Source organism: Loxodonta africana, chromosome 4 (genome assembly GCF_030014295.1).
Source record: "Loxodonta africana isolate mLoxAfr1 chromosome 4, mLoxAfr1.hap2, whole genome shotgun sequence".
Lineage (NCBI taxonomy): Eukaryota > Metazoa > Chordata > Mammalia > Proboscidea > Elephantidae > Loxodonta > Loxodonta africana.
Genome location: NC_087345.1, coordinates 8231279 through 8364672, shown reverse-complemented (window position 1 = coordinate 8364672; position 133394 = coordinate 8231279). Strand labels below are relative to the sequence as shown.

Below are 133394 nucleotides of genomic sequence, written 5' to 3'. Positions count from 1 at the left end.
GTCGCTATGACTCAGAATCAACTTGACAGCAACAGGTTTAATGGGTGCCTTCTCTAACGTCACCTCCTCCCTTCTTCTCTTCACTCGCTCTGCTACAGTCCTGCCGCTCTCCTTGCTGTTCCTTCAACTTGCCAGGCACACTTCTGCCCCAGGGCCTTTGCACTTGCTCTTTCCTCTGCTTAGATGCTCTTCTCCCAGATATCCATTGGGCTCACCCCTTGCCTCCTTTAAGTCTTTACTTTTTCAATGAGACTTATCTTGACCACCTTCTTTAGTGCTGCAAACTCCTCACCCTCCCCCTGTTCCACTTTTTCTTTTTTTCATAGTGCTCACTGTCTTCCAACATACTGTTATTTTTACTTACATGTCGTGGTTATTATTGTCTGTCTCCTCCTATTAAAATGGACGCCCCTTCAAGGGCATATATGAGGTGCTTAATAAAGATTTGCTGAATGTTGAATGAATGAACGGGTGCATGCAAAGGGCTCTATATACAACGCTTGTATGCAGTAGGTAGGTGTTCAACAATTCTAGTTGTCACAAACATGGGAACCATAGAGATGTAATATCTTTGTGTCTTTTGCAAACTTGCTAACATTTCTGGGCCTCAGCATCGTCATCTATAAAGGATGCTAATAGTAGTAACTGCCCCTTAATTTGGGGATTAAATGAGGTAATGTAGTGCCTAGCACAGTGCTTGGAACATAGAAAGTACACAAATGGTAGCTATTATTATTATTATTACTACTATTATTGTCGGTGGCACTGTAACTTTAGAAAAATCTAAAAATAAGGTTGTTAACTCAGATTGAGAGGAAAGCTTGCTTGGTGATTTGTGGGTACCTTTCTGTGCTGAGGCAGATCTTTCCTGTTCCTGTCTGCCAAGTACGGCATGTTCCACAGCAAAGAGTGAGAAAAACCATCCCCTTTTCTATATCAAAAGGTACAACATGATATTACCCAGACAGCTTAGCCTGGGGGGAAAGTTGATTTGGCTGTCCTGGGGGATTACCACTAAGGATTTGGTTGGCTCCTCACCCCTGGGGTGTGAGGGCTGAGGGGAAGAGGCCGGTGTGAATCATACAGTGATCATATGGGTGATGAACTTCCAGTGTTCCGTTACCTTTTGGTGTTCAGCACAGAGCTTGAATGTAGGTGGGTGGTTGGATGGATGGATGGATGGATGGATGGATGGATGGATGGATGGATGGATGGATGGATGGATGGATGGATGGATGGATGGATGGATGGATGGATGGATGGATGGTTGGGTGGATGGGCTGATGGATGGATGGATAATGGATAGATGGATGGATAGATGGATGAATGACAGATGGATAGATGAATGACAGAGGGATGGATAGATAGATGATGGGTGCAAGAATGGATGTAAGTAGAGTTTAGGCAAGGACAGGCAAGCTGGTAAGGCCAAACAACCAGGAGTTACTACAGAAATGTGGATGACAAAGCTGACGTTTTGTCTGAAAACCCTGAAGACCAGTAGTTGAGCGTTTGCACTCTGCTGCTGACCAGCTGTATGCTGTCTACCTTTCCCTCTGGGCTTCAACTTTCCTGTTGCTAAAATTAGATGTTTGGACTAGATGCTCCTTAATGTCCCTTCCACCTCTGACTGTCAACGAACCTGTGATTTCACATGTGTTGAGGCCAGATGAACAAGGGCCTTGACTGTTGGGGTCCATTGTGTTTCCAAAGATGGCCACAACAGTATTTCCTATCCCACACACTCTGTTGCAATGTGGCTTTGCCACTTCCCTATCAAAAGGTGCATTCTATTTCCCCTTCCCTTGATTTTGGGCTGGCTCCACATTTCTATGACTGGTTTTAACCAACAGAATGTGGCAGAAATGATGCAGTTCCAACCTTCGCCTCTTGGAATGTTCCCTCCAGACACCGTTCTGTGAGGAAGCCCAAGCAGCCATGTGGAGAGGCCCAGATGAAGGAGAGCTGAGGTCCCTGCCTGATAGTCTCAGCTGAGTTTCTGGCTTGTAGCCGATATCCCCTGCCAGCCATGTGAGGGAGATCATGCTAAACCTTCTAGCCACTTCAGTGTTCCAGCCAATACCCTGAGAAGCAGAAGAACCACACGCTAAAGCCACAAAATTGTCATAGTAAATGGTTGTTATTTTAAGTTACTAAGTTTGGGTGGGTTGTTTTATGGCAATTGATAACTTGGCTTAAAAATGTATTTTAATGATATGTACATACACATACATATATACATTATACATAAATGCCAAAATATGATAATAAATTCACAGTTTATTTTATTGGCAATGTTTTTTTGTTATTTTCCTATTCAGTTTGGCTATGTTCTCTACTTCCTACCCGTCACATTCCATCTCCCCAACTCATGTTGACTTATTCCAAATACTCACGCAATCATTTATTAACATATACAGACACATATATAGAGTTAGGTTTTTTTTGGGGGGGAGGGGTCTTTGTGTTACAAAAATGTAATCAATACTATATTCTCTTGTCTATATGTCGATTTTCTTATTCAACAATTCTTTGTGAAAGTTCCTCCAAATCGCCTTGTAGGTTCCAATCCGTTCTTTTAAATAGCTGCAGAATATTCCGTAGTGTGCCCATTCCATGTTAGTCAACCCTTCCAAGAGGCGTGCTGGAGCCTGTCCATACTGTCTTATGAGAGGCTATTGTGAATTCTTCAGGAATTTTGTAAGCCGGTTGTTAAACATAGCCACTGAGATAATTAAATTATATAAACTTACAATTAAATACCTTATAATAAAAACAAAGGTCATAAATACTCATTGCTTCCTCATTATTTTGCCTCATTTTACTATTACTATTATCTACACTTTATTGTAAAATAATACATGCGTGTTTCTGCGTGCCTCTTCTTAACTCTGTGTTCAGGGATTTTATGTTGGTAGTTTGAAGTTAACTTTGCTGGAGGTATTTACGCCATGGGAATTGGCAAGCGCTACAAAATCAGGACTTGATTTTTTGTGTTGTCGATTGTCTAGACTTAAGAAAGTAATGGAGAAAATATTAATAACGTAAATTCAACTTAAAACTCTGTTACGTCTATAGCTATTGCATTGCAAAGAGCCCCCGAAAATCGAGGAAATAGTCTTCGGGTGTTTGAAAACTATTATCCAGTTCAGAAAAGTCAGTCATGCCACCGATAAACACGTGAAGTTCCAACATGTCTTTGTTGTTGCACTTTCATCTTACTCTTTAACAAAAATGAAAATAGTAATGAGCATTCAAGTTGCAACTGCTTCTGTTCACTGATTGCAACTGTGGGTTGTCTATAGACAGAAGAGTTTGGCAAAAATCAACCGAAGCGTTCTGCAACAGTCAGTAGACCACATAGAAGCTATAATAATAAAAAAAAAGCTATAATACAGAATATTATATATTTTATTAATATTTGTAAACTTCTTGCTATAAAAAATATATATATATACATCCTCTATATTCATGCTTTATAATCAATGTGAAAACAAACAAACAAAAACACACAGTTGCCATTGAGCCGACTCCAAGTCGTGGGGACCTCAGGGTTTCAGAGTCGAACTGTGCTCCACAGAGTTCTCAATGGCTGCGATTTTTTGGAAGTAGATCGTCAAGGCTTTCTTTTAAGGCACTCCTGGGTGGATTTGAACTGACAACCTTTTGGTTAGTAGCCAAACACTTAACTGTTTGTACCACCCAGGAATTCTATAACCAAAACCAAACCAAACCCATTGCTGTGGAGTCAATTCCAACTCATAGGGACCCTATAGGACAGAGTAGAACTGCCCCGTACAGTTTCCAAAGAGCGGTTGGTGGATTCGAACTGCTGGACTTTTGGTTAGCAGCTGTAGCTCTTAACCACTATGCCACCAGGGTCTCCATGTGCATATATATATATACATATAAATCTTTTTTTGTTTTTCCAGAGACCTGGTTGCTTATCATATACCAGCACACCCCTGAGTCTATCCCCTGTCAATCAGCGTCACTTTGTCTCCATTCTGACATCCTTGTACACCTATCATTACACATTGTCATTTTGAGTTTTCTGCAACAGATTTCCAGGAGTAGGTTGCTTGGTCAAAGAGTATATGTATTTTTAATTTTAATAGATATCTTCATATTGTTTTCAATAAATAATTATTCCATTTCTAGCAGTAATGCATAAGAGTACCCTTTCTCACAATAGATTTGTAGATGTAATGTTTGCCTGTCTGGTAGGTATAATGTGGTATCTCGTTATTTTAATTTTTTTTTCCACAAACCAGTGAGTTTGAAGGTCCTTTCACATGTATTAGCTAGTTGGATTAGTTTTGTGAAACTGCTTCTTGGTGTCCTTTTTTTCTTTTCCTATTTTATGGGGTTGTTTATTCCCTTCTTGTCAATTTGTACGTGTTGTCTATATATTGGGGTCCCTGGGCGTGCCAACGGTTAAGCACTCAGCTACTAACTGAAAGGTTGGCGGTATGAACTCACCCACAGGCAATTCGGAAGATAGGCCTGGTGACCTGCTTCCAAAAGGTCTTTGAGAGTCAGAATTGACTTGATGGCAGCAAATGACAAGGCTGTATATTAAATCCCAGCCTTCTGTGTGTCCTCTGTGTTCCGAATCTCTTGTTTACATATTGTTGTATTATCTTCTGTCATGCCAAAGTTAATTTTTGTATCATGAAATGTCTACTATTTCCTCTATGGCTTCCAGATGTCTAGACTTGGTTAAAGGAGCCCTGGTGGTGCGGTGGTTAAGCGCTTGGCTGCTAACCAAAAGGTCGGCAGTTTGAACCCACCAGCTGCTCCGCAGGAGAAAGATGTGGCTGTCTGCTTCCATAAAGATTACAGCAAACCCTATGGGCAGTTCTACTCTGTCTTACAGGTTGCTATGAGTTGGAACCAACTCGATGTCTTGGCTAGGAAATATCTTGGCTACCTTCTCTACTTCCCACACACCACACCCTATCTCCCTATCTCCTCTGAATATTCAAGCAGTCACTTATTAAAGAATACAGACACGTCCCTACAGCTGGTTTTCTGGGGGAGGGCATCAGTGTATTGTAAAATGTAATCAATATTATACTTTCTTGTCTACATTTTTATTTTCTTATTCAATAATTCCTTGTGGGGATCCCTCCCAATCACCCCTTCCTACATTGAGGGTGTTTATATAACCCTTAGAATTTCTTGCTGAACTTTTATCGTTTTATTTAAATCTTTAATGTGAAGTTTATTTTTACTTACGTGCAAAATAGGAGTCCAATTTTATTTTCTTCTGGATGGGTAGCCAGTTATGCCAGTATAATTTGTTAAATAATTGTGGTTATTTCTATAACTAGGAAATAATCATAAAAATTATGTTGTTATTAGGCACCATCGAGTTGATTCCAACTCATAGTGACCCTATGTACAACAGAAAGAAACACTGCCCTGTCCTGTGCCGTCTACACAATCGTTGTTATACTTGAGCTCATTGTTGCAGCCACTGTGTCAGTCCATCTCATTGAGGGTCTTCCTCTTTTTCACTGACCCTCTACTTTACCAAGCACCGTGGACTAGTCCCTCCTGACAACATGTCCAAAGTATGTGAGACATAGTCTTGCCATCCTGGCTTCTAAGAAGCATTCTGGTTGTACTTCTTCCAGGACAGATTTGTTTGTTCTTTCAGCAGTCCATGGTATATTCAATATTCTTCGCCAACACCATAATTCAAAGGCACCAATTCTTTTTTGGTCTTCCATATTCATTGCCCAGCTTTCACATGCATATGAGGCGACTGAAAACACCACAGCCTGGGTCAGGCGCACCCTGGTCCGCCAGGTGATGTCTTTGCTCTTCAGCACTTCAAAGAGGTCCTTTGCAGCAGATTTGCCCAATGCAATGCTTCCTTTGATTTCTTGACTGCTGCTTCCATGGCTGTTGATTGTGGATCCAAGTAAAACGATCCACTAAAATGTACTAATTAGTAATTCCCCACTGTATTGAAATACTACATTTTTATATGAAATCATCATGTATGTTCCTGTATTCTAACCTGCCAATAGCATCCTGATTTGACCAGAGTGTCTCTGTGGTGTATCTTTATTGTTCTCAGCTGCCGTTGAGTCAGCTCTGACTCAGGGTGACCTTACACCTAACAGAGCAAAAGTTGGCTCAGTTCTGCTCCATCCTCTGGACCACTGGTGTGTTTGAGTACACCGTCGTGGCCATTGTGTCCAGCCAACTCATTGAGGGCTTCCCTCATTTTCCCTGACCCCTCTACTCTACCAAACGTGATGTCCGTTTCTAGTAATTGACCTTTCCTAATGGTGTGTCCAAAGTAACTGAGCCAAAGTCTCACCATCCTCTCTTCTAAGGAACGTTCCGGTTGTATTTCTTCTAAGACAGATTTGTTCATTCTTTTGACAGTCCATGGTATATTCAATAATAGCACCATTTGAAGACATCAATTCTTGATGCGTTCAAGTATGTTTTAGGGAGGCCGTATGTAACAGTATTTCCAGTGTGAGATGATTAAGGGTATCTCCTTATTTCTGTTTCCCTTTCAGTAGCATTTACCACAGGGGAGGCTCCAAGTTGTATTTGTGGTGGCACAAGATGAAAGCAGCTGGACCCCTGAGTCACTTTGTGGAGGAGAGCGTCCCTGGAGCCTTGCCTGATCTCATCACCTTGCACGAGCAGTAAGGAACCCCTTTTGTTACCTCAGATAGCCTATCCTATCCCGACTAATAACTGGTGCTGCTTCGTGGAAGAGCTAAGATATATGGCATTAGCTAAGTGACAGATGGTGAGGATTGAGGAAAATGATACTGAAAGCTGGAGAACGGCCGTCCTTGTTAGGAAATGGTAACACATTTAGTTAAATGGGTACCTGCGTTAACTTATAGCCTGTTGAACTTGCAGCACTAAAACAAGAGGGCAGAAAGCAGAATATGATAAATGTGTTTTGGCTCTTGTTGACCACATTCAGTAAGGCACTGGAAGAAAGACACGGACTCAGGAACGAAGTGGTTAGTTTGCAAGCAGAAATAAAGGCGATGGAGCAAGTACAGAAATTTGGGGCTTAGCAGTGTTAGAAAAGCCATTTGCTTCTAGATGCCAGAAAACTTGATGGAGACGGAGAAAGCCACTGAACAACAAAGGCCTAAACCACCTCAGGGCAAAAAACAGATTAAAAAGATCCAGACAGACTCAAATAGCTGCCATTGTGCTGTGAGTGAGCCGTGTGAGTAAGACTTGGGGAGCAAGAAGTCAAATAAATAAAGTTGAGATCTGCATCTCAGAAAGAACTTTTGGGTGGAGTTATGGCACATGGAACTGACTGGAAACAAATAAATCAGCTTATTGAGCTTATTGAGTATTTAAGGAAGTTGTGCTGCCAAGGAAAGCCGCATCTTGGACTGAAAAACGGTTTTGACTGTTCATGACTTAAAAGAATCCTTGGGTCCTCGGTTTTGCGTGGGCTGGCAGCAGCCGAGAGTTTCACAGCCCCCAAGGAGGACATATTCTCCCATGTACATTTCAGTTGTCACCAAAGAGTATGATGGAATGATGTAGTCAGGGGCCAGGGAGAATAGGGTAGGGGGCTTTCACAGTGTCTGCCCAGCAGGATTTCAGAATTACTACAGGCACGTTAACAACTGTCTTCATTTTTCCCGTTTCCAAACGGAAGTATTTATTGCAGTTATGTTGACCCAACTCCATCATTGACGAGTCGCTGTAGAGTCGATTCTGACTCATGGCAACCCCATGTGTATCAGAGTAGAACTGTGCTCTGTGGGGTTTTCATGGATGTAATCTTTTGGAAGCAGTTCATCGGGCCCTTCTTCTGAGAGGCCTCTGGTTGGGTTTGAATTGCCGATATTTTGGTTAGTGCCTGCACACTTAACTATTTGCTTAACTGTCTACGCCACCCAGGGTCTATATGTTGTTGTTGTTAGGTGCCATTAAGTCGGTTCCAACTCATAGCAACCCTATTGTACAACAGAACAAAATACTGCCCAGTGCTGTGCCATCCTCACAGTTGCTGCCAAGTTTGAGCCCATTGTTACTGTCACTGTGTCAATCCATCTCCTTGAGAGTCTTTCTCTTTTTCACTGACCCTCTGCTTTATGAAGCATGATGTCCTGCTCTCGGAACTGGTCTCTCCTGATAACATGTCCAAAATATGTAAAGTCTCACCATCCTCACTTCCAAGGAGCACTCTGGCTGTACTTCTTCCAAGGCAGACTTGTTCATTCTTCTGGCAGACCATGGTATGCATGGTATTCTTCCCCAGATAATGTGCTTCATTTAGTCAATAGGTCTCCAGACCAAGAGGAAGCATGTATAGTTCCTTTGCCTTCCCACAGAAATTTTACAATAATGTTATCTATGTATACAGAAAAATCTTCCCGGGATTTTGCTAGGGATTAATGTTAAATTTGTATATCAATTTGGGGAGAATTGACATTTTATTGTGTTGAGCCTTCCACTCCATGAACATGGTATGTCTCTTCATTTATGAGACTTCTGATTTCTTTCATCAGCATTTTGTACTTTGCAGCACTCAAGTCCTTTGCATGTTTTGTTAGATTTTCATCTAAGTACCCCATTTGTTTGAGCAATTATAAATGGTACTGCACTTTTTATTTCCGTGTCCACATGTTCATTGCTAGTGTATAGAAATACAATCAATTTTTGTGTGCTTGTCTCATATCCTGAGACTTTGCTGAACTCACTTATTAGTTCTAGGACTCTTTTCTGTAGATTCCTTGGGATTTTCTATGGAGATGATCATGTCATTCGGAAATAGGGCAGTTTTATTTCTTCCTTTCTAATCTGGATGCCTTTCATTTCCTCTTCTTGTCTTGTTTATACTAGCTATAACATTAAGCACTGTCTTGACTAAGAGCGGTGACAGCAGGCATCCTTGCCTTGTTCCTGATCTAATCTGCTTTTAAACCGATTTAATGAGATCTTAACTTTGGTTATTACATATACTTTTTATTTCTACAGCATCTACGTGGTTCTTTTTAAAAATTTCCTATATTTTTTCAATAAATAATATTTAGTTTTAAGACATAATTTTATATATTTTGAGCATACTAAGTACTAAACCAAAGAAACCAAACCCACTGCTGTCAGGTCAATTCCAACTCATAGCAACCCCATGCAGTTCCCAAGACAGTAAATCTCTGCAGAAGCACACTGCCACATCTTTCTCCCATGGAGCTGCTGGTGGTTTCAAACCACTGACCTTTTGGTTAGCAGCCATGTGCTTTAACCACTGCACCACCAGGGCTCCTTGTATTAAGTACAGTTGTTTTTAAAATAAGTGTCTGATTGTTCCTATACTTGGAGTCTCTGTAGGTCTTTCTAATCACCTGTGTTTCTGCTGTTACGCACATTGCTGCCTCACGTATCTGGTTATCTCTGATTGTGTGCCAGACAGAACTTACCTGATAAATTGTAAAAATATTTTGAAGCCTGGTAAAGTAGATGGTCAGTGAAAAAGAGGAAGACTGTCAATGAGATGGATTGACACAGTGGCTGGAACAATGGGCTCCAGCATAACAACGACCATGAGAATGGTGTAGGACTGGGCAATGTTTCATTCTGTTGTTTGTGGGGTCGCTATGAATCAGAACCAACTCGACTGCACCTAACAACGACAACAACACAGATGATGAAACATCCCTGGAGAGAAAGCCTGTGCTGCCGCCAGTTGCCTGGGTGTGCTAGCAATCGTTGTGGTTGTCAGCTGCCACGAGTTAGCCCCCAATTCATGGCAACCTCATGCACAACGGTACAAAACGCTGCCCAGCCCTGAGCCATCCCGGTAATTGTGGCTGATCAGACCATTGTGATTCACTGGGCTGTCACTGGCTGATTTTTGGAAGTAAATCACCAGGCCTTTCTTCCTAGTCTTAGTCTGGAAGCTCCACTGAAACCTGTTCAGCATCATAGCGACATGCAGACCTCCACTGACAGATGAGTGGTGGTTGTGCAAGAGGCGCATTGGCTGGGAATCAAACCCACAACCCCTGCGTGAAGATGAGAATTCTACCACTGAACCTCCACTGTCCCATGTTAGCAATCTGGGGTTCCCTTAATCCAATTCCATGAATTGGGAATCACTGGACACCCAATGGAGCCCTGGTGGTGCAGTGGTTAAGAGCTCAGCTGTTACCCAAAGGGACAGCAGTTCGAATCCACCAGGCGCTCCTTGAAAACCCTATGGGGCAGGTCTACTGTGTCCTGTAGGGTCACTGTGAGTCAGAATCAATTCAACGGTAACGAGTTTGGTTTGGTGTGGGCACCCAGATGATGTGGGGCTGGGCTATGAGGCTAGCACACACTTACCCCTATGGTGCAGTCCTTTGGGGTCCCAAATCAAAGTGCGTGTGGGATTACAAGCCCCTCCTGCCACTCACCCAGCAGCCCTGGACTCCACCAGGGCGTTCCAAATTTCCCCTCGTCCACCAGCCCTGCTAAGCTGGAGAACCACTGCTCATCATCCCAGCTTCCTCTTCCAGAACCAACAGACCCCCAGGGAGAAGCAGCCCCGGGTGCCAGCTCATCATTCCGAGTCCTGTCTCCTCTGAAACCTTGGGCCCACACGCTTCTCTACCTTGTTAGCTCCCGAATGTCTTCGAGTAGATTTTTTCTTTTTTTTTAAAGATTATTCCCAGGTTTTACAGCTGTACTCACAAAGGAGCCAGTCTGAATTTCCTGGTCCACCATTGCCGGAAGTGAATACTGGAGCGTCCATTTCAGGTGGGTGATATCAAGGTACATCTGAATGCTGGCAGAGGTGACCCAGCAGAGAGAAAATAGAGGATGCTGGAGAGGGCTGAGTCCTGGGTGCTGGGCTGGCCTCGAACAGGAGCCTTGGTGCTCCCTTTGTGGGCCGCTTGGCTCCTATTTGGACTGAGGGCAGTAATCCAAATGCAATCCGTTATTCTGGTCACTCCGCGGTGGCCAGGTGGTCTCTGCTTCCTGCAGAAAGAAAACGTGAGCATTTCTTTTTTAGGGGAAATAGTGTTAGTGTCATATAGGTTATGGGGCTGTGCTTCCTCATCAGGGAAGCTCCCATTAAGTCTCTGCAATGACTGAGAAGTTAGAGCAGGAAAGCAAGGTGTATCAGTTTCATAGGGCTGCTGTAACAGAGTATCACACAGTGGGCGGTGTATAACAACAGGCAGCTTTGGAGGCTGGGAGTCCAAACCAGGGTATCAGCCCTGTTGATTCCTTCTGAGGGAGAATCTGTTCCAGGCCTCTCCCAGCTTCTGGTAGCTCCAGGCGTTCCTTGACTTGCAGCTGCGACATCACATGGTTGTCTTCCCTCTGTGTCTCTCTGTATCTCTTCTCTTTTATAGGACACCAGTCATATAGGGTTAGGACCCACCCTACTCCAGTACCACCTCATTTAACCTGATAGCATCTTCAAAGACCCTGTCTCTAAACAGGATCGTGTTCACAGGTACAAGGGTTAGGACTTCAACAGATCATTTTAGGGGACACCGCTCAATCCATGACACAAGGATACAGTGAGAAGTAGTGTATACTCTGAACATCCAGGGTAGACACCAGCACGTATCAGTTCATCTCCCACTGCTGCATGGTCACCAAGTGACTAGGTCCTGCCTCCCTAATCCATCCTTTCCACAGCTAAGCCCTTCTTTTCTATATGGCAGAGCCGATGACGTCCCTCCCTTAATCCAGACCTGTGCATGGCTCCCCACTGTCCATACAGTCAAGCCCATGCCACTCAGCCAGCCAACCATGGCCTTGCAGGGTCTGGAGCCAGCCCACAGCTCCTTCTCACCTGCCATTACGCTCCTGCAACAGGTGGGGCCAAAATGGACCCTTCTTCCATGTCAGTGTAAGGGGACAGCTGGGAGAGAGAAGGTGGCCTTTTGGGGAGCCCAGTGTTCATTAAGGGAGGCAATTCTCTCTCCTCGTCCTGCAACAGAAGTGCTTCCACTCCCCAGAGAGGTTGTGTGTGTGTGTGAGCGTGTGTGTGTGTGAGCGTGTGTGTGTGTGTATTGTTAGTTGCCCCTTAGTCAGTGCTGACTCACGGTGACCTCATGGACAACAGAGTGAAACGCTGCCTGGTCCCGCAACATCCTCACAGTCGTTGCCATGTTTGAGCCCATTGTTGCAGCCGTTGTGTCAATCCATCTCAGTGGAGGTCTCCTCCTTTTCACTGACCCTCTACTTTACCAAACATGCTGCTATGTACGTGGGGGTGGGGGGGGGGTGGATTTCAAGATGACCACTCACAGTGGCTTGAAGGGCCTGCCAGAGGAGAAACTGGGCTTTCCTGCCTGGGTTGGGTGGTCTGCTCGGCTGGCCGACTGGCAGGCCTGCCCCCTAAGCTGAGGACAAGAGGTCAGCAGAATGGGAATGGGCGCTGAGGCGGGGGAATAGGAAACAGCCGTGCCCTCCCACCTCCGGGTCTGAAGAGAGCAGGCAAGCTTCCCGTGGGACAAGGAGGAACGTCTCACTGCTGAAGATGGCCAGGCATCAGGAGGGACGCCTGGGAGTGAGAGGCCTCAGAAGTAAGAGGCTATGGGGTTGACTGCTGTTGGCAAGTCCACCCCTGACCGACCAGGACTGTGTCCTGTCCTGCTCTTTCATGCCTGGGAATTGGGGCATGAGAAGACCCCCACAGGGCTCTCCAAAGAAGCCAGAAGCCTCCCAGGCGCCCCAAAAGAGCGCTGGCAGAGGGAACAGTGACATCCAGTCCTGCCCCCTTACCCATTTTCTGGTTCATTCTGCCCTAGCCCAGAAGCTGGTTGGGTAGTGGAGGAGGCGGGGTGCTGGAAAGTCAGACCACAGCCCCTTCCACTAGGCCAGGGAGCCAGCACTCAACTCTTGGGGCAGGAGAAAAAGCCTTGAACTGAATTTGAGATAGGAACTTTGAAAAGAACTGGGCTGGCCCTGAGCTTTGGAGTGACGATGCTGCTCTGGCCAAAGTGTGTCATGGGGTTGCTTCCTGGATGCAAAGTGGGTTCACCACCAGACAGCAGATACTGGAGGAATGAACCCCGTTCTGTGCACACACCCATGAGTCGAGGTGGCTCAACGAGCGCCTGCTGCTCCCTGAGCCCAGAGCATCGGTTCTCCGCACTCCCCCAGGCTAGAGCGGGTGCTCAGCCACTTCCTGCTGTTTTTCTGAGATCCTCATCCAGGAAGGGCTACTCTCCTGCTGCACCTCCTGAAGCCAGGAGGCAGAATGAGCAGCATACGAGAGGTGCCTGGCCTGGGGCGGTGGCCACTGATGGGGTGACCGTGCCTGCAGTGAGTGTCCTTGATGCCACTTGAGCACTCCATCTCTCCTTCCAGCCTCGCTCTTTCCCCTTTAAAGTTGGTGTCCACCTGGCCTCTCACTCTGCCCTCGGCCTTCTCTTCCCTGCCTTGGTCTTTGGACTTGTGTGACCAGCCCTCTCCACCCAGTTCCCTCTAAGAAGGTCCTGATCTGAAATCCCAGACCCTGGTCTGCCCTTCTTCCCAACAGGAAAAAAAAAAAAAGCAAACCAGTTGCCACGGAGTCAGCTCCCAACTCATGGCGACCCCCTGTGTGTCAGGGTAGAACTGTGCTCCACAGGGTTTTCAATGGCTGATTTTTCAGACATAAATTGCCAGGCCTTTCTTCCGAGGCACCTCTGGGTGGGCTCGAACCTCCAACCTTTCAGCAAGTAGTCACACACAAACTGTTTGCACCACCCAGGGACCTAAGAGCGACAAGTTACACATGTGCAGGTTCCCGCAAGTGCATTTTAAAACAGGAAAGCAAAATTTAACAGAGGGAACAGTTGACAGGACACTCCTTTATTAAAACCTAAGGACATCGTTATAAAAACTACTGTATAGAAAGACAAAAGCAGTGCGACAGCGGTCAGTGTAAAACACGTTCTTAGGATTATTGTTACATAATATCATTATTCTTATTAGGAATATTATTGGTTTTTGGTTTTCCCGGTCGTCAGCTCTCAGCGAGATCCCGTGCCCGACCCCTTGAAGTCAGGTTACAGCAGAGGGGACGGTTTCTGCTTCCTCCCCTGAAGCTGGCACACCCTCGTTGGCTGGCCCCACCAGGACACAGCCACTTTGGGGGGGTCCTGCCTTGTTAAGGCGATGGAGCCTCTCACCCTTGGAGTCCCCCTAAGTTATTGCACACCTCCAGACTCTGATTGATAGGTTATTTGACCGTGACAGGCCTCACCAGCTCTGTACACAGGAGGAGGGCTCAGGAGGAAACTGCTGTGCGAAAGACGGAGGTGATGTTCTACAGGAGGCTCTCTGGCCACTGGCTGGGGCCCCCGTTTGACGGCAGGTGGCTGCGTCATCTGCACCTGTCACTAGCGTGCACGGGGAAGCCACCCGAGTGTGTGCTGACTGCAGTCGGTCCTGCACATGTTAGAGGGTGGCTCAGGACAGCTCACGAGGGCACCACGTTGCACAGCTCAGGGGCACTGCTCACAGCGCAGTCTGGAGACGACATCCCTGGAGCCTGTGACCATCAGTATGACAGCATTGTGAACAGAGCCCCCGGAGCTGGGCACTGAGGCTGCCTCGAATTTTAGTCTGGTAAGGGCGATTGGGCCAGGGCTTTGACGTGTACATGGGAGTTTAAGGTACAGAGTGACTAATGGTCAAAGTGACATATTCACCAAGCATCTATCTAGCACCGACTGTGTGCCAGGGTCTTGACTAGAAACCAGGGGCTCCAATGCCAGCTCCAAGGTCACTTTCATGGACAGAGTAGTTAAGTATTCCTTATTCCATTTGTGGGTCTGATCCTTACTGTGAGGTACAGCTGAGTCACAAGCGACCCTCCACCTACATGAACCCATCACATTTCCTTACATCTCTGTCCGTAGCTCAGAAGCAGTCATCCCACACGCAGCCAGGGGCACCAGTCAGGTGCTCAGTCATATTTGTTGAGCAGATGAATGAATGAGTGAGTGAATGGATGAATGAATGGAAGCATGAATCTTTCAGGATTGACCTCTTCTATCTCCCCTGCCCACCCTCTTTCAACATTTGAATTCTTCAGGCCAAGATTGTAAGCGTTCACTTAACTACCATCACGTGACGTGTCTGCTCAGAGGGTCCGGGGTCCGGCTGTGGCATCACAGGTATGCCACGTTTGTTTTCCGGAAGGGCAGAGTGCATGACCCCAGTCCAGTGGCGTGTACCTGGTCTGCGGAAGTAGGGGCAAGGCCGCCGCCCACTCACAGGGGTGTGTGGCTGCCCCTTGGACCAGGTGGACACTGCCAGTTGCTTGTCAGGTGAGCAGTCCGATCAAGGCCCCCAAGCCTGTCTCTACTCTTTGAACCCCAGATTCTACAGCCACCATAAGGGGGGCCCACAGATACCTCCAGTGATGGTGTGATGGTCCCATTAGGGGGCCCCACGGACACCGCCCTGCGATGGCCTGATGGCCCCTCGACATCTACTTAGAAGTGCCCAAGCCGCCCACCCTGGTCCTCCATGTCACCCTGTATCATTGGGCCCAAGCCGCCCACCCTGGTCCTCCATGTCACCCTGTATCATTGGGTGCTCCGCACTTTCACCGGTGAAGGCCGCCTGGGTCCTGGCCCTTCCTGTCAGCAGAGACCGGTTGGCCGTGGTGGGTAATTCAAATAAACACATTTTTTAAAAAAGGGTCTGTGGCTCTGGGAAACTTGTCTTCTTTTATGTCACAACCTCCAGTAGAAGTGTGAACGGGGGAGGGAAGCGAGCCGGGGGAATGGGTCAGGGAGAGGGGGCTGGGGGCCAGGCCGCAGACCCAGCCCTGAGGGAACAGGGGGCCCGGGGGTGTGTACGGGGAGCCAGGAGGCAGCCATACCCACAGCTCCTTCTGTTTGAAATGACCTGAAGACATTTTCTTGCTTTGGAGGGGAGCTGGGCTACTTTGAGCCCCACGTTTCCCCCACACGCCCCAAGCCCTCCCTCCCAGCCCCGGAACTGAGTTTGCCTGAAGGGTTTCTCTGGTGCCGAGGGGAAATGCTACCCACGCCAGCAGTGCCAGCTGTCTACTGCTGTCGTTCTGAAGCATCAGACAGCCAGAGGGACCAGGGCTACCCGCGGGGCTCACGTGTGTGTGCATGTACGGACGCGTGTGTGTGCATGTGTGCGAGTTTTCAGTTAAGGCCTGTTTGAAGTTGGTAATGGTCGGCGTCACATGTTAGCCTGGCAGTCAGAAGCTTCCGGCGTGTCAGAAGGAGGCAGTTGTGCCTGTGGGTGGGTGACTGCAGAGGTCAGCTGGGGGGACCAGCGCAACCAGTGGAACTGCCAGGTACTGGTTCTGAACAGAGACTCAGACACACCCAACGGCGAGCTTGTACACAGACAGGAAGGAAAGCACAAAACTGCTCATGGGTAGCAGTTCCCCGCAGGGAAAACGTCCGTAAAATACAGGGAGTCAGCTACACAGACCGGCACCGGGCACAAGTATCTCAGTGGACAACCTGTCCCCATCCTCTCTCTCTTCCCCACTTTTTTTTTTTTTTTTACAAATTACAAGTCGCTAGCCAAAAGCTCACAGTAAAAAGTAAAAGTAGGCAGCTTGAAAAATTAGGTTTGGGAGTCACTAAGAAAGTCTCTGCTTGAATGTGTCACTACCTCGCGTCTAATCGGCAGGGACACTTCACTTATTGGCCACAAGAGGATGGGGAAGGGTTTTTGTCTAGGGCCTGAAGGACTTTGAGGAGCCCCTCCACCAAGTGGACTTCCTCATGCACATGCCGTCTACACAGGGCACGCCACCCAGGTGCACACCGTTCTTACCCTCTGGCAACTCTGTAAGATAGCCAGTGTTGTACCCTCTGCCCAGGTGAGAGAGCTAGACTCAGAGTGGGCAAACGATCAGCCCGAGGTCACCCAGCTGGGAGCGGCAGTACTGCAGACCCATGCTTGGGCCTCCGGACTCTGAGTCTGTCTGCTCCCCAGGCTGCTGCTAGGGCTGGGTCAGTCTGTGATCTTCCCCTGTCTGGCTGCCCAAGAGCCACCCTGCCCAGCCCTGGGGGCCATTGAGGAGAGAGGCTCCAAAACTCAAAACCAAACCTGTTGCTGTCAAGTCGATTCCAACTCATAGTGACCCTGCAGGACAGAGCAGAACTGCCCCACAGAGTTTCCAAGGACCAGTTGGTGGATTCAAACTGCTGACCTTTTGGAGAATAACCGTAGCTCTCAACCACTGTGCCACCAGGGATCCAGAGAGGCTCCAGGCAGCAGTTATTCCTGAAAAGACCTTTGGTGGAGCCAGGAGGAGCTCCTGCCAGGGTGCAAATCTCAAGAATGCAAGTCTGGAGAGTCCTGCCCTGCTGGGCTCTGTGGCAGTGCCACTGACTTGGCACTCAGGGGAAGGAGGCAAGACCACCAGCCTTCTCGGCAGAGGAAGTGTCTTAGTGTGAGCAGCTACGGAGGTATCCCAGGACCACAGGACAGCACAGATGGGAGGTTTTTAAGGGTGAGCCGGCCTGACTCCTTCCCCTTACAGACGGGGAAAATGAGGGCAGAGAGGACACAGGACTCATCTAAGTCACACTGCTCTTAGCAGCAGAAATGATGCTGGAATTTGAGTCTTGTGAGCTCCTTGGCCCAGGATTAGGTGCTTTCTGACTCCTGAGGCTCTGCAGATGGGATGCAGGTGTGGGCTGATCCAGCTGCATACCTTCACGGCAACTGCTGCTCTGCAAGGACAAGGCCCAGGGGCACGTCCTGGGTGACTCAGAATCAGGGAAAAAGAAACCATATCTGCTTTTAATCAAGAACCTTAGCGACGGTTCTCCCACTTTGCCTCTGCCAAGCTGTACCCCTGGGGATTGGCAGCACTAGATGGAGGAGATGGGTCTGGGCCTTCCACAGCCTGCCCGTGTGATCTTGTGCAAGCCATGTGACCCACCCGAGTCTCAGTTTCCTAGTCCATGAAATGGGAAAAGTCCCTTCTTTAACGGCTATTGTGAGAATGAAGAGTCAGGGTGTGTGGAAAATGCTTCATGCCCTGGAAAGTTCTTTCCGTTTTATCAAAGGGCATAAAGTTTGATGCTATGTGTCTCACAGTGAACCCCAGAACCTGGGCTCTCTATCCTCACCTCTTTCCACACTTGCTCTGAGTCCCAGCCACCCTGGCTTTCTTTGGGTTCCTTGAAACCACCAAGCCTGTTGCTGCCTCAGGGCCTTTGCACTGGCTGCCCCCTCTGCCTGGAATACTCTTCCTTCTGTATTTAAAGCTCACGGTTAGCTCTTTCTTATCATTCAGACTGGGCATAAGTATTACCTCTTCAGAAAGGCCTTCTCAGACCACCCAAGCTTCCCAAAGCCCCCACTAATACCTCACTTTGGCTGAATTCTTGTGGCGCACTCCCCACTGTGGACATCTTCCTCGTTCACTGTTTATTTCCTCACTGTCCTCTTCCCCAGCTAGCAGGCCAGCACCACATGCACGGACCTCGCTCACGCTCCTGTCCCGTGAACAGATGGTGTGTGTGCGAGAATGCTGGCTCTGGTTAAATGACAATACAGGGTCAGGAGGCGACACGTTTATTGAACAGGGCCAGTGAGCTAACAGCTGGGGAGGCTCGGGGGTCACGTGACACTGGTAGGATGAATATGTCTACACCAGCAGCATGGCCTCTGGGGATTTGTGTGGTGGGTTCCCGGGTGAGGCCCTTCCCTGTGTGGGCCGGGGCGGGCCGGCGGATGGATGGACGGGCCGTGGCCGAGCTGAGCTCTGTGGACAGAGGTTCCGGGCATCCAAGTGTGCTTGGGAGTCCCACCTGAAGTGGGAGGATTGCTTCCTGCCCCCAGGGATTTCCATCATTCTCATCACTCTGTCCGGCCGTGCTCTATGTGTCTGTCCCTCCCATTAGATGGGAGGCTCCCAGGGATAGGGGTCAGGCCTGGCACACAGTAGGAGTTTAACCAGAGTGTGTTGAGTGAATGAGGGTCCCAGGTAGTTGATGATGGATAATGCCAGGTGGCATCCTGCCCACTGAAAAGTCATCGGGGAGATACTGAAGGGAATTGTGCTGGGAGATCCTGGATTTTTTTTATGTACCTGCAGTCTCCCCATCTAGTGGCCCTGGGCACCCTTTCCCTGCTCTGAGCTGTTTCTGCAAGGGTCATCCATACCCACCCCACAAGGTGTCATGCGGTGAGAGTGAACGCGGGTGCACATGAAGATGCCTAACCTGGTGCCTGCCCCACGGTCGTGCCCAAGCTGCAACCCCTGTTATTACTATTGTTACGGGAAGGAATCTGTAAGAATGAGCCCTGACTGGCATTTTCAAATCCCTAGTGGCCTCTGAGACACAGTGAAGACAAACCATCTTCCCTGGCCCAGGAGGTCACTGAAGCTTGTGCACAGTGGGACCGTGCCCTGTGCATGCAGCCCCCGGGAGCTGGGAAGAATTCTCAGCCACAGGGTGACCCGCACCCCTCAGAGAACTTTGGAGGGAGAACCCCAATAAAAACCACCCAAGCAACCCAACAACAAGGACACCCCAAATCACACACACATACACACACACACGCACGCCCACACTCACAGTCAATATTCTGATGTGGATAGGCCCCAGGGGCCACTGCTGGAGGGAAAGGAGGCGAGGGGAGTGTCGTATTTGAGCCACAGGTATGACTTACAGGTCTCATCCTGCTGGCTTTAATCGGCCAGAGCAGCTTTGTGTTGGTCAGCCTGAGTCCACCACAGCATCACCTCTCAGCAGCCACCAGCCCAAAATGGGACTATTGCTTGCGGACGGGTGGCCCAGAGCCCCTTCCCCTGCACCCCCGGCCCCGCCCCTGAGTGTGCTCCTAATCTTAGAAGTCTGTGGAAGGGGGTTTGGGGCACCGGCAGCATTTCCTCCTCTGCCACCACCACCGCCGTCTTGGCTCGCTCTGCGTCTCGGTTAGGAGTCGTTCTTGGAAGCTGAGCCGGGCGCTCTGGATCTCACCTCCTCCATCCTGAGGCACGGCAAAAAGGTTTTCTGGAAGAAGCAGAAGGAAATGAAATATCACATGGTGTCTCCTCTACAGGGACTCACTGGGGACGTTGTTCTCAGGCCTCAGTAATAGGAGGAGATGGGTTTTCTCTGAGCAAGTGGCTCGTCTTTGCCCCCAGACATTGTGAAACTTGTAACTCTAAGGCTGGAATCAAGGCAGGAAAGCCTGTTCTCACTATGGTTCACTATAGTCCTAGTGTACCTGACATATGCAATAAGACAAGAAAAAATGCATCAAGTGTCAGGATTAGAACGGAAGAGCCAAAATGATAATTATTTGCAGATATTTTACAGAGAAAATCCAACAGAATCAGCAGGCTAATTATTAGAATGAATAAGAGAGTTCAGATACAAAGATACAAAATTTTCAATCTGTAAGCTATTTGATCATCTTGCAAAAATTGCCATTGTTCATCTGCACTGCTGATCATCTTGGTGATTATACGTCTTGGTTTGGGAGAGTCTCAGTTAACACCTGTTCTGGCATATTTCTTAACACACCTGTTCTGGCATATTTCTTAACAGTGTCCCCTGCCCCATCAAAGCGTCTTGATTTGGATAATAAATTAAACTCTATAACAAAGTGGAAGCCATTATAAACAGATACAGATATCTACGAATCATAATAGTAATAAAGACTATTATGCATCTTTGTGACGGTTAAGATTGCGTGTCCACTTGGCTGGGCCGTGATTCTCAGTGTTTATATGTGATCACTCCCATGACTGACTCTGCTCTGAGTAGCCAATCAGTTGAAGGGGAGTTTCCTTGGGGTGTGGCCTGCATCTGAATATAAGCGGACGTTCTGGCTTTTTTGCTCTCTCTGGATCCTGCGGCTGCCTCCTGTTCATCTGACCTACAGTTCCTGGGACTTGAGCTATCAGCTTACCTGATAGCTTGACAGCCCCTGCAGCTCCTTGAATCAGGAGAAGCCTTGTGGTCTTGCCTGCCAATCTTGGGATTTGTTGATATTCATAGCCTGTGAGCAAAAGCTCTGCTTTCTGACCTGCTGATCTTGGGTTCACCAGCTCCTGCAGCTACCTGAATCAGGAGAAGCCTCTGTCCTAATCCATGGACTTGGGACATTCCAGCCTCTACAATTGTGTGAGCTGTTTCTTTGATATAAATTTGTCTTCACATGTATTTATACACTTTACTGGTTTTGCTTCTCTAGAGAACCCAGCCTAAGACAATCTTGAAATGACACCCCTGGTTAGGACAATATCACACAAGCCGTGGAAATGAAATCAGGGGATCCTCGTACAAGGTCAGGCTAAGAGACCAACAGAGGAGAGCCCAGGGTGTAAAACAGACCCATGGAGCACGTGCAGCTATGACTGGCAGAGCTGAGTTGCCTTTGCCCTTACTCTTCTTAAAATTGCCTCCAAAGAATGAGGGCAATGAGGGACAGAAGTTTACCAATTCCATCTGTGGCAGGCACTGTGAATCCCTCTCCTACATTCGTTTACAGTGATAATGTGCTCAGTCACAAACACTCACCTTCCCAGGCTCCCTTGCAGGCAGGGGAGGCCATGTGACCCAGTCTGGCCAATGCCAGTCCACGGAAGCAGAAATCTATTAGAAAGAGGACATGAAGTCCAGAGGAGAATCAGCCATTTTCCAACCATGAAAATGAAGGACTCTCACTAACACAGGTGGAGTGGAAAGCACGGAGAAACCTGGGTTCTGGTGGCAGAACTTTTTATCGGCAAGAAAAATAGACCCCATTTGGTTACGCCACTGTGGCTGCATTTCTGCTACTTACATCTGATTACAGCTCTTCACGGATAAACCATCTTTAACCAAGCTAGGAAGCTACTGAAGCCCCATACCCAAAAAGAAGAAAAGGCTTCCCAAGGCTGTGCATGTTAGCCAGGGTATGGGAAGAAGTTGATGGAGGGTCTCCAATACAACCCCAAAGCCTGCTTCTCCCAAATGAGTGGTACCCCAAGGGGGGAGGCAGCCCTCTCCTACTTGCACCAGTTGGGGTGTGTGGGAGAGTCCATGAACGGCCTCCTCAGCCTCTCAGAGCAAAGTCAGATCCAGGTAACCTCCCGCCACCTGCTTTATTTTTCTGCAGAGCATGGAACTCGATCTAGCATACCACATATTTTGCTTATTTATCTGGTTTATGTTTGTCTCCCCCCAACTAGAAAAGGCCAAGGAGTTTGTGCACCTTGTTCATTGCTGCATCCCCAGAGCCTAGGACATTACCTGGCACGCAGTAAGTGCTTCATCAATATTTGTTGGATGAATTTAAAACCAAAATGAACCATCTTTCAAGTATAAAGTCAATAGAAAAGCTCTTTGAACATATTCTTTGAATTATAGTTGCCATGATCCCTTTTAAAATGAATTACTAGAGGACACACTCAGGCTAACCAGAAGATAAGTGGAATAATGCTGGCAAGAGCACTGGAAATGAACACAGAATCTATTTCACTACAGGACTAAGTCTAAAACAAATCTAAGGATTGTGACTATTACAGAAAAGAATGAAACAGAAAACACAGGACCCATGTAAGTGATAATCGGCAGGAAGGAAAGAGGTGAGAAGCGGGAAGTAATGTAAGGAAACTGACATCTTAGTCATTTATACCTGGGTCTAAAGAATCATTTGGAGGTTGAAGTGAAATTGGAGGTACGAAGGTAAATAGGAAAAAAAAAAAAAAGGAATATAATCAACCAAAACTTTGGTGGAAGGGACAGATGGAAAGGGAACATAGAAATATCCTAATTTGGACATTCGTAGTAGGGAGAAAATAAACACTGCCTAAAGAAATGGAAGATTAAGAGTGCTCTATCATATTATGGATATGAAGATGACTACTGGATCAAAATTACAAGTTTTCCAAATTATCAAAAGATGTATAAACAAAATATAAAACAAAGACAACCCAGAGCCTATGGCGAGAGTTGACAACCTCCACAAAAGCTATAAAAGCAGAAAGTGTATCATAAGCTACGATGACAGAACTAAGTCCGAGTGGATCCACCGTGTCAGGCAACATAAATGAGCCATAAGCACTTGCTGGAAGAAAAGAAAAAAAGACTCTCAGACTGGTTTAATACAAAGGGATTGGCAGAAATAAAATAAACAAGCACAAACCAAAAGAAACCAGGGATCTTGAACTGAGTATCAGACAAAGCTAAAGTCAGGGCACAAGAAATATTAAATGAGAAAAAGAAGAGCACTGTGGAAGCAACAAAAAAGAGAGGAAACTTGAAGACCTAAAAGTAATGAATGCTTAAAAAAAAACTTTTTTACACACCATATAACATAGCATTGACATTTATAGAGCAAGAACTGGAGAAAATTTGGGAAGAAAAAGACAGGGTATGCTAGTGTTAAAACCCGTTGCTGTCGGGTCAATTCCAACTCATAGTGACCCTATAGGACAGAGTAGAGCTGCCCCAGAGGGTTTCCAAGGAGTGAATGGTGAATTTGAACTGTTGACCTCTTGGTTAGCAGCCGAGCTTTTAACCACTAAGCCACCAGGGGTCCATGCTAATATTACCCAGAAAAAATATTAGTATACTTTAATTCACCTCTCCAGCCGTTACGGATGAAGTAAACAAAAGTATAAGGAAGGCTATAAGGAGAGCCAAATAATCTAATTAATAGAATAGGGGTGTGTGTGTGTCTGTGTAAAACAGAACGTACCTTCTGTTCAAGTGTTCTTTAAAATGCATAAAGACTATTAAGCCACAAAGAAAATAAATTCCAAAAAGTAGAAATAGAACAGATGACATTCTCTGATCACAATATTAAATTTAACGAACGTTGAATTAAATTAAAAAAAATATTAACAGTTAAAAGAAAAAACAAAGCAAACTGCCACCAGGAATTAAAAAACAAAAAACTCTTTAAAATAACTCTAGAATCAAAGAAGGAGTCAAAAAACAAAATTGCAGAAGATCTAGATAATAGTGAAAATAAAAACGTTACATGGTAGAACCTGTGGGATATAGCCAAGACAATGCTCCGAAGAAAATCCATAACCTTAAATACCGATCTTAATAAACAAGAAAACACAAATTAACCATCCAATTAAGAAAAGTTAGGAAAGAAAGACAATAAACTTCAAGAAAGCAATTGACAAATTAAATGGAGTTTAAAACAGCAAAATAAAAGAACTAATAAATAAATTCACTTTCTGGTTCTTTGGGGAAAAAAATAAATGTTAACTATTGGCAAATCTAATAAACAAAAGGGAGGAAAGTATAAATGTACACGTAAGAAATATAAAGGTGAAGTGACTGCTTGGAAAAATCACCAGTACTTTTGCTCTTTAATTCCACTGCTCCCACCAGCCTTTAACCCCTTCAAACAGGCTTTTGCTCCAACCACTCCACAGAATTTCCCCTTGTCAAGGTCACCAGAGACCTCCATGTTGCCAAGTCCAATGGCCAATACTCGGTCCTCCTTTGTCTTGTCTTCTCAGCAGCATGGGCACAGGTGATCATTCCTCCTGCTCTTGCTTCCTGGATACCCCAGCCTCTTCTCCTGGCTCCCCTCCTACTTTTCTGGCTGCACGTGCTCAGGGTCCTCTGCTAGGCTCTCCCCGTTTCCTGACTCCTCTCAATCTCTTCTCACTCCTGAGGCTATCATCTCGTCCCAAGGATTTGAACACAATCTCTATGTTGATGGCTCTCCAGCCTCAAACTCGCACCTGAACTCTAAGCTCATATATCCAAATTGTCTACCTGACATCAAAACATGTAGTGGACACCTCAAATTTAATATGCCCCAGGTTAAAATCCCAGTCTTCCTCTCCAAACCATCTTTTCCCACTATTTTTCCGATGTCTCCAGCTGCAACTCCATCCTTCTGGTTGCTCATATCTGAATCCCAGAGTCATCTTTGGCCTCTCTCTTTGTCTCATACCCCACACCCAATCCATTAGCAAATCCCATGGGCTCTTCCTTCAGAATTGGCCATAAACCTTGCAATTCCTATCATGGTCCAAGCCAGAAGGATTCTTGCAGTGGCCTCCTCACCGCTCAAATCCTTTGTCTACGCTCAACACAGCAGCCAGAGGGAGCCGGTGAAAATCCAAGTCAGGTTATGTCTGTCCTCTTCTAAAAAGCCTCAGTGGCCCCCAGCTCACTCAGAGTAGAAGCCAAAGTACCCCCCATTGCCCCACTACCTCTCTGATCTTATCTTTTATTCTCCCTTTTGCTTACTCCTCTCCAGTCTCCCTGGGCACAATCCTACCGCAGGACTTTTGCACTTCCTCCCTCTGCCTCAAGCTTCTTCTCCTGGATAAAAGCAGGGCTTATCCCCTCATCTCCTTTAAAGCACCTTTTTAGTGAGACCCTCCCTGACCACTCTATTAAAATCACACTCCATCTCAGACTTTCTCCCCACTTTCACGTTATTTTTTTCCATTTATCAGTGAGGATGGCAAGACTTCGTGCTGGAACCTTGATGGCACAGTGGTTAAGAGACGTTCCTTGGAAATTCTATGGGGGCAGTTCTACTCTGCCCTATAGGGTTGCTATGAGTCGCAATAGACTCCACAGCTATGGGTTTTATAACTGTGGTTATAATCCCATTAAGGAATGGGGTTTTCTTTGTTATGTTAATGAGGCAAGATTAGAATAGATATCTTAAATCAATCTTTTTTGAGAAAGAAAAAGAGCAAATTAAGCAAAAAAGCATAGACTGGGGAAGAGAGATGCCAGGCTACATGAAAATTGCTGAGGGACAGAAGCTGAAAAGAGACAAGGACCTTCCCCCAGAGCCGACAGAGAAAGAAAGCCTTCCCCTACAGGTGGCACCCTAAATTCAGACTTCAAGCCTCCTAACTGTGAGAAAATAAATTTGTTTGTTAAAGCCACTCATTTGTGGTTTTTCTGTTATAGCAGTGCTAGATAACAAAGACACTGTCCAAGAACAAATCTAAAATGAGAGAAATGCAAATTAAAGCTGCAAGGACAAAGGATTCCAGAGCATAGACAAAGGAAAGCTTTGGCACTCTTTCACACCTTACATTCACAAGGATCAAAAAGCTTGACAGCACAATGTGTTTGCTGGTTGGTGGGGGAAAGCCCTCTCCTTTACTGCTGGTGGGAGAGACATGGGTGTAACTTTTATGGAAGGTAATTTGACATTATCCCATGTTACGGATTAAATTGTGTCCCCCCAAAATATGTGTTGTAAATTCTAACCACTATGCCTGTGGTTATAATTCCATTTGGGAATGAGTTGTCTTTGTTATGCTAATGAGAGAGGATTCATGTAGGGTGTGTCTTGAGTCAATCTCTTGAGATATAAAAGAGATTAAAACAAGCAAGTGAGGAAGCAGGGACGGGGGCAGAGAAATGCCAAGTCACATGATGATCACCCAGGAGCAGAAGCTCAAAGAGACAAGGACCTTCCTCCAGAGCTGATGGAGAGAGAAAGGCTTCCCTGAGAGCTGGCACCTTGAGTCCAGACTTCCGCGTCCTAAACTGTGAGAAGATAAACTTCTGTATGTGAAAGCCACCCACTTGTGGTATTTCTGTTATAGCAGCACTAAATGACTGAGACAGAATTCGGTAGTGAGAGTGGCGTGCTGCTCTAACAGTCGCCCACGATGTGGAAGCGGCTCTGGAATTGGATAATGAGTGGAGGCTGGAAGAGTTTTGAGGTGTCTAATAGCAAAAGCCTAGATTGCACTGAAGAGACTGCTGGTAGAATTATGGACATCAAAGGCAATGCTATTGAGGGCTTGGAAGGGAGTGAGGAGAGCCATAGAGAAAGTCTCTATTGTTGCTAGAATGTTGTTGGAAATGTGGGCATTAAATGTGTTTCTGGTGAGACTTTAAAAGAAAATGACAAACATGCGATTGGACAACAGAGGAAGGGTGATGCTTTTTATGTAATGGCAAAGAACTTGTCTGAATTATGTTCAAATGTTTGGTGGAAGGTAGAACTTGTAAGTGATAAACTTGGATATTTGGCTGAGGAGGTTTCTAAGCAAGATCTTAAAGGGGCCACATGGCTTCTCCTTGCCACTCACAGTAAAATGCAAGAAGAAAGAGGTGGACTTAAAAATGAACTGTGCAAACTAAGGACACATGTCCTAGAATGTTCACCAAAGACATGGCTACACAGTCTTTTGTTACAGAGATTAAGCCTAAGACTGATGGACCTAAACAACTACCACAGAAGAAAATCCACCAGCTTAGACAGATAAAGAACGAAAGCCAAGCTGTCTGCCTCTTGGAATTCTACAGGCAGGAAACAGGCCAAAGAAGCTACATCTGTTGCCCTCCAAAAAACAAAAGGACCATCCCTGGAGAGATCCAGAGATTAGCAAAACTGTTGGAAGGAGCACAGGAAGCAGGACAGTCTTGGTTTCAAAGGGTGGGGCCACAGTTTCCTGAACCTCAAAGGGTGGGGCCACAGTTTCCTGAATCTCAAAGGGTGAGGCTACAGCCTCCTGAGTTTCAGAGTTGAATTTTGCTAACTCTGTTCTGGTGTGTGGGGTTCCTGTTACAATGTGCCAGGGGGATGGGGTTGCTGCCCAAAGCTGAGGCGGTAGAGTTGCCATGCCCAAAAGGCAGAAGAACAGAGCCTGCCAGGGCCAAGGGGTGGGGTCGCCGCTCAGATGGACTAGAATAAAGGTGCTGCCTAAAGCCGAGGGAGCAGGGTTGCTATCCCAGAGGGCCTGGAAGGTGCTGCTGAAGCCCAGGGCTAATGGACCTACACCCAGCAAGCCCCTTAGCAACTGTCCTACAGCTCTACTCACAAGGGTATGATATATGCACATGGTCATTCATTGCAGCAATGTGGGTAATGGAAGGTTAGAACCAATGAAATGTCCATCGGGAGAGCACTGTTTAAAAACAATGGCTCAGAGTGACATCTGTGAAAATGGCAGAGTAAGCAGCTCCAAGGGCCCATCCCTCCACAGAAGCAAAAATGGTCAGAATCAATTTTGTCAGAACCCTAGAAAAGAGTCCAAGGTTTACAGCAACCAAGCAAATGAAGAATTGAGAAAAAGGCAACTTAAAAATGGTAGGAAAGCTTTGTGGCATTTTTATTTGTCCTTACCACACCCCCCTTATTGGTTCAATGGTGGTCTTGAAAAGGGCATCCCTGGTTTCAGAGGGAGCAGAGCAGACCTTAATCACAAAGAATTGCACTTGTCTGTTCTAAGCCGTTTGGTGGCTGCCTGCAGGACTGACACAGGGTGCTTGTCTCTATTTCATCTATCTCAGGGCTCACTCTAGGTGGGAAAATGGTGGGCACTCCTCCATAATATTGTGAGGCAAACGAACAACCCACAGTCACGTCGGGCAAAATTATGGCTGAGGCATAGAATAGAATGCCGAAAGCCTGGGAGCAAAGACTGGGGGAATAGTTTCTTTGGGATTAGAGGTTTCAAAAGTGCCTATGTACACTGAAGAATTTGGAAAGCCACATGCATGCACAGGGCACGAAGTATGCTCAGGAAAGTTCTGAGAAGACCCTAAGCTTGCACCTTAAGCTGATCTCTAGGCTCAGTGCAAGCAGGAAGTGAGGGCTAAGGCAGAGTAATAAACAGCCTGGCTAAATGTTGAAGCAGTGCCAACACAGAGCTAATCCACAAAGACTGAAAAAGGTTTTCCTCTCCTCTCCTCATCTCTCCCCTCCCTTTTCTTCTCCTTCCTCCCCCTCTTTCCTTCCCCTCCCCTCCCCCCTCTCCTTTCATCTCCTCTTCTTCCTTCCCTTCCTCTTGTCTCCTTCTCTTTTATTTTTGCTCCTGGTGTTCAAGGAAATCTCTGGAAAACACTAGCTGAACACAAGCTAAAGAACATAGATTTCAGAGACCATACACGACAAAGAACACAGACTTACAAAACTCGTTAAAAAAAGTCACTAAACAAACAAGCAGCTACATCTTAGAGGAAGCAACAAAAAATAAACCCTGAGGTAGAGGAAGAGTCTGATTTCCAGAGTTACCACATTATAAAAATAATACTCACGATATTCAGTTTTCAAAGGAAATTCAAAGAAACAAGCAAGTATGACCCATTCACAGAAGAAATTAACAGAAACTGTCCCTGAGGAAGGACAGGGGAGGTGACTTAAGGTTCTGCCTAAGGTGACTTAAGGTGGCTGGGCCACAGTGTCAGAAGTTCAGCTTAGGTGGTGGAGAACCTGTCTCCAATCACTGTGCTATACAGTCACGTTAGTGGGGAAAGAGAAAGGGAAAAACGAACATGGATTAATTCTTTGTCTAGGGTTGGGTGATGATCAGAACCTGGCCTTGGAGACCCCCCAGTTTGGAGGGCAGACAGTGGCATCAGGTGGGTAAGTATCAGGACAGGGGGAGCCCAGGGGCTGAGGGAAGAGGGACAGAAAGTCAGAGGAAGCTTCTGGAAAAAGTCCAAGCAGTTGTCCAGCCTTTGCTTGGCCTCCCCTCAATAAGAGAGCTCACTAACTCACGGCTCATTCCTCTTCAAGCAGTTCAGTTAGGTGGAAAGCTGGTATAATGACGGGCTAAATCAGTCCCACCCCCTGTAGTTCACAGCCTGTCCTCCTGACCCTGGTGGCCCTTCTGGCATGTGGCAGCAGCAACCTGTGTCTCATTCATCTTTGCTCTTCTAGACTGAAGTGGAAAACATGTTCCTCACTCTCAGGGTTGAGGCAGTATCTCCTCAGCCAAGGACTCTATGTGGCTGTCCCTGATTCAGGACCCCCATTCAGGCCAGCCCCCACCTCTCCCCAGAGTGACTTCTCTGGAGGGCAAAGACTGCTTGAGTCACCCTGATGGAGGAAGCTCTGTTTGGGGATGATAAACACAGAATTCAGGTTGGTGGCCCCCTTCCAAGGAACGGGTATGCCAAGGGCCTCTATGGTATTGATATCACTCTATTTCTTACGCTGACCACTGGAGACATAGGAGTTTGTGCCATTATTTTTTAATACCTTACATATACATGTCATGTATATTCTTTTGTGCATATGAAATGTTTCCCTGGGGTATGGTCTGTACCACCTTTTATCCCTCAAGAGATAAAAGGAAAGGGAAGCAAGCAGAGAATGGGGACCTCATACTGATACCAATTGCCAATCTGACACAAAGGGTCCTCGTCTTTTCCCGAGTAAGAATACACGCGAAAGGTAAACTTTACCTTCAGTAAGCTTTATTTTGCTTGAGTCAAGCAAACGGAGTGAGTGGAAGATTAAGCCTCTCCAAAAGACTGACTTGAAAAGGAAAGCAAGGCTAGGGCTTCTATGGGTTCGGTGGAGACAACAGAGTATTATAGTGGGCTTCTTTCAAGGGGCGGGTACTTCTCAGAATGGCAGTGCATGTTAATTAGTTGCCCTCGCATCTAGGATCCAAGATGGAACCCACTGATACTCAAGATGGAGTCTTCTCGGCAGCCCTTGGCATCGCTTATTATGGGATATAGCGCAAGCGCACTGATTTTTGGCACTACATCACCATCTTCGGAGGGCTACGGAAGGTTAAACAGCAGTCACATTTTGTTCTTCTGCGCAAGCAGGAGCCTATAAGGGGGAAAGAACTAGAAAAACACTAGAAGCAGATAGAAATTCACGGGTTGTTACAACCTAATCTCGTGTTAACAGGGTGTGGTTCCTGTTTACCCACCTTCTAGATGGTAATCTTTTAACAGCTCTTTTGTTCCGCCAGCACAGTTAACCCTATCTATCTCAATACCACCAAGAAAGCAGCACCAGGAGCGCAGCGTGTCCTTTGGACCTGGGGTCCCTGCACCTGAGAAGCTCCTCAACCATGGCAACATTGAGGACAAGGACCTTCCTCCAGAGCCGACAGAGAGAAAGCCTTCCCCTGGAGCTGATGCCCTGAATTTGGACTTTTAGCCTACTTTACTGTGAGAAAATAAACTTGTGGTACTTCTGTTATAGCAGCACTAGATGACTAAGACCCTGGGCATCCCTTCTGTCAGCCGTCTGGCTTCCACAGGCCTGTGTAACAGCAGTCAGTATCATGCGGTGTTGTAGACCAGCTGTTAGCAGTAAAACCGTCATAGGCCTTGGAGTCAGACAGGCCTGGGTTCAGATCCCAGCTGTGCCCTTCACAAGCTGTGGGACCTTGGGCAAGTCACTTAACCTCTCTGGGCCTCAGGCACCCACCTGACACCACCTCGGGTATGTAGGACTATCCTCACTGCTGGCCAGTGGGGACTCTCACTGCTATGGACACCCTCCGGCTGGGTGACAGCTGTGGCCTGGCTCATCTGGACACAGCCCAGCCCATCAGCCTCATGGTGGCCTATGAGCCTCAGGGACACTTTGCCTCAGCACAGCCTCTGGGACTCGGCCAGGCCTTTTGTGGGGAGAGCACTTTCCAGGGACCCAGGAAGAAGAAAGCTGCCAGATCTCCGTTGGCACTGACCACTCTGGAGGGCAAGGCTCAACGACGTTGCTTCACATCTTCTTGGCCAGAACAAAGCTTGGAAAAAGCATGTTCACGTCGGCTGTGTTTCTGTGGAGGAGCCCGAGTAATGCAATGGTTAAGCGCTCAGCTGCTAACTGAAAGGTCAGCAGTTCTAACCCACCAGCCGCTCCAAGGGAGAAAGATATGGCAGTCAGCTTCCGCACAGATTACAGCCTTGGAAACCATATGGGGCCATCCTACTCTGTCCCACAGGGTCGCTATGAGTTGGAATCAACTTGACGGCAGTGGGTTTGGGTTTTGCTTGGTGTTCTGCAGAGCCTCTGTGCAGAGCTGGGGGGGTGAGTGGTTTAAGATTTCCCATTTAGCAGATGAGGAAACTGAGGCCAGAGAGGCGAGATGACTAGCCTGGGCAGGTGGGGGACCAGCACCTCTCCGGCAGGCCCTCATCAGGAAAGAACTCAGCTGGGGCCTCTCGCCATTGTTTGGGGATAAGGCAGACTGTTTGTTTGGTGGCCTGTCTCCCCAAGGCTCTCCTGGCCACACGGCTCTCTCCCATGACAAGCATTTCACCCCACCTTTGTCTCCTGCCTCTGACCCTTTAGCAAATGTCACCTTCTGTGCTGTGCTCACAGTGGCTATGCCTCAGCCCCTCGGGGAGCCACTGCCCCCATGACTGCAGGAAGCTGCCCCTGTCACCAAGAGCCGCCTGCACCAGTCCCAGGCCCATCGTCCTAGCAGGCACTGCCAGCCAGCCCGTGGGAACCCAGGCCCAGGGCCTCCACGCTCCCTACCCTCAATAATAATGCTGATGCCTCCCACTAGCCTTCTGGAAGCCTCTTCTCTTGCCAGGCCCTGGGCTGGGCGACGGGGGCACAGAACTGAGTCAGGAATGGGTCTTGCCCTCAAGGGCTCCTAGCTGGTGGGGGAGCCACACGGAGACCCCAAGACAAGACCGGCAGATCTGTGCTGTGTCAGTGGTGAGCCCCAAGGTCTGGGGGCCCAGGGTGGGGGCAATTTGGGAGGGGGTAGGGAAAAAATCTAGGCACTGATGTGGAGCTCAGCCCTAGTGGACTCAGTCAGTGAATGGGGAAGGCGCTCTTGGAGGAGCACAAAGCATAAATGCCCTGGCCATTCCCAGGCTCACAACAGCTCCTCTGGCGGGGACACAGGATGCTGGGGGCTGGGGTAAGACTAGAGAGAGGCAGACACCGAGGGATTCGAGAGCCAGTGACGGCATTTGGCCACGGTCCTGGGGCTCTGATAGGGCACAAATGAGACTGTCCACGATTCCAGCCAAGGCAGGGATGAGGGCTGGTGCGAATGGGGTCTCTGCTCTGGCCACTATTACGAGCACTTTCTGGGTGTGGTCGCACCTTGTCCTCTCTACAGCCCTTGAGGTCCCTGAGCGGTGGAAGCTGTTTGCAGTTGGTGGCTAACCTAAACGTTGGTAGTTCAAACCTACCCAGTGGGCTATAGAAGAAAAGGCCTGGCAATCTGCTTCTGTAAAGACTGTAGCCAAGAAAACCCTGTAGAACAGTTCTGACTTGGCAATGGGTGTGGTTTTAGTTTATAGTCCTATGAGGTGGGGGCCACTGTTTTTGTTGTTTTGTACTGTTGAGTCGATTCTGACTCATGGTGACCCTCTAGGACAGAGTAGAACTGCCCCATAGGATCTTCTAGGCTGTAATCTTTATGGGAGCAGATAGCCTAGTCCTTTCTCCCATGGAGCCACTGGGTGGGTTCCAACCACCAAAATCTTGGTTAGGAGCCACTAGGGCTCCTTGGGGGCCATTATTACCCCAATTTACTGACGGGGAAACTGAGGCCAGGATCACATATCTAGTTAGTGGTGGAGCCAGGATCCCGGCCTGTGTTGCTAACCACGGGGCACACAGCCATCCCTCCCAGGGGTCAGGGATCCAGGAGGCCATGAGGGTGCTGAACCTGGAGCCAGAGCTGTGGGGCCGCTGGGAAGGAAAGTGTTTGCAGCTGGCAAGTCTGATGGGCTGGGGTCTGCAGCCTCATTGTGAAGATAAGACAGAGCACCTGGCAATTTGAATAACAAAGAAAGCTTCCAGAATCTCAAGACAGTTGGTAACAGTAACCCTTGCAGATGACAAAAGTGGAGTCATGAGGCCCAACATGACTAGTTGCCAGGTGAACGGCAGACAATGAGGGCTTGGAGATGAGAATAGCTCACACGCCGTCAGCGCTGACGCTGACGGTGTGCCAGCCGCTGGGCTTAGGCCCTTCAGCACGTGGGCTGTTGTTATATTCTTGCAGCAGCCCCGAGAGGTGAAGTCGCTCCTAACCACATTTTACAAAGGAGCAAAGGGAAGCGGGGCCCCTTGGCAAACTGCTAGGAGCAAGAGGCAATTACTCAGCTGAGGCGAGGCCCGAGTCCTCCTGTGCTGAGCTCTTAGCCGCTGCCTGTGGGAGGTGATCATGGGAGGCTGCATGGAGGAGACGTCGCAGTATAATATGAACACAGTGGAGATGTAAGCTTGGGGAAAACACAAATTTAAACTACAACGAACAAGGCAAAACCCTAAAACCAGTTGCCGTGGAGTTGACTCTGACTCGTGGCGGCCCCGTGTATGTCAGCGCATCACCGTGCCACCTAGAGTTTTCAGTGGCTGATTGGCTTTCTTCCAAGGCACCTCTGAGTGGACTTGAAGTTCCAGCTTTTCGATTAGCAGCCAAGCGTGTTCACCATTTGCACCACCCAGGGACTCCACCAAAACTACAGAGATGGTGAAAACAGCAGACGTTTCTTGGGCAGTGAAACTGTTCTGGGTGATACTGCAGTGTGGACCCACGAAGCTGTTCATCTGTCAAAACCCACAGGGCTGTGCCATACACACCAAGAGTGAACCCTCACGCCAAGTCTGGACTTTAGTTATAACAATATATCAGTACTGGCTTGTCAGCTGTAATAACAGACTGCAGGAATGCAAGATGTCAATAACAGGGGAAGCCATGTCCAGTGGGGAGACATACATGGGAACTCTGTACTTGCCCGGCAATTTTTCTGTAAGCCTCAAACTGCTCTAAAAAATAAAGTCCATTAATTAAAAAAATAAACTACAATGAGTTGCCCCTGTTGTGGTTGTATGCCACTGAGTCAATTCTGACTCACAGCGACCCCGAAGGACAGAGCAGAACTGCTCCATAGGGTTTGTAGGCTGCAATCTTTGCAGGAGCAGATCGCCAGGTTTTTTTCTCTTACAGAGCAGCTGGTGGGTTTGAACTGCCGACTTTTCGGTTAGCAGCTGAGCACTTAACCACTGCACCACTGTAACTAAAATGGTTACAGTGAAAAAGACTGACGACATCAAGTGCTGACGAGGATGTGGAGCAACAGGAATGCTCATACATTACCGGTGGGAGTGCAGAATGGTTCAACCACCTCGGAAAACTGGTTGGCAGTATCTCCCAAAGCGGAACATAAGCCTACCCTCTGCCTGTATGTATATATCTATGGCTGGCATCCTAATGTCCGCAAATGTTCGCATCCTAATGCCCAGAATCTTTGGATGTTACCTTACATGGCAAAAAGGACTTTGCTGATGTGATTAAATAAAGATCTTGAGATGGGAGGATGATTCTGGATTGTCCGGGTGGGCCCTAAATGGAATCACAAGTGTCCTTTATAAGGGGAAAGGAGGGAGTCAGGAGGGTCAGAGTCAGAGCAGGAGAGGTGCCAACAAATGCAGAGCTTGGAGTGATGCCACTGCTGAGGGGGGGCCAAGAGCCAAAGAATGCGGGCGGCCTCTAGGAGCTGGAGAAGGCAAGAAGTGGATTCTCCTATACAGCCTCCAGAGAGGACAGTCTGCCAACACCCTGATTTTAGGGGTCCCTAAGACTCATTTCCGGAGCCCTGGTGGCACAGTGGTTGAGAGCTCAGCTGCTAACCAACAGGTCAGCAGTTCGAATCCGCCAGCCACTCCTTGGAAGCCCTATGGGGCAGTTCTACTTTGTCCTATAGGGTCGCTATTGAGAGCAATGGGTTTTATTTACGATTCATTTCAGACTTCTGATCTGGGACTGTAAGAGAATAAACCTGTGTTGGTTTAAGCCGCTGATTTGGGGCGACTGGTTACAGGAGTAACAGGAAGCTAACACAATACCCACGAGAAATGTGTCCGTAAGTTTACCAGAAGGTTGTACGCAAATGTTCCGAGCAGCTCTATATGTGACAGCCAAAAGGTAGAGACAACCCACATGTTCTCAACAGGTACATGGATGCCCAAGCGGTGGCACCTTCATGCAACGGACTACTTAAAACCCATTGCCGTCGAGTCGATTCCGACTCATAGTGACCCTATAGGACAGAGTAGAACTGCCCCATAGAGTTTCCAAGGTGGATTCGAACTGCCCACCTTTTGGTTAGCAGCCATAGCACTTAACCACTCCACCACCAGGGTTTCCATGGACTACCTACCACACGGCAGTAGGAAAGAATGCACTACCCACTCGTGAGACATGGATGAATCTTAGCAGTCAAACGCTGAGTGACAGAAGCAAACCTAAGAAGCACCACCATACAATTTCCTTTCTAGAAGAGCAAGGGCTGGCCAAAGTAATGCAGGGGCCAGAGGTCAGAAGAGTGGTGTTGAGGAGCGCAAGGAAGCTGTTAGGGTTGAATTGCGTCCCCTCAAAACGTGTGTCAACTAGGCCATGGTACCCAGTATCATGTGATTGTCCACCACTTTGTGATCTGATGTGATTTTCCTTTGTGTTGTAAATCCCACTCTACGATGTTAATGAGGCAGGATCAGGGGCAGTTATGTTACTGAGGTAGGACTCAATCTACAAGATTAGGTGGTGTTTTGAGTCAATCTCTTTTGAGGTGTAAAAGAGAGAAGCAAGCAAGAGGAGAGGGACCTCATGCCACCAAGAAAGATGCTCCAGGAGCAGAGCACGTCCTTTGGACCCGGGTCCCCGCACTGAGAAGCTCCCAGTCCAGGGGAAGATAGATGGCAAGGACCTTCCTCCAGAGCCGACAGAGCAAGCCTTCCCCTGGAGCTGGCGCCCTGAATTCAGACTTCTAGCCTCCTGGACTGTGAAAGAATAAACTTCTGTTTGATAAAGCCGTCCACTTGTGGTATGTCTGTTATAGCAGCACTAGACGACTAAGATAAAATTCTTCTGGGGTGCCGGGGAAGCTCACTGTCCTGATCTGAAATTCAGCAGTTGAGAAGGATGTGCTTTGGGTACCTTCTCGTAACACCGAAAGCTTAGCGCTCTGCCAGGTGCCTTTCCCTCTGACCTGCCTCACATAGGGTCTGGCACGTGGCGGCTGCTCCATAAATACTTCCTGAAGGAGCCAGTGGCAGCATCTCATGCAGAGTACATGGCATCACTGGTGTGCCCCCCACTCTGCTTTGTTTGTGTGTCCTTGGAGGGTACAAACGGTCAACGTGACAGGCTGCTAACGAAAAGGTGGGAGGTCTGCGTCTACCCAGAGGTGCCTCGGAAGAAAGGCCTGGCAATCTACTTCCCAAAACTCAGCCATTGAAATCCCTGTGAAGCCCAGTTCTACTCTGACACACTTGGGGTTGCCAGGAGTTGACACTGACAGTACTGTGTTTGAGTTTTTGGTTGTATCCCAGGTGGCCTACTTTCCCAAACTCAGCCATTAGAAACCCTGTAGAGTGCAGTTCTACTCTGACACGCATGTGGTCCCCAGGAGTCCGAGCTGACTCGACGACACCTGCGTCTGGTTTTGTTTGTGCAGCCTCACTTTCGCCACCTCGTTGGAGTACCACCCCAAAGACTGAGGGCAAGTATGTCAACCCCATTTCACAGATAAGGAACCTGAGGCTTGGTGGGTGGGAGGAGATGGATGCTGGTTGACAGACACCCCACATCCAGTTCCCTCTGTCCTTCCTAACTTGTCTCTAAATCCCTCAGGCCTAACTCCAAACTCAGCTTCAGGGCTTGGCCATGATGGAATTATCTACTACTGTTTCCCACCCTTCCGGTACAGTGACTCAGGGACCCACATCAGGCCATGCAGGAACAGCAAGACTTGATTTTGGGACCTGTGTCTGAGTGAAGCTGGTGGCAACCCAGTGAACGAAAGGCTGATGTTGTCTTTGCTGTTGGATTTAGACTTGAAGCCTCTTTCTCTGGGACTGGCGACTGATAACTTGTGACCCAGAGCGGAGAGTTGGGCCCCATCCACAGGAAAGTAGAGGTGAGAAATGCAAGACAAGGTCATGTTTGGATGGTTGGGGCAGCTGGATCAAGCCTCTCCTGAAGCCCATCTTTCCTCTAGATTGTTCAGTTACACAAGTCAACCATTCCCTTTAGTGTCCTCGTGAGGGCTAGGATGTGAACCCACATCTCCTGCTACCAGGCCAGGGTACTCTGTTTCAATGCCTGCCTCGTCAAAGCCCAGGCAGACCCATGGGATCCTCTGATTCCTACAACTTTGCTGGGAGGAAAGCAGAGATGATGACTCCATTTCACAGTTGGGTAAAGTGAGGTTCAAGGTCATAGAGCCCAAGAAGGAGCTAGAGACAGACCCGAGGGCTGGGAAGAAACGATCTTCTAGATGGCGGCAGAGGAAGAGCTGAGAAAGGAAGGCAGTTTGTGTGAGTATTTGGGGGAAGGAATAACCTCTGGGTTACCTGGGTCTCTCTTGAGACCTGGCATAATGTGTGTGCCCCTAGAGAAGGGGTTAAGGAGCTGAGCCGTGGATTCAGAGCACCCCTTACTGGCTGTTTGACTCTGGACTTGTCACTTGAGTCCTCAGAACCTTAGTTTCCACATCCATAAAATAGCCAGAAAAACACGTGCCTGGAGAGGTCCCGGTGCAGGTGGGATGGAGGAGCTCTGCCAGTGCCCCTCACCCTCCACTGATCACTCAGTTGGTCTCCAGGGAAACCTGGAGGCCTTTAGAAACAAAGACTCTGTTTGCAGACAAATTAGAATTATTCTGTGTATTACAGGGCACCACGTCATTTTAAAAAAATTAATGAGGTTCTTTAAACCAAACAATAGTTTAGCTAGTATAGAATGTCCGCCTTGAGCATTGTGCTCTTTGAAGAACTAAGAACTACCTATATGGGATCCAACTGACAACAGTAACTAGACAGATTAGATGGGAAACACAGAGGGCAGTGAGTTTATGCTAATGGGGAAGGAACAACTCAGAAAAGGAAGCTGAGAATGGTTGCACAACTTGAAGACTGTAATCACTGTCATTGTTTCTACATGTAGAAACGGTTGAATTGGTGTATGTTTTGCTATGTGTATTTTCAACAATATAAATTTTATGAAAAACCTCACTTTTTTCCCTAAGAGAGAGGCAGGAGCGTCCCAGTGAATGGAAAAGGCCCTACAGAGGAAGGAGGCTTGGATGATGCCTTTGGGTGCCAGGCTTGCTCAGCAGCTTCCGACAGACATGGCGTCCGCGTCTTCCGGAAGCCCCTGGTTGGCTCCTGGGGCACCAGGCAGAGGGCAGGGTATGCATCCGAGGGCCCTTCACCGTAGACTCAAAGGCTGTGCCCCAGCATCCATTCGGCTGGCCTGAGCCTCCTGCCAAAGCTCGCCTCTTGGGGCTGGCTTCCGGACTTGGTTCCCCTCCTGCCTTCACCGTGGCTCCTCCTCGTGTCACTTTGCTGGTCTTCTCTGCGCCAGCTCTCTCTTTCTCTCTCTCTCTCAATCTATCTTCCTCCTCCAGATTCCAGATACAAGCTGTACCCAGCCCAGGCCTTCCTGGGAGCTCCTGGCAGACCTGTCTTTCCTTGGACATTGCCCACATGGACACCTCCTGGGCACCTCGAACTCAAGATGCCCCACACTGCCTCTCCCCAAAGCCACTCTGGCCCCTGGGTCCCCCATCTTGGAAAATCACACCAGTGTCTTCAGTCCAGGTACCTGGGCATCCTCCATGGTTCCTCCTACTTCTTTACCAACCCCCACCCAATCCACCAGCCAGTCTGTGGGCCCCACCACCACCACCACCCTCGTCCAAGTTGTCAACAGCTCCTCTTGTAAACAGTGACTACTTCTTCAGTGGACACAGAACTCCCTTCCCCACTCACTGGACTATGCAAATTGCGTTCTGTGCCTCTCCTTAGGGGTTCCCCTCCAGCCCTGGAATGTAAGCCCACTTCTCAACAGGGCACTGCACAATCTGCCTCCCCTACCCCCTGGGTCTCCCACCCCTCCCCATCTGCATGCCCCTTTTGTCCCCAGAGTTTCCTTTTGATGCACGAATGCACCAGATCTCACTGCCACAGGGTCTTTGCACAAGCTGCTTCCGGCGCTCCCCCCTCGTCTCCTCCTCTCCATCCTGCAGCTCTCAGCCACCCAGAGCAGCAGGGGACAGGTCACGGAGTACACGAATGCCCAGACAAGGGCCTGTCCCTATACTGCAGGCTGCAGGGAGACTGGCCAGGAGCCTCTGCAGATATGGAGCCCAGGGGCCGCTCTGTTTCTGGAGCCGAGTCTGCGGGGCACAGTGCCTGGGTCTGGGGTCTTCCATTATTCACGACCTGCATGCAGCCTTCCTTCCGACATGTCCCCTCTGACCCTCTGACTGCCAGAAGTTTCTTGGGGAGCTCGGGGCCTTTACACAACTGCATGCTAAAGGTGAATTTTTAATACCCTCTGGTAAATATTTGATGCGGTGCTTTACAGGGAGAACGGCGCTCTGCACCAAATGCCACAAAGTGCTCTGAGGCACTGCCCTCTCCCTCAGCAGCCTCTGTTCATAACCCCCACCCCCCGCCGCTCTGCAGAAGTGGATGTGCCCCCCTTGGCTTCCTGCTATGAATTTTTCAAAAAGCTTCTGTTCCCGACCTGATCCGGCGTCTCCATTAGCCGAAGAGAAAGTCAGCAAGGCTGTAAGACACTCTACACTCAGCCCTTACCTTGTCTTACAGGAGGGGAAACTGAGGCCCAGGAAGGGACAGGCCCACCCAAGGCGCCCTCACTCAGCCCCCACACAGTGGCCCATGGCCTTTCACCAGAACCCCCATCCAACCAAGTCACCTCCTGCCGGAAGCTTTCCACGGCTGCACGCTTTCCTTAGACCAGTGGCCATGCTCTCGCCCCATCCTGACCCACTGTTAACTGCGTCCTGTCCTGCCCTCCACAGAGGCTGTCAGCTCTCAGATGTGCCGTGGATTTAATAATGGCTTTTCAGGAAGGAAAAGCAGGGCTCCATTCAGTGTCCACATCGACCTGGAGGCACGTCTGGGTTTCAGAGACTTGCCGAGGGAACCAGGTTACACCCCTTAGACTCATGTACCTAGCAGGGTCAGCTGTTAGGACGCAGGGCCATGCAGGGGTCATGGAAGAGGACATTCATTATAGGAATTCCTGTATCCACGGCTGTGGGCAGAGCTGGGGCAGAGGAAGGTCTGGGAAGGGGCGCTGAGTTTCCGAGAAAGGTCACTGAGCAGCCTGGGTCTGGAAAAGGAGCCCAGTTCCCAGAGGAGGCTGAAGCCAGCGCAGGGTTAAGAGGCAGGCTATCCCGGTGGCTGCCCGAGGCACCAGACTTAATGGGGTGCCAGGCTTAATGAGCCATCAGGTTTGCTATGTATCAAAAAATTCATGTGACTAAATTCAACTCAAACTTAATTTAACTAATATATCAAAACAAACTAAATATCAAGTAGTTAACCTAAGTTCGTATAGATGTTCCTGACCTCTGCACCACGGTGCATAGTTGTGTTGTTGCTGTGTGCCTTCGAGTCGATTCCCACTCAGAGTGGCCCCATGTGACAGAGTAGAAATGCCCCATAAGGTTTCCTAGGCTGAAATCTTGACGGGAGTAGGTTTGAACCACCGAACTTTTGGTTAGTAGCCTAGCACTTAACCATTGCGTGAAATCCTGCTGTAGAAAGTACTCTTGTATTTAAGAAATACAAGATTTTTTAACCTCACGGGAAAAGTTCACCAAGATGTGAGGACTTACGAGGCTGTATCCCAAGTGGGAGCCTGGGAGGGGCCGTGAAAGCAACGTGGAAGGACGTGGGTTCAGCCCTGCACTGCGGTGCTCGCGAGGGTCGGCGGGAAGCCATCAGAAAGTGATCACTGACAGAAGCCCTTGAGCTCTGAGGTTCCTCATTAGTCGTCACCACTGAAGACAGCGATGGCTTGCTGTTGGCGTCTCTGCTGACTCCTGCCGTGGGACACCTCGGGAAGTGAGCTCGACCAAGGATGCCGCTGGAGCCAGGTGCCTCTCCTGCTCAGCAGCTCCACCGGGAACTTTGCTTGCAAAGTAAACGAATATGTAGAGTTCTTTTCTGGTGCTACAGCACAAACGTTTGTGTGCTTGCCTGCTAACTGAAAGGTCGGCAGTTTGAACCCACCCAGAGGTGCTGTGGGAGAAAGACCTGGCAATCTGCTCCTATAAAGATTGTCATTAGTTGTTAGGTGCCGTCCAATTGGTTCTGACTCGACAGAGCAGAACTGCCTCATAGGGTTTCCAAGGAGCAGCTGGTGGATTTGAACTGCTGACCTGTCGGTTAGCAGCTGAGCTCTTAACCACTGCACCAACAGGGCTCCCCTAAAGATTACAGCCTAGAATACCTTATGGAGCCATTCTACTCTGTCATATGGGGTCACCATGAGTCAACATTGACTCGGTGGCACACAACAATAACAGCTAATGTAAAGGTTGGTGGTTTGAACCTACCCAGCGGTGCTGAGGAAGAAATGCCTGAGGGCCAGCTGCCTAAAAGGTTACCGCCATGAAAACTGTATGGAGTTCTACTTTGTCACATGGAGTTGCCATGAGTCAGAGCTGACTCAACAGAAGTGGGTTTAAAAATTCTTATTCTTGTAAAAGGGTCAGACTTAACCGTCTTGAATGAGACTAGAGGGACCTTGGAGGTCATGGTCCCCAGACCCTCTGTTAGCCCAAGACTGGAACCATTCCCAAAGCCAACGCTTCAGACAGGGATTGGACTGGACTATAAGATAGAAAATGATACTGGTGAGGACTGAGCTTCTTGGCTCAAGTAGACATGAGACTATGTGGGCATCTCCTGTCTGGAGGGGAGATGAGAGGGCAGAGGGGGCCAGAAGCTGGCTGAAAGGACATGGAAATACAGGGTGGAGAGGAGGAGTGTGCTGTCTCATTAGGGGGAGAGCAGCTAGGAGTACATAGCAAGGTGTGTATAAGTTTTTGTATGAGAGACTGACTTGATCTGTAAACTTTCACTTAAAGCACAATAAAAAAAAAATAGTCTTGTTTTTACATTAAAGGGTGCCAGCGATGCCCTCTGCTAGGGTCTTGAAAGTATTTTGGTCCAGCCGTGCTGGACACCAGGCCTTGTTGGCTGCTGGGTGGGAGCCGAGGGGTCTAGAGTCTGAGGCAGGCCACTGTCCCTGTGAGATCGCGGGGAAGTGTCTGGTGGGGTTGATGGTCGGGAAGGAGAGCTGGATGCAGAGCAGAAGAAGGAGGAAAGCTAGAGCCCACGGGCACTCTGAAGCTGTCCCTCTTGGCTCCACTCAGTGGCCCCGCCAGCGCCCAGCGACCACCGCATGCCCTCAGCACCCCCAGTTTTGAACGAAGAGGACTCTGGGATATGGAGGTCCCAGCATAACCCAGCTGATGGCAGAATAATCTAGCTTATTCTCCTCCTTCTGTCTGGCTGGATGAGCTATGATGTAACCCTCAGCAACCTCACATGTGGGAAGGGGCTTGGCAGGGACCCCTTCCCACTCATGGCTGGTGGACAGGAACAGGAAAAGAGGAGAGACTTTGGGGGTTCTTCCTAAGCATGGGGTGCTGGGCGAGGTCCTCCACACACTCTGTCTGTGTTCACCCCCACCATGCCCCTGCCAGGAGGGGATCACATTCCCGCCTCGCACTGATGTCCAAACAGTGGGTCAGAGAGGCAAACAACTGGCCCAAGGTCACACAGCTGGGGAGCAGCAGAGCCTGTTCGAGCTTGGCCGGGAGGACACAAAGTCCCGTTTTTCCTGTCCCTGGCTGTAGTGCCCAGCAATTCCCAAAGCCACAGCCCAGTGCACTCAGGACAAACGAACCATTCCCAGTGTTCAGGGCCAGAGCCGTCTGCCCGCTGGCTCCCCACAAGCATGCCCGGGGTCCCCTAGAAACTACAGGAAGACCCTCCTGGAAGGGCCTAGAAGGTGTGTTTGAGGCGGGCACCCTCCCGGCCCCAAGGCAAGTGCTGGCTTCCATCATCCTGATGGAGCCGGAATGCCCAAGCTGGGAGACATTTGCTGCGTCAACAAGCATCTATTCTCGGAAGCAAATATTTTAGCAGCTAAGGCCAGCGTTTGCATGGCAGGCGAGGGGAGGGCAGGAATAAAAAAGCAAAGATTCCATGTCCTCCTGAGCCCCGCTGGTGAAGACCAATTCCTGTTCCCCTTGCTCCACCATGTTGGAGCTGGGAGCTGGGCCCATTAATGACCCTGAACTAAACGGTCTTTTTTGGAACATAACTGCCCTCGGCTGCCCATGCTCTCTCTTTATGGTTATCTGGCTTCTCCACATCACCCCACTGCAGCCCAGAGGGCGGTGATACGGGGCTCCTGTCAGATCCACAGAGAGCAATCTCCTCCTTCTGTCAGGGCTAATAATCCCAGCCTCCCGGTGCCGCCCGCTAACTGCTCACGCGAGCTGGCATCGCTGTTTACACAGCAGTGGCCGCAGTTTATTGGGTGAGGGGATTTTAATTAAGATTGCAGAGGACAGTCCTGGTGGGCAGTGTGGGCCACCCACTGGGGCTGGATATGAGGCAGGGTTTCCAGAGCCACCTCTGAGGACGGGACTGGGTGATGCTGGCCTCTGGGCAGTGGGTCTCCCAGGAGGAGGGCACCAGGGTTGGTGTCAGGCTCTTAGCAGGCATGGTATCCACGGAGGGACTGGTGGCCTATTTTCACAGACTGGCAAAAGGGGCCTTTGGGAGAGCATGAGACTCCGCCAGGGCCCCAGGGCTGCAGGACCCAGAGCCCCCACCTGCATCCTGGCCCCGAAGACGATGGAACCCAGATCTGAAGCTTGGGCTGGGTCTCAAACACATGCTCAGTCTAGCTCATCCTCCATGGGTGTTTTCCAAATATTTCCACGACCTTCTCTAAGGTATATCTGCCTTTTGTCTGAATACATTGATTTTCCAAGCATAGTAAGTGGAGGGTCGGGATTGATTTTCTTTACCTCAGTGGACAGAGTTTTTCAGGGCAGGGGCAGTTCCCCCAGAGTGTGGCCTGTTGTGACTACAGGGTGTGCTTGTTGAATAAATGAGTGAATGAATGATGTCTGAGTGGCACCCACACAACAGCTGGAGACTGTTTCGGAGACAGAAACCCAGGATGGAGCAGGTTAGCGAAGGAGATGCCTAAAACATTTCCTCCGGGTACTAAAGACCCAGGGATATGACAGGAAGGTTTGGCCAGCCTCTGTTTCCTGGTCGCCTCTGCTTTCTTTACTCCAGGGAGGACCAGGAGCTGGAGAGGGCCCAGGAATCTCCTTCCCAGAGCCACCTAGCTCCTAGTTCCAGCACCCATGGCCTGAGCCCTGTCTCTGCATGTCCCCTGGACACATCGCGTCCTGCTTTCATGGCCATGTAAGAAGCACGTTTGCTTCTCACAGGTCAGACCACTGCAAGGGTGAGACCATCTGAGGTGGTAAATTTGCCAGCATTTGAACTGGTAGGTACAGTAATATGGGGCCCTCGTGGCACAGTGGTTAAGTGTTTGGCTGCTAACTAAAAGGTCAGCAGTTTGAATCCATCAGCTGCTCCTTGGAAACCCTATGGGGCAGCTCTACTCTGTCCTACAGGGTTGCTGTGAGTCCGAATTGACTCAGACGGCAACAGGCACAGTGGTGTGCTGGGAGACTTTAATAACCGGCTCTCTGCTGGGGCTGGAGGTGAAGCCGTGACCTGTAGCGTTTGCTGCCCATGTCCACGGTGTGAATACTTCCAGTGCGATGTAACTGAAGGCAGAGCTGGGAAGTGATGCACAGTTGTCGTCGTTAGCGGCTAGGGGGTCACCTCTGGCTCGCGGCAACCTCACGTATAACAGAATGAATCCTTGCTTGGTCCTGTGCCATCTTTACGATTGTTGGTCTGTTAGAGTCCGTCGTTGTGGCCATTGTGTTGGTCCATCTCACTGAGGGCTTACCTTGTGGTCACTGACTCTCTACGTTACCAAATATGACTTCCTTTAGTGACTGGTCTTTCCTGACAACATGTCCAAAGTAATCTCATTGAAGTCTTGCCATCCTTGCTTCTAAGGAGCATTCTGGTTGTATTTCTTCTAAGACTTATTTGTTCCTTCTTCTGGCGGTCCACAGTAGATTCAACATTCGTCACCAACAGCGCAACTCGAATGCAGTAGCCAACGTTACATAGATTTACACGATCGGTGTAAATAATCTCAAGCGTACAGATGATAATAAATGTAGTAAAATAATTAGTAAATGGTGAGTTTTGAGTATTTATTACCTTTGCGTGTAATATGCTAGAAGCCCTGATGGCGCAGTGGCTAAAGAGCTTGGCTGCTAACCGCAAGGACGGCAGTTCGAACCTACCAGGCCCTACATAGAAGAAAGATGTGACAGTCTGCTTCTGTAAAGATTACATACAGCCTTGGAAACCCTATGGGAGTGCTCTACTCTGTCCTGTAGGGTTGCTATGAGTCAGAATCGACTCAATAGCAGTGTTTTTTTTTTTTTTTTTGGTGTGCAATATAACTTATTTAATTGTAAGTTTATTTAACACTTAATAATGGCTGTGTTTAACAACTGGCTTCCAAAATTCCCCAAAACAAGACTATCGGCTTTTGTGGGCCAGTGGGAGTCGGCTCCAGTATGTCTTGGCTTTGTTTATGGACTCGTTTTAATGTGTACTAGGGAAAATATAACTCTTAAATCAAGGATCTTACTGCTTAGAGCCAAGTCTGAGCTGTTTTTAAAAGAGTGACTTGATTTAAAGTCAATTAAAAATGTATGAAGTAAATAGTCCGAGGGAGGTATGCTGACAGGGAGAACGCCAAGGAACTCAAGTTTGGGAAACAAAAGTCACTTTGTGGAAATGGCTTCAATTACCATCTGTCTCGGGGGCACAGTAAACAGGCAACTCACAGGAGAGGAAATATGATTAATTAACACATGTAAGAAAAGGTGTTTAGCCTCCATGTCAGTCAAAGAAATGCCAAATGTATATAACGGGGTGCCCCTCAGCTGGAGGGATGCTAAGAAGCCAGGGCTCCCAAAGGCTGTTGTTGACAGGGCTGCTCCTGGGTTCAGCCCTTTGAGGAAAGAGGCTGCCATTGGTGTAAAGAGCCATAAAAGTATCACTCCCCATATTTAGTAATTTTCCTGCCTGGAATCTCTCCAGAGGAAATAACTCAAAAAAGAGACAAGACGCAAATGCACTCAGGTGTTTGTGGCAGTCTCCTACTTTCTGGACCATGTTATCCCCCCTATAATGTCATTGCAAAACAAACAAGGCTTTCTAAAGTCCTCACCGTAGGGGAATAGTTAAATTACTGCTGTACGTAGGATTTGAACTAGTGGGTAGGTGTTAAAGTATTTAGAAATATTTCTAAAATATTTAGAAATATTTAGAAAGTTGAAATATTTAGAAAGTAAAGCCACAGGATAATAGCTAATTTAATGCTAAGGGAATAAAATTAGGATGCAAAATTACATGCTTGTTGTTATTAGGAAAAGTGAAAGCAAAGGCAAGAGAAAGCAGAAAAACGGGATTTTGTGGGGCCTGCCTTTTCCTCTCTAGGTTTTAATCTTGAAAGGGTAATAAGAATAAAAAATAAATAAATAAATAATAACCACAACAATAACAATGAGCACTTACTGAAGTACCTTCTAATCCATTCAATAACTCTGAGAGGTAAGTGTACTTGAAGCCGTTTTGATGGTGGGGAAACTGAGGCTCAGAGAAGTTACATAGTTTGCCCAGGGTTCCAGCCTGTCTTGGTTGCCAGGGGCTGCTGCCGAGTGCCCACATGCTGCAGGGGAGGCTGCACTGGGCTGGGCACCAGGGGGTTGGCAGGGGCAGGGGGAGAACATACCCACGGCCTTCCTGAGTAACTGCGCCAGGCCCTCTCGTGTGACCATGTACCTCTCACCACCAGACTCTCTCATGTGACCATGTACCTCTCACCACCACCAGGCCCTCTCGTGTGCTATGTACCTCTCACCACCATCAGGTCCTCTCGTGCGACCATGTACCTCATCACCAACCATGTACCTCTCACCACCAGGCCCTCTCGTGTGCTATGTACCTCTCACCACCAGGCCCTCTCGTGTGACCATGTACCTCTCACCACCAGGCTCTCTCATGTGACCATGTACCTCTCACCACCACCAGGCCCTCTCGTGTGACCATGTACCTCTCACCACCACCAGGCCCTCTTGTGTGACCATGTACCTCACCACCACCAGGCCCTCTCATGTAACCATGTACCTCTCACCACCAGGCCCTCTCGTGTGCTATGTACCTCTCACCACCACCAAGCTCTCTCATGTGACCATGTACCACCACCAGGCCCTCTCGTGTGACCATGTACCTCTCACCACCACCAGGCCCTCTCGTGTGCTATGTACCTCTCACCACCACCAGGCCCTCTCATGTGACCATGTACCTCTCACCACCACCAGGCCCTCTCATGTGACCATGTACCTCTCACCACCACCAGGCCTTCTCGTGTGCTATGTACCTCTCACCACCACCAGGCCCTCTTTCGTGACCATGTACCTCACCACCACCAGGCCCTCTCGTGTGACCATGTACCTCACCACCACCGGGCCCTCTCGTGTGACCTTATACCTCTCACTACCACCATTTTTGAGGAGTGCTGGTGGCACAATGGCTAAGCATTTGGCTGCTAACCTAAAGGTCAAGGTTCAAACCCAGTCAGAAGTGCCTCGGGCAAAAGAACTGGTGATCTCCTTCCGTAAAGATCACAGCCTAGAGAACCCGATGGGGCCGTTCTGCTCTGTTATATGGGGTTGCTATGAGTCAGAATCGACTTGATGGCACCTAACAACAACATCACCATTGTCAGGTGAGGCACCAAGATCAGACAGGTCTAGCAACTCCTAGGAGAACATACAGAAGGTGAGGCTTCTGCTCCTGGACCTTTTTTTCACCTTGGCCTCCCCTCACCCCCATGGCAGGCCCTGGTTGAGGAGAGGTGGTAATGAACTCCTGGGTTTTCACCAACACTGTGTGAAGGATGAACACAAGAACTGGTGAAGAAGGGGGTCTGAGCAAAGACCGGCTGGGGCAGGAGGACACCAGCTGGGAAGGACAGGCCCCGAGTTTCCTGATGCAGCGGATCCCCGACGATTTGCAGCCCCAGTCCCCTCAGGACGTAAGCCGTCTTCTGAATCCCAGTCACGGAAGCCTCCTTGGTGCTTGGGCTTATGCCAAGGAAGAAGATATTTGGTCTTCCCTCTTTTTGGTCTCCTAATTTTCTGGAATTTCTCGCCCTTGGCTGGCGTCCTCCCTGCAGAAACCACACACCGAGGACTCTGGCTGCAGAGCCGGGAAGAAAGCGATGCCTGAGCTTGACTGGAGGAAGGTTCTGGGTCTGAGGGAGGCTCCAGGGTCGGAGGGTGGTTCCTGGGTTGTCAGAGGGAGGTCCCCAGGTCAGAGGGAGGTTTGGGGCTGCGTGAACACTGGTGACACTACAGGGGAGGAGAAAGAGGGATAGCTAGCTAGGGAGGCGATGAATAAATTCTGCCAAGAGCTGAAGGGTGGTGTTCGAGGCAGGGCAGTGAGAGGTGGTGGGCCCTGGAAGTCAGCTCAGGTGCCTGGATTCCCCCTTAGGCTACCAGAAGTCAGCAAACCTCACAGACAATTCAGGGTCAGCTTCAGAAAGAAGCACATCAGGGGCAGGTCAGCGGCTGGGCGAGGCTCAGAACCTGACTGATTCGATTCCAAATGATGACATCAAGTGACCCTTCGGCGCCTGGGTTTGTGTGCAGATACCAGCCCCTCCCTTGCTGGCCAGCCCCTCCCCTGCCAGGGGGAAAAAAAAAGGAGACCAGTAATTCACAATGTCCCTGTGGGCTCCCTCTGTCCACCAGGCCCCCGTGTACACGGACCACCTTTGTGGAGAGACCGTCCTGCTCAGTCCTCAGTACTCAAGGCGGGGTCCCAGACCAGCAGCTCCTGCCAGCATCTCCCAGGAGCTTGCTATAAGTGCAGAATCCCAGGCCCCCCAGCCCCTGTGTGCCAGAATCTGCAAGTCTGCCCTGGGAGCTGAATGCCACGGAGCTGGGAATGACAACCAACCCCTCCGCAGGCCAAGTCAGGGGATGTGGGGCCTGAGCAACCACGCCCTTCCCCTCCTCCAGGCCTCAGAGCCGGTCCAGGCTCACAGCCCACCACTTGACCCCCCTTCCTGCTGCTCTTTGATTAGAAGCTGTTTGTCCGGAGGAGGAACTCGGCCCACAGACACAGCACCCAGCCCAGTGCCCCGTGGGTTCTCCACCATGGAAGCACAGGGCCCCGGCTCCCCAGGAAGAGAGCTGCGTGCAAAGGCTGGAATGGGGGTGAGGCAGGACTGGGGCCCAGGGTGTGAGGCAAGGATGAGGAGGGAAAGCGCTGTGAAGCAGGCAGGGCTGGGGGCGGCTGGCTCAGGGTCAGACGTGGGCCTGGGAGACCTTGGATCCGTGGGACCCTGGCTCAAGCCCTTGGACTCACTGTATGGTCTTGGGCAAGCCACGTATCATCACTGGGTCTAATCTGCTCACCTGTAAAAAGGGAGGATAAACCCAGTGGAGCTGAATTCCCAGGGTGGGAGTTAGAGAATCCATGAAAATAATTGATGGGTCTAAAAAGAAAGTTGCTAAGAATTTTCATTTTACTTGGGTTCACAATAAACACCCATGGAACAAGCAGTCAAGAAATCAACACATTGCATTGGGCAAATCTGCTGCAAAGGACCTCTTGAAAGTGTTGAAAAGCAAAGATGCCACCTGGAAGACTAAGGTGCACCTGACCCAAGGCATGGTGTTTTCAATCACCTCGTGTGCATTCGAAAGATGGACAACGAGTAAGGAAAACCGAAGAACTGATGCCTTTGAATTATGGTGTTGCCAAAGAATATTGAATATACCATAGACCGCCAGAAGAAGGGACAAATCTGTTTTGGAAGTATAGCCAAAACGCTCCTTAGAAGCAAGGATGACGAGACTATGTCTCAGATACTTAGGACATGTTATTAAGAGGGACCAGTCCCTGGAGAAGGACATCATGCTTGGTAAGGTAGAGGGTCAGTGAAAAAGAGGAAGACCCTCAGTGAGATGGACTGACACAGTGGCTGCAACAGTGGGCTCAAGCATAGCAACGACTGTGAGATGGCGCAGGGCCAGGCAGTGTTTCATTCTGTTGTCCACAGGGTCGCTATGAGTCGAAACCAACTCGACAACACCTAACAACAAAAAGTCATCACTAACCACTCTTCCCAGTGCTTTTCTGGCTCTCTGTGCATTTTAGAGGGAGGTTTTAAAGAGGGCGGTGTGGGGTGAGGAGGGCTTGGGGGCAAGCCTCCCTGAGGGCGTCCCTGGGAACAACGCTGTGGGGCGGACCACAGGGAGGGAGGCCGAGGCAACGGGCTGGTGTCCTTGTCCTCACAGTTGCCCTGTGAAGGCAGGCCTGTGGTTGTCCTGTTTTACAGGCGAGGAAACCAAGGCTCTGACGGCAGACTCAGGATCAGGCGGGTGGTAAGTAGTGGAGCTGGGATTCAAAGCCACAGGACCCGCAATAGCAACGACAAGAACAGCAATCACGGCTGTGATGACAGCAGCAGCAGCAAGGACGACAACCACCACCCTCGGAGACAACCTCAGCAGCGGCGGGGCAACACCACAGGTGCAGGAGCACCCACGCTGAGCCGAGCCCCACTACGTGACCCCCAGTGGCCCTCAAGCCCGGAGTCCCACAGCCAGGACAGCCATGTGGCTCCAAGCTGGCCAGAGAGCACCTGCCCCACGCCTGCTGAGTCCTCCTGTGGGCCACGCACGGACCTTGGCAAACCACAGCACAGTCAACAGACGAGAGGTGCCATTTGTCCCTGGGTGGTGCCAGCAGTGAACTCAGATGCGCTTGGCTACTCACCAAAAGGTTGGCGGTTTGAGTCCACCCAGAGGCACCTCGGAAGGAAGGCTTGGCAACCTCCTTCTGAAAAATCAGCCATTGAAACCCCTATGGAGCACAGTTCTACTCCAACACACATGGGGTCTCCATGAGTCGAGTTGACGTGATGGCAACTGGCAGTGGTCATTTATCAGAAGGTGGAAAGTACTGGACACAGAAAAACAGGCTGCGAGGATGGGGGCGGCAGGGAAAGCAGGATCGACCTGGGCCTGGCTGGCGGCCATGCTTGAGTGAATGACTGAGTGAGTGAGTGAAGGAAGGCCCGGCAAGCGCTCAACTGCCTCATGGCCTGTGTCCTGCCCACTGTGAGTTGAGTGTGCCCAGGGTGCATGGTGGGTCAAGGGGGCTGGGAAGTTCCCCACCTTGGGGGAAAGGAGAGTGTCGGGTGTGCAGGGGAGAAGCTGTCCCTAAAGATGGGTAGTGTGTCACTTTGGCACCCACTGGGGCACATGGGTGAGTATCTCGCCCTCGGCCCTGTCCCTACCAGGGAAGGGGGCACCAGCAGAGACAGAGCCCAATCATTCCAGCAAGAAGCTTTGCAGCTTGAATTCATTAGATATTAAAGAAGGGGAAAAAGCCCAGCTTCCCTGTGAAATTAAATGAAGGCAGCTGCGTGGGCCTCAGCCTATCCCTCTTGCATCCCCCAGTGGGTTCCTACCTCAGTTGCCATGAGACCCCACGGCTGGGCCCTCAGTGAGCCACCTGCATGGTGATGTGATTTGGCGCCTGACTCCCGGCCGGCGGGAAATTGCATTTCCCGTGATGCAGATTGATGGAGTGTGTCCCTGGCGACCACGGAGGCGGGGGACTGCGCAGGAGGTGCCGTGCCACCGGGGCCTCCAATATTGCTTCTTAAGTGGCAGCTCGGGTGCTCAGGCACCCACCGGCCTGGGTATTTCTGACAGGGAGGGGGTACTCCGTCTTCCTCTTGGGCGGGGCCTCTTTCCTGCAGGGGTCTTCGAGCCCCCCAGCAGAGATGTCACTGGCTCAGGGTCACACAGCCCTGGATGGAGTCCTGCCTCAGTCTCCCCTTTGCTGAGTAACCTGGACAAGCCAGTGAGCTCAGAGCCCCCCACTTCCACATCTGCAAAAAGGGGCTCAGAACCCCTACCCTTCAAGACAGATGAGAAATTAAACAAGGTGGCACAGGTCTGACCTGGGTGAGGTGCTGGGTGACTGTCCTTCCTCCTTCGCTGTCATCCCTGGAAGGGCAAAAGCCCCATCACGTCTCCTTACCCATCTGTGACGTGGGCATAAAACCACCAACACTCAGCAAGGGCATCCAATGCCCTGGCGCCAGGCCAAGCCCTTCCTGAAGGGCTTGACGGGAAGAGAAGCCCTTTAGGGGTATTAAAAATCCTCCCTGGTCTCACACATTCGCTTCTACATCCCCTTAAGTGGATGAGTAACACTTTAAAGCACTTTAATACCTATTTGATTGCCAAATGGTGTTTCTTTGTCTGGGGCACCACAGAGACCCTGGGACATGGATGTAGTCGGGTTACGGTCAGAAGCCGCAGCAGCGGCAGTCCAGGGATTGTCCCGTTCAACTCTCTGGATGATGACAACCCTGGTACACACAGGGGGAAAGTGAGGCCCGGGGCGGGGAAATGACTCGGCTTAGGTCACGCAGCGGTTGAGCGACAGGTGGGCCTTGAACCTGAGCCACCTGACTCCAGAGCCCAGACCACCACAAGTGCTGCCTCCCTCCCCATAATGCTGATAGTGGTGATAACCCTAACAACATTCCATTAATAAGACTGACAACAGTCGCTTTATGATCCCACAGATGCAAAGACCAGACGATTGTGCCTGGTACACAGTTGGGGCTCAGTAACGGCTACTTCCTTGTCTTTCCTTTCCCCCATTCTCATTCATCTCTGTTTTGCCCTACATGATCCTGAGTAAACCAATGGTAACTACTGGGGTGGGGGCAGCGCCCGTGGCCTCCTTTGGGTTTTGGAGGGTCTGGGAGCCTCTGCTGTGAGCCCAGCTGGGCTGAGAGGCTGGACCAGCTGTAGCCCCAGCTCACTGCCTTGGCCTCCTCCCCACTCCTTCATCTGCCGCCTCCTGTAGGTTCTCCCAGTGTGGGTTGACTGGGCCAGGGCCCTGCAGCAGCCCTCCACGGTGCCTATAACCCTCCACTGTAGCCGGGCCCTGGGGTCAGGGTGTCTGAGTGCCTGGAGCAGCCCTGACCTCTGGAGGCACAGAGGCCCCTCCTTCCCAGCTCCCCTCTGTCTCCAGCTTGCTGTTGTCCCCTTGCCCTATCCTGCCTCAGGCACCCCTGGAGTTCCCTGACCCACTGCCTATCTCTCACAAAGCCTCCCCAAGGCTGGCTCCTGCTTCCAGAGTCCCCTTCCCGCAATGAGCTCTCAAAATGGCCTTGTGGGGACCCCAAGAGGCGGTAGGAACCTAATGGTGGGGAGCCCCGGCACCAAGCTAATGAGCACATACTCACAACCTTCCTCTTAGTTTCCAAGAGCAGAACTCATGTTTGCTGGGCAGCTCCTGCTCCCCGTGTGAGGGGAAACGGGGTGCCCAGTGCAGAGAATCCTGAAGGAGTTGGGGAGAACTGGGCTCATCCACATAATAAAGATCTGGGATGGGGAGAGGGAGAAAGACAGAAAGGTGGGGCTCAGAAAACAGTTGTGGAGTTGAGTAAAGTGAGAGAACAAGAGATCTGAGAGCAGCTGCCACCTGCAGGGGTCTCCCAAGGGGCACAGTGGGCAGAGAGGCCTTTTAGGTTGTCTGAGGGGCATTAAAAATCCTTCCTGGTCTCACACACTCACCGTGACATTCCCTTAAGTGGCTGAGTAAGGCTCTGAAGAGCCTTAGTGACTATCTGATTGCCAAATGGTATTTTTTTTTTGACTGGGGCACCACACTGGGACTGGGATGTGTGGAGCCTGGAGATGTAGTCGGGTTACAGTCAGAAGCCCAGGCAGCTGCAGTCCAGCAGGAAGGAAGGTCTCAGTGCAGGGTGGGACCCTTGTGAACTGGGTGGTCTCATCTGGGTGGAGATAGGCCTGATGAATGGAGGGGAGTGGGCAATGAGTCAAGACAGGGGGAGATCAACCAAGGACACAAGAAGCAATGAACCAAGGGGTCAATGTGGCAAGCGGTCCCAAGAGGAAGGTGAGACCACATCAGGTTGCAGGAAAAGCAGGGTGTCTGGGCAGGGAGGAATGGGGGAGGCCCCTCCTGCTGGAGAGAGCCTGAGCAAAGGCAGAGTGTCGAGAGAGCCGAGCGGGGACAAGCAGCTGGAAAGGTGGCCAGAGCTGAAGGGCAGGGGCGCCTGGCCTGACTGGGGTTCTGGGAGTCATTGGAGGTGAATGAGCAGAGGAGTAACTCATTGGATCTATGCTCAAGGAGGGTGCAGCTCAGCGAAGCCCGAGGAAGAGCTTACAATTGCTGGCATGTGGGTGTGTGGAGGATCCAGGGTGACAATTTGGAAATCAAACAGCATCAGACTCACAGCTCTTATCCTGGAGAGGCACTGATTACAGTCCGCCCCCTGATCCAGCCGCTTCTCCAGCCACACCTCCTGTGACACTCGATGCTACAGAACCACCAAACTGCTCCCACCACGTGCTTCCAGCCAGTGCCACCACTAGGGTTGGTGTCACCCCCGCCATGAACCTCCATGTACCAGACCATACAGAGTCCTTAGTGATTTATTATTAGTTTGAATCATAGAATAATATGTAATATAGTTGTAAATTGCTTAAATGTATTATTTCTTAGATTATATGAATGCTAACAACAAAATTGTTTTGTAAAATCTCCATTGAATTACAACATTATCGGTAACTAAGCGGGAGGCTTTTCTGATTTTTCTCCTTCAATTACTACTTCATTCTCATAAAAGTTATTGATACAGGTTCATAAATACTAATTACAACAAGATTGTAGCTAAGACACCAGAAAATTTGACAAATCAGTGACTAGAGAAATACCGGCAGCAACAAAAACAACAGCGCCTGCTTACAGCGCGTGCAGACAACACCACGTGATTTGAAGCATCACTGTGACTGGGTAACAATGACAGCTCTGACCAGAGCGCATCAGAAGGTTCAAAAAGGAAATTAGCACAGTTTTAGCCTTGTAGGTATATCGATACATGTCAGCTGGGCTTACGAAAAATCTTTCTGTTGTTATAACTAACTACAGGGATTTTTTAAATAAAAAATAATAAATTTCTGCTGAAACGCTACACATAAATTTTGTAGACAGTCATTTGGGTGTCAACCCCTCTGATTGTCACCTGGTGGGGTCCACATCCCCACGCTTCCCTAGTGATGACACTGGTCCCTGCCTCCAAGCTGGCCTTTGCTGGGGCTGCGCTCTCTGCCCAGGATGCCTCTCCACCCCACCTCCCACTCTGGTCCACGAGGCAGGCTCTTATTTAACCTGGGACCCAGCTTGTGCTTCCCTGGCTGTGCCCCGACTCCTCCCTTTGTGCCCCTCCTGGCCACATCATATCATTACATGGTCGTCTGCATGTGTCTTCCACTCACCTCACTTGTCTCTGTGTCCCCAGCACCAAGCACAGAGCCAGGGTGGGGTGGGACTGCTTGGGAGACTTGTCAAATTGAGCAATGTAAGGAAAGGGAGGATGAGACAGACACAGGTGACCGTGATATCATTTCTGCTGACTTGCATATAAGGCAGGGCGTCGGGAGGACATGGGGGCTCAGGAGACACTCATGTCCCAATCTCCCTCCCCATCACGTGCTGGTTGAGTGACCTTGGGAACGCTACCTCACCTCTCGGTGCTCTGGTTGCTCACGTGTAAAGAGGGATAATAACAGCAACTAGCTCATGGGGTTCCGGTGAGAATTACATGAGTCTAAAAAAAAAAAAAAAAAAATTTTTTTTTTTTTAAGTACAGTGCCTGGAATTCAGTAAGTGGTCAATAGATGTTTCCACTGAGGCACAGAGAGGTAAAAGGATCTTCCTTCCTGCTGGACTGCAGCTGCCTGGGCTTCTGGTCGTAACCCAGTGAGATTCCTGGGCCCCATGTGGCCCAGTCTCGGTAACCCGACTAGATCCCTGGGCCTCATGTGGTCCAGCCTCACTGTGGTGCCCCCGTCAGAGAAACACCATTCGGCAAGCTGGAGTTCAGACTCAGACACAGCCTGGGCAGTGTCTACTTTGCTGCGTTCTCCTCTCATGGGGGAAGACAGTGCCAATACACAGCAGATAATGTCTGAATTCAGCCCAAGTTGACCCTCTGCACCAGACGTCTCCACCACCGAGCCTCTCTCTTGGTGCCAAACACTCACCCTGCTTGTGACAATGGGGACATCCTATGTCACACAGATCCTGAGGCTCTCCCAAGGAGAACCCTAGAATGGCAGAGGAGGGTTCCCCCTGCTCTCTGAGCCCGGCCCCCATCCCTCCCCTTGGCTCCTCGGTTGGGAAAATTGAAGCCCAAGAAGGAAGTCCCACTCTCAATGTCACGTGTCTTGTCAGAGGGCAGAACAGAGCGAGAGACGACAAGAGTGGCAGGCATAGGCTTCTGATGGTGGTTTTTGAATGAACACTTGGCCAGTTACGGGCACACCTTCCTGAGTCAGCGCACAGGAGAATCAGACAGGAGGCAAAAAGCAGCATTTCCCCATTTAGACGGCAGAACTCACGGCTGCAAGCAGCCTCTCCTTCAGACTCTCACAGCCCAGACTTCACACGCAATTTCAGCAGGCCAGGCAAGCACACCCCTCTCCACAGCCCACGTCCCGCCTGACACACAGTAGGCGCGGTGTGGGCCTGTCCCGCCTGACACACAGTAGGCGCGGTGTGGGCCTGCTTACGAAAAGCGATGTGGACAAGGGGGAGGTGGCCGGGACAGGTACAGGGTGAACAGCAAGGAAGAGACTGGAGAGCTCTTCAAACCAGACCCAATGGCTCGGAGGGACGGCAATATGGGCCCACTGCCCCACCCCCAGGGTGCTATCATGGGCCAGCCTGAGGACTGACAACTGAGAAAAGACTGGCTTGGTGCACAGGGAGGTACAAGACACCCCAAATGCTTGAGAGAGACAAAGAGACAGAGACAAGAGAGAATGAGAGAGACAGAGGTGAGAGAGGGGCAAGACGAAAAGACAGAGACACAGAGACAGAGACAGAGGGGGAAAGGGAGAGACAGAGAGAAAGCAAGAGACAGAGACAGAGAGATTGAGAGAGACAGAAAGAGACAGGATAAAGAGAGAGAGAGAGAACCATTACTTATACTGCTGATTCTTAGCTATCGAAAAAACACAGCCACTCATAACGACTTTTCCAGTGGCTCTCAAACTACAGTGCCCACTGACACCATCCTCAAAGATCCTGGGTCAGTGGGGTCTGCCTGAGCCACAGGGATCTTCATTTAGATGAACAGCCCAGATGTCCCTGCTGCGAGGGACCCGCATGTCAGGAAACCCTGCCATCGGTCTGGCCAGTGGATGTTTCCCTGTCTGCGGCTTTGTGCGCATTGGTGCCTCCCTGCCTGGTCTGTGGGAACCCCTAAGGGAGCCCAGGCCTCCCTTCCACCATCACCTCTACAGTATGGGAGCTGGCATAGGCCTGCTCCATGAGCCACTCAGCCAGCATTTGTCACGGCTGAGTCTTCTGCATGACAGATGGGGCAATCACCCAGTCAATAAGCGCACGCTGATTTAAGTGTATCTTATTAATTATTTACATCATTCATTATTGAGAAGGTCACTGTTTAAACGATGGTTAGCTTGGCTGCATCTCTGGCGAGGAAGATGCAAAGGTTAGCTGAGCACCTACTGTGTGCCAGGCATTTAATCAGGCCCTTAGGGCAACCAGTGGGGAGGCATTCTCACCCTTGACGCCTTGGTAGGAAAGGACAGTTAAGGGGGTGAAGTAACTCACCCAAAGTCACAGGCTGGCAAGCTGGCAAGGCAGGGACTTGAGCCAGGCGGCTGCCTACAAAGCTCAGACTCAGACCCAGTGGGATCCCTGCTGTCAACTCCACGTCCCGCAGGCAGTGGGCCCTGCGGGAGAGCTGGAGCCTGGGCTCAGTATCCTCATGTCCTGGGAAGGAGTGTCTGCAGCCCCGCATGCCCATGGCTGCAGCTCAGCCCCACAGCGCATCTCCACCTCACCCCTTCCTCTGGACCTGGGCATCTATACTCAGCCTGGTCCCTGATAGCCCTCTGTCCCTCGGGTGGGTGGCGGGTACCTGTCCTTGGTGCTGGCCAGCCTCACAGAGCTTCCTGCTCCAGCCCCTCCTCTCTCCTTGCAATGCTGGAGGTTGTGCTGCCCAGGGCCTCCTGGGTCAGGTTACACCCCACCCACCAGCCTGGGACTGAGTAGAAATGGGAATGGCAATAGATAAAGCCAGGTCTGGGGTGCCCCTTGGACAGGGTACCAGGGCTCTCCTGGGGCAGCCACCCCCCCAAGGCCATCCCCCCAGCGTCTTTCCCTTCTCCTGAGCCATCACTGAGCATCCTGCCTGGGTCACCCCAAATTTTCCCTATGTGACTCAATGTACATTAAAAAAAAAAAAAAGGTAAGGATCCCATAATATGCTTATTTTTTAGTCTAATGCTAGAAAAAATCTTCTCTCCCACCTCCGACGCACTGATTTATTCGCTTTGATCAGACCATTTGGAAAGCCATCTAATTTCCCTTGGGAGCCAGAAAACTCACAACTCCATTTAATGTTTAAAGACAGTAATTCTCACGGCAGACCCTAAGTGCAATGAACTTGCAAACTTCACTTCTAAGCTCTGACTCCACCTCTCATTCTGACTTCCTGTCCATGCACACGTTGTTTCCGTGGGCAGCTTTCAAATCCTTCTTGGCGAACCGTGAGAGAAACAAATACTCAGGTAATCGGTCAGCCAGCCAGACAGACAGACAGCAGCAGGAAAGGGCCAGCATTTTCCCAGCTTACCAAGACGAGTGGCCCAAAGCGGCCTGGGCCCCAGTGTAACCACTCACCAGGCGGACGAGCTCTGGAAGGTCATCTGTGGCGGGCTGTGGCCATCTCCCCGCAGCGTGTGCACCGCCTGGGGGGCCTGCGGCAGGGGACCCGGGGGAGGCTGGGGCTGCGTGGCCGGCTGGCCTGGCTGAGGGGCCCTGGCGGGGTTCCCCCACCGCCGGGGGTCCTGTTTCATCCAGCGTCCGTGGATACCCCACCGCGCCAGATAAACCTTGCAGATGTCGTAGTTCATGGCCGAGTAATACAACAGATCCAGGACCAGCAGCATCAGCACGAAAAAGCCATAGATCCACACTCCCAACAGGGCGGTGTAATTGCTGGAGAGACACGGAGAGAGAGACTGAGCGTGATGACCGACCTGGCAGGCTGAGTGCATCAAGGCAGTTGATTAGAGCACATGGCACGGGGGGCTGTTTTGGGGGCCCTCCTGGCTCCGTCTTGGCTGCCTTGCCCTCACTCCCACCCTCCACCTCCTCCGCCTGCCTGACCTGCCTCGTTCCAGATCCCTGGAAGCCACCTGCCCTGGCGCTGGGCTGGCCTGAGCTTCTCCCACAGGACCCCAAGACCTGGTGCTGGGCTGGCCTGAGCTTCTCCCACAGGACCCTAAGACCTGGGGCTGGGATTGTAGCAGGCTCCAGGCTGTTCGGTGCTCAGCAGGAATTCTCAGCTGGGTGCTGGGGTGCCTGTGATGTTGGAACAAGCTGCTCAGCTGTATCTTGAACAAAACCTGCACCATTTTTTCTTCCCCTTCCCTAGCCTGTCTGTATCTCCAAGTATGATTTTGCTGTTTAGTTCCTCTAAAAGTTAAAAGTTAACCAATATTTCCCCTAGAACTGTGGAAAAGCAAGTGATATTGATCTGAGCCTGTCAGACAGGACAATGCACCCGTCTTGGGGCCAGGAACCAGGATGGTGCCAGTCACCCCCTGGGCTGATGGGATAATGACAGGAAAAAGTCAACGGGTTTGAGACATGACCACCGAAGCCACAGAGAAGGAGAACTGACATTCCACAAGTTCCTAAAACCCATGTCCCCTTCCCTATAAAAACCCCAGCTGATCTCTAGTTCGAGGAGACAGGTTTAGAAGGAGAGAGTTCCCCTCTGTCTCCTGTATATGATAAAGCTCTTGCTACCCACCTCACCCTGACTCAAGAATTGGCTGTTTGCGGCAGGTAGCTCTAACTCGGCAGGTAGCTCTAACTCGGCAGGTAGCTCTAACTCGGCAGGTAGCTCTAACTCGGCAGGTAGCTCTAACTCGGCAGGTAGCTCTAACTCGGCAGGTAGCTCTAACTCGGCAGGTAGCTCTAACTCGGCAGGTAGCTCTAACTCGGCAGGTAGCTCTAACTCGCAAAGTTGTGGTAAAAACTCAGCCCCCACTTTCACCCCAACTTTGCCTCCACACATCAGGGCTGCTCCTGGGCCTGCCAGCTGTCTCCCATGGGCGCACCCTGCTCACCCATCCTGTAGTTCCTGCCACCTGGGAGACACTGGCTCCATCCCCACCCCCCAGCTCTAGTCCATCCCTATCTCACTAGGCCTGGGGTAATGCCCCCTCCAACAGGAGGCCTGCTGTCTTAGGCTGAACTTACCCGAGTGCCAGAGCTGTAAGCCCCTTGCCCCTCAGCATCCATGCTGGGCCACCCCCCACTCCCATGTGCCTCATGGAACTTTGCTGGTCCCCCGCCTCCAGCCAGCTCCCTTCCAGACCTCTCCATTTCTCTCTCAAAGCCTGTACCCCTCCCAGCCCCACCCTAGCAGTTGCTGGTACCCTCTGTCCCACCAGCCACCTAGCTTCCTTATTCTCCCCTCCCCTCTACCCCGCCTCCAGGGGTCCCCTTCACCCAGCACGGCCAGACTGTGCACAGCCAGACTGTACACAGCCATGCTCAGGGCCCTACCTCGTGTTTCTTCTTCATTCACCCCTGATTCGCGTCTCCAGTGTCTCCACTGAAGGCCATTCTCAAGGCAGAAGTGACAAGTGACTGAGCCGTTGGAGTTTTTAAGCTGTAAACGTAGCTCCTTGGTCAGCCCCACTAGCTCCCACATTAGGCCTATGCAGAGGCTGTGCCCTCTCCCCACCCCCTTTCTTTGCTAACTTCTACTTGGCCTCTGTAGGAGACTGCCTCCTCCAGGAAGCCTTCCAGGCACCCTGCCCTTCCAACACAGCTCAGTGAGGCCGTTGCTCTGGCCCTCAGCCCTGAGTGCCCTTTAGCACCTGTCACCTAGGGTGGGCAGTCTGGGGGTGTGCCTCTCCCCCACAGGGCTGGAGTCCCATGCAGAAGCCCATGGTGGCCGTTTCTTGGCCTTGCCAGTGCAGCTGGGCTGCTGCTCTCTCCACAGTGCTTGCTAGGGTCTGTGCCATTTAAAGGCTCCAATCTATTAATCACTGAACGTCGTCCCCATCTGCTCTCTGTGGTGGGCATCTGCTCGGGTGGGTGTGCGCTGGCAGGTGGTGAGGAGGCCCACTCCAGGCATTAAGAAATAGAGCCTGTGTCTAAGCCTGCACACACTGCCCCGCCCCTCAGGTGGACCACCCTGCTCTTGCCTAGACAGCTCCCTCCATCTTCCTGGGTCCATACAGCAGGTCCCTCCTCTGAAGCAGGCGGTGAGCCGTGGCCAGGAGTCAGGAGACCTGGTCCTGGTCCCTCTTCTCCCTCCTCCCCTCCGCTCTGGGGCCTGGGAGGATCCCTGCCCCTCTCTGGGCTGGGTGAGATGACCATGAGGCCCCTCCTAGCCCTGTGTTTCCAGGCTCTGGGTCCTCCGGGCTTAGTTCCCCCAGTCCCAGCCTTGGCCTCTGCAGGCACTGGGCCCAACTCCCCTACCTGCCCCCCGCCCCCCTCCCCCCAGCTAACATCCAGGCTGAGCCAGGGCTGAGTTGGGTGTCCAGGCCTGAGAACAAGCCCACATGCTCTGATCGCAAGCCCTCTCCCTCAGAACACCCTCCCTCCCTTCACCTGGCAAACCTCTTCTTGGCCTGCAGACTCGCACCTGGGGACCTTCAAGGTGGAGGCCTCTGCGCATCCCCAGCACTTGGCAAGGAACTGGCAGAGGGCAGGTGCTCAGGCTTAGTCCTGCCTGGGGAGTGAGCACCTAGGAATTCCACACCCCCTTGCTCCTCCTGTGTCCCTACCTCCCACTGGCGAGAAACACCACCTCCAGGAAGCCTGCATGCTCATGGGCTTGTTCATACTAAGGTGTGAATGGCTGACAGCCAGGCTCCTTCCCCTCAGCTGCCTTATTGGATGGGGCTGCTGGGTTAGCCTGGAGGCATTTGGAGGTGGATACCTGCCAGGGAACAGAGGTGGCAGGCCTGCCCGCGTGCTGGAGCAGGGGGAGTGCTGGGGCAGATGGCCACCGACTGAGGAAGGCATCTAGCCCCGTCCCTGGCCCTCCTGCCTGCTTCCCCCACTGTGATGCATTGAGTTGTGTCTCCCAAAAATAAGTGTCTTAAATCCTAACCTCTATGCTGTGGTTACAATGCTGTTTGGGAACGGGTGTCTTTGTTACGTTAATAAGACAGGAGGCATGTAGGGGGTATCATGAGTCAACCTTTTTTTAACGTATAGAAGAGATTAAACAACCAAGCAAGCTGAGACAGGGGCAGGGATGCCAAGCCATAAGATTGCCCAGGAGCAGAAGCTCTGAAGACACAAGGACCTTCCTCCATAGCCGCAGAGACAGAAAGCCTTTCCCTAGAGCCAGGAGGCACCCTGAATTTGGACTTCTAGCCTCCTAAACTGTGAGTAAATAAATTCCTGTTTGCTAAAGCCACCCCCACGTGTGGTATTTCTGTTACAGCAGCACTAGATGACTAAGAGACCCAGTATCTTCTCTGCACCCTCCCTAGAGCCCCCGCAGCGCCAGGCTTTTCCTCTTGGTTCCCACAGCAGCAGCCGCGGGGGCTGGAGGCAGGAGAGGGGGGAGTGGGACGCAGAGGCAGCTGTGTGCAGATGCTGTCCTGCTGAGAGGGCCCCAGAAGCCAGCTGGGGGTGGGGCTAGGCCACGGCTGGGCCTGGGGCCCAGGAAAAATAACACCGATGATGATAACGGAAGCAGCAGTGATGCCCACTGCCCTAAATGCTTTACACGGGAGCCTGTTTAACCCCCAGCAGCCGGAAATAGTATTATCGTCCTCATCCCCATTTCAGAGATGGGGAAACTGAGGCTGTGAGGAATTAGGAGGCTTATCTAAGATCTCACAGCCATTAGGTGGCAGAAACAGGCTTGAAACCCAGCAGTCAGCTCCAAAGCACACATCCTTAACCACTGCATAGCAGTGCCTTGGGCACGTGCCACTCAGGACCTCACAGGTGGAGTGGGGGATAGCTGCCTCCAATTCAATGGCTCTTGGCCTCCAGGCCTTTGGACATGCTGTTCCTCTTGGCTGCCCCCAAGGCTAGCTTAGTTATCACCTCCTCCAAGAAGCTTTCCCTGATGTCTTGTGTTGGGTTCAAGCCCTCCTCTGGGCTCGTAAAGCCACAAGGTTTCCCAGAGCACACTGTTTGGCAGAACCGTATGCCCCTGGAGATTGGGAGTGTCTGAGCGCAAGGTGAGGTCCAGCTTGTCTTTGTGGGCCCAGAATTCGGCACAGCGTTGCTAATAATATCACTGAAGCTGACGTATAATGAGAGCTCATTATGAGCTGGTGATAACGGCAGCCTTGATATCAATAACTTCTTAAAGAGATTTTATATTCCACGTGAAGATTAACTAATACGAACAGTAACACTAGCAATTACAACACGCTGTTGCCTTGTGTTTTCAGAAAACTTGCAATAAATCACGACTTAGGAGCTGGAGTCCCTGGTAAAGTAAATGGTTAAATGTTCACCTACTAACATAAAGTCTGAACCCACTCAGAGGCACCTTGGACGAAAGGCCTGGCAATCTGCTGCCAAAAGGTCACGGCCATGAAAACCCTACAGAGCACAGTTCTACTCTGATGCTCATGGGGTCGATATGAGTTAGAATTGACTTGACAGCCTTTTTTTTTTTTTGGCTGCTAACTGAAAGGTTGGCAATTCGAACCCACCAGCGGCCCCTGAGGGAAAAAGATGTGGCAGTCTACTTCCATAAGGATTTACAGGCTTGGAAGCCCTATGGGTCAGCTCTACTCTGTCCTATAGAGTAGTTATGAGTTGGAATCGACTCGGCGGCAATGTGTGTGTGTGTGTGTGTAAACGGTAAGACAGCATAGACGTTGTTGTGAAGGCAGCCAAGGCCACAGAGAGCCATGTGTCAGCGTTTTTATTTACTGGTTCAAGTTCTTTTGGTGTTTCCCAAGCAATAAACAAAGCTTCTCTGATAGAAGAATCTTACTGACAATCTTCCCAGGGAACAAGGCAGCTACAGCAGCAGGACAGCAGTTGCAGCTGGGCCATAGAGACGGAAGTCCCCTGTCACCGCCCCGCTCTACGGGGTGGAGGAGGTGGGCTCCCAAGGCCATCATGTCAGAAGGAAGTATCGGCTACAGGGCTCAGGCCAGGGCTGGCGGATGGCCAGTGGCCTCACACAGACCTCGTCTGCAAAACAGGAGTAACGAGGCCCCCCCAACCCTGACAGGAGAGGGCTGCAAGGGCCATGAGGCAAGGCAGGTGCACCTGATGGTTAAGGTGTAGGCTCAAGAAGTCAGAGCTGTTCTCGGCTACTAATCTAAAGGTTCGAACCCATCCTGCAGCACTACGAAAGAGAGGCCTGGCCGTCTGCTTCCACAAAGATTACAGCCAAAAAAAACCCCAAACCCTATGGGGCAGTTCTCTCTGTAACACAGGGGGTTGCCACGAGTTGGGGGCCGACTCGAGAGCAGCTAACACCACCAACAGTATACTGGGGTAAGAAGCCAGGGCTGTGTAAACTCAGATCCCAGTTCTGCAAAATACTCTCTCGTGATCTTGGGGAAACGAACCTCAGTTTTCTCACCCGTAAAATGGGCATAATACTCCCTATTTCAAGGTATAATTGTGAGAGCCTAGGAAAAGAAAGGACCCAGTGACTATGGGCTAGTGTGACTAAGGCTCCATAGATCTGTCTGTCTGTCCGTGTATCTCTCCCGGCCTCCCTGATAGCAGGGTTAACCATGTGGACAATGAGATGTGAATAGAAGCTTAAGGGCTACCGTGTGGTTTCAACCTCCTCTTTTCCGTGTGTCCCGAGTGGGGACTGCTGAGTCACAGGGTGGCCCACATGTGTACAGCCACAGATGACCAGCAAAGGACAGGCATTGTGAGCCAGAAACAAGCCTTTGTGCTCCAAGCCATAGGGACTTGGTGCGTGCTCATTACTGCAGCACAGCTGAGCCTGAGATGACTCATAAACCAAACCAAACCTGTTGCCGTTGAGTCAATTCCAACTCACAGCAATCCTATGGGACTAGAATAGAGCTGCCCCATAGGGTTCCCAAGGAGCAGCTGGTGGATCTGAACTATTGGTTAGAGCTCACTCACCAAATCCTGCTTGGCCACCACGAGCTTGGGCAAGTTCTCACCCTCTCTGGGCCTCAGCGCAGGTCAAATGGGACTAATGGGACCTTCTCTGCAGATAACAACTCTATACTGGAACTAGTGTAAGCCCAGCACCTCGCACACACCAAACCTGTTGCTGTTGAGTGGATTCTAAGCAGAGCTGCCCCATAAGGTTTTAAAGACTGTAATCCTTACAGAGAAAAACATAGCATTAGGATTGGAGGAAGATTCATTAACAACCTGCGTTACGCAGATGACACAACCTTGCTTGCTGAAAGCGAAGAGGACTCGAAGCACTTACTGGTGAAGATCAAAGACCACAGCCTTCAGTATGGATCACACCTCAACATAAAGAAAACAAAAATCCTCACAACTGGACCATAAGCAACATCATGATAAACGGGGAAAAGATTGCAGTTGTCAAGGATTTCATTTTACTTGGACCCACAATCAACACTCACGGAAGCAGCAGTCAAGAAATCAAATGATGTATTGCATTGGGCAAATCTGCTGCAAAAGACCTTTTTAAAATATTAAACGCAAAGATGTCACTTTGAGGACTAAATTGTGCCAGACCCAAGTTCAGTGCACTGAATTACTTAATATGGCCCTTCCAGTCATAGTTTTTGTAGCTCCCATCAAATGACTGTGTGGGAATATGCAAATGAAGTACTTGTGGACCACCAAGGCAATTGGATAGCTTGCTAATAATGTAAATAAGGTGCACGGCACCCTTGTGGGGATAGGACCATGCAAATAAGGTGTATGGAACCCAAAAAAAGGATTGGTCAGTTTTGCCATCCTGCTAGGCTTAAAATGAGCCATCCCACGAGATGAGAAGGCAGAGGGAGACAGGAACTGGTTGAATGGACATGGGGAACACAGCGTTGAGAGGAGGCGCGTGCTGTCTCATTAGGGGGAGAGCAGCTAGGAGTACATAGCGAGGTGTGTGAGTTTTTATATGAGAGACTGACTTGATGTGTAAACTTTCACTTAAAGCAAAATGAAAAAAAAAAAAGCCACCCCAGAGGCAGGGAGAGAGGATCTCACCACCACCAAGAAAGAAGAGCCAGGAGTGGAGTGCATCCTTTGGACCTGAGATCTCTGTGGTGAGAAGCTCCTGGAACCAGGAGACTGAGAAAGAGCTGTAACACCAAAGATGGCAAGAAGCAGAGGCAGAGAAACAGTGGCAGCAGAGGCAGGAGACTGGCAGACGACAGCACGGTGGACCTCTGGGCCCACAGAGCAAGAAAGCTATGCTCACCCACCCACTGAGTGAGAGAGCTGAGCACCCTCGGGCGAAGGCTTACGGGCGGGATGAGGTGCCTCTGGGCACTTATCGACTGAGCTAAAAGAACTTTGTAACACTTACCTGAGCAGGGCAGAGGCCGGGGGCTAGAGAGAGGCCTGCCTGCAGACAAAGCTGGGAAAAGGCTGGCCTGATCAAAGAATTGTATCCTGAGTGTTCCTGGACCTGTTACTTCCCTAATAAACCCCATAATTATGAGTATTGTCTATGAGTTCTGTGTGGCCATTGCAACAAATTATGGAACCCAGCAGAGAAGTAGAGAGTGCCACGGGATGGACAGCTGGTGTCAGAATTAGAGAAAAGGTTGAAGGGTGGAGGCCTGTCTGACCTCCCCTTCATAGGAGTCAGCCTTGGGCTGCTGATCTTGATTCTCCTTCCCCCTTGTAGAAGTTGGAGGAGGTCAGATGCCGCCATGTTATTTTAGCACCAAGCCATGGTATTTTCAATTGCCTCATATGCAAGTGAAAGCTGGACAATGAATAAGGAAGACTGAAAAATAATTGGCACCTTTGAATGATGGTATTGGCAAAGAATATTGACTATACCGTGGACTGCCAGAAGAACCAACAAATCTGTCTTGGAGGAAGTACAGTTAGAATGCTCCCTAGAAGCGAGAATGGTGAGACTTCATCTCTCATACTTTGAACATGTTATCAGGAGGGACCAACCCTGGAGAAGGACATCATGCTGGGTAAAGCAGAAGGTCAATGAAAAAGAGGAAGACCCTCAATGAGATGGACTGACACAGTGTCTGCAACAGGGGGCTCAAGCATAACAATGATTATGAGGATGGCACAGGACCAGGCAGTCTTCTGTTCTGTTGTACATGGCATCGCTGTGAGTCAGAACCAACTCAATGGCACCTAACAATGACAATAATCTTTAGGGAAGCAGGCTGCTACATCTTTCTCTCGAGGAGCAGCTGTTGGGTTCGAACCACCAATCTTTCGGTTAGCAGCTGAGCCGGGCACTCAACCACTGCTCCAGAGTAAAAAAAAACTGCTCATAAATGATTAATCATTTCCCTTCCCTGGGCTCAGTGGAACATGTTCAGATTAGAAAACCTAACAGATTCTAGAACCTCTTCAGTCATTACAAGGATGATGGTGTTTATTGAAGGTTTTATGCCTTCCAGGACTTGATGGAGTTGAAAGGAGAATAAGAATATCCAGTAACTTCTTTTCTTTTTTTTTTCCTGGAAGAACCGTTAAGGATTTGATAAATTATCAAACTGCCCTCTAGAGAGTGAGTACCAATTTGACCTTCCATCTGAAATCATCTCAGTATTGCAGAAGAAAGGTTGGTTCTTACTTGGGGTATCTACCTTGTCATCCATTTCATATTTGGAGCATGGGTGGTCTTATGCTGAAGGTTGAGGTTTTTGTTTGTTTGCTGTTGTTGTTGTAACTTCCTGGGAATAGATTTTCCAATATCTTAAAGGCTTTTTTTTTCTGTTAACTAGAACCACATCTAATATACGCCATTTAGCAGAGCACGATCTACATAAAATGCTGTGGTAGTTATACTATTGTTGTACCCTCTCCTCTGCTTTTTGTCATGAACAGCCCACATTCTTAAAACCTACATTATATTCTTCCATATTGATTATAGCCTATTGGCTATTTTCTTCTGGTACTTCTGTTTTATTACAGGAGCCCTGGTGGCCCAACAGTTAAATGCTCACCTGCTAAACAAAAAGCTGGCAGTTCGAATCTACCCTACAGCTCCGCTCAAGAAAAGACACGGCGATCTGCTCCCATAAAGATTACAGCCTAGAAAACCCAATGGGGCAGTTCTACTCCGTCACATGAGGTCGCTATGAGTTGAAAATTGACAGCACCTAAAGACAGCAACATGCATTTTTCTCTTTCTTCAGTTTGTCATTCTTAGGTAAACCTCTTCAAATAATCAGAAACTTTGGAGCCCACTCAGGGGCTTGATTCAGGCAGTGTGGAGCCCAGGGGACAGGCAGCATCAGGGAAGCAGAGGGCACCTGTTCTTTCAGGTGCTCAGGCCCAGCAGGTTGCTACACCTGGCCAGCAGCTGGGTGACTGGGGAGAGGGGAGGAAAGGAAAACTTTTGGGGGAGAGAGGTTTCATTGACTGCCAAGGAAACACTAACAAATCGTCTGCCTCACACTTTGGGGCCTTTGAGTACAGTGTTATGTCTTCCTAGAATTCCTCTCCCACCTCTACCCCTGTGGCCCATCTGCCTGGGAAGGAACGCCCATGCATTGCTGACATCTCCACTCCAGTCCCACCAGCTCCACAGAGACGTCTCCTGCCCCCTCTGTGTGCTCCTCCCACCCTGTGCCCTGTACACACTCTCCTGGGACTTGTTCAAGGACCCAGGTTGGCGTGGCTGTTGCTCGTGGTCTGCTGAAGCCCTGGCATGGCAGGGTGTGCATTATACTTGCCCTAAAACTGCGAGGCCTCTCTGTCCAGCCCTGTTCTCCACAGCCTGTCTACTTCCTGGGTGCCTGCAAGTGGGCCTCTCGTGAGGTGGTGGGCTCAGCGAGGCGGCTTCCTCTTGAGCTGCCTGCCCGTCTTTCTGCCAGACAGCCAGAAGCAAAACAAACCATTCTGTTCCTCCAGAAAAACACAAATGAATAAGTCATCTGGGACGATCTCCTTTTCCCTGCCGCCAGCTCCGCCTCCTGGCTGGTTCACTGGTGGGGGGGTGGTAAAGGGAGGGTGGGCAAAGGGGTGGGAACAGGCTGCCTTGGCTGCTAACTGGCTCTGTACATCAGATAAAGCCCCTGCCAGGGGTCCTGGCTGGCCTGGCCCATGTGCATGGGTGCTGGAGGGTGCTCATCTCCCAGGGATGCAGGAACATCTGCCATTTCCCAGCATCGGGGGGAGTCCTGGCTTCCTAAATGCAGAGTCCAGTGGCCAGACAAAGGCTATAGGCCCCTCAGGCCTTGCCTCTAGCTCTTCCCGCCTTTGTGGCCTCAGACAAGTGAGGCAGCCTGGGCCTCAGCCTCCTGGCTTCCTCAGAGTCGCCATGAGGGTTATCGAGACACCATAGGTGTCTTGCCCAGAGGTGCCTGGGATTATCACGGGGTCAGAACACAGAAAAGGCAGAGAAATCATAGAAAAATTATCCAGAACCCGGTGGACTCTACCTGACTCCCCTCACACACCTGGGGCCACCTTAGAACCTTCCTTGCCCCTCGAAGGCCCTGGCCCACCCCATTCAATGACCTGCCCCAGGCACAGCTCCTGGGCATCACCTCCCTACACCTGAGTCTTCACTTCCCACTGCCCTCGGCTCATCAGAGTCGTCCCCTCTGCCACTGGGCCCACTTGGAAGCCAAGCCCTGGTCCAGCGCCCTGGCTACTTCTCCCTGGGGTCCCAGAGCCCAGGCAGCTGTGAGGGCCGGGCAGCTGGGCTTTGGCAGCCCCGATCCCAGCTACTGGAGTGGTAGTCATCTTGGCGACCTGGCTCCTCCCATCTGGCCACCACCATGACTTCTATGGTCACTGATGGGTCCCCATGAGCCTCGTCCCAAATACCATCCATGTGGCTCAGACCCAACTAGGTCCTCTTGGCCTAGAGCTCTCAGGGCCCTGCTGCCCTCAGGAGATGCCCCAGCTTAGAAGGCTCTGCCTGCCCAGGCCCTGCCCCCCTCCCCATGACTCCGCTGCACATCACAGGCCCACAACCACTGCTTCCTCTGGCCTGTGTGGCTCCTTTCTCAAAACATGTTTGAAATGTGCAAAAGTCAGGCACATGGCCTCCTTCCAGGAGACCCAGAAGCACATCTAACATCAAAGGGCTGGGCGGGAGGGGCCGTGTAGGGGCCGGACTCCCTGCCTCTGTGAGCTCCTGCCCTCTCTGAGCCCCTGTGCCCTGGTCAGTGGAAAGGGGAGGTGGGGGGTAAACAGGAGAAGGATCCTCTAAAGCAGTGGTTCTCAACCGGGAGTAGCTCCCCCCACCCACCACCAGGGCACATTTGGGGTGCAGCAGTTAAGAGCTTGGCTGCTAACCAAAAGTTCGGCAGTTAGACTCCACCAGCCACTCCCTAGAAACCCTATGGGGCGGTTCTGTTCTGTCCTATAGGGTTGCTATGAGTTGGAATCTACTCGACGGCAATGGGTTTGGGTTTGGGGACATTTTTGGTTGTGGTAACTGAGGGTGCGTGCTACTGGCATCTGGGGCGTAGAAGCCAGGGATACTGCTCAAACCCTACAGTGCACAGGGCAGACCCCCACGACAAAGATCTGTTCTGTCCCAAATGTCAGTGGTGCTCTGTGGCCCCTCCCTGCTTTGATTCATGTCCACTGGGGGACCCCAGGCTTATTAAAACACCTTCCAGACCGCCTGGGTTGGCTCTTGGCTCCACCCCCTACCTACTGCATTGATCAGGTAAGTTATACAACCTCTCCTGCCTCCTCTTCCAAGGAGAGCGTGGGGCAGTGTTCAAAGGGCTGCCCGTGAATTCAGCGACACGTGAGGGCAAGGTGCTGGGCGTGGAGCCTGGCCCACATCAAGTGCTCCAGAAACGCTTTCTAAAGAATAAAAGCTGAAACTTGCAACCTGCAACAGTGCCATTCCTTCTGGGAAGGCCTTTATTTTGGGGCCAAACGCAATTACTCATCGTCAGCAACCAGGGCCCAGTGTGCTGAAATGGTGGAGTATTCCGCGTGAAATCTCGTGTAAATGTGCAGATTATAGAAACCCGTGGGCTTCAAAGTGAGGATCCCAGGCATTGGTTGCCAGAGCCTTGTAGAAGTCTGGCTGCTTTGCCAAGCCTCTGCCTGGCTTTCAGCCGGCACTTAGAACGTTTCGAGGTCCCAGCTCCAGCCCCGGCACCACCCTCCTCCCATAGGGAATCAGTCCTGGCCTTATAAAAGGCTTGGGTCAAATTCCAGCCCAGAGGTGATGGGCAGGGCTTGCTGGACGACTCCACGCATGGAATTATTCTAAGGCCTGAGCAGATGGCAAGATATTCAGGGGAAGCTCCAGTGGATATGAGGAAGGAAGGCTGGGAAGCTGGCCTAGGTGGGAGGAAGGGAGATGTGGATGGTTGCCAGGTTTTGCGTCACCTGTGTGACCCACAGGAAGAGGCAGCACCTCCCCGTCCCCATGAGCATGGCATGGTGGTACAGTACTAGGTCCCAACATTGGACAGGGAGATGGGCTCAGACCCCACCCTACCACCTCCCGGCAGCTTCACTCATCCCTTTAACAGTCAGTCAACAACCACTCCTTTCCAGTGGATTTTTTCTTAAGAAAAAATCATACATGCATCTCGACCCAAGAGTCAGCCTCAGACTTACTGAGTCAACATTTGATGCATCCCTATTAAAGTCAGGAAGAAGACTAGCACACCTGATAGATTAAAAGAATGTTTTAGAGACACTAGCCAACGTGATCAGATGAGGCGAGGGCAGCTACAAAGAGTGGAAAAAACCAAACCAAACCCGTTGGTGTCAAGTCAATTCCTACTCATAGCGACCCTATAGGACAGAGTAGAACTGCCCCATAGAGTTTCCAAGGAGTGGCTGGTGGATTCAAACTGCCCACCTTTTGGTTAGCAGCTATAGCTCTCAACCGCTACACCACCAGGGTTTCCAAAAAAGTGGAAGGAGGAGGTAGCATAGTTTGCAGACCACATAAATAAAAAATTTCAGTAAGGTGGCCAAGTATAAAATTAATACATAGAAATCATTAGCTTTTACCATCTAAACAATAGTCAGAAGATACAGTGGAAAGACGACCCTATTTATAATAGTTACCCAAAAAGAAACGCATAGAAATAAATGTCGAAGGTGTATAAAATCTAAATGCAATGAAAAAAAGAGTAGGCACATTACATTCTTGTATACCATGTTCATGAAAAGTCAATTCTCCTTAAATTTATTAGCAAATTCAGTGCAACCTCAGTAAAAAAGACTAACTGGATTTTTTTTTTTTGCTGAGGGTAGGGGGTTAGACAAGCACTAATTCTAAAGTTTATATGACAAAATGGCCAGGAGGAATAGATCAAACAGATATTAAAACATATTAAAAGCCCACAGCAGTTAACAAAATGAGGTACTGTCCTGCAAATCGATCAGTGAAAACTGATGAGAAAGCCTCTAGTCAGCCCCAATACTCAGCTTTGGTACGTCATAGTATATGATAAATTTGCATTTCACAAAAGGGGAGAAAAAATGGACAAGTATTGGGACAACTGGCTACCCAAACCAAAAATCAAACCAAACCCATTGCCATCGAGTTGATTCTGACTCATAGTGACTCTATAGGACAGAGTAGAACTGTCCCATACGGTTTCCAAGGAGTAGCAGGTGGATTTGAACAGCCAACCTTTTGGTTAGCAGCCCGAGCTCTTAACCGCTGCACTACCAGGGCACCAAATGGTTACCCGTTAGGGAAAAAAAAAAAACCAAATTGGATTCCTACCTCAAAATTCATATCAAAACAAATTCCTGATAGACTGAAGATTTGAAGACAAAAAAATAAAACATAAAAGAAGTAGGGGACAATATGAGATTTTTTAAACAATCTCAGAACAGGGAAAGCTTTTCTCCATATGAGGCAAAACCCAGAGAGAAAAAATTTGACTGCACAACAATTAAAAACTTAAGCATGAGAAGAAAGCATCATAACTTCAGAGACACACTGTGAAAATATTTGTAACTCATCCTATTTCTTTCATATATAAAGAGTTCCTGTAAATAAATAAGAAAAAGACCAGACATTCAATAGAAAAATGGCAAAGGCTATAAGCACTACTAGCGCATACTAAAAGAAATGCAAATGGCCCTCAAACATGTGAAAAGATGCTCAAAACCAAATCCATTGAAGTTGAGTTGGTTCTGGCTCATAATGACTCAGCTTCACTCATAATAAGAGAAACGCAAGCTGTTTCAGCCCCCTGTTTACTTAGCATCGTTCCTCTGTTTCTCTGCAGCCAAACTCTCCTCTTTCTCCATCCTCCTCCCAACGTCCAGCAAGCCTTGTCTAAATCCGCAGGCTGAGCGAGGTGCCCTCCTCTGTGCTCCCTCACCCGCCATCCCTCCCCCTGGTGGTCCCCTCCACCACGGCCCTGATCTCACTGCTTTCAAATCACCCGAGAAGGGGCCTGCAGAGGATTCGTCTCTGGGTCAGTGGTGTCAATGAATGCTTGTTGAATGAATAAAAAATACAAGAAGGAGCTTGAGTCCTGTGGCTTCCAGGCCCAAGCACCTCTGTGCCTGCCTGAAAGCTTTCCATCTACTTGACCTCATTCGACTTCTGCCACAACCCTGAGAGGGGTTATGTACCCATTTCTCAGATGAGAAGGCTAAAGCTCAGTGGGCAGAACAGGCCAGACACCCTGGTCACCTGGAGGCTTTTCCCAGGCTCCTTCCAGGCCCACCCGTCCTTTCAGGGGGAGGATTTTGTGGGGGCTGTGACACTTACTTGTGCATGTAGCCCTCGGAGCCGGCTGTGAGATTCGCCTGCATCACCGCCTGGAACTCCGTCTCGTTGCAGCAGTATTTGAAGACCGTGTTGTTATGATGACAGCAGAGGATAAAGGTTTTGTTGTCGGAGAGCCGAGGGCAGTGGAAGCCGAAGTGGTAGCGGCCTTTGTGGTCAGTGTAGGGCTCACAGACCCGGAAATGAGCAGACAAGACTGCAAGACAGAGTCACCAGCTCGGCGGGGCCCCGTTGCCCCGAAACCCTCGCCAGCAACAGGTGTCAAGGGGCGAGTCTTGGGGGGCCGGCCTGTCCCAGGGCCCTCTCGCCTCTTGCCTCCTGGGAGGCCTATCTCTCCACGACCCAGTTTTAGGCTCGCCTCTTTGGAGGACCCTCCTCTGGGCCCCTTGAGCGATGACAGCCTTGATTATATGGGGTCTTCCTGCGGGCAGGGAGGTGTCTAGCCTCCTGTGGGTCCCCCCCAGCAGCTCAGCAGATAGCAGGCTCTCAGTTAGGAAACCGACATCAATTGAGCGCCTACTATGAGCTAGGTTCCTTCACAGGCTTTATCTCATTTAGTCTGCATGACCAGCCTAGCAGCCAGGTCGGGAATGCCACGTTACAGTTGGAGAAGCTGAGGCTCAGAGGCCTAAACTGACTTGCCTAAGGCCACACGGCTGGTAAGTGGTGCTGGAGCTGGATATAGACCCAGGGCTTTCTGGATCCCGAGTCCAGGACGCTCTGCTCCTTGGTCACTGTTGTTGTTGCGTGCTGTTGAGTTGATTCCAACTCATTGAGACCCCGTGTGACAGAGTGGGACTGCTCCATGGAGTTTTCCAGGCTCTCATCTTTACGGGAGCAGACCACCAGTTCTTTCTCCCACAAAGCTGTCGGGTAGGTTTGAACCACCAACCTTCTGGTTAGCAGCTGAGCGCTTGACTGTTGCACCACCAAGACTCTTAAAAAAAAACCTTTGTTACTGTGTGATCAAACACAGTTTGCACCCTGGGTGGTGCAGTTAACAAGCTCAGCTGCTAAATGAAAGGCTAGAGGTTTTGAGTCCACCCAGAGGCCTGGCGATTTCCTTCCGAAAAATCAGCCATTGAAAACCCTGTGGAGCACAGTTCTACTCTGATACACATGGGATTGCCATGAATTGGAACCCACTTGATGGCAGCTGGTTACTGGTTTGCTGTGTGGTGGACCCGCTGACAAACCCAAATTGGCCTGGAGGTAGGCGGTATGGCTCACGAACCAGATTTCCCTCTGGACAAAGCAGCAGGCCCTCTGCACCTCATTTCTATTAAACCAGTTCCCTAGATCTGGGGGTCCCAAGGGCCGGCCTCGGTCACCTCCACCTCACTCTGGGACCCTGACAAAGCTGCTCCGGCCTTGGGCCACCTTCCCCACCCTGTTCATGGAGGCCCCTGTTGAGCAGGGGCTGTGGCTGCCAGCCCAGGGCGGTATTTACGCAGTGTGCTGATGGTGATAAAGAGGAGTGAAAGCCTGAACAAATATAACAACGGAAAAAACCTGCAGCCACTGTCTCTGGCCTAATTAGTATCTTCATAAAAGGGATTGCTGTATCTAATTTGTATTGCTGAAAAGGGGCTTCGCTGGCTGAATACATTTCTCCAACCACAAAGGCACTGGATTTACAAAAGCTCAGAAAGCTGTCTCCACCGAGAGGTGATTCGTCTGCAGCCCACGCTCTCAGCCAGTCCGCCCGGGCTGCTGGAGGGAAGGCCCAGCTGGGCTGGGCAGGTGGGTGGCGGTTCGCATGTGCAGGGTGCCAAGGCTGGCTCGGGCGGCCATTGTGACATTCCGCACCCCTTCCCAAATATAGCACACCCTCTTCCGTGGAGAGGGACGCGGCCACAGTTGGAGAAAGGTCCCAGGTTTCCAGGAGTCAGGGGGAGCTCTCCAGGCCCCCCTTCTTGGGAAAGAGGGGAACCCCCTTGATGGGGAGGCAGGGGTTATAATGCATGTGCCAGGCAGCAGCACTATCTCATTTATTCCCATTTTTGTAGTTAGGTGTCAAGGAGTCAACTCAGACTCATGGCGACCCCATGTGTGCAGCGTAGCCTGCTCCATAGGGTCGTCAAGGCTGTGACCTCTCAGAAGCCGATCACCAGGCCTGTCTTCTGAGGTGCCCCTGGGCGGGTTCCCATTGCCAGACTTCCGGCTAGAAGTCAAGCTCTTAACATTTGCATCACCCAGGGACTCCATTCCCATTGCACAGAGGAGTAAACTGAGGCTCTCTGACCTGCCACATCAGCATCTTCCGCGAACTTGTTACAAATGCCATTTCTTGGGCCCCCTGTAGACCCTCTGGATCAGAAACTCAGGGTGGGACCTGCAATCTGTGCCATAGCAAGCCCCCCAGGTGATGCTGGCATGCCTGAGTCTGAGACCCACTGCTAGAGACATGGGAAGCTGGGAGCTGGAGGTGAGGGCACAGGCAGACAGGTACCAGGGACCCCCAGCCAGGTGTGAGTCTGCTCCCACTCAGCTATGGGTGCTGGGTGTGGGCAGAGGCAGGCAGGCCCAGGGGACCTCCAGCTGGGCAGTGTCCACCCCCACTTAGCTGTGGGTGCTGGGTGTGGGCAGGAGCACCCTGTTGCCAGAAGCAGCTCAGCCCCCGAGATAGGAACTGAGAAGCTATCGAGGACTCAGGAGGGAAGGGACTGAGTGGAGGAGCCTCGGGGAAGACACAAGGGCCTTTGCTGGGCCATGAGGTCCACAGACATGGGGCCTGGGGAGGCCAGGAGAGGGCAGGAGAGATGGAGAGGGCCTTCTAGCACCAGGCAAGCTCCCCCGGCCACAACTGGAGTGTCGGACTTTGGCAAAGATGACATGGCCACGGCTATGCCTAGGACACACATACCACGCAGAAGAAGCATTGGGCTGGGAGCTGGGCAACAGCAGCGTGGGACTCGCTGCCTTGTCTCAGGCAGGTCAGTTCCCTTCCCATGCTTCAGTTTCCCTGTCTGCAGAATGGGGGTGACTGTGACAGCACCTGGCTCTGATCAGGGGTTCAGGCTGCAGGGTAGCCTCTCTGTGCCCCCGCCCCCACTTGCTAACAGAAGACCAGTGGCCTCAGGTTGCTGGGGACTCCAAGCAGGGTGGCATTAGAACAAGGAGGGTGGACGGCAAAGGGCCTCCTCTGTGGGTATGGCGAGGCTCAGGGCGGCACTGGGGCCTGGGGTGCTGGCAGGATTCAGGCAGATGGACACTTCCTTGGGAGGCCAGTGGGCTCTGGGTCACCAGGAAACTAGCTCACAGAGAGTGAACACCAAGGAGGTAGCTGTCCTCCTGTGTCCCAGGCTTCGGGATCTGAAAGAGGACCACCGACACAGCACTGTCTGCAAAACTGAGCCCTGTCTCCTGGGCTCCAATCTGGGCTCTTCATTGACCAACTGTGTGACCTTGGGCAGGTCACTTTCTTCCTCTGAACTCAGTTTCCTCATTCGTACCCAGGGTGAGTCGTTCCTTCCCCCAGGAGGCTATCGGGGGAGCTGATCTGCCTGAGACAGCATAGCTAGTAGAGGGGCTGGGATTTGAACCCAGGCCAGCGTGAGGCTACAGCCAGACCTCCTGGCCTCCTATGCAGTCCTCTATGCAGTCCTTGTGATCCCGGCCTGGAGCCCAGACATACACCCACACTCCTAGTTACAAAAACGGGCATAAAGCGAGTACCTGGCTCCTCCAAGCTACAGCTGGCCAACCAGAGAAACCAGGCCCCCAGCAATGGCGGCCCATCATGGCCCGGCCGTCTCTGCCCACGGACACTCAGCTCTGGTCCGAGTGGTGGTCTCTGGCTCCCTCTCTCTCTAGGTGCCCCCTCAGGCCCCCATGCTCTGACAGAGCCATTGACACCTGTCTGGGGGTTTCAGGTCTCTGTCACTTCACTGGGGCCTGGCCCCAGGGCCCTGAGGAAGCTGGGCAGGGCTCAAGGGCAGCACAGCCAAAGCCAAGGCCGGGGGTTCACTGTTTATTGACCTCCTGCCCCTCCAGGTCCTCAGGGCCTGAAGGTCAATGTCTGTGGGCAGAGCCAGCCGGGCCATGCTGGGCCGTCCATGCTGGGGACCTGGCTTCTCTGGTGGGCCAGCTCTAGTCTGTGTAACCAGGAGTGTGGGTGGACATCTGGGCCCCAGGCTGGGAGGTCAGGAGGTCGGGCTCCAGCCTCACGCTGGCTTGGGTTCAAATCTCAGCCCCTTCACTTGCTGAGCTGTCTCAGGCAGGTCAGCTCCCCTCTCCCAGCCTCAGTTTGCTGGTCTGTGGAATGGGGATGACTGACAGTGCCTGGCTGTGACCTACAGGAGAGAATGGGTGCTGAGGGCTTCTCCCAGCCGAGCCCCCGTGGCCAGCATGAGTCACAGTAGGTCCTCACTGAACAGCAGCAAAAATCACAGGGGGCACCTGTGAGACGGGGCACTAAGGCCCCCCCTCTTCAGCACCCAGAACCCCTGATGGGCTAGCACTGACCCTCCCCACCCCGTCCCGGCTGCACAGTGAGTGGCAGGACTGACCTGCAGAGAATAGCAACGAGAAGAGGACGGTGAGCACGTTGAGGGACTGCTGGCCACAACTGGTCATCCTTCGGCTGGCATCGATCTGCCGGGAGCTGCCTGCAGATGAGAGTGGGAAAGGGGTGTCAGCCGGCTCCCTGCTGGGCAGACCCCAGCTTTGCTCCCACAGCCAGGACAGTGGGTGGGGGCTCGAACATGTGGAACAGGGGCCGAGGATGATGGAAACACCGCCATCCGATCTCCTTTCTGGAATGAGTGACCTTACGGGCAGTAGGAGTCAGCGGCAGCCTGATGCTGGTGGGAGGGGCTGGCAGTGGGGAAGGCCGGTGAGCGGGTGGGGACCTTGGCGAGGGGCCCTGTCCTGACTCCTCCATCCCCAGGGGTCCCTGCCTACTGCTAACGGGGTCTTCCTTTAACCCCCTCCAGTCTGCATGGAGCCCCACTTTCCGGTACATTTGGAACACAGCAGTGAACTCAATGGGAACGGCCCCGCCCTTGTGATGCTTATGTCCTGGTGAGAAGGCTAACAGGACACAAGCACACATGAATCTATAAATGCTTGAAGGCAAATAAAGCAAGGGGTGGAGGCGCAGAGGGTGGGATGTAGGAGTGGCTTTAGATGGGGTGGGGGGTCCAGAGGGCCTCGCCGTGGAGGTGGAAGGTGACATTTGAGAAGGGAGAGAGGAGCCATGTGTCCTGGAATGAGGGCACAGCAGGTGCAAAGGGCCTGGGGCAGGACAGTGAGGAGCCTGAAGACGGGAGGGCTGCTCCATGGAGAACTCAGGGCCGCCCACTGGAGATGCAGAGAGGGGAGCCACAGAGGAGAGCCACGTGAGGAAGTGAAGGCGGAGACTCCGGATCAGGAGGCAGGGCAGGATTTAAGCCCAGACATACTGAGTTCACGTCCGCCGGCCCTGGCCCGAGTCCTCGCCTGCAGCCGGGGCATCGCAGGGTACCTATGGCTCCTTGGGGAGCTTAATGAGCCAGAACAAGGAAGGGGTGGCATGACGCGAATGCCATGAAGCGCCAGGTCTCATTATCGTCCTTGGATTGACACAGCAGCTGTCACAGCGGCTCCAACATTCCCACTACTGTGAGGATGGCACGGGACCCCGCAGTGTTTCATTCTCTTACACTCGGGGTTGCTATGAGTCGGCATCGTCTTGGTGTCACCTATCAATAACATCACAGCGTCCCTGTGGTGACGTTGGCAGTGCCAGTGTGGCCTCGGGAAGGCGCCCTCAGGTCTCCCCATGGAGGCCATTGGCCCCCACCTGCCCAGCTCTGCCCCGGTGGGCTGGGAGCCGCTTAATTGCACTGATCCCGGGCTCCTCCTCGGCCTTCCTCAGGGCCTTCCCGGGAGGACGAACTGAGATTAAAGGATTTGAAAATGCTTAGGAAAGGATTTTTCGCTGCAGAAATGTAAGGATCGACCTTGCGGGGTGGGGATGGTGCATCCTGGGAGATGATTCACTTGTGGCCCCATTCTGCAGACGGGGAAGACGAGACCCACTAAGGGTCCATCCTTTTGGGCCGTTTTTATAGCCAGGGCTCAGCTCTGAGAGCCAGAGGGTTTGTTGAATAAATGAGGGGGTCTGTCTCTGCCCTCCCTCTGGCTGCTCCCATCCCCACAACTGGGGGACATAGGGAGATGGGGCAGGCAGCACACAGCCCGCTGTGGGCGTGGGCTCTGGAGCTCCCTGCACCTCAGTGTCCCCACCTGTAAAGTGGGGACGTTAACACTGCCGAGGCAAGGTGGGTGAGAATACTCTGTGATCTGACCCACAAAGGAGAGCTATGATAGTGGTGTCACTGCCAGGGAAAACACACCCTTCACGTGTAACATCTCTGGGCCTCAGTTTCCCCATCTGTGAATGGGGATAATGCTCCCAGCAACCCGTGTTGTTCTGAGGGGTAAGTGAGGGAGCACCCATGACTGACACCCATGCGGGGCCACACTCCTGGCTGCAATGCCCAAGACCATCATTAACACACATTCTCAGATCTGACGCCTAAGTCCCCCTGGACCATCCAGCTTCTGGGTGGGCGCCCGCTCCTCCTACCCCGGCATCTGAGGGTGCGGAGTGCAGCGACACACCAGGGTCTGTGGAGCCTCGCTGCCCACCAGTGTAGCCACCTGAATCCTTGATTCCCAAGCTAGGCACATTGGGGGCTTGATGCGGAGGGAGAGGTCGCCAACCGAGGACACTGCTGGCTAGCTCCCACCCCCAAGCTAGACGCTGGAGCCAAACAGGTCCCCTCTGGGGTCCCTGAGCCTGCCCTGCGTCATCTCTCCATGCAGCCTCTGCCCCTGGGGCACTCCCCTCTTTTCTGCAAATCCAAATCTCACCACCTTAGAAGCTGCTCCCACGCCACCTCTTCCCAGAAGTCTGCCTTGCTTCTCTCAGCAGGAGGAACTCCGCTAGGACCCATCACATTGTCTTGTCTTTCATTAATGTGTTGATTTGCTTATTCAGTCTTTTCTCTCAACACTCACTTGCTGACCTCACTCTGGGATGGGGGCCCGGGCTGGGTCACAGCAGTCCCTGCCCTCAAGAGGAGCTGGGCAATCGCACTCACCAGCCCCACCTCTACAATTCATCCCCATGACCCCTACCAGGCTGAGAGGGCCCTGGGCCAGGGATGGCCAGCTGGGGGTCAGGGACACTGAGCAAGGCCTTTGGAGTCCCACGGTCTGGGTTTGAGTCCCAGTCCCACCAGACACCAGCCTAGGCCCTGGGGTGTCTCTGCGGGGGCGGGGGTTAAAATAGCCTTAAGCTTAGAGGCCCAGGCCCAGATGAGGGCCACACTTCGTTTCGGATTCGCAGCTGTACCTGCCATGGCACTCCTGAGCCCCTCTGGCACTCTCTCCAGCCAGGGCACGCCTTGGGGGTAAAGGCCTACTGGGTCTCCATGGCCCAGCCACGCCCCCCCTCAAGTCTGGGTCAGTGATCTACTGAAGCTACAGCTCTGTCTGCTGGACAGAATTCCAGAAGGTTCTCAGGCTCCCAGCCCAGATGGCTCTGGGCCCCCTGATCAGCCTATCATGACAGTGCCTCCCCTGGCTGGGGCCTTGCTCTCTGGGCTGCAGTGGGCCTTCTCTGGGCTGCTTTTGGTTGCTCTTTGCTGTGCTGGATGCTGAGGGGTGTCTGGTGGGCAAGGTGGCAGGAAGCCACGGCCTGCCCTGGGAAATCACAGCTGAACTCCCCATATAAGCGCTTAGGCTCCAGGACCACACTCCTGGGCTCGGGAGCCCCGAGGGGCAGAGACCCACAAGGGCACCGGTTTTAGGGAACAGGGTTTGGATGGGCTTGGGGAGAGGGCAGGCGAGGGAGCCCAGGAGCCAGGAGGTGGGCTGGACGTGAGGTCTCCTTTCCCCTTCCAGACTACCATCTGCTCCTCAGTGGCCAGCATCTGTGTGCCAGGACTGAGCGAACTGAGCCCTGCCCCTGTGCCCATTCCAGTAAGGCCAATAAGCAAAGGTAGTCCAGGACAGGTCCCCCCTGTCAGGGTCTGCTGCTCCTGCCTCTCGGCCTTGGACCAGCCTCCCCCTCAGTATGCCCCTCTGCCCAGTCTCAGGGGGAGGATCCGGGGGTAACAGTGAGAAGCTGTGCAGGCCCCGGAACGGAATGAAAACACACTGCCCTCTGCCTGAGCCACATCCTCAGCGGTGACGACAGCCCCTGGGGAAACCTGCCCATATCTGGCTGATTGGTGGTGCAGGACGGAAAAGGGGGGACCAGCCATCACAGGGAAAAGCTCCCATGGGGAGTGACTCCCCACCCCCCTGCCTGGTATGGCAGCTGGTGGATGACATTCCAGAGTCACCGTTACGGAGACTTAAACCAGAGCTGCCCCCACTGGCCTGTCAGCAGAGCCCTGGCTCTCATGGTCAGAGGGCTTGGGGGTAGGCACGCCCTGGCAGGGTCCCCACTCAGACCCACCAGTGTGTGACCTCAACGAGCCTGCCTTCAACAGTGGGCCTCATGGCTGCGGGAGGATCAGGCATAGAGCACTTGGCCACATGCCAGGCTGGGGGCACACGGCCACTGGGACAGCCCCCCACTCTGACCACCCCCGGTGGGCCCCTGGCTGGAGATGGGAACACAGAAGTGAGGGGGACAAAGTTATGCCTGGAGATGACATAACCAAAGAGAGGTGCCACATGGGGTTGTCCAGGGCCCTCAAGGTCACCCTCTGCATGGACAACAGTCACCCATCCCTTGGTGCCATGTGGCAGGAAGCAGGTGCAGATAAGCTGTAAGCAGGGGTCTCCTTCCTTCTGAAGCAGGTATGGTGAGCACATCACATGGGGAGAGGCTGGGGGGCTGAGGGCTTGGAGGGTGGGGGCATGGGTGATGGGCCTTTGGAGGAAGGGAGCTCCGGCCTGAGCAAAGGCAGCTTGGTTCCCTCAGGGCTTCTGGGCGGAGCCTGCTGTCTGTTGATGCCTCAGCTCAGCAGCCCCAACCCTGGAACGTCCTGATCCTTGGAGGAATGGGGCTGGCCTGGTTCTTGGTGCTAAGGATGGGTACAGCCACCATGGGTCAATGAAACTTAGCTGCCCGAAGGTGGGCGGGTGGTGAGGACAGGCACTCTCAGAGGGGGCACCCTCCCTGAGCCCCAGCAGTCTCCTTGGGTGCTGACACCCCGGGCCCTCCACCTCAGCCCCAATCTCCAAGCCCCCTGAGGCAACCCAGGCTCCAGCATGGACAGCTGGATCTACGGTGGAGAGAAAGCCCCATGTGCGTCAGCGGGAAGCTGCTTGCGTACAAATTCCACGTCTAACAATCGAGACAGCAGGGCTTTGAAGCCACCCCCGCCCCCATTCCTGGCTGGGTCAGAAAGTTGCTTTGGAAACCCCCACGGGCTTCTGGGTTCGGCCAGCTGACACGATCCCTGTCCTGCTTCCCTGAGAAAGCCGGTCCGGAGGCTGCGTGCAAGAACACGAATGTTCACGACGCACAGCCACTGCACCGGCCCCTCCATCACTATGACAGAGCCTTCGGAGGGGGCCTGGGCTCAGGGACAGCAGGACAAGAACGGTCTATCATGGCATCGGGTACCACCTGGGACCCACCCCAAGTGATGTCTGTGGAGGCCCAACCCAGCAGCTGACAGGAGCAGGGGCTGAGAGGGGGTCCATACCCCTTCTGCCCTCCTGCTTGCAGGCTGGGTGCAGGCTTGGGGTTGAACTTTCACATGTGCCGGGCACGGCTCTAGTATGTCACCATGATCACCGGTATCCCCAGTGAGGTTGGTCGTCAAAAGTCCCATTTTGTTGAAAGGAAACTGAGGCTCAGAGGGGCGAATCTCAGTCACACTGTCACTCGGCCAAGCAGAAGGCAAACCAGGGTTCCAAAGCTCGCTCTGGACTGTCATTCCACCTCCCGGCCCTGTACACACTTCCGGAACCTTCAAAGGCTCCATTCCCCCACCCGCACCCCAAACAAGTTTACCACAGATAGGTTAGACTTATCACCCCAGGTTTGACTTCTTTGAGAATTAATAAACGGCCCACAATGGTAGCTCACAGTCAAAACTAAAAAGATAACTGGAACACCATTCTTGGTAAGGGGGCTTCCCCAAGCCCAGTCGTCCGGGTCCAGAACCATGCACAGCCCCCTGCTCTGTGGTCCACCCCTCAGGTCAGCCAGGGACTGCTGTTTCGAGATCATAGGGTTATTTTTAAACACTGATCTTGGCGGGCGGGGCTGGGGAAGGAGAGGAAGGGGGGCATGTGAAGAGAAACAGAGCCAGGAACAGAACTGATCTGTTTTCACAGAGGCCGGCCCGTCCCAGCCAGGCGGGGAGGGTGGGCGGGCGGTCAGGGAAGAAGGCCGGGCCCTGGCTCACAGGCTGTGCAGGGGACAACGGGGGCCGTGGACACACGCCTGGCCACTGCCCGACCCTAGGACCCATCCTCCCCCCAGGGTCTTGGCTTTCCTAAGGCCCCTCCACCCTCCCCTAGACGTGGCCAGCACATCCCCTCTGGCCTGGACTATATCAAAGACAGCAGGGCCTAGAGGTGTCCTGGCTGCTCCTTTGTAACTACACTGTGTGACCTGGGGCAAGTCATTTGGCCTCCCTGGCCTTGGAGCAGGGACAGAAATGGCAGTCAATTCACAGGTGTTCATGACAGTGAGATGACAGGGTGCACAAAGCACCTGGGACAGGGCCGGGGGCTGGAGGTGGGGGGCTCAAAGGGCTGTGATGGGTACCCCTGGCCACAGCTGTCTCTCTGCTCCAGACCTGCCCACTGTCCAGGTCCTAAGCTCCCCCAGGGCATCTCGCACACCTCCACACACAGGCATCTCTGACGGGCTCCTAGGTTCAAGTCGGCACTCTCTCCTGGGGTCCTGCAGGGTCTGGTCCCCACTGCCCTCTCACCCCCTCTGCCCCTCGCATTTCCCACAGCTCACGGGCCCCTTACCTCTGTGCTTTTGCACATGCTGTTCCCCACACATGGTGACACCCTTCTTTTCTCCTGCAGCCATGCAGCCTCCACCCAGCTCTGGAGGCGCAGCCGAGGCATTCGGCCCTGGGGAAGCTTCCCCCACTCCCGGTACTCTCAATCCTGGGTGGGCTACCATAGTTCTAGCCCTTTTCCTACACGTCCCCCAGCACCAGGTTGCCCTGGGCTGTCAGGAGCTCAGCAGGGGTGGGGCTGGGTGCGAACTGACCCATGGTCCCTCTGCTGCTGGGTGGGCTAGCAGGGTGCCTGTACAGAAAACGGCCTCAGGGATTCTGGGCAGAGCTGTGACCCTGGCTTGGTGCATGTCCTGACATGAAAGGAACCTGGAAGGAAGAAGACGGCGGCCACCGGGGGCGCTGAGCCCCCAAACTGAGGCCCAGGGCCCTGCCCTCTTTAGACACTGAGGGACCTGTGACCACTTACATGCTTGTTCGTCCCCCATACATCCCGCCTGACTGCATTTCCGGCCTTTGCTCAGGCAGGCCCTTTCCCAGGCGGCCCTTTCCCCAAACCACACGGTGGCACGACACTGTGAAGGTACTGCTGTTGTCAGCTGCCACGGAGTCGTGGAGACCCCACGTGTGCAGTGTAAAACAGCTCCATAAGGTTTTCACGGCTGTGACCTTTCGGAAGCACATTGCCAGGCCTTTCTTCCAAGGTGCCTCCTGGTGGGTCCAAACCACGAACCTTTTGACTACTAATGGAGTGCTTAACTGTTTGTGCCACCCAGGGACTCCTCCCCAACCCACAGGGACCCTACCGTGCAGCCCGGCTGAGACGCCGCCTCCTCCACGAAGCAGCCCCGTGACTCGCCCCCCAGTCCCTCGGTGCAGGGATGGTCCCTTCTCTGGATGCCAGAGTACGTGCTGAGCCTCGCTGTGTGCTGCACACGCTCTGCTGGGTGCAGGGGTCGGCAGCAAACAAAACAGGAGTGACAGTTTCAGAGGACGGAGTCACTAACAGCTGATTACACAACCCATAGCGACCCTGTGCACAACAGAACGGAACACTGCCTGGTCCTGAGCCATCCTCACAATCGGTGCTAGGCTTGAGCTCATTGTTGGAGCCACCGTGTCAGTCCATCTTGTTGAGGGTCTTCCTCTTTTTCCCTGACCCTCTACTTTACCAGGCATGATGTCCTTCTCCAGGGACTGATCCTTCCTGACAACATGTCCAAAGTATGTAAGACAAAGTCTCGCCAACCTTGCTTCTAAGGAGCATTCTGGCTGTACTTCTTCCAAGACAGGTTTGTTTGTTCTTCTGCCAGTCCATGGTATAGTCAATATTCTTTGCCAGCTCCACAGTTCAGGGGCTTCAATTCTTCAGTCTTCCTTATTCACGGCCCAGCTTTCACATGCATATGATGTGATTGAAAATACCATGGCTTGGGGTCAGGCACACTTTAGTCCTCAAGGTGACATCTTTGCTTTTCAACACTTTAAAGAGGTCTTTTGTAGCAGATTTGCCCAAAGTAATATGTTGTTTGATTTCCTGACTGCTGCTTCCATGGCTGTTGACTGTGGATCCAAGTAAAATGAAATCCTTGACAACTTCAATCTTTTCTCCATTTAACATGATGTTGCTTATTGGTCCAGTTGTGAGGATTTTTGTTTTCTTTACGTGAGGTATAATCCATACTGAAGGCTGTGGTCTTTGAGCTCCCTTAATAAGTGCTGCAAGTCCTCTTCACTTTCAGCAAGCAAGGTTGTGTCATCTGCACATCGCAGGTTGTTAATGAGCCTTCCTCCAATCCTGACGCCCTGTTCTTCTTCATATAGTCCAGCTTCTCGGACTTTTTGTCCAGCATACAGATTGAAAAGGTCTGATGAAAGGACACAACCCTCTGGGGCCCCACAAAAAGTACTGTGGGCAGCAGGTGCCCCACAGATGGGCACTGGAACTGACAGGAAGGAGACAACAGCTAACTTTCCTGAGGGCCTGTGCTCGGCACTGGGCTGCGTCCTGGGCTCCTCATTTACTGCTTTCTCCCCACAGCGACCGTCTCACACTCCATGCATCATGCCCTGTGTGTTATCATGTACCACTATTACGTCCTACGTATGACGCGTTCTGTGTGCGCTGCGTATTGTATGCTGTAATTGTGACTGTTGCTATTAGGTGCTGTCGAGTCCGTTCTGGCTCATAGCGACCCCGTGGACAACAGAAACACCACCCGGTCCTCCGCCATCCTCACAGTCATTGCAGCCACAGTGTCAATCCATCTCATTGGAGGTCTTCTTTTCTTTCACTGACCCTCTATATTGTTGTCGTTGTTGTTAGGTTCCATTGAGTCGGTTCCGACTCATAGAGACCCTACGCACAACAGAACAAAACACTGCCCGGTCCTGCGCCGTCCTTACAATCGTTGTTAAGCTTGAGCTCATTACTGTAGCCACTGTGCCAATCCACCTCGTTGAGGATCTTCCTCTTTTCCACTGACCCTGTATTCTGCCAAGCATGATGTCCTTCTCCAGGGACTGACCTCTCCTGACAACATGTCCAAAGTATGTAAGACGCAGTCTCGCCATCCTTGCTTCTAAGGAGCATTCTGGTTATACTTCTTCCAAGACAGATTTGTTCGTTCTTTTGGCAGTCCATGGTGTATTCAATATTCTTCACCAACACCACAATTCAAAGGGGTCGATTCTTCTGCCGTCTTCCTTATTCACTGTCCAGCTTTCATATGCATATGAGGCAACTGAAAACACCATGGCTTGGATCAGGCGCACCTTAGTCTTCAGGGTGACATTTTTGCTTTTCAACACTTTGAAGAGGTCTTTTGCAGCAGATTTGCCCAATGCATTGCATTGTTTGATTTCTTGACTGCTACTTCCATGGCTGTTGATGGTGGATCCAAGTAAAATGAAATCCTTGACAATGTCAATCTTTTCTCTGTTTGTTTATTGGTCCAGTTGTGAGGATTTTTGTTTTCTTTATGTTGAGATGTAATCTGCACTGATGGCTGTGGTCTTTGATCTTCCTCAGTAAGTGCTTCAAGTCCTTTTCACTTTCAGCAAAGAAAGTTGTGTCATCTGCATAACACCAGCTGTTAATGAGTCTTCCTCCAATCCTGATGCCCCGTTCTTCTTCATATAGTCCAGCTTCTCGGATTATCTGCTCAGCATACAGATTAAATAGGTATGGTGAAAGGATACAACCCTGACACATACCTTTCCTGACTTAAACCACACAGAATCTCTTTGCTCTGTTTGAACAACTGCCTCTTGATCTACATGCGGGTTCTCCCCATGGTGCAGATGGAGAATCAGGGGCAAAGAAAGACTTGCCCATGGGACACACCCAGGGCTCGAACCCTGGTGGTCTGCTCTGGAGCCTATGCTGTTGTCACATGGATGTATGAGTATGTCCACACCCACCCGGAGGACAAACACACAGCACACGTGTCCAGAATGCACCTTCATGGTGCGTGTGCACACATACAGCACACACATGCATGCACACGGATGTACACACGTGTCCACAATGCACCCCCACAGTGGACACACACACACCTGTATGCGCCACATGCAGCACACGCGTGTCTGTGCACACACACGCTATCAGCAGCGATGTTTACCTTCTGGCAAGTTCCCAAGTTTCCGTGGCCTCTCCTTGGCAGCGCAGACCTAATCCCGAGTTTGAGAACTTTTGTTTTCGGAAAAACATCCATTTAGAGGTTATGAAATCTCTCTCTGAACCGTGAAGTCCAGGAATAAACCCTTCCTGAGGCACGCTGCCTGCGTGAAGCAAGATCAAGGCATGTCCTTTTGACCCCCGAGGGCCCATGAGAGGGAGGGAGGGGGAGAGGGAAGTAGGACACATCCTGTCACCTGCTGACTGGGGCCGAGTGGCAGGACCCGTGCATGAAGGACAGCGCGATTCACAGGCCAGAGGGTGACAGGCTCCCCGCAGTCACTGCGCAACCACCTGCGTGCCCAGCTTGTGACGGCCCCTCCACCCACATCTCCTGTGACCCTCAGGCTAGCCCCTGAGGTCCCCAAGGTCCCACTCAATGGCTTGCACTGCTCTCCATCCACACCTCAGGGACCCTGGCCCCTCCTGACTCCTCCCTTTTCCTCCTGCTTGAACCCATCAAGCATCACGGGGTCACCCCGTGCCCTGTCCCCCTCCACCTCCCAGCCAGAGAGCAGGCTTTCAAAACACAAATGCCATCGAATCTCACCTGATTAAAACTTCCCAAGAGAAGCAGCAGAATGAACCAAGGAGTTCCCGGGCCCTCGCCCCTCCCTGCGCTGGTACCCCCTCCCTCTAGCCACACTGATTGGCAGCCAGCTCCTCCCCCATGTTCTCCCCTCCCCATGCTCCCCCTTCACCAGGCACATTTCTGACAAGTCCTTCAGAGCTGCGTCCTCTGAGAGCCCTTCCGGAGGCCCAGGCCCTGCTGTGCGTGCTTACAGCCTGGCTACCTTCCTTCAGAACACTCTGAGCCCCCACTGGTCACCACATTGGGTGGGCACTCGGGTGCCTCCGTCGTGGGTTTCGTGAGGGGCTGGGCAGGCACACACTCTGCCCACTGCCACGGGGGCTGTCGGCATGGGCCAGGGGTTCCTGGGCAGGTGTGCGGCTCACCACCAGCTTGGAAACCCCTCCTGCCCTCCAAAATCCCCCTCTAGAGAACATTCCTGTTTATCCCTAGCAGGGCTCTCTCTTCCCTTATCAACCCACTGCCAACTGGACTCTGGGTTCAAGTTCCAAACCCAGCTTGTTTCAATCGTTCCCCTTTATTGAGCCCTCGCCCCAGGCCAGTTCTGTACCAAGCTTTTTGCATTTGTATTTCTTGACCATGCGAGGGAGGAACTGCTGCTATCCTAGTTTTACAGGTGAGGAAACTGAGGCCCAGGGATGAGAGGCCTGCCAAGGGCACACAGTGGAAAGTGGCTGTTGAGCTCCAAGTCCTGCTGAAGGCCCAGCTCAGTCCCTCCTCCATGCCACGCTGGTTTTTCCCAGGCAGGCAGCGCCCCCACCCAGCCTCAAATTGCCTGCTGCTGAGCGGAGGACTTGGCTGTGACAATCGAGGAGCCCAGTGCAGTGGGACAGCCTTGTGCCTCTGTCTGTTCTCCTGAATTATTTGGCTGCAACATGGAGATAAAACAACCCCTGGGATCCCAGTGGCATTTCTGTCCCCGCTGGAGAAACTCAGAAATATCACACAAAGGATGAATCACTTAAAGTGTCAGGGCAGGAAGAGGAAACAGGTGCGCAAGGTGCCTGTGGGGGGACAGCCAGCTGCTCTGTGCATGGGGCCCTGGTCCCAGGACTCCTCCTCGCTGGTAGCAGAGAACCCAAATCCCCGAGCCTCAGTTTCCCAACAGCAAATGCGGATAGGTCCCAAGAAGGCGATGGAGGCAACTGTCTGTTCGTTCATTCATTCATTCATTCATTCATCCCACCCCCAGTGTGATGCTGGGCCGGCACAGGGCTGGGGGCTGCAGACACAGCGGTGGGCTGAACAGACCATTTCCACCCCCCTGAAGCCAAATGAATAACCACATGCGGTGACTCGGGCACCTCACAGCATGTGCTAGGGCCCTGACCTGGTCTGGCTGGGGGAGGTCCTCCGGGAAGCTGGGGTCTGACGAGTAAGCAGGACTTAGCCAGGCCAGGTGAGAGTGGGTCTGCGAGAAAAAGCATGGGGCTGGTAGGGAACCCAGCATGTGCAAAGGTCCTGGGGTGGACACAGCTCAGGAGAAGGTCAGTTCAGTGGGGGTTGGGGAGGGGGCAGAGAGGGTGGAAGACAATGCCAAGGCAGCAGGCAGGGCCCATGGGGCTGAGAATATGCCTGGCACATAGTAGATGCTGCCCCCACGAATCACCCAGACCACCTATACACTAGGGCCATGGGTGGTGCTCTCTTGGGTAGGAAGGGATGGTGAAGCAGGGAGGAGAACAGGGAGAATGAAGTGGGGGGGACAAGCCTCTGAACACCTAATGTGCGCCAGACACCCTCTGTATTCGTTGGGAGGGGCAGGAAGGCTCAGGAGGGACATGGCTGCCCACACTCACACAGGGGCCCTCGGTGACCCCAAGGCGGGCCCTGGGTCTGTCCACCCTGTCTGCCACCTGGCCACCATGGGCTGACAGCAGATGTGCACACACAGGAGGAGCCAGCCATCCCAGGAGCCAGTGCAGGAATGGACAGTGGAAGGGTAGATGGGAGAGTGTGCCGTACCCAAGGCCAGCAACCAGCAGGGCCAGAGCCAGGCTGAGGCAGAGTGACTAGTGAGAGCTTAAAGGGAGAGGAGAGAGGTTTGGGGCAGGGGCTGGCCTTAGCCAGGGCGGGACCCTCATGCCCCTCCCCTGGGGCCCTGGCTGGTCCACAGATGCACGGAACTTACACCCATCTCAGGCCCTTGGGTTCTTCCGGCTGCCAGGCCCTGCTCTGAGCATGTTACTCCCTATGTCCAACCGCCCCCTATGCTAGGCTCCTGACTGGGGGGACATGAGGCACAGAGACGTCTAGCTACCTGCCCAGGGTCACACAGCCGGGAGAAGGTGGAGCAGCTTCCAGCTTCTGTGCACTGCCACAGGGCCTCCCTGCCTCTCTCCCGAAGCCTGCTCACTCCCATCCCTCCTGCAGCATAGCCTCCACAGCCGCCCCCCACATTCTTCTATGACTGAGGATCTTCCCCCAGACTGGGTGCTTCCAGAGGTCAGGGACCCAGGGCCCAGCCGGGCCTGGCACGTGCAGGGCTCAGCAAGGGTCTACTGCTGAAGCGCTCAAGCCCTGGGGATCCCCACGGCACAATCCTCACCTGTTCCACCCGCAACTCAGGGACTGGAACCCCCAAAGCCATTCACTGCTGTCCCTCCACAGATGCTCGCCTCCTGCCTCCCTCTCAGTCACCATTACCCCTAAACCCCAACTAGAGGAGAGCAACTCAGCCAGGCCTTGTAAAGGCAAAGAAGCGTGTTCTGCTGCGGGCTGGCCGAGTGTGCTGAGAAGTCAGCTGCTGCTCTGGGGCAGGGAGGGTGCTGGGAGCTGGTGAGAGCCTGGCCGGCCCTGAGTCAGTGCTGTTGGAGCCCAGCTCTGGTCTGGGGCAGTTCCCACAGAGTGCATTCCGCGTCAGGTCTGGTCTGACTGTTCTGGGTGTCTACACAGCAGCACCATCAAGAGCCCCATTTTGTGGAATTCATGTCCAATTGCCTCCATGAACAATAGCCTCCTTTGCCTTGAGACCGGAAGAACTAGATGGTGCCCTGCTACTATTGCTGAACATTTTAAGCAAAGACTCTATAGAAAAATCCCGATCAAAAGGGGGAAAATGCAGAACAGAATTTCAAATTCTCATGGACTATAGACTTTCTGGAACCATGGGGGCTGGATGAACCCCCGAAACCATTGCCCTGAGATAATCTTTAAACCTTAAACCAAAAATATCCCTGAAGCCTTTTTAAAACCAAACAATAGTTTGGCTTAATTAGTACAGAATGTCTGCCTTGAGCACTGTGCTCTTTAAAGAACTGTTTATATGGGATCAAACTAACAACAGCAACTTGAAAGTTTCGACAGGAACCTTAGAGGGCAGGGAGGTTACATTAGTGGTGGAGGAACAACTCAGAAAAGGAGGATGAGAATGGCTTCACGACTTGAAGAATGTAATCAATGTCACTGAACTGTATACGTAGAAACTGTTGAATTGTATATCTTCAACAACAATTAAAAAAAAAACAAAAAACTCCACTTTTACAGATGAGCAAACAACCAGCAGGGGCAGAGTTGGGGCTGGGACCCCGGTGGGGGGCTCCAGGGCGTGCACTGAGGCTAATGCTAATCCCAGCTACTTCCTCCCCGCCACCCTGTCTCTGTGGGTCCCATGGGGTCCCCCTGTGTGAGCCCCTACTCCATGCCAGCACTGCCCTGTTACAGTACGTGAGCACATTCCATCTACGCATCAGCCTGTGAGGAATGAAAGTGAGGCACAGAACGTGGAGAGCCCACAGGGGGTAGGCAGCATCCGCCTGGCTCCAAGGCTGTGCTGAGCGCCCCAACTGTTACTCCCAGCCATGCCCCTCCCACCCACCCTTACTCAGCCGAGAGACCTCAGCCAAGTGTGAAGCACCCCAGCAGCCTCTATCGTGGAGACAGCTATAATAGGTTGAACAGTGTCTCCCCCAAAAGTCACATCCTTCCTGGAACTTCAGAATGTGATCTTATTTGGAAGTAAGGTCTTTGCAGATGTAATTAGTTAGGACGAGGTCTTACTGGAGCAGCGTGGGCTCCAAACCCAAGACGACTGGTGTCGTAGAAAGGAGAGAGGAGACACAGAAGGAAGATGGCCACGTGAAGACAGAGGCAGAGATCGGAGTGACGCAGCCACAAGCCCAGGATTGCTGGCAACACCGGAAGGCAGGAGAAAGGCACAGAACGGATGCTCCCTAGAACCTCCAGAGAGAACGCGGCCCTGGCTGACACCTTGATTTCAGACATCTGGCCCCAGAGCTGTGAGAGAATAACTTTCTGTTACTTTAAGCTGCCCGGTTTGTGGTCATTTGTCATGGCAGCTCTAGGGAACTCATACACTGGTCCAGGGGCCCTGTTGGCCTCTGCAGCCACATCTCCAACGCTCAAACTTCCCCCCAGCCCATGGCTGGCTCTGGTTCCCAGGCCCTGGTGAATCTTGATCGCTGTGACAGGAATATCATGCCGCCTCCCCACACACACCCTCTTATTCACCATTCACACTGCCAGACTCCCTGGTTTGAATCCCACTCCACCACAAACTAGCCGGGGACCCAGGGCAAGTTACGTAAATGCTCTGTGCCTCAGTTTCCCCATCTGTTATTGTTAGCTGCCTTCGAGTCAGCTCCGACTCACAGAAACCCCATGCGCTACAGAACGAAATACTGCCTGGCGCTGTGCCATCCCCATGATCACTTGGGATCAGACCACTGTGATCTATAAGGTTTCCATTGACTCATTTTCGGAAGTAGATTGCCAGGCCTTTCTTCCTAGTCTGTCTTAGTCTAGAAGCTCTACTGAGACCTGTACATCATCATAGCAACACGCAAGCCTCCACTGACTGACGGGCGGTGGTTGCACATGAGGTACATTGGCCGGGAATCGAACCCAGGTCTCCTGCATGGGAGGCGAGAACTCTACCACCGAATCACCACTGCCTTGTTGCTATCTGTAAATTGGGGATAATCACAGCACCTCCTAATTCTGAAAATTATATAACTAAATCCCTGCCCATCTACCCCAGGCTGGCTCAGGCACTTCTGGGCTCCCACGGCCCCTCTATCACAGCATCGGCCCCCGGGGCTGTCCCTGTCTCTCTCTCTGGACCACGGTGGGTAAGGGACATCCCGGCCAGTCTGAGCTTGGCACCCTGTCTGCTGAAAGCAGAGCATCGTCAAAGGACAAAAAAGGAGAGGTTTGTCTCTGGCCTAGCTAGGGACAGGAGGGAATTCAGTGGGCGGTGGGGCAGGGGGTGCTGGCCTCCTTCATGGTCTGGCTTTGAATGCCACCACAGAAGGTGAGCCTGTGGCCAGGACAGAACGCCCTGAGTGGCTGGAGCACTGCAGGATGCATGGTCCTTCCCGTCTGTGCTGGCTCTGGGCCCATCCCACCCATCCCACCCCAGGGGAATGGTCCTGGGGCAGCGGCCGTCTTATCCAAGGGTAAGGTCGATGGCAAGTTTTCCTACAACTATATAAACAGAGCTGGAATGGATGGCGGTGGAATAAACACAGGGCCAATCTTTGTACGGCGCTTGGCCTCACACGGGCTCTTATTCCAGCTGCTGGCCGGAGGCTCATCACAACAGCGGAGAAGAGGGGGGCTCTGGGCTTGGGTCCGAATGCTGGGTTCGAGCCCCCGCTCCAGCTGTGTGACCCTGGGCAAGTCCCTTCATTTCTCTGAGCCTCGGGTACCTCCTGCTTTTAAGCTACTGTTCAAAGCATTCCTACTGTGTGCCAGCTCTGAAGCACCTGTGATCTGTGACAGTCTAGGTATATCATTACATTTTGTCATTGTTGGCTTCCATTGAGTCAGGCCCTACTCACGGTGATCCCAAGCACAATGGAGTGAAACGCTGACCGGTCCTGTACCGTCTCCATGATCAGTTGTGGATTAGGCCATTGGGACCGCTGTGGTTTTCACCAGCTGATTTTTTGAAGTCGATTGCCAGCCTTTCTTCCTAGTTTGGAAGGTCCACTGAAACCTGTTCAGCATCATAGCAACACACAGACCTCCACTGACGGAGGGGCGGTGGCTGTACATGCGGTGCGCTGGCCAGGAATTGAACCTGGGTCTCTCACACGGAAGGCAAGAATTCTAGCCCTGAGCCACCCCAGCAAACTTCTCTTACCATCTCAGAGAAGTTGAAACCATAACACATACCCACCTGCCTGGTGAGGTGGCAACGCACCTGGAGCTCAGGGAGGCCCAGGTGAGGTTATTCTTACATTTGCACACAGCAGCCACGTATGACAGCACCAACACCACCCCCGGCCCAGCCCCGGCTGCTCGGCCCACGGGCACCAGCTCCAACAGCTCACACCAGCTCTGCCCATGAAAGCAAAACCCTGGAAACAAGCCAAATGGATAAATGCACAAATACATCTTGGCTGGCGCGTTCAAGTGCTGGAATAACTCCACGGGGGGTCAAAACCAACCGCAGCCAGGCGGCGTGGGTCATTCTCAGCCATCCAAGGTCGAGTGAGAAATATTAAGTCCCCAAGGACTTCTTTCAGCACGATGCCTTTACAGGGGGCTGAAAAGAACTCTCAATGACGCGCTTTATGAGAACGCACGCCGTGAAGAAGCTGCACTGAGGGAAGTGGGGTGACCGGTGCGGTGGAAGGCCGGGTGCAGCGGGTGGGGAGGGGCACGCAGGGCTGTGTTCCACCTCAGGCTGCGGGGTGGGGTGCCCCAAGATGATGACCGTATTCTCAACAAGCAAACAATAGGGGGCCGGCATGGACCGCGGAGGGAGGGGGCGCCAGGAAACCAGAGTGACTGATCCAATTCTGTGGCCTCAAGGTCAGAAAATAAGATAAAAAAATAAAGTGTTTATATATATATATACATATATAAATCATTATTGCACCCCCCTCCCAATCAACCACAAACAGACCTCTCCCCCCAGACGGCACAGGTGAACCCCAGGCCTGGATGGAAGTCTGGGGTGGGGCTGCAGTGTTTGAGGACCCAGGCTTTTCCAATTCTGTAAGGACTTGGCTCCCGGGATTCTGGGCCTCCCCTGGTATTGCTCCAATGTCTCGGGCCCTAAAGCGTCTGACCTGATCAGGTGGACCTCTCGAGGGAACCCAGGCCACGGAACCCCAGCACCGTCACTCACGCGCTCTCAACAGGGGCAGTCACCTGGCCTCTGTGAGGCTGTGTCCTCATCTGTAAAGGGGTGTGTGCCCCCCCCACCTCACAGGATCCCTGGAAGATGACTGAGGTAAGGAACCTCTCTGAATTACTGCCTCCTTCGCTCACAGAGTGGACAAGAGGCAACCGTGGAGTCACCACCTGGCCCCAGGTAAGTATCACACTCACCTGATTCAGAGATGGCAGGGGGGCGCCCACCAGAGAATCCACAGCCTGGGAGTGGGAGATGACACCTAAACAGGTGTTGTCAGTGCGGCTGTTCTGACTCACAGCAACCCCACGTGACAGAGTGGAACTGCCCCATAGGGTTTTCTAGGGAGCAGATTGCCAGGTCTTCCTTCCACGGCATCGCTGGCTGGGTTCAAACTGCCTACCTTTATGTTAGCAGCTGAGTGCTTAAACTTTGCACCACCAGGGCTCCTTAAACAGAGGTTGATAAATGCAAAAGCTGAATCGAAACACATCGTAAACTGTGGGCAGCTCTGCAGATGCCGGTGTGGTGGCAACAAAGCGCCCACTGGGTGTCATGCCCGACACACCTCACCTCCTCGTGATCACCACCACCCAAGAAGGACAGTGTCATCCTGTGACTTGCAGAGGGTTCGCTGTTACCAACCACAGGTCGGGGTACAGAACCCAGATTTGGAACCCACCAAGCAGACATTTGACCCTGCACTAAGGTACCTGGCAGATACCTGGGGTGAGACACCTGGGTCAAGGGTGGCAGCAGGTGGCAGGTGAAGGGGGAGAACCAACTCTTAACAGCTTGGGACCCTGGACAAGCCAGATACCTGTGTGAGCCTCGGTTTCCTCATCTGTCTAATGGGACGGTGCTCAGAGTAGGAAAGACAAACGGAGACAGTAGAGAGATCCCTCGCGGTAGCTGGGCCTAGGGGGGCAAGGCAGGGAGCGGTCCACCGTCTCACCTGGGAGCTGCTTAGAAATGCAGGGTCTCGGCCAGTAGACAGGTTGGATTAGAACCAGGAGAGGGGACAAGAAATCTGCAGCTTGCCAGCTCTGCAGGGGAGTTTGATGCATGCTGAGGTTTGAGACAGCTATTGGTGGCTTCGTGGTGGAATTCTCGCCTCCCACGCGGGAGACCCAGGTTCAATTCCTGGCCAGTGCACCTTGTGTGCGGCCCCCACTCCTCCTTTAGTGGAGGCTTGTGTGTTGCCGTGATGCTGAACAGGTTTCAGCAGAACTTCCAGACTAAGACAGACTAGGAAGAAAGGCCTGACAACCTAGTTTCAAAAAGTCATTGAAAACCCTCTAGATCACAACAGTCCAATCCCCAGCCAATCCTGGGGACAGAGCAGGACCAGGCAGTGTTTTGTTCCGTTGTGCATGGGGTCGCCATGAGTCGGGGCAACTCAGTGACCCAAAACCCAAATGAGGCTTGTTGTCATCAAGTCAGCTCCGACTCACAGCGACCCAATAGGACAGAGTAGAGCCGCCCCATAGGGTTTCCAAGGAGCAGCTGGTAGATTCGAACCACCGGCCTTTTGGTTAGCAGCTGAGCTCTTAACCACTGCACCACCAGAGCTCCAACTCAATGACCAGTAACAACAACAAAGTGAGAGAACTACTGGCTAGATCAGAGTTAGCACAGTTGTTCTGCAAAGGGCTAGACGGTAAATAGCTTTGGTTTGTGGCCCATACAGTCTCTGGGCAACTAACCACTCGACTGCCATTGTAGCTCGAAAGCAGCCACAGACGAGACATAAACAAATGGGCAGGGCTGTGTGCCAACGAAACTATTCACAACCACGGGCAGCCCCGTTTGCAAACCCCGGTGCAAGAGCCTCCATACCCACAGTGTGGTCCGGGGACCGCAGCCCAGGCACCACCCGGGAGCCGGTTAGAATGCAGGGTCTCGGCACCCCCACACCTGGGCCATCAGAGGCTGCCTGCTACCAGGTTTCCTGGGCAATGTGTCAGCACCTGAGAGTTTGAGAGGGGCTGGGCTTCACTAGGCACCAGGGAACACGAAGCTGGCTCTTTCTGAGCGAACAAGGGTCTAGGGGGTGGGGAGGAGCCCTGACGGCACAGCAGTTAAGAGCTTGGCTGCTAATCAATAGGCCGGCGGTTCAAATTCACCAGCTGCTCCTTGGAAACCCTATGGGGCACTTCTGCTCTGTCCTATAGGGTCGCTATGAGTCGGAATGAACTCGACTGCAATGGGTTTGGGGGAGGGAGGAATCCCTCAGTGGTACAAACAGTTACCCACTCAGCTACTAACGAAAAGGTTGGGGGTTTGAGTCTGCTCAGAGGTGTCTTGGAAGAAAGGCCTGGCAACCTACTTCTGAAAAATCAGCCCCTGAAAACCCAGTGAAGCACACACAGTTCTGTGAGGACACACACGGAGTCGCCACGAGTGGGGACTGATTCCACAGCAACCGTTGTTTCATTTCTAGGGGGAGGAGGAGCTGGCGGTGGGGGTGCTGCCAACGGAGTGACAGCAAACCATCGCACCGACGCGGCTAATTGGCAGCAGCTGTAGTTGCAACCAGAGACTTGTCAGCTGTGATTAAGCGAAGTTGCCTTTAGGCCAATCAACTTCAAAATTATGCAAATCGGGCCACAGCCGAGACCGCAGGGATGACACAGGGACGGTGCAGAGCCAGGCTGAGCTGGCGGTCTTAGCCCCTGCCACCAGCCTGGGGGGTGCATGTGTCCAGTCAGACACCCCCGGACTGGTTCCGCTTCTGGGGGTTAATGAGCCTTCCGCCCACACTCCTGGTAACTGGCACTGGGGCACTGAGCAAGAGGCGGTCCGGCAGCCGCAGAGAGCCAGGCCCGGACCGGCAGCCCCTGGACTAACCGGGGACAGGATCACGGCGCCCGTGGTGGGCCAAGCCTACCCTGACCCGGGACTTTCCACCCCTGAGGGGACGTCCTGTGGCCTGGCGACCAGGGCTGAGCAGAGAGGGCACCAACGCTTCCAAAGGCTGGCAGGAAGTGGCTCCCGGCCACCTCCCGGGCGCCGACAACCCGTGCACCTCGACAGCTGTCCTGGCCCCAGACCAGAGCAGACACTACACTCCGGTGCCCATGGCACTCCAAGCTCACTGTGCCCCAAACCTAACTCCTCAGCCATCCCAGCCCGGTGGCCCCCGTCTCAGCTTTGCTGCTTCCCAGCGTCAGCCCTTCCCACAGCTGACCTCCAGGATTGAGGAAAGATCAGCTCTGCACTGGGCTCAGGGGCAGAGGGGGCAGGGCAGAAACGGGGGCAAGGTGAGAGCAAAGACATCCCCCGTTCGTGCCAAAAAATCATACACCAGACTTAAATCTGGGCACCCTTCAGAGTCCCAGAGTCTGAGTGCTCGTTCCCCCCTCCCCCAGTCTATGGTGATGGTGGCAGGGTCCCACTGTCTTAGGACATCACGTGGGATGGTCAGACCTGCACACCCGAGGTCACCATATCCAGGGGCAGTTAGGTGTCCAGGTTAAGGGCTGGGCTCTGGAATCAGACACGACCGGCCAGAGCCATTTAACTGGAGTGGAACGATCCAGAGTCCTAGGAGTACTATCTGTTCCTGTCTGCTCCCCTCCTTCCCCGGGGCAGGGAGGCTCCGCCCCTCCTCCCCCCAGGCTGGGGAGACCCCAGCAGAGCAAGCACCAGCTATTGCTTCCTTCATTTAACTCCTTTTCTGCTCAGACCTCCCCACATTAGACATGCATTGTGACCCTGGGTTTGCACGTGTCTGGTGGCATCCCCCTGCGGCCGGAGCCCTCTGACCATCCCCTTGGTGGGCTCTGCTGACCTCCTGTTACCTTCGATGCTAGAGACGTAGCCAGGGAGCAAGGCAAGTCGGCCGTGGACCCTCCCTGGAGGACAGGCCCCCGCCAAGGGAAGGCTGCCCGTGAGTGCACACTCAGGCGGACCACTGGCCTAGCATTGCTGGGAGTCCACCATGGGGGCTCCTGGGACAGAGCTTCAGCTGGTGAAAACCAGGCTTCATCACGTGCACTCAGCCTCCACAGGCCCAGCGCGATTCCTGGCCCATGATAACAGACTTCCTGCTTTTCAAAATGAACATCCCCTGTGATGGGAGAAAAATGCTAAACTTTATAGCACAGGTTGGCATCTGGGCAAACACCGCGGTGGAGGTCTAATTAGTGTACCGCTTTGGGAAAGTCTGGCTCAAAGCTTTCTGAGGCATTGAGGGGTAACATGAAAAACCATTTATAAAATTGCTATGGCTTTGTCTGCGGGAAATCTAATCAGAACTGAGACGGGGCAGGCGGAATTCTGAGAGGCAGGAGGGGCCAGGGCCTATGCCTGGCAGAGGGCTCCTGAGATGGAGGGGACAGTGCAGCCTGGCCCGGGGTGGGACACAGCCAAGTGACCCCGTGCACGTGGCCCAGTCTTTCTGGGCCTCTATTTATATGTTGTTGTGTGCCGTCAAGTCAATTGTGACTCACAGCAACCCTAAGGACAGAGTAGAACTGCTCCATAGGATTTCCTAGGCTGGCGACCTGCTACCATTTCAGCCTCGGAAACGCTACAGGACAGCTCTTCTCTGTCCTATAGGGTCGCTGTGAGTCAGAATCGACTCGACAGTGCTCAACAACAATAACAAATCTTTACAGGACTAGATTGCCAGGTCTTTTCGCCTGTGATGGGAATTCAAACCCATCTCGCTGGTGGGTTCAAACCACCAACCTTTGGGTAAGCAGCCCAGTGCTTAACCACTGAGCCACCAGGTTACCTCCACCTGTATGTTGTTGTTAGGTGGCGACTCATAGCGACCCTATGCACAATAGAACAAAACACTGCCTGGTCCTGCACCATCCTCACAATTGCTATGTTTCAGCCCATTGTTGCAGCCACTGTGTCAATCCATCTCATTGAGGGTCTTCCTCTTCTCCACTGACCCTCTACTTTACCAAGCATGATGTCCTTCTCCAGGGACTGATCCCTCCTGACAACATGTCCAAAGTATGTGAGATGAAGTCTCACCATTCTTGCTTCTAAGGAGCATTTGGGCTGTACTTCTTCTAAGACAGATTTGTTCGTTCTTCTGGCAGTCCATGGTATATTTAATATTCTTCGCCAACAGCAGGTTTGCCCAATGCAATACATCATTTGATTTCTTGACTGCTGCTTCCATGGGAGTTGATTATGGATCCAAGTAAAATGAAATCCTTGACAACTTCAATCTTTTCTCCATTTATCGTAATGTTGCTTATTGGTCCAGGTGTGAGGATTTTTGTTTTCTTTATATTGAGGTGTAATCCATACTGCAGGCTGTAGTCTTTGATCTTCATCAGTAAGTGCTTCAAGTCCTCTTCACTTTCAGCAAGCAAGGTTGTGTCATCTGCATAACACAGGTTGCTAATGAGTCTTCCTGCAGTCCTGATGCCCTGTTCTTCTTCATATAGTCCAGCTTCTAGTATTATTTGCTCAGCATACAGATCGAATAAATACAGTGAAAGGATACAACCCTGACGCACACCCTTCCTGATTTTAAGCCACGCAGTATCCCCTCGTTCTGTTTGAACAACTGCCTGTTGGTCTACGTCCAGGCTCCTCCTGAGCACAATTCGGTGTTCTGGAATTCCCAGTCCTTGCAATGTTACTCATAATTTGTTATGATCCACACAGTCGAGTATCCACTCCGTCTGTGTAGTGGGGAGTTAAGTTGATTCTGACCCATGGTGACCCCGTGTTTGTCAGAGTGGAACTGTGCTCCACAGGGTTTTCTGTGGCTGAGTTCCCAGGAAATCACCAGGCCTTTGTTCCGAGGCGCCTCTGGGTGGATGCGAACTAACCATTTGTACCACGTAGGGTCTCGGATCACTGGGTTTTTGTTGGGTAGGGTCTCTGATCAGTTAACGGAGCTTCCTGTTCCCCTCTCATTGTCTACTGGGGCTCAAGCTTGCTTAGAGCTGTCATGTGTCTTCTCGCATGTGAGTGGCACGGTGGCCCTGAGACGTGGGCAGGGGGTTCAGAAAGGCTGTCACCCCCAGGGGTCACACATGTGAATGTGGTGTAACTGGGACTACAACCTAGGTCCCTACATTCCCAGCTGCCCACTCCCCTGCCACGATGGCCACACAGGCGCAGGGTACACATCTATCTCCAGGCGGCCCGTGTTGGGCACGCAAACACTTTGAGCTCCCAGGGCTTGTCTGCGCTGTGTCGCCGCCCCCGACTGTCAGTTGGGGAACCTGCCCCGGCCTGGAGCATCTGCCCTGGGGTTCCAGGCCGAGGCAGAACCCAACAAGAGTTAAACAGCATCTAATAATGGCCTTCCCCAAGGCAGAAAGGGAGGAAAAGACTACCTCTGAGCACCTACTATGTGCCTCCACCTCCATCTGTCAGCTTGTGGAATCCCAGTAGGGTCACCCACTGTGGACAGGTTTCAGTGGAGCTTCCAGACTAAGACAGGCTAGGAAGAAAGGCCTGTTGATCTACTTCTAAAAATCAGCCAGTGAGAACCCTATGGTTCACAACAGAACACTGTCGATTTAGCACTGGAAGATGAGCCTTCTAGGTTGCAAAACTAAAAAAAAAAAACAATCAAACCCATTGCCGTCTGGTCAATTTTGACTCACGGTGACCATAGAGGACAGAGTAGAACTGCCCCATAGGGTTTCCAAGGAGCAGCTGGTGGATTCAAACTGCTGACCTTTGGGTTAGCAACCAAATGCTTAACCACTGTGCCATCAGGTCGGAAAGCACTCAGAGTACACAGTGGCCCCAACAATGGACTCAAGCACACCAACCACCGTGAAGATGGCGCCGCACTGGGCAACGTTTCGTTCTTTGGTACACGAGGTCACGGTGAGTCGGAGCTGACTCAACAGCAAGTAACGGCAACGAGCTTCATAAAAGGGGGGGCTGCTGCTCCCAGCTCTCAGGGGAGAAAACTGAGACTTGGAGAAGTTGTGCCCCGGCCCAAGGCCACACAGCTGCTAAGATATTGGGATTTGGCCCCAAGCTGTTGGGTTTCCAAGTCAGGAGCCTTTCCAGGCCTTGGGCTCCTGGGGAGAAATGCGGGAGGGGAAGGAGCCACCACTTCCCGAAAGGAACCCGCCTTCCATCACTGGGAATTATCCCCTCTTTTTTTCCAGTGAGATGAGACCATGTTTGGAATTAGCTGGTCCCATTCCCCTCCTTGATGACTTCCTGGCAGATCTAGCCCCGGGATGAACTCTGCCAGAACCAGGAATGCACTACAGCCCCAGGGAGCCCATTCCCTTTGGGGACAATTCTCTCTGTGCGAGGACGTCTGTACCCAGCCCCTCCCTCCCGCTCTGGCTGCACACTGAACAGGCTTATTTTAAAACAATCACCATTTGGCTAAAGTCGTGAAAGATGAAATGTAGGCGTTGTGTTAGGAGTGGGCTGGACTGCGGCCGGGAAAGAAAGGGGTCATGGCGTGGGGGTCCCCTAAATGTCTCAGGCTAGCTCCTGGCGCCAGGGACAGGTGGGGGTGAGGGGGATCCAGGCCTGGGAGATGATGGATCTGTTCCCATCCCACCTCCACTGCTCACAGAGTGTGACCCTAGCCTGTCACTTCATTCAAAGACTCAGGCTCAAAGGAGTCCCTGGGCGGCACAAATTGTCAAGTGCTGGGCTATCAGCTGAAAATGCTGGCGGTTCGAGCCCAACCAGATGTGCCTCGAAAGACAGGCCTGGCAATCTGCTTCCAAAGGTCCTTGAAAACCTACGGAGCAACTCTACTGCGCACACAGGGTCTGAGTCCACAGCAACTAACAACAGCAATGCAAAAAAAAGAAAAAACCTGTTTCTCCCTTCCCCCTTCTCTCCTCCCTTCCTTCCTTTCTCTTTCCTTCTTGCCTGCCTGCCATCCGTCATTCATTCAAGAAATCTTTGTTGAGCACCTACTAAGTGCCAGGCCCCATTCTAGACCCTGGGGACACAGGAGTGAACTGGACAGGCCTGCCCCTCCCTGACAGGGAGAGACCTTGGTCTGCACAGCAGGGACCTCCCCCAGGGTGCCTGCCCATCGGGGCACAAAGATCCCAAATCGGCTTGTGTCCTGACAGACTGCCGGCTCCCCGAGGCCCATATCAGGGCTGACACAGCCCCGAGGGCCCCTCTGTCCAGCCCGGACAGGATGTGGAGAAGGCAGTGGGAGTGGACAGCTGAGTGAAGCAGGGCGGTGGTGGAGGGGGCAGCGAGGAGGTGAGAGCCCGGGCATGGCCGTAGACAGGCCACAAATAAACTCCAGCTCCTCTCCTTCCCAACTGAGCTGGGCGGCACAGAAAATAGCTTTCACACTATATTTTCTGATTTTTTTTTTCTTCTTCACTCCACTGCTTCTAAATCGATCCAGAACAGATTGTCCAATTGTTTGAATCTTAGGAGCAAAGTCTCCTAGTCTTCCCTGGCCCTGCCCAGGATTCTCCCCAAGTGCCCACCCTGCCCGCACCCGTGGCCGGGCTCCAGCTAGATGTCGGGGCTGCCCTGGGCTTGGCCGCTGGTCTGTGGGCCTGCAGGCGACACGGGGTTCACAGAAAGGGGGTCTGCACCTCGTGCCCAGGGACCCACTGGGAACACCCCATCCCTGGGAGGGAAGGCTTGGCTGTTCCAGAAAGAACTGCACTCGGGGCACTCTGGGGCCAGGAAGAAGCGGGGGCATGCAGGTTCCAGGAGCCATCAGCCCACTTCTCCCACCAGGAATGCATCGGGTGCTGGGCCAAGCCACACAGCAGAAGCACCTGGGAAGGGCCGCCATTACCCTGCTGCAGATGGCAGCAATGGCAAGCAGGCATCATCTCAGAGGCGACAGTGATGGGCACGTGGCTGCCTGGGGCTCAGCCCGGCACACCCTGAAGCCATGCTGGGTTCAGGTGGAGGCACTGGGACAACTGATTAGTCATGTCTGCTCCACGTACTCACACCTTTTCTGATTTTAAACCAAAGAAAAAGTGTGAGTCAGAGCTGTATCCTTTCACCGTAGTTATTCAATCTGTATGCTGAGCAAATAATCCAAGAAGCAGGGCTATATGAAGAAGAACGGGGCATCAGGGTTGGAGGAAGACTTGTTAACAACCTGCGTTATACAGATGACACAACCTTGCTTGCTGAAAGTGAAGAGGACTTGAAGCACTTACTGATGAAGATCAAAGAATATAGACTTCAGTATGGATTAAACCTCGACATAAAGAAAACAAAAATGCTCACAACTGGACCAATAAGCAACATCATGATAAACGGAGAAAAGGCTGAAGTTGTCAAGGATTTCCTTTTATTTGTATCCATAATCAATGCCCATGGAAGTAGCAGTCAAGAAATTAAATGACATATTGCACTGGGCAAATCTGCTGCAAAAGACCTCTTTAAAGTGTTAAAAAGCAAAGATGTCACTTTGAGGACTAAAGTGTGCATGACTCAAGCCATGGTGTTTTCAATCGCCTCATATGCATGTGAAAGCTGGACAATAAATAAGGAAGACCGAAGAATTGATGTATTTGAATTACTGCGTCGGCGAAGAATACTGAATATTCCACGAACTGCCAGAAAGAGTGAACAAATCTATGTCTTGGAAGAAGTACAGCCAGAATGCTCCTTAGAATTGAGGATGGCGAGACATCTCAGGCACTTTGGACATGTTGTCAGGAGGGACCAGTCCCTGGAGAAGGACATCATACTTGGTAAAGTGGAGGGTCAGTGAGAAAGAGGAAGACCCTCAACGAGATGGATTGACACAGTGGCTGCAACGATGGGCTCAAGCCTAACAATGATTGTGAGGATGGAACAGGGCCGGGTCGTGTTTCATTCTGTCGTACATGGGGTTAGCTATGAGTCGGAGCCAACTCGATGGCACCTAACAGTGACAACGTAATTGATCTACGCGCCCGACACGTTATAATCTTTACCTCTAATCTTCACAACCATCCTCGTAAATTATTATTATTACTATTAAAATTATGATTATTATCATTACCAACCTTATTTTGAAATGGAGGAAGCTCAGGCTCAGAGAGATAAAATAAGCAGCCCAGCACTAGCCTTGAGGAAGAGGTGGACCTGGGCTTCGAACCCAGACTCCGAAGCTGGCTTTTTGGCCTTCATGCTCTGCGCTTGCCACAGCGCTGGTAAGAGCTAAGTGGTCTAATTGCTTGCTTGATTCATGTTCTTATTCACTCAGCAACCACTCACTCCTACTCTGGGGGCCTGAGGATGCTCAGATCCAGTTCCTGCCTAGCTGTTTCCTGGAAGGGTCGCACCAATGTTAACAGGGTCAAAGGGACATGATATTAACAGAAGAAAATGAGAATGCTGAGAGCTTGCATGTTTTGAAAGCGCCCTATGTGCTAATACAGCACCATATGCAAATTTGCCTTATCTGGGGCTCTCAATACCCATTACGCAGATGAGGAAACTGAGGCTCCAGGGGTCACAGAGCTTGCCCAAGGTCACATAGTTAGGGGCCAGCAAAGGGGACTTCCGCGGGTGGAGCCCTAATGTATGGGGAGCTCAGGTGGTTCTTTGGGGAACAGGCCACCTGGGGATCAGGGGCAGCACTGGACATGGCCTCCCTCTGGCTCGTTGCCCTGACAATGGGCCTTGGCGCAAAGGGACTGCTCATTCTCCAAAAGTCCAGGGACCAGATTCCTGGCAGTCGCAGCCCAGGAGATGCCAGCTTCCCGACCCAGAAAATTAAAGGAAAAAAAAAAAAAGGCCCTCTAAAACCAACCCTGGACTCCTGCTGCCTAAAGGTTGAACCCTGTCTGGGCCTTCTGGGGCTCACAGGCGATGCCCAGGCTCCCTGCAAACGCGCAGAGAGAAGCTCTGTCACTCCTTTCCGGAAGCAGAGCCACAGGGAAGCCTGAAGCCGGCAGCTCTGAGCCAAGCATCCCCAGGGCCATCTTAGGAACGAGGGCCAGGCCGGTGAGAGGGACAGCAGGAATGTTCGGCCTTTATCTTAGTGTCTATGGTTCTTTGATATAATTTAATTTTTTAAATTTCCATATAACTGCTGGGTCCCAAGTCCTTTCCTTGATTCCTCACCCCCAGCGCCCATCTCCCCCACAGTCTCGGGTTTCGGAGCCCTGTCTGGCCATGACCCTAGGTACCCACTTCCTATTTCTGTGGTTCAGTGCTCCTCGGAGAAATGGAGACTCTGAGGCCTCCGGGAATACCGCCTGAGGGTGACGGTGATGGAGGAAAAGCCAACGCTGTGTAACAAAGGAACCTGAAAACGGCATCTGGAGGCCAGACCTGTGTGAGATCCACTTCAACACCTCCCCAGGCTGCTTGCCTTCCTGACATGCCCTCTGATCCTTTCTGCCTGGCACACTGCAACCTGCCCTCCAAGACCCCAGTTAAAAGTGTCCTCCTCCAGGAAAGCCTTCCCTGACCCCCCAGGCTGAGTCAGGGCCTCAAAGATGCCTGATTTTCCTTCGTCCTTCTGCCCCGACCCTGCTCCCAGCAGAGCTGTGGAGCCAATTCCCATGAGTTGCAGAGTGGGATTGCTCCACAGGGTTTTCAAGGCTATGACCTTTCAGAAGCAGATTGCCAGGCCTTTCTTCAGAGGGGCCTCTGGCTGGGTTCAAACCTCAAACCCTTCAGTTAGTAGTCGAGTGCTTAACTGTGCCACACATGGGCTTGCTCCCAACACACACACTGCAAAACCCACGAGGGCAGGACCCCTTATGGTCATCTCTGCAACCCCTGGGCCTATCACTGTGCCCCGCCCAGAGTAGGCGCCTGGAGAACATGGAATGAACAAAAGCTGGACGCATTTTCTGTAGGCCCGTACATTGGGCTGCACACCTCCGAGTCTCTGGACAAAGAAAACAAGCTGGAGAGGAAATCACCGCCGTCCCTGGAACATTGCTCGGGGAGCCGAGGAGGGAGTTCTCACACTGGATTATGGAAGGAATGGGCCTTTATTTTTAATTTGTGCCAATACCTAAGAAAGCGGCTTTTCATTTTGAGCCCATCATGCGACGTGGAGCTTGGAAGCTGGCTCAGGAGACAAACTTCCCGGTCCAATTTCCCAATGCAAATCTCACAGCGCAGCCTCGCAGAGCAGAGCCGGCCTCCTCCCCACGCCGGGCGCATCTCCCAGGCTTGCCGGGGAGAATAATCAGATTATGTAGTGGGGTTTTAAAAGATCACGGTTTGTCTCATTTTCCAAAGAAGTGTGAACAAAAAAAAAAATGTCTTTCTTCCCAGGGCCCTGTTAAGAGCTTCCAGAACTTAATTCAGTGTTAAATGGGTGTAATTTGGGAAACGCGTGCATTATTTTTTCCTTTTTTGAAGGCGAGTTTGCGCATCTGCCGAGGTAGTAGGTAAACGTGGCCAGGTGGGCGGCAATGCGCCCCTGCGAAGGAGGGACGGTGGCACACAGGCTGCTCCCAGCTCGCAGGAGAAACACTCCATTCACATTTGACGTCTGAAAACAAGGGCCGCCGGCATTCGCATTTCATATGAGCCTCTGCTTTTCCATTTGGATGGCCAGGAGAGCGAGATCGGGAAGGCTTTGGCTAAAAAGGGAGCCTTGGGGTTTTCAGTGCAAATTTTAAAGTGTTTGCATTTTATAATTGACCATCCTCGAGGACGCCCAATTCTCTGTGTGACCTTGAGAGTGTCGCCGGCCCACTGTGGGCCCCATCTATACATGGGTGAGCAGAGGAGGGTCCAACCCCGCCAGCATCGCCAGCAGTAGCAACAGCAGCCCCTGGGCCTGTGTCCATCAGTGCGAAACACAAGGGCCTGGGAGAGGCTGGGCCGCTGCCTTTGTCGGCCCCTCCCACCAGAGGATACGAGGGGAGGGGCACACTGAAGGCCCTGCTGCTGGGTGCTTTCTCCTAAAACCCTCAGGAAGCCCCATGAGAGAGCTACTCTGTCCCATGTTGCTGAATGGGAAGCCCAGGCTCAGAGAGGGAGTGACTTACCAGGTCACTCGGCCACTGAGAGCTCAGCCAGGAGGCTTGAGGGAGGCCTGGTCCCAGCTGAGCTAGGAGGACAAACAGGGAAGAGGGACTTGTCCACAACTGGGCCAAGCAGAGAGGGGTACATCAGTAGGGCCAGGAGTATCGGGACTGGCACAGTCCCAGGTGGAACATCATTTATTCGTCCATTCACTCAAACAGCTCCTGAATCCTGGGGTTCCATTTAGGCTAGGGCCTCCCCAGAGGGGTCCCGCACAGAGAAAGGGTGGGTGGATGCTGGAGGGAGGCAGTGAGGGAGAGAAGGAAGGGGCAGAGGGAACAAGAGAGGGGACCTCCTTCCCACTGCCAGGCCCTGTGCTGAGAGGGGCTAGTTCTTGGGTGACCCTGGACGTCCTGAGGAGGGCGTGGCCCAGGTAGGAAGGGCCTTGGGTAGCACTCCTCACTTTCACTGGTTCAGGACCCCACCTTCTAGAAGATGTTCAGGACCTACATTATAAAAGAGTGTTCCAGAAACGAGGCCCAAAACCCAAAAACACAAATCCGTTGCTGTCGAGTCGATTCCGACTCACAGTGACCCCATGTGTGCAGAGTGGAACTGCTCCTTAGGGTTTTCAACACCGTGACCTTTCAGAAACAGATCACCAGGCCTATCTTCTGAGGTGACTCTGGGTGGGTTTGAATTGCCAACCTTTGAGTTAGTGGTCAAGCTTAACTGTTCGCACTACTCAGCGACTCCCATTCTTAGGGTTTGTCTATTGTTTCAGTAACTCTAGAAAGAGCTGAACTGGGAAAATCCACTCTGGGGGAGATGGGAAGGGGCTCTGAGCTCAATCTAATATCAAGGCAAATCTGTCCTGTGACTCAGCCGGAGAGGAAAGAAAGCAACAGAGGCTGCGTTAATAGAGGTAGAATATCCCCAAGAAGGGAGGTGATATCCTTCATCGAAGCATAAGACAAGCCACGTTCTGGGTGCCCAGGGAAAGTAAACAGCATAATGGTTAGAAAGGGAGACTTAGGAGACCCTGACTCATAGTGGCCTACTGTGCGGTGTTTCAACGGCCACCGTTACTGTCATTATTGGGACTGGACCAGCATTCAGGTGGTACACAGTGGAATGGGTAGGAGTATGACCCAAACTCAGCTAATGTTAACTTCTCTGAGCCTCAGTTTCCCCATCTGCAAAATGCCAGCAATTTGATGGGGTTCAGCATTTTCTCAGCGCAGTACCAGGTGCCTAGTAGGCCTCCGGGCTCTTCCTGTCAGATGCTATCCTGTTGTGGGGCGGGGGCCTCCTTGAGCCTGTGTCAGTGAACCTGCTTACTGGAGACACAGGCAGTCCACTTGCCACCCACCGGCTTCTAAAAGCACAAGCTGGGCATGAGACAGTGTGGCCAGCCCAAAGGAGAGGCTGGCGACCGGTGGTGGAATTGGCGGGGTCGTCCCATAGACTCGGACACCAGACTCATCCTCTTGCTCTACCCCCCCAACCCAGGTGTACCCCAGCTAGGAGCTCCCTCCCACCAGCCAGTCAAGCTCCGATCCTGACCATCCTGACCTCCTCCCTGCCCCACCCCTGCCGTCCACACTCCACCCAGGCCACAGGGACAGCTCCTCACCCTCCTGTGTCCCAGCCCACCTCTAGCCGCACCATCTTTCCGCTGGACTGGGGACCAGGGACGTCCTGCTGTGCCTTGTCTCCCAGCATTGCCTGGCTCCCTCTTTCCCTCCCAGTTCTGCACTTTAGCCCGTAGAGGGTCTCTGCCCAGAAAATCTTCTCCCTCTCCCTTCTTCTGGCTAATTCATGCCTCTCCCGCTGGGCCATGCTACCCTGTCCTCATCCCTGCCCCGGGCCCTCCTCATGTGCCCTCAACACCTTGTGGCTCCCCCAGGCTCCTCTGCTGTTCCTCCAGAGCTGCCAAGGTCAAAGCTGGTGACCTCCAGTGGCAGGCACGGGGGCACCGAGTGGGTGAAGAAGGAGAGTGAAGGGATAGATGGATGGATGGATGGGGTGGATGGATGCATGGATGCATGGATGCATGGGTGGTGGATGGATGGATGGATGGATGGATGGATGGATGGATGGATGGATGGATGGATGCATGGATGCATGGATGGATGCATGGATGGATGCATGGATGGATGGATGGGGGTGGGCGGGTGGGTGGGTGGATGGATAGATAGACAGATGACAAGTGAATGGTTTTCAGTCTAGCACCCCTTGGGGCAGGCCCCGCTTGCCTTCTCTCAGACACAAAGGTTTGTGGAGCACTGGTTCTGCCCCCAGTCCTCCTGGCCTAGCCAACTGCCCTCATAAGCTCCCAGCTGGGTGGTCCAGGGGAGTGGGGGTGGGATATATAACAGTCACACACACACACACAACACTCATACACACATGGACACACACACCTCATACACACACACTTCAGATGCACACCTCACACACACACACGCACCCCTCATACATACACACACACATACAGAACAAGCCAAACGGCTTCTCCTCACCTCTGCCTGCAGTCCAACACCTCCAGACGCCAGAGCCTGGGAGCCCCATGTGACGGTGACATTACAGAAACCTGCAGGAACCACTGCCCAGGGCTTTAGCTTGAGCTCTAAGGGGCAAGGCCGCCAGGCTGCCGAACTTTCTGATCCCCCCGCTCCATGCTCAGCGGGTACAGATACAGCAAACGGCCTCTCCGGGGGATGCGTGGCTTGCAGGGTGGTGTCCTGCCCTGAAGGGTCACAGACCCCAGGGCGAGGGCCCCTACTTCTAGGCAACCCTGGACCAGCATGGGGATTGTCCTGGGCTGACACCAGGGACCAGGGTTGTTCTGACTCTGGTTTTGAATGACACGTCCACAGCCTGCCTGTAAGTGAATATTCCCAAAGGTCCAGCTGGGTCCCCTGATTCCGGGGCACCCTTGGATGCTCTGAATTCGGTGAGAGGGCTAAAGGAGAGCGAAGGGAGCTTCCCATCAGCCTGGGTCTCATCGAAGCCCAGCTTGCCGGCTCCACAGTATTTCAAACACAGCCTGGACCCAGGTCCTCAGGGCATCAGTGACAGAAGACACCTCCGTCAACAACGGGTTCCAGGCCCTCATTTTAAAGACTAGGAAACCGAGGCCCAGAGAACAGCAGCAGCTGCCTGGGGTTGCACAGCCTGCAGTGCCCATGGGAACGACCAGAGCCTGCTCGGTGTCACCTGGAAGCAACCTCCAGGGGTGGGAAGGGATCTTGTCCCATTTTACAGATGGGGAAACAGAGGCTCAGAGAGGTCAAGGGCTTTGATCAAGGTCACACAGCCAGGGCAGAGAGGGCTGGAGGCCACCCTCTGTGATTCCTGGTGCTAGGCACTTTCTGCTCTTCCCGGTTCTGGTCCTGGGGTCTGTTGGACAGGAATAATCGCTAAACCGAGGGAATCCGGGAGACCGAGAGCGGCAGGGCAGACACAAAGCGGCACACAGACACACTCTGGCAGATTATGTAACTTCCCTTCCCGGCCCCATCGCCCCCGGGGTGCGGCCAGGCAGCCAGCACCAGCTCCGGGTACTCCGACCCCCGCGCGAACCCGCAGGCTTGGCCCACCAGCCCGCTCTCTCCAAAGAGATAACAACAGTTGGTGACACCAGGACGCGCTGGCTTTTTTTTTTTTCTTCTTCTTCTTCCTTTTTTCCCCTGGCTGAGTAACAAACACTAATACTAATAATGACGATAATAATTAGAATAAATATAACCTAAAGACGCTTGGGGTCTCGTTACCATGGCAACCGCTGCGCTAATGAGCTTCAGAGGCCGCCGCGGGGCTGCCCGGCTCCGGGCGCGGGATCAATATTGATTCGGCCCCGGAGGCAGCAGCGGCTCCGCGGGGGCCACGTGGAGGGCCGCGACCTAGGGGCGCGCACTTTGGGGAGGGGGAACTTCCCTGTCACCCGCGCCTCCCGGCTGGGACCCCCGGAACCGGCTGGGTCCCCAGCGTGGCCCCCGGACCCTGCCCGACGCACACGGAGCTCCCGGCTCGCTGCGCTCCAGGACTCGGTCCTCGGACGCCGGTCTCCACCTCGGACCCGGATTCTGTCCTGGCTGCCGCGTTCCTGCAAGATGCGCTCCAGACCGCGCCTCGGGCCGGGCCCCTCCTTCTCTAGGGTTCAGCGACCCCGACCTTGGCGAGCCCAGGCGCGGACCCCAGTGCCAGGGCACCGGCAGTCGGGCACAGTCCCTGCTCCCGAATCTCGCCTGGGAGTCCTCGGCCCTTCTCCAAAGGGCCCGGGACCCCCCAATGCACCGAGCCCGCCTCACTCAGCGCGCAGCCCCCCACCCCTGCCCCGGGCGCCCGCACCCCTTCTCCCAGGCCGGGGCGCCGCAGACCCCGCCCCCCACGCGCGCGGACCCTCTTCCGCCAGGAGCTCCGCCCCGGCCCCTGCACCCGGGCTCTGGGACCCCGGCCCGGCGGCCCGCTCCTGCCGGCCCGCACGGGGCGCCGCTCACCTCTTGCCGCCGCCCGCTCGCTCCTGTTCCGCTGCCGGGAGCCGGCGCCCGCAGGAGTCGCCTGCTGGGGCGCGAGGGCCGCCCACGCCCCGCGCTGCCCCCGCCGCCGCCGCCGCCGCCGCAACAGTTGTCCCGGTCCGGGGGCTCGGGGGACTCGGGGGCTCCGGGCTGCCACCCGGAAGGCGCCCGCGCCTAGGCGCGCCGGGCTCGGGCTCGGGCTCGGGCTCGGGCTCGGGCTCGGGCTCGGGCACCGGCTCCGGCTCCGGTTCGGGCTCCGGCTCGGGCTCGGGCTCGCAGCCCAGCCGCCGGCCGCATGCTCGGTGGCCCGACCGGCTGCCCGCGGCTACTCAGCGGCCCGCGCCGCCCGCCCGAGCCCCGCGCCGCGCTCCTGCTCGCCGCGCCGCCGCCACTTCACTCTTGGCGGCTCGCTGGCTCTCGGCGTCCTCTCTGCTGCCCCCTCTCCTGAGCTCCGGCTCCCAGCCGTCCTGCTCCTGCCGCCGCCGAGCGCCCCCTCGCCAGCGCCGCCGCCTGCCTCTGCCTCTGCCTCTCCGTCTCTCTGTCTCTGCGTCTCTGCGTCTCCTCTGCTTTCTGTCTTTCGTAATCTCTTTCCTCTCTTGCTCTTTCGCTCGCCTCTTTCTGCGCTTAATTATTCTTTAGCAATGTCTTTCCTACTCTTGCTTTCTCTTCCTTCCTTCCTCTTTCTTTCTTTTGCAACCCCCGTTTCCTTTTTACTTCTTTTACGATTGACTTCTTCCCTCTCTCTTTCGTTTTCTCCTTCCTTCTTTCTGCGCTTTCTCTTTATTTCTTCCTCTCTTCTTTTCCCTTCCTCTCTCCTCTTCTTCCTTCTTTCTCATCTTCCCCTCCCCACACCCCGTTCTGAGTCCCCCCACCTCACACACTCACCTGCCTCCTTCCTGGCTGCTCCCAGCCCCTCCTCCAGGGCAGGCTCAGGGGGTTCCCTGACCCTTCCCTGCGGGAACACCAGCCCCCTTCTGCAGAGTGGACCCCCTCCAGCAGCCCCTCTCCATCCTGCCACAGGAGGGACCACACCCCATGAGGCGCCTCCCTGGCTTTTCTAGTCCAGACCTGTCCTACTTTCCAGCCACTCTGCCCGAGGCCACAGGAGGTCAGGGTCAGGGTCAGACTGGCTGGAGAATGGGAAACCCTTTTATCAGACAAGTCCTGCCATCCAGCTTCCTCCATGGCCCCTGCCCTGGTCCCGTTGCCTGTTCTGGCCTCCTGTCTCTCTGGTCTGTCACCCATTTCTGTGAGTGGCCTCAAGCCAGCAAGCTGACTCAGTAAGCCTCAGTTTCCCCACTTCCTTTGTCCCTGGCCGGTGACCTCCTGTCAGGTGGGGAGGACCTGGCAGCCTCCCCAAGGCCACATGCAAGTCAAGGCCACAGGATGGTTCATCTCCTTTCTGGAGGGAGAATGCGTTTGAGCACCCTGGGGAGCCAGTCCCAAGATCATCCTTCCTGCAAACCCCATGAGTCACCCTGGGCGTTGGAGTGGCTTCCTTTTAAGACGTTGATTGGACCCCTCTCATCCCAGAAGCCCAGCTGAGCCCTGTACACACTTTATTTATTCCTCACCACAGCGCTGGGGGTGCTGACCTCCCCACCTTAAACCAGATAACCAAACCTGTTGCTGTCAAGTTGATCCTCACTCATAGCACCCCTGCATGACCGAGCAGAACTGCCCCGTACGGTGTCCAAGGCTGTGCTCTTTACCGAAAGAGCCCTGGTGGTGCAGTGGTTAAGCGTTCAGCTGCTAACTGAAAGCTCAGGGGTTTGAACCCTCCAGCCAATGTGTGGAAGCTGGGGGCACGTGGTGTCTTGACCCTGAGAAAGGAGGCTCAGAGTCGTCCAGCCACGTGCCTGAGGTACCCTGAGTGGAAGGGCCGCACTGCCACCCCATGGGGTGGCTGCACCTTTGGGAAGGGCCACTTTATCTCTCAGTCCTCAGTTTCCCCATCTGTGATGTATGCGCTCTCCTTCTGTTGACACCGTGTGAGCAACTGTCCTGGGCTGGACATTGAACCTGGTGCACTGAGGGGCAGCACCTGTCCCGGGCTGGACATTGAACCTGGTGCACTGAGGGGCAGCACCTGTCCCGGGCTGGACATTGAACCTGGTGCACTTAGGGGCAGTACCTGTCCTGGGCTGGACATTGAACCTGGTGTACTCAGGGCCAGTACCTGTCTGGGGCTGGACATTGAACCTGGTGCACTGAGGGGCAGTGGGATGCTGTGATGGGAGGCGGGGTGTTGGGTCCCAGCTCAGGGCTCAGGGAGGGCAGGGCCTGCGCAGCCCTGTGGGGGCAGCAGAGGCCAGGGAGGCAGTGTCGTCCAGTGGTTATGCTCATGGGTCTTGGAGCAAGGCGGAGCTTTATCCCTTACCAGCCACTGTGGTGGCTTACGTGTTGCTGTGATGGTGGAAATGATGCCACTGGTGTATCAAATACCAGCGGGGTCACCCATGGTGGACAGATTTCAGCAGAGCTTCCAGACTAAGACAGGCCAGGAAGGAAGGCCTGGTGATCTGCTTCGGAAGATTAGCCAATGAAGACCCTGTGGAGCGCAACAGAGTGTTCTCCAATATAGTGTTGGAGGGTGAGCTGCCTAGGTTGGAAAGCACTCAAAACGGTGGCTGCAACAATGGACTTGAGTATACCAATGACGATGAAGATGGCACAGGACAGGGCAAGGTTTTGTTCTATTGCACACAGGTCACCGTGAGTCAGAGCTGACTCAGCAGCAGCTAATAACAAGAGCCTTGTGGCATATGGCGGGTCACAGAGAGGAGGGGAGGGGAGGATGGAGAGGAATGGGGAGGAGAGGGGAGCGGAGGGGTGGGCAGACTCCAGGGGCCCGGAGACAGGGCACACTCACCAAGCTTCCTCCATCTCTCAGCCAAGGCTGCTCCCCAAGGGGTCACCCCCCGCCCCTTCCCTTGCAGGTCACCTGGTCCCCGTCGGTAGATGATGTCCCAGGGGATCTCAGAGGGATGTTGATTTCAAGGCATTTTGGTTGGCTTCCATTTCTGGACCCGAGTTATCCCACTTCTCTGCAGCCCTGCCCTGACCATGGAAGGCAATTTGACAAGGTGGGGTGTGTGTGTGTGTGTGTGTGTGGTGCGTGTGCACGGATGGGTGTGTTTATGCACAAAGAGTAGATGGAACAAGTTGGCCTCACTCCCTTTTTGTGGCGACAGTGTACGGAATCCCCATATGGTGTGTGTGTGCAGGCATGTTCTCCACGCGTGCGGTAGCTGGTGGGGGGGCAGGGGGAGGGAGGTTCAGGATGTGTTGAAAAACCTTATTATTCGGAGACTCTTTCATCCCTTCCTTCCTCTGTCTCCTCTTCCCCAGTTCTGTGCCTGGCCCCGTCCAGGTCCAGTGCTGAAGACGCAGAGATGAGAAGTTGCTGCCCTGAAGAAGCTCACAGCCCAGTGACTACTGGAATGTCAAACCTCCACCAACATCCCCATGATGTACGGGACTTGCCTCTCTCTGGCATTCAAGGTCCTGTCCCCCTGCAGCCTGGCCTACCTCATCTGCAGCCAGGTGTGCTGGGCTCGGGCCACATGAAACCCACCACTTGCTGGGGTTCCCCAGTGGACCACGACACTGGCTTAGGAAAGCTACACACCTGCTGTGCGCTGGACTGCTCTGCCCCCTACTGTATTCCCAGGGCCTGCCCTCATCTCCCCTCCAACACTGCTCCCCCAGCTTGGACAAAGCTCCTCGGTCTCCCAAGCCTCTGTTTCCTCATCTGCAAAATGGGATGATCTGTTCACCTCGAATGGTCAATGTCAGAATTAAATGAGGGACTGTGTCTTATAGGAAGCAGTCCTATTGATTAATGAAAAGTAAATGAACACCCAATTTAAAAAATGGGTACACATTGCTCCAAAAAAAATATACAAATGGCCAACAAGCACATGAAAAGAGGTTCAACATCATTAGTCATTCAAAACGAAAAATCAAACCCGTTGCTATCCAGTCAAGTCCGACTCACAGCAGCGCTGTAGGACAGAGTGGAGCTGCTTGGTAGAGCTTCCAAGGCTGCGATCCCCGGCAGCAGATTGTCGGGCCCTTCTCCTGCAGAGCCACTGGGTGAGTCAACCTTTTGGTTAACAGGTGAGCGCTTAATGGCTGAGCTACCAGGGTCCCTTGTTGTTGTTGTTGTTGTTAGGTGCCGTCGAGTCAGTTCCAACTCATAGCAACCCTACGGACGACAGAACGAAACCCTGCCCGGTCCTGCGCCATCTGTCTTTGAGCCCCTTGTTGTAGCCACTGTGTCAGTCCATCTCACTGAAGGTCTTCCTCTTTTTCACTTACTGTCTACTGTACCAAGCATGCTGTCCTTCTCCGGGGACCGGTCCCCTCTGATAACGTATCCAAAGTATGTGAGATGAAGTCTCACCATCCTGGCTTCCAAAGAGCATTATTCCGGCTGTACTTCTCAGCCACTCACCAGCTGTGTGACATGACCAGGTTCATCCGCGGCTCCCAACCTCTGGGTATGAGTTTCTTGTGGCTGCTGTAACAAGTCACACACACTTGGAGACTTAATACACAATGATTCTCTGAAAGTTCTGGAGATCAGGCATCCAAAGCCAGTATCACTGGGCTGAAATCAGAGTATCGACAGGGCCACCCACACTCGCTGCAGAGGCTCTGGGGAGAATCAGTTGCTTGCCTCTACTAGCTTCTGGTGGTCACAGGCGTTCCTTGACTGGTGGCCGCATGAGTGCAGTCTTCAAGGCCAGCATCTTCCAGTCTCTTTCTGCTCCACCTTCTATCACCTTCTCTTCTGTGTATTAAATCTCCTTCTGCCTCCCTCTTTTAGGGATAGCTCCTCGGAAACTCTATGGGGCAGCTCTACTCTGTCCTGTAGGGTCGCTATGAGTCGGAATCGACTCGACGGCAGTGGGTTGGGATGGCATGTAGGATCCACCAGGATCATCTCCGCTACCTCAAACCCTTACCCTAACCACGTCAGCAAAGATCCCTCCTCCCCATTTTTTTTTTTTTTGGCCAGATAAAGTAACGTTCACAGGTTTCAGGAATAAGGACATAGTGGCTATTTGGGGGGATGGAGTCCCTGGGTGGTACAAATAGTTAACATGCTTGGCTGCTAACCAAAAGGTTGGAGGTTTGTGTCCACCCAGAGGTGCCTCAGAAGAAAGGCCTGGCCATCTACTTCCAAAAAAGCATCCATTGAAAACCCTACAGAGCACGGTTTTGCTCTGACACACATGGGGTCACCGTGAGTTGGAGTCAACACGACGGTACCTGGTTTATTTTTTATTTGGGGGGAGGGGGCCTCTTCCCACTCCCACACCCAGCCTGTGTATCCATAGAGCCAAAATAAGGTCATGGGCCTCCCAGGGGCACTGAGACGCCCAGAGGCACTCATCACATGTTTGTTGTGTCTCTGGAAACTCTCGAAGGGCTGGGGCAGGGGAGAGGCGGTGGGGGCGGGAGGCACCTGTGTAGGGAATTCAGGCAGCTGCATGGACCGGCCCAAGGAGACATTAGGGTACCACGCGCCCATCCTGAGCACCTCCTGCGGGCCAGGCAGCCAGCCCCGCACTCCTGGCGCCTTTAACCTGCCAGTGTCGCTATTTACTACATCCCTGCGTTCGTTCGGAGGCCTGCTCCCCCGCAGACGCCACTGCGCACGGGCGGCCTGTCGGCTGGCTGACTCACCGCTCTGTGAGCAGCCTTTTCAAAGGGCTGGCTGGGGAGAGAGCTAAATTTAAAGCCAGGCTTCCCAAGATCACCTGCCACGTCAAAATCACTGCTGTTTAGTTAGAAGTTGGGGCAGGAGGCATTCGTCCGTGCCTGTGTCCACACCGGTCACCCTCCCTGGGGACCAAGGTCCTGGGAGCCCTGGATCCTGGGGTGGGGGGACCTCCCAGCCTAGGAGCTGGGCTCCATGTGGGTGGGACCAGCTGGACATAGGCCTCCACGTCCCCTCTCCCACCTCCCGCAGGGACGGCCCCCTCCTTCCCAGGAACCCCCAGTCCTTTCCTTCTCCTTCTTTGAAGCCCCATTTCCCGTCTTCAAGTCCTAGTTTCTCTCTCCTGGACTACTGCAGCAGCCTCAGTCAGGGGTTTCTACTGACTTTACTCATAAGCAGCCGGGTGGGGAGATTGAGAAGCTCCCCCAAGTCACCAGCGAGGTGTGGCTGAGCCAGGATCGGAACTGAAGGTCTGGTGCTGGTTGCCCTCGACCACTGGGCCCTTCTGCTCCTCCCAGGGGAGAAGCGAGGAGACTGGCGAGTGGACATGGGGTGTGCAGGTGTGCACCTTCTCCGAGCCCCAGTCTTCCCCATCCAGTAGGGTGGAAATCCCCACCCCTGGAAAAGCATCTGGAAGAACCTCAGAGGGCATTGATTTACCTGGAAGAGCGGTGGGGGGACTTGGCTGGGCCCCTGGAGTGGGAAGGCCAGCTCTGCTTCTGCCTCCTGCCTGACCTCCTTCAAGGGGGAGCCAGGGTTGGTCACTGCCCTCCTTGTGCAGTTAGCAGTGGGCAGGGCTGGCTGCCATTGCTGCTCCTCTCCCAGCAGCCATGACAGCCACGGCAGCCAGGTGACCTAGCGAAGCCACAGCCTCCCTGTGTGTGCAGGGGCAGTCACCTGGGAGGCAGGGCATCCCAGTGGTTAGTGCTGAGCTTGATCTCTGGGGATGGCTGAGATCTGGGCTGTATTCTCAGCCTCCATTTGCTTGTCCAGAAGATGTCTGGGCCAGGCACATAGTAGGTGCAGTGGGCCAGGAACATAGTAGGTGCAATGAGTCAGGCACCTAGTAGATACTCTGGGCAACACACATAGAAGGGGCAATAGGCCAGGAACATAGTAGGTGCTCTGGGCCAGGTGCATAGCAGGTGCTCTGGGTTAGGCTCATAATAGGTGCAATGGGCCAGGTGCATAGTAGGTGCAATGGGCCAGGTGCATAGGAGGTGCAACAGCCAGGTGCATAGGAGGTGCAATGGGCCAGGCATATAGTAGGTGCTCAGTGAGAGAAAGCCACTGCTCTGGCTGACTACTGCTTGGAGACCTGGAAGACCAGTCACGGTGAGCTGGCGTGGGGTCAGGAAGCCCCCAGGATGCCAGGCACCCTGTGGTGATGCTAAGTTGTAGGTCTCAGAGCCAGGCTCATCACCAGGCTTCCACAAGGCCTCCCAGTGCCTCCTCCCTCCTGTGCACCTTCCTCTTGGCCACAGAGTGTGAACCCAGCTGTTCACTTTGGCCCTGGCAGGCCTCCCAGCTGAGACAGGGCCTCTGTCTGCACCAAAGCTCCAGGTGACAGGCCCAATTCTAAGGTGGCCCCATGACCTTCGCCCCTAGTGTGAACCCCATGATTACATTAGGTTGCATGGCAAAAGGCATTCTGCAGGTGTAATTAAGGTTATCGGAGTCCCTGGATCGTGAAAACAGTTAACACTTGACTGCTAACCAAAAGGGTGGAGGTTAGAGTGCACCCAGAGACACTCACAAGAAAGGCCTGGTGATCTACGTCTGATAATTCGGCCAGTGAAAACCCCATAGAGCACAGTTCTACCCTGACGCTCATGGGGTCGCCGTGAGTTGGGGCGCTGCTTGACTAGGCTTTGGGTCTGAAAAGCCATGGGCATGTTTGGTTGGCTAAGTGCCAACACAGGAGCAAAACCTCCGACTGCAGCACCTTGATTCCTGCTTCCACCTGGCCCCAAACACCAGTCTGCGCTTCGTTCATGCGTCCAGCAACCATCTACTGCGGGCTGTGGGCCTGGAGATGGAGCACCCAGAGCTGAATCAGGCCTGGGCCCTGCCCTGAGGAGCTCACCGTTGGAGTGGGGACAGACAGACAGAAACATTGGTGAACTTAAGGTGCAGAAAAGGGCCAACCTGATGGCAACTGGTTTTTAATTGAGGTTATTAATCAGCTCACCTGAAGATGGGGGCGGTTATCTGGATGGGCCACACCTGATCACCTGAGCCCCTAAAAGCAGAGGGCTTTCTCTGGCTGGTAGTAGAAGAGGAAGGGATTCTATGCAAGGAAGTCCACAGGAGGGAGCCTCTCCATTGCTGAGGTGGGGGAAGAGGGGCTCAGGGCCTGAGAGTGGTCCCTCAGAGGTGAGGGTGGCCCCTGGACAACAGCCAGCAAGGACAGGCACTAGTCCTACAACCACAGGACTGGATTCTGTCAACAGCCTGAGCTTGGAGACGGCTTCTTTTGCAGAATCTCCAGACAAAAGCCCAGCCCGGTGGCACCTGGATCTCACCCTGAGTGAGAAGCCCCGAGCCTGCCCAGACTGCCAACCTACACAGCTGTGAGGCTGCACCCCAAAACCAAACCTACTGCTGTCGAGATGGCTCACCGCGGCCTGTTGTTGCAGAGTAGAGCTGCTCCATAGGATTTTCTTGGCTGTAATCTTTACAGAAGAGGGTCACCAGGCCTTTCTCCAGCAGCACCACTGGGAGGGTTTGAACCACCAACCTTTAGGTTAGTAACCTAGCACAAACCGTTTGGGCCACGCAGGGGCCTGTGAGATAGTAAAAGGGTGATGTTTTAACCTGCTAAATTTGTGGGAATTTGTTACTCGGCAAAGGAAACAAATACACTTGGCAACCGCTCATGCTGGTTACCTCGTTTTTATGGGGGAAGATTCTCAGAGCCTTCCTCCTGCTGCAGCTGGCACAGTCTTTGCCTGGCACACCCTCACCTTGCTGCCCTGCCGCTTCAGCCCTTCCGTGGTTACGTCTTTCAGATAAAGTCTGAGTTCCTGGTGTAGCGTTCAAGGCCCTCAAGCTCTTATCCCTATCCCCTACCTTCCCCTGGATGGCCTAGCTCCATGCACTCTGTCCGATTGCATTCTCCAAGACACCATACTCCCCCTCCTCAGTGCCCTTGCACATGCTGTTCCCTTTGCTAGAATACCCTTCCCTTCGGTCCCCCCAGAGAACTCCTACTTACCTGTACAAACCCCACCTGCTCTGGAAGCCTGCCCTGACCCCGAGGCTGGGTCGAATGCTCCCCTGGGCCCTTTACTGCACCATAAGTTCACCAATGTTTCTGTCTGTCCCCCACCCCAACTGTGAGCTCCTCAGGGCAGGGCCCAGGCCTGATTCAGCTCTGGGTGCTCCATCTCCAGGCCCACAGCCAGTAGTAGATGGTTGTTGGATGCATGAGCAAAGCTCAGACTGGTGTTTGGGGCCAGGTGGAAGCAGAAATCAAGATGCTACTGTTTGACATTTTGCTCCTGTGTTGGCAGTTAGCCAACCAAACGTGCCCCCAGCTTTTCAAACTCAAAACCGAGAGTCAGGCACCTCCCCAGAGACCAGCAGGGCAGGTGTTTGCAAAGGATTTTTAAGCAGCCCCAATATCAGGCAGGAGCCCCCTTTGCTGGTCGATGATTCACCCCTTGGCCTTGTCTTCCTTCTTGCACATGGGGCACAGAGTGCCCCTGGGGTTCACCTGGGCTCCATCATTTTGGAGAGAGCTGGCAGTAAGGGCCCTGCTGCATGCTTGCAGGCAGCTCCTGGGAAATGCCAAGTTTTTGGAAGGCTGCCCTTACAAACCTGCCTGCATGTGGAGCCCCAAGGCTTTGCACCTACTGAGGCGGCGCTGCAGGGCCCAGAGCCACTGCCTGGTGGGGGCCACTGGGGGTTTGCCTACCACAAGGGACAAAGGGGAAGCAGGAGATGCAGTGGGGTAAACACTTAAATCCACTTCCCAAAGCCAGACCATGAGAGACCCCGGGGACTCAGCGCTGTCTGCAGCCGTCTGGAGCCTCGGTTTTCTCATCTGGACTGTTACTGCTAACAGCCTGTGCTGAGGTGAACCAGTCTGTGTCCTAGCACACCAGGTGACTCAGTCGGAACAAGCCTACGGGGCAGGTGCCGTTATCATATCCTGTCATTATAATGGAGTCCCCGAGCGGTGCAAACAGCTAAGGTGCTCGGCTACTAACCCAAAGGTTGGAGGCTCAAGCCCACCCAGAGGCACCTTGGAAGAAGGTCCTGGTGATCTCCTTCCGAAAAATCAGCCGCTGAAAACCCTACGGGGCACAGTTGTACACTGTCACACGTGAGGTCGCCATCAGTCGGAGATGGCTCCGTGGCACCTGGCTTCATCCTTTTAACGACTTCACAGGTGAGGACCCGGGGATGGAGGTGACTTGTGACACCGACTTTCAGAGCGGCAGGAGGGGCTAGAAGATATGAGAGCATGGGCTTCGGGCCATGCGCCCTGGGCTCCAATCCGGCTCCCCACCTACCTACCTACCAGCTGCAACAGCTGCTGCCCGTTTACTCATCTGTAAAAAGGGGATAAAGTCAGCCACCTCGGTCCAGAACTGGTTCCCAGCAGACATCCAGCACGAGACAGCCTGTCTAGGGGGAAGGAAGAAGACCCTCACCCGGACCTGACCCGGGCCCTGCTCTGCCCACCCCAAACCTCTGTGGCATCCATCCTATACGGGCGGACACTGATAGCGAAGTCACTTCCCCAGCTCATTCTCGCTCCACGTCTAACCCCGGGTCTGGATTCCGCTGCAGCTGGCAGTGTGCACTGGCTCGCTTGGGAGTCTCAAACCCAACACGCAGATGACGGGAATTAATACGGTGCAAATTGGTGGGTTGAGCCAAGCACCCCAAACTACAGACCTCATTTCACACAGCCCAGCGCTCCCCGTGGGCAGGCCCCGGGATAATAATAATAACAACGACAGTCAGGATAATTGGCAAATGCGGAAGCCTCTCTGTTCACTGCCTGCACCCCACGGCCCTGCATGCCTCACAGAAGCACAGGGAGCTGGGCAGTGCCGGCCCTCATCTCAGAGCTGTGGGAAGGGGGCCAGAGAGGTCGTGTTGATGGCCCAAGGTCACACAGCAAGTGAGAGGCAGGCTGGGTCAGAAATCCCAGGACTCCAGGTCGGTGCTCTTTCTATGACCCAGGAACCCCTTCTCAGAGCTTGCCCTGGGGAGCTGGGGAGACTTTGCTCTATGGCTGCCAGTTGCCATCCAGTAGATTCGGACCTGCCCACCCCTCCATGACAACACACACATCCAGCCCACCACCTGCCCGCCTCGCTGCCCACCCAGACACGCAGCCCAGCATCGCTGTCTCTCAATCCCCTGTGCAGTCCCCACTAGGAGTAGTTCCAGTGCCAGTCAGGTTGCTGTCAAGTTGATTCTGACACATAGCGACCCCACGCGTGTCAGAGTAGAACTGAGCTCCACAGGGTGTTCGGTGGCTGAGTATTCAGAAGTTGGTTGCCAGGCTTTTCTTCCGAGGCACCTCTTGGTGGACTCCAACCACCAACCTTTCAGTTAGCAGCCAAGCATGTTAACCATTTCAATCACCCAGAGACTCCTTGCTCTGTAGACTTTTAAATCCCCAAAGGCAGGGTGAGTCAGCCTAAGCCAGACCAAGAATCTCAAACTTTTTGAGCTGTGTGGCCCCGAATAAATTGCCTAACCTCTCGGAGATTAAGATCCAACTTTTCTCTCTAATTAGGAGGACAGCTCCTTGGGGGCAGGAAGTGTGGTTTTCCTTCTGTTGGATGAAGCTGAGTTAATGACTCTTTACTGGGCACCTTTGTGCAGCGTGGTACCTCTCAGATGCTTTGTCCTCATGGCCATCCTATGAGTTACTTCTATGAAACAGGCCCAGAAAGATCCAGTAACTTGCCCAGGGTCACACAGCTGGGACATGGAGCTGGGCTTTCTACCCGGGTCTGCCTGTCTCCCACCACCCCCCAGCCCACGCTCTTGACCTACAATGCAGCGAGGAAGAGTAGAGACCCCTGGGATAGGAGCACGGCCTGGCTCTGCCTCCTGACCTAGGTTTCCTTACCTGCTCCAGCTCAGACAGCCTGGAAGGCTCAGGCCAGCGTGGACTTCTTGCAGGTTTAGCCCAGATGTTGGGAGGCTGGTTGTCTGGGCTCCGCCGCTTAGGACCCTGGCCTGGTCCAGAATCCCAGGCCTCTTTGATTTTGCTGAGTGGCACGTCCTGGTAATGTACATTGTTTGGCTTGGCCTCACAGACTTTTTTTTTTTTTTGCTATTGCAACATCTCATGTTTCCACGCAGCTCAGGAAAAGAGCAGCCTTTGGCAGTAGGTTCTAGCATCTGTCTGAACTTGATTCCGGCGATGCTCCTGGCTTCGGGGAAGCCGGCCATGACCTGCGCCTCAGGGTGGAGTCCGCGGCCCCGACAGAAAGCCCCTGCCTGTCCGTTGCCCACCAGCCGCAGCCTGCTACTGTCAACATCTGTGATGAATCAGACCTCAAAAGGGCGCTGAAGGGCTAGACAGGGTGTGGTTGGGGTGGGAAGGCTGGCGGGGGTGCCTGTGGCCACGAGCCTGAGACACCCCGTAGGCCTTTTCCAAGGGCTCCTCTGGATGACCGGGGCCAGACGAGCCCTGGCTCCTTTGGAGGAGGAAAAAGGAAAGAAAGCCAGGTTTCCAGAGCCCTGATTGATACTCTGAGTTGATGTACCTGGCGGCACAAATGGTTTGTGCTCAACTTCTAACCTAAAGTTTGGTGGTTCAGACCTACTGCTGGGTAGCAGTGCTATGGAAGGCCTGGCAATCTGCTTCCATGAAGGTTACAGCCAAGAAGACCCTACGAGGCATTTCTACTCTGTCACATATGGGGTTGCCATGAGTCAGGATTGACTCAATGGCAACAGACCTGGGGTCTTTTGTTTATTTGTTTGTTTCTGATGCCACCAAGTCCAGCCTTGCCATCCCCTCCCTGGACCTAGGCAGTAGCCAGCAGTCTCTTCCATCACTTTTCCGCCCCACTGGGCCATCTTCCAGATGGGAACCGGGCGAGGGGGGTCCATGTAACACCCAACTCTGACAGCGTCATTCTCCTGCTCAAAATCCATCCATGGCTCCCTATTGCCTTCAGAATGAAGTCCTGGGTCTGCCTGTCATCTAACCCCATCTCCTGCCACGAGGCCACCATGGCAGGCACCGTTGTTCTTTCATGCTGCCAGACGCCATCCCTCTCTGTTTCCTCTTCCTGGCCTGGCCTCCCTTGCTCCTCTTATCTTTGACTACCCAGACCCTGTGTCTCCTCTTCCAAGAAGCCTTCTCTGAGCCCCAGGCTGGGCCACTGCTTTCTCTGGGTTTCCCACCTGTCACAGCCCTGGTCACACTGCAGTGACACTGTCTGGGCTTCTGCCACAATTAGGAGCTCCCCAAGGATGCTGGGCCAGGGTTGGACTTAGCTTGGGGACCCAAGCGTCGCCCACCCCAGGGCCCAGCCCCAGTGAGCCTCGGCAGATGAAGCTGCATCAGTGGTTCTAACAGGCCCGGGCACAGTGAGCCAGCCCAGGAGGCAGGAAGCTCCCCCGGGGGACACCAGCTTGCAGGCTGGCCACGCCTGCCACTTGGCACCAATGTTTTAGTAATGAGCACATTTGGCACTTGCCTTGCACCTTTCCTCCTCAGCTCTCCAAGTGCGTCCCCAACTTTAATTAATTCTCCCCTCACCCCAAATAAAGCTGCTCTTCCCACAGCAGATAACGGTGTGCGAACTCCTCCCGGTAAAGGGGCCAGGATGAATCCACGGTGTGATCAGGATTCGCTCTGCCCAGCCAGCCCCAGCTCTGCTCCTCCTCCGCTCGGCCGACGGGTGGACACACTCCAGGCCTTCGGCAGGGGCTGTTAGTTTATTATCATCACTAACCACGCTCCAGCTTGCTGCTTAGCAGCTTGGTTTTGCATCGGAAAAAAGTAATATAATTTTTACAGAGATGACAGAAACGACACAGAGGGGCAGGGGTGGGTGGGGCATCCCTGGAACCTGGGCCATGCAAGCTGGCTGGGTGCATGGGTATTGGGAAAGTCCTGGGAAACCACAGTTTTAGAAAGCTTTCCCTCCTCCAAGAAGCCTCCCCTGATTAATCCACAAAGGCTGGCCTCTCCCTTTTCTGCTTCCCTCTGGCTTCAGATCAGAGGCACCCGGTTTGGTGGGTGATGGCTTTGTGTGGGCCTGGCCTTCCCAATGACACAAAGAGCACTTGTGTTGGGCCCATTTCCATACCTTTGCTTCCCGGGAGATGAGCAGAGGACTGGGCATCCAGTGGCTGGGTACTTGTTGGTGGGTAGATGGATGTGGGAGTGAGTAAACAGAAAGATGGATGGATGGACGGACGGACGGATGGACGGACGGGTGGGTGGGTGGATGGGTGGGTGGGTGGATGGATGGTTGGGTGGATGGATGGTTGGGTAGATGGATGGATAGGTGCATAATGAATGATGGGTGGATGGGTAATGGATGAGTTGATGAATGGATATAGATGGTTGGATGGATGGGTAGGTGGGGGAATGATGAGTGAGCAGGTAGCGGGTTCATGGAAAGATGAATATGCATGAACGTTTGGGTAGATAGAGAGCTACATGGAGAGATGAATAAAGTGACGAGTGAGTGAGTGGATAGCTAGAGGGATAAGTGAATGAGTGATCAGATGGATGGATGATGGACTTGTGTGTAGATCACTTAATGGGTGAGTGATGGGTTTGTGGTCTTTGGATAGACAATAGTAATAGCTAATGTTTATTGAGGTACCAGGTGCTGTTCCAAGCATTTTGTGTGTATTAGTTAACTCATTCAATGCTTATAATTATTCCTAGAGGAGAATGCACAGAAGACTGTGAGATGGGGACTCTGGGCTGTGTCTTGGTGGACAGACTGGTGTGCTGTGATGGAGAGGTGGGCAGGTGCTTGATCAAATAGACAGGGTGAGGGATGCAGGGAGTGTTACAACCAGTGTCATCAGAGGGGTGGGGAAGAGGCTGAGATAAGGAGCCTGGACTGATTTTTCTATTGGTTTCCTGTCTCAGGGAATGTCACCTCCATCCACTCACAGCTGAGTCAGAATATGGGTGTCACCCTGGACCGTCACCTCTGCCTCACTCCCTCACCCTGCTGTCCCTCGTTGCTCCACCTGTCCACTCTCAAGTTCAGATTCTGCCACCTCTTGCTGGATTCTGTTCCTGCCCCCTTAGTGGTCCTACCTCCACCTGGCCCCCTCCCATGCCTCCTCCATGTGGCAGTCAGGGTGATCTTGCCAAAACACAATCCTCACCTTGTCATCTTCATGTCCAGAACCCTCCTCTGACTCCCACCACCCTCGGGACACCCAGCGCCCTTGGTCTGGCAGCCCAGGCCTCGCCTCCAGTTCAGCATACTTGACCAGAGGCTGCAGACACACAAAAGGGCCCTGACTCCCCATCAGCAGAGGCATTCCAGGCGCCTGGGCCATTGCCAACGCTGGAGTCTCTTCTGCAATGCCAAATTCCCACCCCTGTCCATCTCACAGACCTTCTTGCCAAGGCCACTGGGAGTCCCTCTCTCTCTGGAGCTCCTATCACACCCAGCATCTTTGAGTTCCGCACAGGGGCGTCCAGCCTAGGGTCTGGAGTCACCATCTGGCTCAAACCTTAGCTCCATCCTGCCCGTGCTGTGGCCCAGCTTCCTCATCTTTAAAACAAGGATGAACAGTGGTTCTCCCCTTGTGTGCTCATCATGGGGGCTAAAGTTGGGGTGAAAAGCACTTCCTACGGAGGCAGACACAGAGAGAGTGCTTCCTTAATGTTGAGCTATGATTGTTATTAAAAATGGCCACCTTCCCCACGAGATGGCATATTTCTCAAAAATAAGCCTGGGCTCCTTGGCAGAGGTGTCAGTTCATTTAGCAAGTATTTACGAAGCCCTTCCTATGTGTCAGGGAGCCTGGGTGGCATAGTAATTAAGAGCTCGGCTGCTAACCAAAGGGTCGGCAGTTCGAATCCACCAGGCACTCCTTGAAAACCCTATGGGACACTTCTACTCTGTCCTATAGGGTCACTATGAATTGAAATCGAGTCGACAGCAACAGGTTTTTGGGTTCCTATGTGCCAGGGAGTAACTGAAAGTTTGGCAGTTCAAACCCACCAGCTGCGCCGAGGGAGGAAGATGTGACAGTCTGCTTCCATAGAATTTTATAGCCTAAGATATCTTATGAGGGGCAGTTCTACTCTGTGCTACAGTGTTGCTATGGGGCCAAATTGATTCGACCACAATGGGTTTGGTCCTATATGCTGGGAGTCCCTGGATAGTGCAAACGGTTAGTGCACTATCCGTGCTAACCGAAAGGTTGGCGGCTCGAGTCCACCCAGAGGTGCCTTGGAAGAAAGGCCTGGCAACCTACTTCCCATTGAAAGCCCTATGGAGTACAGTTCTACTCTGAGACACTTGAGGTCACCATGAGTCAGCAACCTGACAACAACTGGTCTGGTCCCATGTGCCAGACTCTGTCCCGGGCCTGCACCAGTGAACAGAGGTGTCCAGGGCTCGGCGGGACTTGGTACCTATGGGAGATAGTGACCTGATGACGAAATTGCACACTTGCTTAAACGACAGCAAAAAGGACAAGCAAAAGGGCCTTGGGGGCTGGGTGGCCACCTGGTAGCTCACCCCGGCCCATTCCCTGGACCAGAGCTGCTTTCGCCTTCCAGAGCAGAGTGGACTGCCCCCCCCACACCCCCACCGTCTGCATGTCTGAGGCTGTCACTTCCCTCTTGGGGATGGGAGGTGACCTTGTTCCTCCTGCACCCCAGCCCCAAGGAGCTAAGAATAGCTGACGAAGCTGAGCGTCCTGATGCCCCCCCATTGTGCATTGGGAGCAAAAAGACCCTGCACCCCGCGGCGCGGCCAGCTGCTACCAGCGTCTTCGGGAGCTCAGCCGAGCCTGCCAGCTGTTTGGAGGAGAGAGAGGGGCCCGAGGGAGCGAGAGTTTCCATCTTCCAAAGTTGCTGAGCCAGCGCCCGGCTGCTGCCCCTGAGGGCCCACTGGGGATCTCAGAGGTGTTATCGTAGGTGTTGGAAGCTGGGCTCAGTGTGACCGTGGAGAGTCTCCTGTCCTGGGTCTCTGTTTTCCAGACGAAGGGCCATTGTGGCCCTAGTGTTGGGGTACAGAACCTGGCTCACGGCCCCCGCTCTGACTGGCCCTGGGCCCAGGGGACCCAGAGAGCAACCATCTCTGGCTACTTCCTGGTCCCCAGCCCTGCCTCTACTGTTTCTGGCTTTGCTCCAGCCTTGGCCTCCCCTGCGTCCACACGAGGAGGCAGCAGGTCTAATGGCTGCAATCTGACAGCTGGTGCCAACCTTCTCAGGGTCTTTATAAAGTGGGTGTAAGGCCTGCCTCGGGGCATGGTATTGTGGGGATTAAATGAGATAGTACACGTCAAGTACACACGCTGGGTGCTTTGGAAGTGTCGGGTGTTATAATGGCTTCTCCCAGGGCAGGCAGGCCCGCAGTGGCCGGTATAATGAGTGAGCACTGGCCAAGCGGCGAGGAGAGAAAATAGCCATGTTCTTTGTGTTTCTCCGGGGCAGGGCTAGGACCGATTCAGAGGAAGAGCCCCATCTGTGAGGGATGGGTGGGAGAGACAGTGAGAATGGGCTGTGCCTTGAGGTAGAGAGCTCCCCATTCCTAGGGGCAATCAAATATAATCTGATCCTCTGCTTTCTGAGGATATTGCAGTCATGATTCCTACATACATGTGTGACGTCTACACTGAGATTTTGTGTTGCTTGAACTGATCTGGATCCTTGGACAGCAGAGACTGACCCTCTAGATGGTGGGGTAAGAATCAAACCTGACTGTGCCTGCCTGCTGCCAACATTTTCGAGTCCCCGTTGTCCCCAGGAAGGAGGGGAGACCCGAGGAAGATGGCCCCTCTACTCTTAAGTCCCTGGCCATCAGAGCTGGGGGCAGTGAGGTAGAGGACATGAGGCCAAATTTTTTAACTGGATGGACATGGATGGATGGACATAGTCCCCAGTGTGGCTGCGGGCTGTGGGTTTGCCTTTAAGGACTGGGAAGGGTAAGGTTAAAGGCAGCAACTGGAAAAACATAGAACCGATTCATGTTGGTGCCAGCTGCTCCACCATATGTAATAAACATGCTGGACCCCTGGGGTGCTGCCCGTGACCCCTTGCCGTAGAGGTGGAAACTGAGGTTCAGAGAGGGTAGGTATCATGGGTTGAACTGTGTCCCCCAAAAATATGTGTCAACTTGGCTAGGCCATGATTCCCCGTATTGTGTGCTAGTCCACCATTTTGTCATCTGATGTGACTTTCCTGTGTGCTGTAAATCCTAACCTCTATGACGTTAAGGAGGCAGGATTAGAGGCAGTCATGTTAATGAGGCAGGACTCAATCTACAAGATTAGGTTGTGTCTTAAACCAATCTCTGATAAGATATAAAAGAGGGAAGTGCGCAGAGAGACAGGGACCCCATACCATAAAGAAAATTGAGCCAGGAACGCACATCCTTTGGACCTGGGATCCCTGTGCTGGAAAGCTCCTAGACCAGGGGAAGATTGATGACAAAAACCTACCCCCAGGGCTGACAGAGAGAGAGAGCTTTCTCCTGAAGCTGGTGCTCTGAATTCAGACTTCTAGTCTACTAGACTGTGCAAGACTAAACTTCTGTTTGTTGAAGCCATCCACTCGTGGTACTTCTGTTATAGCAGCACTAGGTGACTAAGACAGTAGGTAACCAGGAGCCTGGGAAATTTAGCTCCCTAGGCCAGCTCCAACCATACTGCCCACTGATCACTGAACGAGTATTGGAGGGTGCACGGGTAGGGGGGGAGCTCATCATTGAACCAACTGGTCAGCCCAGGACAAGTACGCAGTGACTTCCAGCCACTGCTGGCCTCTGGTACACGCAGCTCCCCTGCCGTCTGAGCCAGCCTGAGCTCCCTGCTCTGACACCCTGGAGCAGGCTGCCCTCTGCCAGCCAGTACCCATGGATGTGGCCTGTGTCCCTGGTTCACTCTGTAGCTCTCCCGGCCCTGAGATGCCCAAAGTTCTGAGCTGCTGACAAGTCATGATCAGATGGTTTTCTCCTTGGACCAGCTGGCGGTGAGCCGTCCAGGTGTCTGCTGGGCCAGAGGGTCCCAGCCCAAGTCACTGCCCTGGGGACTGCAGGCTGGGCATGTCTAGGGTGAGATTGGAGGGCCAGGCAGCTTTCCCCAGGAAGCCAATCTTC

At 52.6% G+C, this 133394-nt stretch overlaps 1 protein-coding gene across 3 annotated transcripts; it reads right to left on the bottom strand.

The window, feature by feature from the left end:
* Window positions 1-13641: 13641 nt before the first annotated feature.
* Window positions 13642-114417, bottom strand: SHISAL1 (shisa like 1). 3 transcript variants are annotated; one of them, XM_064283393.1, is made up of 5 exons: window positions 114348-114417; window positions 79153-79251; window positions 74624-74837; window positions 59443-59760; window positions 13642-19979 (listed from the first exon to the last, which is right to left on the bottom strand). In XM_064283393.1, coding segments are annotated over exons 2-5 (600 nt in total). In that variant the 5' UTR covers window positions 79220-79251; window positions 114348-114417; the 3' UTR covers window positions 13642-19978. The 3 variants fall into 3 exon arrangements, with proteins under 3 accessions (XP_064139463.1, XP_064139464.1, XP_064139462.1); XM_064283394.1 differs by lacking the exon at window positions 13642-19979 and adding an exon at window positions 55142-56335; XM_064283392.1 differs by lacking the exon at window positions 13642-19979 and having other exon boundaries at window positions 56344-59760.
* Between the last annotated feature and the right edge of the window lie 18977 nt (window positions 114418-133394).

Bases quoted from the DNA above. Each gene is read 5' to 3' on its own strand.
- SHISAL1 (XM_064283392.1), bottom strand. From the start codon at position 79,219: ATGACCAGTTGTGGCCAGCAGTCCCTCAACGTGCTCACCGTCCTCTTC. The intron at 74,838-79,152 runs GTCAGTCCTGCC...TCTGTCTTGCAG, and splicing joins CTCGTTGCTATTCTCTGCAG to TCTTGTCTGCTCATTTCCGG. The intron at 59,761-74,623 runs GTAAGTGTCACA...GTGTCTCTCCAG, and splicing joins TCCGAGGGCTACATGCACAA to CAATTACACCGCCCTGTTGG.